The sequence below is a fragment of the Stigmatopora argus genome, chromosome 11 (genome assembly GCF_051989625.1).
Source record: "Stigmatopora argus isolate UIUO_Sarg chromosome 11, RoL_Sarg_1.0, whole genome shotgun sequence".
Taxonomy (NCBI): domain Eukaryota; kingdom Metazoa; phylum Chordata; class Actinopteri; order Syngnathiformes; family Syngnathidae; genus Stigmatopora; species Stigmatopora argus.
Window position 1 is genome coordinate 15,667,416 of NC_135397.1, and position 144,179 is coordinate 15,811,594.

The following is a 144,179-nucleotide window of genomic DNA, read 5'->3' on the forward strand; positions in this document are numbered from 1 at the left end:
GAACGTTCATTCGGCCGTTTGGCCGAATGAACGTTCGGCGGAACATCCATTCGGCGACCTGCCCGTCTGTCAAACGTCCGTCGGCGAAACGTCTTTAGGCAAATCATCCGAGTACCGATGATGTTGCTCACACCGGTACTCAGTGCGCTCAGGGAGGTTGTCTTTCTGCCCAGACCAACGAAAAATTAGAGGGAACATTGCACAGGACATCAGTAGATTTTTGTGCAGAACTTATTCGCCTCACCACTGTGTGAACTGTATCTTCCAAGAAGTCACAGAGTTTTCCAGGTCCTCCTCTTGGTGTCAGATTTTTTTATGAGGATGCGCTCTCCTGGTTGTAGCACAGAACTCCTCACTTTTGTGTCATAGTGTTTTTTACCCCATTCAGCAGTTTTCCGTGCACTCTCGTTTGCAATGGTGTATGCCTCCTCCACACCCCGTCTCCATTTCTCCACATAGTCCTGCTGACCATTTGTATCTGATTTGCTGCACAGTCCAAAGAGCATGTCAACTGGAAGCCTCGGCGATCTCCCAAAAAGCAAGTAAATAACGGTAAATAACCTGTCACATCACAACGGGTACAGTTGTATGCATGCACAAGCTTGTTCAAAGACTCCTTCCTTCGATTTCTGTGTCTCAGTCAGTGTTCTGAGCATCTGTAGCAATGTCCTGATCATTCGTTCCACCTGACGATTCTCCATCGGGTGATAAGGTTTTGTCCTGGACCCAGCCATGCCACTGAGTCTCTTCAATTGTGCGAACAACTGCTTTTCTAATCTCTCCCCTGATCATGGTGGATGCGTGAGGGAAACCAAAACGTCAAGGCAAAGTCATTGAAGATGAGGTTTGCAGCAGTCTTTCCTGACCTGGCGGTTGTGGCGTATGCTTGGACAAAACGTGTAAAGTGATCGACAATGACGAGGATATATTCATATCCGCCTTTGCATCGATCAAGATGAAGAAAGTCAATACATACCAACTCAAAGGGCTGTGTTGTCACAATATTTGTCAATGGCGCTCTCTGTTCATGGCATGTTTTTTTGTTTTAGACAAGGGCAGGTCTTAGTCACAATGTTCAATATCAGACTGCATATACAGCCAGAAGAAACGATCTCACAAAAGGGATACTGTGGGGTCGACACCCTGGTACCCCAAGTTATTATACAACTCTTTCATTACTTTCCCTCGATATTGCTCTGGTAGGACTACCTGTTTACGGGTTGTGGTGTTTCTGTATAGAATCCCGTCACTGTCTGTCATCAGTTTGTCCCACTCACTGAGCAAACATTTTGTCTTTGGGCTGAGCGACTTCAACACCTCAGCTGGTGGCTTACAACCTGACAGTTTATAGTTCAACACAGGACGAATGAACAGGTCAGATTGTTGTGCTTTCCTTGCCTCTTCTTTTGATTGATGCAGCAGCTGTCATCATAGGCGTCGTTCAAAGCCCTCCCTCCCTGGCCTATATTTTATTGTAAAGTGGAAATCATCCAATCTGCAACCCACCAGGAAAGTGGTTGCATTCAGTTTTGCAGTGGATAGAATGTACATGAGTGGGTTGGTGTCGCTATACACAGTAAATGTTGGGGCATAGTACAAATAATCTCGGAATTTGTCAGTGATTGCCCGTTTAAAGCCAAAAACTCCAGTATGCGATGCAAGATGGCGGCGCGCACTGACGCAGCGGCTCTAAGCTCTCCAGTTCGGTGTCGTTCGTTATCTTACAGTCACCAGGATTTACTCTCTATCCGAAGGATATGCGATACATCCGATTTCTTAACACACTCTCCGGGATCTCCGTGGCTAGCCAGCCCACCAAAAGCACGTCGAAGGCGGCGAAGGGACAGAAAACAGAAGCGTGGATGCCGGGCGGGCCTTGCTGCTAAGCTGAAACAACAACCACACCGAGCACCGCTTCCTAGTATCCTTTTGACCAACGCCCGATCCATCACCCACAAAATGGATGAGTTGGAACTTCGTATTGCTACCAACAGCTTTGTTAGAAACTGTAATATTATTATCATCACAGAAACGTGGCTACACCCGCATATCCCCGACGCTTCGGTATCGCTAGCTAGCCGAACGCTTTTTCGAAACGACCGTTCTAAAGTATTAACAGGCAAAAGCAAGGGAGGAGGACTGTGCATGTATATACATAATGAATGGTGTGGTGACAGTAAAATTATTGACACTCACTGTTCCCCGGATTTAGAGTTATTAGCAATACGATGTAGGCCCTATTATCTACCAAGAGAGCTAAACGTCGTCATAGCAACGGCTATCTATATACCTCCGAATGCTAACGTTAACACGGCACTTAACCTCCTGCTAACGGCTATAAACAAACAACAGCTTGACCACCCCGATGGCGTTTTTATTGTCGCTGGTGATTTCAACAAGGCGTGTTTAAAGACTGTTTTACCTATGTTTATTCAATACGTAAATTGTAATACTAGAGGAGACAAAACTCTTGACCATGTCTATTCTAACATTAAACATGCTTATAAAGCCACTTCCCTCCCTCACCTAGCTGGATCAGATCACCTCTGCATATCTCTCACCCCCGCTTACACTCCACTCCGGAGGCAAACAACGCCACAAATAAAGATAATAAAAACTTGGCCCGACAACGCACTCTCTCAGCTGCAGGACTGTTTTTCCCGCACCAACTGGGAACTTTTTGTACACGACAACCTCCAGGACTACACGGACTCTGTACTTTCTTACATAAAAAACTGCATTGACAACGTCACTACAGATAAACGAATACGGGTTTTTCCGAACCAAAAACCCTGGATGACCAATGAGACACAGGCACTCATCAAAGGCCGTAACTCCGCCTTTAGATCAGGGGACAAGATAAAATATAGCGCTGCCAGAGCTGAGCTGAAAAGAGGCATTAAAAAGGCCAAGGCAGCATATACCAAAAAAATTGAGGAGCACTTCACAGAAAATAACCCAAAGAAGATGTGGCAAGGAATACGACATATTACCAACTACAATAACAATAATATGTCTGTTAATGCAGATGCCTCACTAGCGGAGAAATTGAACCGTTTCTTTGCCCGCTTTGAGACTGACAAATCAGACCCAGTCTCAACACCCCCACCACCACCCGGCAGCAATACACTGACGTTCCGGGAACAGGAAGTGAGACTGGTAATGCGGTCCGTGAACACCAGGAAGGCTGCTGGCCCAGACGGAGTACCTGGGAAGGTGCTCAAAGCCTGTGCTGACCAGCTGGCTGGAGTCTTCACAAATATTTTCAATTGTTCCCTGTAACTATCCATCATTCCATCTTGTCTGAAATCTGCCACCATCATCCCTGTCCCCAAAGAGCCAACCATTGGCAGCATGAATGATTATAGGCCTGTTGCCCTCACGCCTGTGATCATGAAGTGCTTTGAAAAGTTGGTAGCCCGCCATATCAGGAATACAATCTCTCCCTCAATTGACCCTCACCAGTTTGCTTATAGAGCAAACAGGTCCACTGATGATGCTATTGCCATTGCTCTTCACACAGCACTGAGCCACCTGGAACACCCTGGGAACTACGTGAGGATGCTCTTCATTGACTATAGCTCAGCCTTCAATACCATAAAACCGGACATTCTGACTGACAAACTCTCCCACCTTGGACTATCCTCGTCAATCTGCTGCTGGATAAAGGACTTCTTGACCAACCGACCACAGACTGTTAGACTTGGTCCCCACCTCTCTTCCTCCATCACACTAAGCACTGGCTCCCCTCAAGGCTGTGTACTGAGTCCTCTTCTGTACTCCCTGTACACCTACGACTGTACACCCACCCACCAGTCTAACGCCATCATCAAATTCGCTGACGACACCACTGTGGTCGGACTCATCTCAGGAGGGGATGAGTCGGCTTACAGAGATGAGGTCAACAATTTGTCTTCGTGGTGCTCGGTGAACAATCTCACACTGAACACCACGAAAACTAAAGAAATAATCCTGGACTTTCGCAAACACGGCACAGATCTGGCCCCACTCCTCATAAATGGAGTATGTGTAGACAGGGTCCAGTCCTTTAAATTCCTGGGGGTCCACGTCACGGACAAGCTCTCATGGTCCACAAACACCACGGCAGTGGTGAAGAAGGCTCAGAAACGACTCCATTTCCTCAGGGTACTTAGGAAGAACAACTTGGGCACCAATCTTCTGAGAACCTTCTATAGAACCACTGTAGAGAGCATCCTGGCGTACGGCATCACAGTGTGGTACGCTGGAAGCACGGCGGCAGACAAAATGGCCATGCAGAAAGTGATTAACACTGCCCAGAGGATTGTCGGCTGCTCTCTGCCCTCACTTCAAGACATTGCCAGCCCTCGTTACCTCAGCAGAGCCAAGAACATCATAGGGGACCCTTACCACCCTGGTCACAATCTGTTCCAGCTGCTGCCCTCTGGCAGACGCTATAGGTCCCACAAAGCACGGACAAATAGGCTTAAGGACAGTTTTTTCCCCACATCCATCAGAAATCTAAACTCGCGCTAACATAACACACATTCCCCTCTGCGGTATATGAACAGATGTTTGGTTGGTGATCTTCCTCCTACTAGCTGGCTGAGGAGGAAATGTAAGTGGAAGACAGTGAGAGGTAAGCGAGAGGTAAGCGACCTGTATCCTCAACAGCGGAATGACAAATTACAAGTCCGTAACTTATACTTATTAGGTCTTTTGCCGATTAAACGTAGCTTATGGAGAAGCACCATCAATTTCGTCACACGCAGTTTCTGCGTGTGATGACAAGTAGGCTTTTGTGTTGTAATAATGACGACAGGGCCTATGTCCGATTATTATTATTATTATTATTTACCACAATATAGGTGATAATTATTTCCAGCTGCTGTCAATGTGCGGGAGCCACAGGCAATGACTCTATGTTTGCCATCCTGCTTCTGACACAATGCTGCACCTAAACCTTGGTGTGAGGCATCAGTGTGTACAATGAATGGCTGAACCCTAATACTGGTGGATGGAGCAGACAGTCAATCAGTTGTTCAAGCGCCTGCTGGTGCTGGTCAGTCCATATGATCGGCTTGTTTGAGAGAACGACATGTCTTGGTTTCCTTGTCTTTGTTTTGTTTGGGTTGTCTGGGGCATTACTCTGGTCTGTTTTCAGAAGGTCATACAGACAACTCGCTCTTCTGGAAATGTCTTTGATATATTGTCTGTAATAAGTCAGTAGACCAAGCATCTTTCTGAGTTGACCAACAGTGTGTGGTTTGATGTCTTTCAGTGATCGAACAGCTTCAAAATCTACAGGATCCAGCCTGCTGCCCTGTGCAGAAACTATCCTGCCCAAGTAGCGAACCTCATCTTCAAAGAGATCGCACTTGCTGGGTTTTAGTTTGATGCAATACTCTCTGAGGCGCTGAAGTACTTGTCTCACACTGTCTACATGTCCTTCAATGGTCTTACTGAAAACCAGCATATCATCCAAGTGAAGGATGCAGATGTTATCACAGAGTCCTTCCAGACATTCCTCCATGCAACGCTGAAATTATGCAGGGGCGTTCATGATGCCAAAATGAATGCGGATCCACTCGTACAAATCCCATGGTGTAACAAAAGCAGTCAATGCTCGACATTCCTCAGACATAAACCCCTGATGATATGCCTTCCCTTAGTCTAGGAGGGAGAACCAGGAATTCCCTCCCAAGCTGTCCATGATGTCTTGGACTCGGGGGATAGACTGTCGATCGGGTCTTCCTATTTAGGTCTCTATAGTCTACTCATCACCGAAGAGATCCATCTTTTTTTCTGAAAAAACGAAACGTCCGTTTTACGAACTGTCCGTCGACCAAACGTCTTTTGACGAAACGTCCGGTCACGCGCTAAACAGTGTATATTGCAAACCAAAAACTCAATAGGCCTCTACAACAAGCAGCATACCTGGAAACACAGGGAGAAATAATCACGATAGTGAGTCGTTGTTGCTTCCTCAATCCAACATTACTGATAGGAGGAAAATCTCCCACGCTGGTCGAGGTACGTGCATCAAGTCATCAATAATCGAATACCGATATACATCCAGTCAAAACTAGTTGCAATATTTTTAATATGCGATCGTTAATGGGGTGTAAATTAAATATTTAAATTGTTAAACCGATGTTTTTTTCTTATCTGAAAATTTTAACATATCACACTACTTTAAGTAATTATAATAGAGTTGATAATATGAAGACTCGATCAGTCACCTCAACAACAAAATGGACTGGTCCCCAAACATAGATGCCCTGTACAACAGGGGCCAGGCTGCCTTTATCTACTGAGTGGACTACGGCCCTTTGGAGTGTGCAGGACACTGCTGAGTACCTTTTAGGACACTGTGGTGGCATGTACAGTGTTTTATACAGTTGTCTGTTGGGGAAGCGGGAGCACGGAGAGGCACAGGAACAGGCTGAAAAAGTTGGTTAGGAGGGCCAGATCTGTTCTGGACTGTCCTGTGGACTCTGGGAAGGAAGTGGGGGAGAGGCGGATGCTGGCCAAGATGATGTACATCATGGACATAACCTCCAACCCCCAGCATGAGTTTGTGGAGTCCCTCCAAAGCTCTTTCAGCAATAGACTGCCGCACCCTCACTGCAGAAAGGAGCGCTTCCACAGATCCTTCCTCCCATCAGCTGTCAGGCTCTTTAACAAAAGAAATGTCTGAATGTTAAGACCAACTGTATGTATATACATGTGTATATATGGTGTATATATGTGTATGTGGCCTGGCCCGGTGGAGCGAGTGGTTAGCGCGTCGGCCTCACAGCTCCAGGGTCCTGGGTTCAAATCCAGGTCATGTCCATCTGTGTGGAGTTTGCATGTTCTCCCGGGGCCTGCGTGGGTTTCCTCCTGGTACTCCGGTTTCCTCCCACATTCCAAAAGCATGCATGGTAGGCTGATTGGACACTCTAAATTGCCCCTAGGTATAGGTGTGAGTATGCATGGTTGTCCATCTCCTTGTGTCCCCCGCCTCAGGCCCGGAGACAGCTGGGATTGGCTCCAGCGCCCATGCAACACGCGTATTTATTTATTTACTTATTTATTACCTATTTATGTCTAAAATGTCTTTTCCTGTGTCTGTATTCTCACCCTCTTGCTACTGTGACTGTGAAATTTCCCTAATACGGGATGAATAAAGTTATCTAATCTAATCTAACTAAATGATTTAAAAGATGGATGATTAATGAGTCTAATTTAATGCAATTGTAGATGCCACGTAGTTCTAAATTTTTGAAACTAGTATATAATTATTTCAATCAGATAAGGTGCGGGACATGATATCGGAACCTTCTAGTGGTGTCCGGCGAAGGACTCCCCCGGGAGACCTTCCAATTCGTATCAACACACACAGACTCGTGCCATGGGAGGCGCTTTACTTCCCTCTGTTTCCCTCAGTTTTGGCTCTTTTTTGGTTTCTTTTTTCTCTGAGTCTGCCCAGTACTGACGGCAGCTGAGTCTCTCTTTGAACTTGCCGCCCTTCCAATAGCAAGTCTAGGCCTTCAGAGCATTACCATCAGGCGCTTTTGGGTGATTCCACAACAACAAAAATAATCAGATAAGGTAAAAATTCCCTAAACACAATATCTCATCTCTCATCTCCGTTTCTGAACTGCTTTATCCTCATTAGGGTCGTGGGGGGTGCTGGAGCCTATCCCAGCTGATTTCGGGCCAGAGGCGAGGGACACCCTGTATCGGTGGCCAGCCGATCGCAGGGCACAAGTAGAGGTACAACCATGCACACTCACACCCATACCTAGGGGCAATTTAGATTGTCCAATCAGCCTATTATTATTATTACCATGAATGTTTTTGGAATGTGGGAGGAAATCAGAGTACCCGGAGGAAACCCACGCAGGCCCGGGGAGAACATGCAAACTCCACACAGGTGGACGTGACCTGGATTCAAACCCAGGACCCCAGAACTGTGAGGCCACTGATTTTCTAACTCACTGTCAAGTCAACTATGGAGAAGATATGTCTGCCCCTCTTCCAGACCAACAGGGGGCAGAAAAGAAAACCCAATCAAAGTCACCTCACCTCATTTCCTGCCTGAGGTCATAGGTCATGAGCCAGGCGAAAAAGGAATTAGTCCAGCCTTGAAAGAAGACAGGCAAAAAAGGAACAAGAAATACCCTTCAGACCCGATCACACGCAACTGGTAGGATCAAATATAAGTACCACTTAGATGCCAGCTGATTGATACTTAGTTTGTTTTCTCACAACCATAAGTTGCATTCTTTGTGTTTTCCTTTAACTTGGATTACTCTTACGACCAATCTCTGTAAAGTGAATATTCGTGTTTGATTTACTCAATCAGTTAATGTACCCATTCACTTCCACTCTATCATTTGAATGCTCAACTGCATTTCTGTAGTAAATTCAAGATGTTATTAGTAAACTCAAGAGCAACGCTTTGATCAACATAGTAACTTGAAACTTGAATGATGTCACATGCTTCCTTCTTTCCCCCTTCTTTAAGGTTTTCAACCTAATCACTTCCTATCACCATAAACTTCAATAAAATTGTAAACTGGAAGGATTTGAGTTGTTCTTGCTGTGAAAAGACCGGGGCCCCTTTTCAAGTTTGGGGCAAAATTTGAAGAAAGTAGAGAGAACTTGACAGTTGAAAACCAGCGTGGCATCAAAGACAAAGGATTAAAGGCCTTGATTCAAAGCCAACGCAGTCATCGAAGGAAACAATTGTAAAGCAGGCAAAGCACTGCTAAAGCAAGCCTCAAGCGGAGCCAAGCCTCAAGCGGAGCCAAGCCTCGAGAGCAAGCGAAAGCCTCGAGAGCAAGCGGAAGCCTCGAGAGCAAGCGGAAGCCTCGAGAGCAAGCGAAATCCTCGAGAGCAAGCGAAAGCCCCGAGAGCAAGCGAAAGCCCCGAGAGCAAGCGAAAGCCCCGAGAGCAAGCGAAAGCCCCGAGAGCAAGCGAAAGCCCCGAGAGCAAGCGAAAGCCCCGAGAGCAAGCGAAAGCCCCGAGAGCAAGCGAAAGCCCCGAGAGCAAGCGAAAGCCCCGAGAGCAAGCGAAAGCCCCGAGAGCAAACGAAAGCACTGTTAAAGCAAGCCTCAAGCGGAGCCAAGCCTCAAGCGGAGCCAAGCCTCAAGAGCAAGCGAAAGCCTCAAGAGCAAGCGAAAGCCTCGAGAGCAAGCGGAAGCCTCGACAGCAAGCGAAAGCCTCGAGAGCAAGCGAAAGCCTCGAGAGCAAGCGAAAGCCTCGAGAGCAAGCGAAAGCCTCGAGAGCAAGCGAAAGACTCAAGAGCAAGCTAAAGCCTCAAGCCATGGTGGAAGAAGCCACTGGGAGAACAATTGAGCTGCTAAGGCTTGAAAGGGCCAAAGCAGAGAGAGCCTTCATCAATCAAGCCACTTACTTAGGTAAAGAGGCAAGAAAACTGGAAAAATCAAAGTTGCTGAAGGAATACGATCTGCCCTATGCACATGCACAAGAGGTAAATTGCACTAATGGCAATTACGAACTCGGCCTCCTAGCTGAACTGGGAGGTGATGAGGAAGATAGAGAAGTGATATTGGAGAAGCAGCAACTGGTGAAAATAGAGAAGACAAAAGAAGACTGTGAAACCAAGCTGACAGAGGTAAGGGGAACAGTACAATCAAATCTCTGGGATAGATATGGTAGAGTTGAGCTCTCGGTCGCAATCGAGGAAGCAGAATCATACAGCGAAAAGGCCCTTGAGACCCCAGTGTCTGCGGCTAATAAGGACGCCTATGAATTCCGAGTATGCTATGCTAAAAGACGCATAAATGATTTCGCGACAGCACTCAGGCAATGGGAAGAATGGATCCCAGATGAAGCAAAAGCCACCCTGGATAGGAGACTGGGAAACCTGAGAAAACAAAAGGTCATCTTCAATGAAAGGAAGGCAGAACACCTAGTGGTGCTAAAGTCCGAGGGGGAGGGAATGAAAGAAGGAACCCTTCAAACAAAGCCTGCAGCACAGGCACCCATTCACAAAATTAAGGCCACCAGCCTACCCAAATTCTATAGCTCCAAAAGAGATTTCCACCCGTGGAAAAAGACCTGGGAAAGCCTTCAGAAACAAGGTGAGCCAACTGGCTCAATGGAAGCCAGAAGACTCCAGCTCCTTGAAAGTGTGGACGGGAGGTTCTGCAGAGACCTAAGCCTGTCCACCTATCAGACCGCCGAAGACATATTCAGGATGCTGGAAAACTGATTTGGAAACAAAAAAAACAATAGCCTTGGAGATCGTTGGAGACCTGGATAAAATCCCCATCCTGACATCAGACCAACCCCGGAAAGTGATTGACATGATCCAGGCAATCGAAAAGGCCCTCAACGATCTCATAGAACTCGACAACACTGAAGCCATCAAAAATCCGCTTGTAATCAGATCAATAGAGAGTAAATTACCAGAAGCAATAATGAGAGACTGGTTAGTTTTCATGACCAACCCAGCTAATGGGGTCACCTCAGGCAACCACTTCGACAACCTCCTAAGGTACCCGAAGGACCAAGAGGAGGTCTTGGAGAGGATCGAGCAGCTTAAAACATGTCGGAAGCCTGAGAAAAGATCAGTCGAACCCAGGCCAAATTAATCCAGGAGGTACGCCTCAACCAAGTCCACAAGTAAAGGGGGATTTGTCGTCTGTGGGGATGAGGGGCACAGAGAGAAGCTTTTCTTCTGCAAGACGTTCAAAAACCTGAAACCAAAAGACAAGTTGAGTTCCATTAACAAAATATAAATTAATTCATACTTTGAAAGCTGTTTTTCTGTGCCTGGCTGGAGAGGAGGTTTTTTTTAAACTCCTGGGAAGAACAAGTTTGCCCTTTTGTATTTTTTCCGATTTTTAGTTTACAAGATTCTTTTTTCTTGTTCTATCATTCTATTGTCTTGGAATCAAGTCTGTACCTTCTTATGTTCACTGGTAAGAAGTAAAGAATTTGCATATGGAGAAAGCCAGTCTGTCTATTTATTGCAATACAAAAAATATAGCATCTTTGACATTACACAATAATGGGATGACAGTTTTGATTGGTTTATGTTTAATTAATTTATATAATTGCTTCAGCAGAAAAGAAAAAAAACAAATATAGTTTTCAAGCCTTACAAGGAAACAATGATCAAAATAGAATACCAGCTATTACACTTCATTTTGACTGACTAGGCACTTGGATTTTCACAAATCATAATGATGGAATAAGTAAGATAATTTTGATTTTTGTTTATTGGTGTATTAAGCTATTTTGAGTTGAGAAACACACTAGTTTTATTAAAGAGACCAAACACAGGGCAGCCCAGTGGGGCGAGTGGTTAGCGCGTCGGACTCACAGCTCTGGGTGTGCCTACATTGCCCTTACGTGTGAGTGCCCTGCTGGCCACCGATTCAGGGTGTCCCCCGCCTCTGGCCCGGAGTCAGCTGGGATAGGCTCCAGCACCCCCTGCGACCCTAATGAGGATAAAGCAGTTCAGAAAATGAGATGAGACCAAACACATTATTTACCAAAATTGTTGTTCTGTGGTAATGTTCTGTACTTTGTTATGATAAGCAATACAAAGGACGAATTGATGAATGAATGAATGAATGTACTTTGTTAGTGTTATCAATATGGTCAAAAGGACCATGTTATAGGAATTTGAAGACAGCTGCTGTTTAGGGATCTGCAGGGGGTAAGATTTTGAGTATGGTGAAATTGGCTGACAAAATTCCGATTTGTAAATTAATGTGCTTCAAACTTTTCCTCCTCGGGTTTGTCCCTACCAAGTGACAACTGTTGATTGTGTATACAGGACGGAAAATGAAACACTACGAGAAGGAGGTGGGAACGGTTGAGACTGTCACACCTGGCACGAGCGGTCGAGCATATCATATCTCTTGGTAGAAAACTCAGTAATTTGGCTCCCGCCACTAGCCCAAAATGTCTTCCCACAACAGTCTCCATAGGAAAGGACCGACGCCCTCCCCTATCTCAGTGAAAACAATCAGATTCCTTTGAATTTGTATAGAGCATTGGACAATAATAAAAAAAGACTTCCACCTGGAGAATCTTAAACAAGCAATAATAATAACAAATAAATCTATTGAGTATTAAATAGAATGGCAAGGAATACAACTATATAATTAGGATATGACACTCTTGTTAGAATACAATTAACAAAGACTGGCTCCGAAGTATGGAGGATCTTTTTCACAGATATGTATACGCCCCTATCATAAGATGTTATAGCACCTGGCCTCCTTTGGGGGAGCAGTTTGTCTCAGCTGATTTATGGACCAGTGGTCTGGCTGTGGAGTTTCCTCCTGCATTGTTTATTTTTTCCAGTGTTGATATTGGGCTTTATAAAGCTGTCTCTATTCAACCGTGAATGTCCCATTACTGTTAAATTTTACCATAGGAATTATTGATTACGTTTCTATACAAAATTAACATTGCTTTTTAACAATCTTCCAAAATGGATTAAGTCTGATATAATAATAATAATATAATAATAATCGGACATAGGCCCTGTCGTCATTATCACAACACAAAAGCCTACTTGTCATCACACGCAGAAACTGCGTGTGACGAAATTGATGGTGCTTCTCCATAAGCTACGTTTAATCGGCAAAAGACCTAATAAGTGTAAGTTACGGACTTGTAATTTGTCATTCCGCTGTTGAGGATACAGGTCGCTTACCTCGCGCTTACCTCTCACTGTCTTCCACTTACCTTTCCTCAGTCAGCTAGTAGGAGGCAGATCACCAACCAAACATCTGTTCATATACCGCAGAGGGGAATGTGTGTTATGTTAGCGCGAGTTTAGATTCCTGATGGATGTGGGGAAAAAACTGTCCTTAAGCCTATTTGTCCGTGCTTTGTGGGACCTATAGCGTCTGCCAGAGGGCAGCAGCTGGAACAGATTGTGACCAGGGTGGTAAGGGTCCCCTATGATGTTCTTGGCTCTGCTGAGGTAACGAGGGCTGGCAATGTCTTCAAGTGAGGGCAGAGAGCAGCCGACAATCCTCTGGGTAGTACTTTTATTTCCAGTAACACCCTGGGATGGAGAAGTTACTGTTGCTTCAAAACAAGTCAAAGACTGGGCTGCACAATTTAAAGAAAATAAGTAACACAATGCGCCGCCAGGGACTCAAATCCTGCACTGCCAGATGTGTCCCCCTGCTGAAGCCAGTACACATCCAGGCCCGTCTGCTAGAGAGCATTTGGATGATCCAGAAGAGGACTGGGAGAATGTGTTATGGTCAGATGAAACCAATATAGAAGTTTTTGGTAGAAACACAGGTTTTCGTGTTTGGAGGAAAAAGAATACTGAATTGCATCACCATACCCACTGTGAAGCATGGGGGTGGAAACATCATGCTTTGGGGATGTTTTTCTGCAAAGGGACCATAAAGGAAACAATGAATGGGGCCATGTATCGAGAGATTTTGAGTGAAAATCTGTGGTCTCAGCTCTCTGTAGGTCAGGGGTCCCCAAACTTTTTCCTGTGAGGGCCACATAACTTTTCCCTTCTCTGATGGGGGGCCGGTGTCAGTTTGTAACAGAAAAAGTGTGACGATCGTAGGGGAGCTTAAAAAATGTATTGTTTTCCAGAAAGCCACACATAACCAAATAACCGTTTCCAGGTTCTTTACAGAAAAAGTCAGGAAACAAACCCTAATAACACTATTCAAAAATAAATAATAACTAAATAACCCTCTCTGAGTTCTTCACAGAAAAAAACAGGAAATAAATAACACTATTTATGAAATAAATAATATCTAAATAACTCTCTCTGGGTTCTTCATAGAAAAAAAGCCATGTAACATTAACTTTCTGTTGTGCCATGCACACTCTTCTCCCTTTGCCCTGATGAAGTTTATGCACGACACCACAACCTTCATTACAGAATCCCACGTCAACACTTTACAGCACAGTGCTTGCTGGTGAATTAGGCAGTGGACTCGTAGCGGGGCGGTGAGACCCCTTTTTTCCAACTCCCGGTTCATGCGTCCTATTAAACCGCGAGTTTCGCCCACCATGCTAGGAGCCCCGTCAGTCGTGATGCTAGCCAGCTTTGACCAGTCCAGGTCCAACTTCTCCATGGTTTGGCACACTTTGTCAAAAATATCCTCTCCCGTTGTAGTCCCTTTGAGACTTTGGAGGGCTGCCAGATCCTCGCATATCTCAAAGTTTGCGCTTACTCTACGAATAAAAATGAGCAGTTGCGCTGTGTCTTGCACGTCCGTGCTTTCATCCAGTGCTAATGAAAAAAGTCAAATTCTTTCGTCTTCTGCTGCAGCTGGGCATATACATTACTCCCAATTTCTTCAACGCGTCTCGTGATTGTACTCGCCGACAGACTTACGGCATTAAATGGATCTTTCTTCTCGGGACACACTTCCTCCACGACAACATCCATACATTTCTTAAAAAACTCTCCGTCAGTGAAAGGCTTACCGTTGCTTGCTATCAGTTTAGCAACCCGAAAGCTGGCCCGAACGGATGCCTGGTTCAGCTGAGCTTGACGTAGAAATGTAGTCTGCTGAGATAATAGTCCAACTTTTCGCTTTGAGAGTTTGTCTGCTCGTATTTGGCCTTGCACGCTATCGTACTTTTCTTTGTGACGGGATTCATAGTGCCGGCGAAGATTGTATTCTTTGAATACTGCCACCGTCTCTTGACAGATGAGACAAACAGCCTTTTCTTTGCATTGAACAAAAAAATAATTGTTTGTCCACTGCAGGTTAAATACCCTGCATTCTGAATCAATTTTTCTCTTAACTAACCTTTTCGCCATTATTCCGTTCTCAAACAGGTTCAGGTTGCACAATTTTTATATGCTTGAATAGCATCGCAATAGCGATGGTACCAGGGCTCCGCCCTCACCTGCGATCGTCCAGATGTCTTGCTAACACTCTGCTCACGCATGCAACGGTGGAAGTGCCCGCATGCATCAAAGGCAAACACTCTCCCCGCACGTGTCACCAAAGAAGCAATGCGAAGGCCCGCTTCACTGGGATGATTTGTGGGCTCAGCAGGGGTGCAATGAACCAAACACAAGAGTAAAACGTCCCAGTCTTCAAGGCCAAATAGGAAAAAAATCTGATAGCGTCTCTGGTATTGTTCAGAGGGCCGGTCCAAATGTGCCCGCGGGCCGTAGTTTGGTGACCCCTGCTGTAGGTCATTCGCTAGGTCCCCCCGTGTGGTTCTGGGACTTTTGCTCACCATTCTTGTTATCATTTTGACGCCACGGGGTGAGATCTTGCATGGAGCCCCAGATTAAGGGAGATTATCAGTGGTCTTGTATGTATTCCATTTTCTAATAATTGCTCCCACAGTCTGAATGTGGACTTTTATTGTATATTGGACTTTTACTTGCTTCACAGCGGCCCAGCGGCTAGAGTGGTTAGTGCACCGGCCTCACAGCTGTGTGGTCCTGGGTTGAAATCCAGGTCAGTACACCTGTGTGGGTTTTCTCTGGGTACTCCGGTTTCCTCCCGCATTAAAAAAACCATGCATGATAGGCTGATTGGACACTCTAAATTGCCTTTAGGTATGTTTGTTTTTCTGTCCCCATGTATTTTGCATTTCTTGCGCACTATGAAGAATGGCTGAGGAAAATTACTGCAAATAATTTTGGTTCAGCGACCAATAATTTATCATTTTTTCAGCATAAAAGTAAATATATTAGTATTGCAAAAGCTCAACTGAAATTAGATTTATGGGAATGTATTGCACTAATTTTCTACCAATTACTTATTGCCGACCCCTGGCACTACTTTTGAAATACCGAATTGTCTTGCATATAAGCTGTATTTGTGACTAAAAAACAGCGTTGCTATATCTTTTTCACCAGTAGATGTCGGCAAATTAACATTGACTACTTGTTGGTTATTTTCTGTTTTGCAGTAAGAAAACAACCATTACTGGATCAATTAGTATAAAACAGATTTTTTTCTTATCTCATATTTGTTTTTTGAAAAAAAAAACGCATTTCAAATGAATACATTGCTTTACCATCTCCCGCCTCTGATAATGACTTCCTTTTTGAAGTTGTCCACGTGCAGGCAACACCCTTTCGGAATGTGCAATTCAGCAGATGATCCTTTGGATTCATACAGTATCTCAGAAATACTATGTGTGATGATTTTTCTTAAGATTTTCCCTTCAAAGTACAGACGCTCCCCTACTTACGAACATTCGAGTTACGAACAACGGTACATACGAACATGTCTGCAAATTGCGTTTATGTCGAAAAATGTTCGTAAGTTCAATTTTATGTTTCGCGCCTTTTTCCGAGTAGTGCTTCTTTTTGCCGCTAATACCGACGCCTGGCGCTGTGAGAGCTCAGCTCGCCCAGCATCTACCTTCCTCTGCCCAGTTCGTTGCAATGCGGAAGTGCGTGAACTTGTCTCCAGTGCGCAAAGAACCTTTTTCATTTTTATCATTAAATATCTCGTGCATCCATTATTCAATATGGTTGGTGAAAAGCGAAAGGCTTCTATTGAGGGAGGTGCCATTTATAAACATAAAGATTAAAGATCGAGCAGCAGGACCCAAATATTGAACGTTGCACAAAGTTTGCAAATCAATTGAATGATGCCATACAGTGCTACCTCATCATTTATGATGAAAAAAGAAAACTGCAATCGTCATTAGATAGCTTCTTTCGGCCAGTTTCTAGTAAATCTCTCTCTCTAATGTATGTATACAGTACTGTATGTATTCTCTCCATGTTATTAAATGTTTTTTTCAGTACAAACCAATGTGTGTTACTTATACAAGCCTTAAACATACAAATGCACTTATATAAACCTTCAATATACTTATATAGGCCTTCGTAAGTAGGGGAGCGTCTGTAATACATTTGTACTCCCTATTAAAACCATGAATATGCAGGTGAAAATTGTGAATCAGGGGGCAGCGTATATGCAAGAAATTGTATAATTCAACGATTTTAAGGAAATTTTAAGGGCTTATACCCGGGGGCGCCCTATATACGAGAAAATCCGGTATATTCTATTACACTTCTCTGGATTTCTAATTCTGGAATGCTGAGGAAAATATTGATTGAATATTATAGAAGGTTCCACATGATAATACACAGAGAAAAAAATGAATGGAATTTGTCTACCTTCCTCAGGTGCACTGTGCATGCATATTGTTTGTTCTATCTTATGTAGAGGGGGCTCATCAGGGATCAACACCATTCTTGCAAGAGAGCAAAGCAGTTGGCAGGATGTCCTGCGCAAAGCTGCAGTACTGGTGATCAGCACTTCCAGGCCAGGACAACCGAGCATGTGATGGGCGGGGCGTAGAGAGCAGCCGCAGTAATGTAGGGGTCCCAACATCCTCTGTGTTTCTTGCCACCCTCATACAGTTCTCTCACTTCAGCCTCTCCATTTCTCCTTGGGTTTTAGCCTCCCGACAGGACACGGCAAAGAGAAGTGAAGTGGCAAACCTTTCGTCATAAGTGGACCCTTTCCCCGCACCTCGTTATTATTGTTATTTTTCCCCCTCTGTGGACCGATTCTCCCGATAAAACGAGACGATTGCTTAGTGTAGCTATATCGGGGAGAAGGCTTGGGAGGAGGCGAATTTCGCAAGCTCGATGACGACGAAAGAAGAGAACATTATAACAGGTAGGCTCATTTAACATACTTTGGTCACCGTACATAGCTTGTGCGTGGGTACAATTTGCGTTTCGTTGTGGTGGTCAAAGTGCTGAAATATTATTTCCTCTTCATAATAACCTCAAGGGACCAGTGTAAGCTATGCCAATATGTTTTCAACTGCACCGAAAGGTCGCATTTTCCCATTTCCTTGTTTTATGAAAGAGAACCGCAGTATGGACCTCGCCTCCTTTGGCCAAAACAATGACACTGCACTGCAGACAACATCGTGGCGAAAGAAAACATAATTAAATAATTGGAGAAAAAATATATATACACATACGTATACACATATATACACATATATGCAAACATGTATACGTATATACCATTTCGTGTGGTTTACACCATATTAATCTTAACACTTGCTGCTTCCTAACGGTCCCGAACTGAATCGTGGCCCATCCCACTAGAGTTGAGACACTGCAGCAAAAAAGTCTGCACCATGTTCTCAGGTAGCGCAGTGGGCCTGGCTGAGGTGGGTATTTTAGCCACAACAGTTTTCAAATTAAAAAAAACAAAGACAAAAACGATCTTAACATTTTACACAGAGCAATGCAGAACAATAAAATAACATTTTTTGGCAATATAGTACATTATTATCCTGAATTATCATCTTAATGCTTTCTAAAGTAAGCAAGTAAGCTGAACTGCAGCATTATAACTTGAATCACAGTAATGTATTTCTGAGTAGATGATTTACTAGGAAAGCATCATATATACATTTTTCTATTGTCATAGCCCTTTTATTACATTTGGGTTTCTGTGATAACCTGAGAAAGCAGACCCCCCGGCCCTGCCGGCCCTGACCCCCCTACCACCGCATACGCATACACACCTTTATTTTTTCAAAGTTAGATATTGAGCAATTATACCCCACCTCTTACACAAAGTCAGCTGGGATAGTCACCAGCATGTCTGTGAGCCTCGTGAGGCAATGCATGTGTTCTGGAAAATGCAGGGATGGAGATATTTTACCCTACTATACCTACTACTACCTGTTACTAGCTGTTTAGGGCTAAGTTCTAACAATGCTCTGAGTGATCCAGATCTTTCCAGATGTTTTCCCACTTTGCTTCCTTGAGCTAACCCCAAAAAGAGCATCACCTGCCTCTAGTCTTCCATCAAGATACTGTTCACAGGCAAACCTACTGTCTGTCACAGACATTGGCAGTTATTTACAACTTCAGGCCACATGATTTTTGGGCCAATTTGGATTGGATTGGATAACTTTATTCATCCCGTATTCGGGAAATTTCGTTGTCGCAGTAGCAAGAGGGTGAGGATGCAGATATAGAAAAGGCATTTTAGTAGGTATATATTTATATATATATATATATATATATATATATATATATATACATATATATATATATATATATATATATATATATATATATATATATATATATATATATATATATATATATGCACTCATTTGCATATAAAACACTTTCATATGCTTTTTATATGCAAATGTGTTTTTGGTGTAAACCGTTTCTTTACACCAAGCGATTCTCACTTTACAACCTCGCTACAGTCTACCGGGCTCTCATTGGCTATCTCACAACAATCACTATCTATGTTTTAAGATTCTCTCTTACATACCTGTCCACCTCGGCGAAATGCTCCCCTTATTAATGATTATCGAGACTGTACAAATGAAGTGCAGCACATACTTTCACACAAACACACGCACACACACATAGGGAATACGTCTAAAATGTACTACAGAGTCTAAAATGTACTACAAAGTGAACGGCCTTCGGCCCTGGTAGAACGGGCTCTTGCCGCCATCTGGCGGACAAACACGGGTATTATGTCTCTTATTATAATGGCTGTAGAGGGAACTTTTTCATGCTTGTTATTTATTTTAAGACACTAATAAATCATTTTTTAAATATATTTTCTCTCATTTTGTGTGTTTTCACATCTTTCATACAAAATTGGGACACTTTAACCAATTTTAAAGGGTTTAGTTGGCAGTTGTGTGAGGACCGTGGAACGAATTAGAGAATTTACATATAAAGTACTGCTCTACTTACGAAATTTACAACCAATTAATTTCGTAAGTAGAGGTACAACTCTATATGTATTTATAGTGGGGCAAATATGTATTTAGTCAACCATCAATTGTGCAAGTTATCCTACTTGAAAAGATTAGAGAGGCCTGTAATGTCAACATGGGCAAACCTCAAACATGGAAAAAAAACAGAAAATCACATTGTTTGGTTTTTAAAGAATTTATTTGCATGATGGTAAAAAATAAGTATTTGGTCAATACCAAAAGTTCATCTCAATACTTTGTTATGTACCCTTTGTCGGCAATAACGGAGGCCAAACGTTTTCTGTAACTCTTCACAAGCTTTTCACATACTTGCTGGTATTTTGGCCCATTCCTCCATGCAGATCTCCTCTAGAGCAGTGATGTTTTGGGGCTGTCGTTGGTCAACACGGACTTTCAACTCCCTCCACAGATTTTCTATGGGCTTGAGATCACGTCTGGCAGTGCAGGATTTGAGTCCCTGGCGGCCTATTGTGTTAGTGATAGTAGCCTTTGTTACTGTGGTCCCAGCTCTCTGTAGGTCATTCGCTAGGTCCCCCCGTGTGGTTCTGGGATTTTTTCTCACCGTTCTTGTTATCATTTTGACGCCACAGGATGAGATCTTGCATGGAGCCCCAGATCGAGGGAGATTATCAGTGGTCTTGTATGTCTTCCATTTTCTTATAATTGCTCCCACAGTTGATTTCTATAGACCAAGCGTTTTACTTATTGCAGATTCAGTCTTCCCAGCCTGGTGCAGGTCTACAATTTTGTCTCTGGTGTCCTTCGACAGCTCTTTTGTCTTGGCCATAGTGGAGTTTGGAGTGTGAGAGACTGAGGTTGTGGACAGGTGTCTTTTATAACGATAATGAGTTAAAAAAGATGCTATTAATACAGGTAACGAGTGGAGACCACGTTAGACTTCGTTAGAAGAAGTTAGACCTCTCTCACAGCCAGAAATCTTGCTTGTTTGTAGGTGACCAAATACTTATTCTCCACTCTAATTTGGAAATAAATTCTTTAAAAATCAAACAATGTGATTTTCTGTTTTTTCCCCCCACATTCTGTCTCTCATGGTTGGGGTTTACACATGTTGACAATTACAGGCCTCTCTAATCTTTTCAAGTAGTAGAACTTGCACAATTGTTGGTTACATTTTTTATCATTTTATAGCGATTTCATAGGTCAGCAACCTATGGCTCACGAGCTATATGTCTCTCTGGTAACCTGTAATTCAAAATGTTGACCACATTTACGCCCGAACGCAGCAATGGGAGCCTTGCGTTGGCACACCACTGCGAAACAACTGCCGCACGCATCACTCCCACTGCAATGTCATTAATCATGTTTCAAGACTTGTGCGATTGTAAACTCGAACAGATGTAACTCACATAGGTCGTAAGTCTTCGACTGTCTGTATTTGATATAAGAAGGAAGTTAGACCAGTCTCCATTTACTCCCAAATATGTTTAGAGGATATATTGATGTACGACCCGACGGCTGAGTGTTTAGCGCGTCGGCCTCACAGTTCACGGGTCCTGTGTTCAATCCGAGGTCGGTCCACCTGTGTGGAGTTTGTATGTTCTTCCCGGCTGGGCCTGTGTGGGTCTTCTTTGGGTATTCCGGTTTCCTCCCACATTCCAAAGACATGGATGGTAGGCTGGTTGGACACTATAAATTGCCCATAGGTATAAGTGTGAGCATGAATAGTTGTCTTTTTCCTCGTGCCCTTCGATCGGCTGGCCACGATTCAGGGTGTACCCCGCCTCGTGCCCGAAAGTCAGCACCCCCCCACGACCCTTGTGAGGATAAAGCGGTTCAGAAAATGAATGAATGATGTTGTGTGAATAGTGTAGTAACACAGTATGTCATGGCTGCGTTGTTGTCAGGCTGTTTCCCTGTAGAGTGTTTCTGGGCACAAGGCCAAGTTTGTCACAGTGAAGCAATGAGAGTGGGCCTGCCTCTTTTCCTGCATGGCATGAATAAATGGAACGTCAGATGGGGAAAAGAAACAGCACATTCTCTGTCCAAACTCATTTTACTGTAGCCCCTCTGATGTAGAATAAACATGGTTCTTTGAAGGCTTTGTGTATGTACTGCGGTAGTTTTCTGCAAATTCAGAAATTAATGAATCTCATCGCCTTCATTTTTATTATGACAGGGCTTTGCTTAGTCTTAGTTCTTTCAGTCTTAACTCGTGCCATTTTCTGGGAAAATCTTCTGTTCCTATCTAATACTTTTTTCCCTGTGTGTCCTGTCCGAGTGATTGACCATTGTGTTCACCTGTCTTTTCTCCGTCCCTAGTGTATCCCCTGGTTGCTCCTTCTTGTGTTACCCTGGTGTTCCTAATTGTCAAATCAACTCATGTCTGTCTATTTGAATCTGTTGTGTTTGTCAGTCCTTGTCGGACCGTTTGCTTTACCCTGCTTTCCTCGTTTCCCCATGTCTTCAACGTCAGATTTGGTTTTGTTATTTAATTATAAGTCCTTGTTATTTTATTGACACCCCTCCAGACTTAGTTATTAAGGCTTTTGTTAAAGAACTCCTTCCACGTCCTTGATTACTTCTCTGTGTTTTGGTCCTTCTACATTTCACGCTTGACAGGACACTTTCGTGACACTAGCTGATGTATTTATTTTATCTGCTCCAGAAGTGGTTTTGCAAATTGTATTTTTCATCAGTCGAGATTAATTTTACATTGACTCGCTGTATTTTGTTCTAATTGTACTAAAGTCCCCAAAACTACCCCTGAAACACTTTTTAATAATTCCAATTTTGTATGAAAAATGTGCAAAACACAAATGCAGAAAAAAGTGATAGGTTCACCCTTTAGGCATTCCCAAATGCACGCACAAATAAAACAGACATCTGACTCATAACCGGTGTCTTGCAAGAGAGAATCGATTCTCACGCGCCTTCGGACAAGATCATTATCCTGAATCGAGGCCTCTCTTGCTTCTTTATTACTTAAGATTTACAACATGCATCACATATGTCTAAACAATTGAGAGTCGTGTGAGCCAGACATGAAGAAGTCCATGCTTGTCATAACAATTGAAAGTCCTCTGTATCTTCCCAAGAGAGCTTGATGTGAACCACACTTTCAGAAGTCCATGTTTCTCATAACAATTGAGAGTCCTCCATATCTTCTCAAGAGAGCTCGATGTGAGCCACACTTTCAGAAGTCGATGTTTCTCAAAACAATTAAAAGTCCTCTGGACCCCAAGGGAGCTCGGTGTGAACAATAGTTTTGAGAAGTCCAGCTGCAGAGGGGAGTGACCTTCAAGTTGTTTAGGTTCACTTAGGAGCGAGCATTACTCTTGGAAGAGATGTATTAAAATGACTTTTTTAATGTTAATAACCCTAAATAATGCACAGCGTTCTTCATTGCAAGCAAATATATAATAATGTAAGATTAATATGCCTAAATAAAGCAAAGCGTTCTTCATTGCAAGCAAATATATAATAATGTAATATTAATAACCCTAACAAAATGTTTCCATAATTATTTATTAAGACATTGATATCATAAGATGTGCAAAACATTTTCCTTTAGGCTGGATGGGTGTGTGTGCATTTGGCAGCTCAGTAGACATAGGTACGGCCAGTGACAACGTAGAGGGCGCCATTTTTGGGTCATGGAGTTTGGTTCATGGAGAGGCAGCCCTTGAAAGGAAATGGGAGTCGCTGTCGGTTCTGAAAAACCCATATCGGCCGATTTCTAGAGAATACACTTCTATCCTGTATGTGATTTTAAAATTGGCCCGATAGAGTGCTCTCCCATTTCCACACACCTCGTTGGACTCCCGTTGGCTGTCTCCCAACAACTTGCTGGCTTCCCATTGGCTAGGAGGGTGCTGCATCTTCATAGTCCATGCTTTTTTGCTGTGACTTCGACTGCCTTTCATTGTCACGGAGTTCTGTCAGTTTTTCGTGTGTGCTTAAAGCAACTTTATTCTTAATTTTGGGGCGCATTAAAATTAAGTTAGTTGAATTCATTATTTTAAGTTGTTTGTTGACTGTGATCCCATTCGTGGCTTGGGTACCTCGCAGATTTTATAGATCATATAAATGTCAAATTTCACGCTGAAATTGCAACCGAAAGACGGGAGATGAAAAACGGTGGAAGTCAGGGCTCTGCTTCTTCTTTGGCGCTGAATTGGGTGGCACTCAGCGCCAAAGAAGAATAATTTCACCACAGAAGAATGACGCGCTGAAGAAGAATGATGCGCTGAAGAAGAATGACGTGTTGAAGAAGAATTTCACCGCATGACGCGACAAATATTATAAAAGAGCGAGTAGACAAGACAAAAGCCTAATTGTCATCATACCCAGTTGCGTATGACGAAATTGAAAGTGCTTCTCCACAAAGTGCGCTTTTCTCAGGCAAGAGCCCAACCAAGTGATAGTTTCAGACTTGCTGGCATTCTGCCGTAATGGATACATCGCATCACCTCCCGAGCGCAACCAACTCCCGGCGACTACGAAAAGGTTTGCCTCACCGATGCCAACAAAGAATAAAATGGATCACCTACCTCCCACTGTCTGCCTACTTACCTTCAGTCAGCCAGCAGGAGGCAGATCGCCGCCCAATGTCCTTCATGTTTCCTCACCCCGAAGTTGTTACACAGAGGGGATTGTGTGTCGTGCTACTGCAATTTAGAGTCCTGATGGCTGTGGGAAAGAAGCTGTCCTTAAGCCTCTTTGTCTGTGCCTTGTGAGACCGGTAGCGCCTGCCAGAGGGAAGCAGCTGGAACAGGTCGTGACCAGGGTGGTCCGGGTCCCCAACAATGTTCCCGGCTCTGCTGAGGTAACGAGGGCTGGCAATATGTTCCAGTGAGGGCAGAGAGCAGCCGACGATCCTCTGGGCAGTGTTGATCACTCTCTGCATGGCCTTTTTGTCTGCTGCCGTGCTTCCAGCGTACCACACTGTGATTCTGTATGCCAGGATGCTCTCCACAGTGGCTTTATAGAAGGTTACCAGAAGCTTAGTGTCCAAGTTGTTCCTCCCGAGTACCCTCAGGAAATGGAGTCGTTTCTGGGCCTTCTTCACTACTGCCGTGGTGTTTGTGGACCAGGAGAGCTTGTCCGTGATGTGGACCCCCAGGAATTTAAAGGACTGGACCCTGTCTACACGAACTCCATTTTTGAGGAGTGGGGCCAGATCTGTGCTCTGTTTGCGGAAGTCCAGGATTATTTCTTTAGTTTTTGTGTTGTTCAGTGTGAGGTTGTTCATTGAGCACCACAAAGACAGTTTGTTGACCTCGTCTCTATAGGCCGCCTCATCCCCTTCTGAGATGAGTCCGACCACAGTGGTGTCATCAGCAAATTTGATGATGTAGTTGGACTGGTGGGTTGGTGTACAGTCATAAGTGTACAGGGAGTACAGAAGAGGACTCAGCACACAGCCTTGAGGGGAGCCAGTGCTCAGTGTAATGGAGCAAGAAAGGTGGGAACCAAGTCTAACAGTTTGTGGTCGGTTGGTTAGGAAGTTCTTTATCCAACAGCAGATGGAGGAGGATAGTCCGAGGTGGGAGAGTTTGTCAGTCAGAATGTCCGGTTTCATGGTGTTGAAGGCTGAGCTATAGTCAATGAAAAGCATCCTCACGTAATTCCCATGGTGTTCCAGGTGGCTCAATGCTGTATGTAGAGCAATGGTGATAGCATCCTCAGTGGACCTGTTAGCTCTATAAGCAAACTGGTGAGGGTCAACTGAGGGAGAGATTGAATTCCTGATATGGCGGGCTATCAACTTTTCAAAGCACTTCATGATCACAGGCGTGAGAGCAACAGGCCTATAATCATTCCTGCTGTCGATGGTTGGCTTTTTGGGGACAGGGATAATGGTGGCAGATTTCAGGCAGGATGGAATGATTGATTGTTGCAGGGACCAATTGAAGATTTTTGTGAAGACTCCAGCCAGCTGGTCAGCACAGGCTTTGAGCACCTTCCCAGGTACTCCATCAGGTCCAGCAGCCTTCCTGGTATTCATAGACCGCATTTCCAGTCTCACTTCCTGTTCCTGGAACTTCAGTGTATTGCTGCAGGGTAGTGGCGGGGGTGTTGAGACTGGGTCTGATTTGTCAGTCTCAAAGCGGGCAAAGAAACGGTTCAGTTCCTCCGCTAGTGAGGCATCTGCGTTAACAGACATATTATTGTAGTTGGTAATATGTCGTATTCCCTGCCACATCTTTGGGTTATTTTCTGTGAAGTGCTCCTCAATTTTCTTAGTATATTCTGCATTGGCCTTTTTAATGCCTCTTTTCAGCTCAGCTCTGGCAGCTCTATATTTCATCTTGTCCCCTGATCTGAAAGCGGTGTTACGGCATTTGATCAGTGCCTGTGTCTCCTTGGTCATCCAGGGTTTTTGGTTAGGAAAAACCCGTATTTGTTTATTTCTAGTGACATTGTCCATGCAGTTTTTGATATGGGAAAGTACAGGGTCCGTATAGTCCTGGAGGTTGTCATGTTCAAAGAGTTCCCAGTTGGTGCGGAAAAAACAGTCCTGCAGCTGAGAAAGGGCATCCTCGGGCCAAGTTTTTATTGTCTTTATTTGTGGCCTTGTTAGCCTCCGGAATGGAGTTTATGCTGGGGTGAGGGCTAGACAGAGGTGATCTGATCCAGCTAGGTGAGGGAGGGAAGTGGCTTTGTAAGCATGTTTAATGTTAGAATAAACATGGTCAAGAGTTTTGTCTCCCCTCGTGTGACATTTTACGTATTGGATAAACTTAGGTAGAACAGTCTTTAAACATGCTCTGTTGAAGTCACCAGCAACAATACAGACTCCATCGGGATGGTCAAGCTGTTGTTTGTTTACAGCCATTAGCAGGAGGTTTAATGCCGTGTTGACGTGAGCATCAGGAGGAATATAGATCGCCGTTACTATGACGACCGTTAGCTCTCTCGGTAGATAGTAGGGCCTACATCGTACTGCCAATAGCTCTAAGTCCGGGGAACAGTGAGTGTCAATGATCCTACTGTCACCACACCATTCATTATGTATGAACAAGCAAAGTCCTCCTCCTCTGCTTTTGCCTGTTAGTTCCTTTGAACGATCGTTCCGAAAAAGCGTTCGGCTAGCTAGCGATACCGCAGCGTCAGGGATTTGCGGGTGTAGCCACGTTTCCGTGATGAGAATAATGTTACAGTTCTTAACAAAGCTGTTGGTAGCAATTCGAAGTTCCAACTCATCCATTTTGTGGGTGATGGATCTGGCGTTGGTCAAAAAGATACTCGGAAGCGGTGCTCGGTGTGGTTGTTGACTTAGCTTAGCAGCAAGGCCCGCCCGACAACCGCGCTTTTGCTTCCTTTCTCCGCCACCTTCGCCTCCTCCGACGGGCTTTGAGTGGGCTGACTATCCACGGAGATCCCGGAGGTCTCGAGATGCCCTCGGGGATATCGTAGGTTTGTTGGTAGTTCGTTGTGACATTGGATATATCGCATTTCCTTCTGATAGCAATTAAGTCGTGGCGACTGTAGGAAAAGTTTGCCTCGCAGATGTTGGTAAATAACGATAGGATTGAGAAAAGAAAACACCAAACTGGAGAGCAAAAAGCCGCATTTTGGAATGGACGCCATTCCTGTTTTCATCGGATTGTACTTTGCACCGCGCACATTACCACTTGGATAAAGACTACGCCTAGCCTTTTCCAGCTTTGTTTGGATTTTGAATTGTCATTTAAAATGCCTCCTAAGAGCGTCCTGCAAAAGAATCATTACCGCCTCTCCGTTGCGGAGTGGTCTGCCCCACGACACGGTACGTCGAGGAAGAGTAAGAAGAAGAGAATGGTTATGGTTATCCTCCGGAGCAAGTTTTTAACAGATATGAAACTGGCCTTTTTGGAAGAGGATGCGTTCCCGGACATTCTTATTCAAAGATGAACTGAAAGTGCCAGGGTTCACACGGATCGCCTGATGCTCATCATGTGCGGGGATGCCGTGGCTGGCTTCATTGTAAAACCCGCCGTCCTCATGCTTTTAAAAAACAAGAACAAAGCGTTGCGGACTTTCCACTGGATGAGCAACAGGAAAGCCTGGATCATGAAAGCCTTCAGAAAATACTGGTTCTTAAACTGTTTAATCCGGAACATGAACCTGTACCTCGCTGAGAGGGTGCTGCCCTTCAAGGTCTGGACTGTGCAGGAGGACTTGGACTAAAACTCAGTCAACTTCAGCGTGGATTTTCACATTTTTATGAACTTTTTTTTTAGAAAAAAAATCAGCGATGTAATGAAGCCGCAAAGTGAAGGCTCACAGTACAGTCATACATTGAGTATATAATAACCATGGTTTGTTCAGTTGACCGTAATAGCAGATCTGTGATTATTCTAAGATTTAGGTTATTTTGGCACAGATGTTATAAGAGAACTACTGTATATGTAAAAAACTGTTTTTAGATGCAGTCATACGTTGAGATAAGAGCTCAATGTGTTCCGGGACTGAGCTCGTATGTCAATTAACTTGTATCTCAAATCAACGTTTGAACTACAGTGGTACCTCGACCTACGATCAGCTCTACCTACGACATGCTCGAGTTACGATGAAAATTTCGATCAAATAATTCGCCCGCGATATGATCAAAATTTCGAGATGCGACCAAGCCAGATGGCCATGACATGAGTGTTTATCATTGTAGCGCACTGTCAATTTTTTGCCGCATCTCTTTCGTGTATAACAGATATCTACGAGCACTGAATGATTTATTCAGACGAGTTTCGACCAGGAAACGCACAACGCGCATGCGCCGTGCAAAAAGAGGGCTTTCTGGGTAATGAAGTATACTCGTGCACACAACACCGATAGGCAATGGCACCCTTTCTCAGAATAAAACTTCATTATCCACAATCAATACGTGGGTAGGCTGTTATTCCGTCCTTAGCCTCTTAGCTCCCGCTATCGCTCATTCAAGACTACTTCTCGTTGGTAAGTGGTTGTGCGTTATCCTATTGTGAGGACATTTGTGTGCATCATTTTCGGAATATTTTGAAGGGAATACAACAGCAAACAGCCCATCGATAGCGATCGTGAGGGTGGAGGCATGGCAAACAGCTAACCCGCCCAGAACGAAGGTAAAAAAAAGTGAAAACAAAATTAGAATTCAGTTTTTTGTAAAGTTACATTAAACATATGTTTGAGTGTGTCTGTATATATTAATCCAAGTTAATTTAAATTTGTTAGTTCGTTTACGAGTGCCGTGGATAAAGTCCCCCAGAACACCCCCCTCTGCCTCCGTGTATGTCGCTGTCTCTACCCTCCGCAAAATGCGTGTAATTTTACTCCTATTAAACACATTTTATTACTATTAAACCACTAGTAATGTGTTACTTTGTTAATAGATAGCGAATTAAAAGAAATAAAACATTTTTTCCAATCCAATATTCTGTTTTTGGTGTTTTTTCAGAGGGTTGGAACGAATTAATTTGTTTTTAGTTCATTTCAATGGGAAACGTCCGCTCGAGTTACAAAAAGCTCCACATACGATCTCAGTCCCGGAACGGATTAAGATCGTATGTTGAGGTACCACTGTAAATACAAATTAATCTACTAACATAGTACCGTATTTTCACGACTATAAGGCGCACTTAAAAGTCTTAAATTTCCTCCAAAATAGACAGGGCTCCTTACAATCCAGTGCGCTTTATATATGGACCAATACTAAAATTGTTATCACGATAAAATAAAATAAATCAGTCAAGGGTACACCATCCTCTACAGCTCTCACAACTACTGCAAGCAGCCCCCGACTCCCGTAGAAAAAGTACTGCGCAGTGACTGCTGGGATATATAGTTCTTTTGTCAATACACCCAGTATGACGGCGAGCACACTAATTTGGTGTTCGCCGTCATTCCGGCTGGATTTACAAAAGAACTCCTGCCACTAGCTACTAGCTAGCTACTATTTGCGAATGGATTGTGGACTGGACATCGACATCAACACAGCTTTACGAACGGTGGCAGGCAGCGCCGGGCTAGTTACGCTAGCTACTATTTGCGAATGGATTGTGGCCACCTGGACGAACGTATAAAACTCAGCGTTTTCGAAGACTCATTTGGACAATTGTTCAATTCGGACACAGAAAATTAGGACTTTGATGGATTTGTGGGTGATGATGACGTGAGTACATTGTAAAATGGCTAATTAAAGTACAACCGAACTCAGTTTTGCTTCTGTTGCCTTTTTAAAAACATGTTTTTAGCCTGTGTCCGTATGTTTAAGCTGGTGTATGTTTTCCCATGCCTGGCTGCATCTTTAAAAACGGTGCGTCCTTTGTGTGTGTCAAATACAGAAATAGCACTCGTTTCTGACACTGCGGCTTAAAATGCGATGCGCCATATAGTCGTGAAAATACGGTAAGGAATAACTAGTGGTTACGATGTTTAATAATAAAATGAGGCATTATTCAATACAACGAGGAGTTCACGGATGGGAGCGAGAGAGAGAGAGAGAGAGACTTTACGGATGCGCTCATAACGTAGCATAAACTTTAAATATAACTTAAATGAACTTAGATTCCTATACACACGCACTTAAAAAACGTTTTAATCTTACGTTACACTGAATTTAAACCAAACAAAGAGGTTAATGTATTTCCACCGCGGCTTTTGAGGCGAACTTCCTGCTTCTCCAATACGTATTGGCGAGCCAGCTCCGTCACGGGTACACTATTCATGTTTTTTGATTATTTCGTGCTTGATATTGATTGTCATCATACGCCTTTTCTTCACACTACCCTTCATTGCACCGGCTTTCTTTGGATCCATTTGTGTTTCCCTTAATTCTGCACTGACTAACCCGAAAAAAAATACGGAAAAAAGGCAACGCTCCGTCCAGTGCTCGTAGAGATCTTTGTACGAGGGAGATGTTGCGAGAAAGACAGTGCGGTGAAATCATAAGCAGCCTCTCTCGGCCTGGCCACCTGGCTGTCTTGAATGCTCATATCTAAAAATGTGTCTTGTATCTCAAGGTCAAGATTTGCTCGTATCTCAAATTCCTCCTATGCCGGGGCACTCGTATGTCAAGGTATTACTGTAGATTATATTCAGATATTAATACATTAGTGTTTTCATATGCTAATAACTGTAATATTTAATACATACACTTATTGATAATATAATTGTACTTGTGTACTTGCAATTTTGTATAGGCACGAAAACATGTAGTATGGTAGTAATAATGGTACATGGTCGATTGGTCGCTGAAGGTAAGTGATAATTACCATTTAAATCGTTGCTCAAATTCCCTAAATACAAACTGCAAATTACTATTTAGTCATACTTAATGCCCTAGTAATTATTAGGCTAAAGAAAACCTCCAAATTTCCCGGACTTTTATTGTTTTTTGTTGGAGAACTTCTTAAGGACCTGACTAACGTAGCTTCTTAAAGGGACAACGGATGTACATACAAACTCATACACTCACACGTCGGCTCAGTGAAACTGCTCATGGCCATTGTTGGATTTTATTGATGCATAGACCGTGTTGTTTTACCTTGTTTTGTCGACGATCTTTTGGTCGTCGGTCTTTTGGTCGCCGGCCTTTTGGTCGCCGGCCTTTTGGTCGCCCGTTGTCGCGGTCGGGGCGACCAAAAGACCGTGACCAAAAGACCAGTGACCAAAAGACGGCGACCAAAAGACCGGCGACCAATCGACCGCACACGGTAATAATAGGGGTACCGCATTTTCACACCTATAAAAAGCATCGTCGGAAAAAGAGCTAGCATGACACTAGGCTAGCGTATGTTGTGCTTGCCTCTAGCATATCTTATGCCAGCCTCTAACGTATGTTATATTACCTGCTAGCATATGTTATGCTAGCCGCTAGCGTGTTTTTTTTAAAGACAGCACGAGCAAAACTAAGTTTGATAGTGCTTTATTGAGGTAAAAGGTACACAAGTTAATAGAAGTTAAAGCAGTTAAATATCTACAAAACCTTCAAACTCCTCATATTCTGTATCTGATATAAAGAGTTTAGCGTTCAACAATATGCTCCATCTCACTGTCATTCGGAATTGTGTATTCCGGGAACTTGATTCCAGCTTTGGCTAAAGCTCAAACAATAGTGCTGGCCGACACTTGAGCCCGGTCATCCACAATCCATTCTAACTCGCGACATGCATCACTCCCTAGCCTTTGATTCTCCTTGCTGTTATATCGGCATCAACAATCCATTCCAAATCGTCACATAACTTGTGCGACGGTGCCTGCCCGAACTACTATGTTGGACATTCATCACTCCCAATCCGTTAGCAAAGTTGTTAAATTGTGTTCGATCCATGGCTTCAGTCCATTTTCCAAGCATTCACACCCGCATTCTGTTGTCATTCACATCATACATTTCCTCTGTATAGATCAGGGGTCGGGAACCTTTTTGACAGAGAGAGCCATAAACAATTAATATTTTCTAATGTTATTCCTTGAGAGCCATTCTCGAGATTGAAAAGTAAAAATATATGAAAGTGGGATTTTTTATTTTTTTTTGTCATTTCATCACTTTTAACATACAATAGGTCTCTGAATTCTTTTGACAACATTGTAATGCTGTGGCTAATAAATCAGTATCAATGATGTCATGCATGCAGAAGAGTAAAAAACTAAATTATGATTAAAGTAGGGGTACAGGTAGTGTCGACACTGCAGTGACGCTCTTATTAGTGCGTTCGGGACTCAGTTCTCTCACCAATGATTTCCATATTTTACCTCACAGGTTAGTGGAGAGCCATATGCCCCCATGGAAAGAGCCACATATGGCTCCCGAGCCATAGGTTCCCTACCCCTGGTATAGATCTAATGTGCTATTTCTTTGAATATTGAGAATGTTTTTGAGGGTTAAAGCGTTGCGAACACACGGAAGTCAAATGCCTTGCCACTCGCCTGGGATGTTTTGAATGGATTTTTTAGAAAAAAAATTAGACTTTTAAGTGCGCCCTATAGGTGTGAAAATACAGTAATACTACTTCGCATTTTTTTTTATTATCGCAGCCATGTCTGGTCTACATTATCCGCGAAAATCAAGGGATTAATGTGTCTGCATGTTTGTATCTTTTGGTCAGAAGCCAAACGTTTGCCTTCTCGTCTCTCACCTATCCCCTTCAACAACAATATAATTTAGTTTGTTATTCATTTTAATGGGTCAATTAATGACTTTCTTATCCTTTTTCTCTTTTTTGTGCATTTTTCACATCTTTCATACAGAATAATGATAATTTTAGAGGGTTTGCATGATAGTAGGCGGGCGGCACCGTGTCTCGAGTGGTTAGCGTGTCAGCCTCACAGCTCTGGGGTCTTGGGTTCAAATCCAGGTCGGTCCACCTGTGTGGATTTTGCATGTTCTCCCCGGGCCTGCATGGGTTTTCTCCGGGTACTCCGGTTTCCTCTCAAGTTCCTAAAACATGCATTGTAGGCTGATTGGACACTAAATTTTCCCTTAGGTATGAGTGTGAGCGTGACTGGTTGTTTGTCCCCTTGTGCCATGCGATCGGCTGGCCACCGATTCAGGGTGTCCCGAAGTGAGCTGGGATAGGCTCCAGCACCCCCCGCAACCCTAGTGAGGGTCAAGCGGTTCAGAAAATGAGATGAGATGAGTTCTGCGAGGAATTTCATCCAATCTTTCAACAATGCTACAGCTATGCATCATACACTCACTCAAGGTCTTTTTACATGACAAATAAGTTGTATGCAGCCTGAAACAACGGAAGGGCTCCTAAGTTGTTTTTGTTAGTATTTCAAAGGGTTTTTTTTCCTTTAGATTAGACGTGCACAAACTCATTTTTATGACGATACTGCACTTTTCTCTAATTTTTTTCAACACGAGGTATGTTTTGATTCACCTGTGAAATCACATTCTCGCAAACAATCACTTCAATTGCAATGCTGCAAATGATATTGATAAAACACAACGATATATTAAAATTTGTGAAAATCAAGTACACAGGGGATGCACGTGAAGCTAAGAAAAACAAATCACCATCTCCAACATAAGGCTGGCAGCACAATGTAAGTATGCTACGTTTTGATGTTCTCGCTGCTCCCGACTCACTAGCTGGTTCTCCTCCAGCTCCGAGCCTCTGTCTTCAGCTGTCGCGTTTATTCTTTTCTTACATGAGTAGATTTTAAATCATTAATTTATCTGTTGTTGTTTGCCCTCTTGTGTTTCAGTCATTCCACTGCCTTTCCTTTCACCCACCTCTTTCTCTCCGTCTTGTCAATCTCTTTCTGTCTATTGAAACTCTGGGTCATTATCTGACCCTTGTTGGATTGTCTGGGTGTTCTGCTCCCTCATGTCCTGTATCACCATATAACTTTTCAGTACGCCACAATCCGTCGTTTCCACATTCACTTCCCTCTAAGTGTGTCCATTCCCTGTTCCATCTCCATGCAAACCAAACAGTTGAATAATTTCATTACAATTTTTGTTTACATTCAGCTTTCATTTACTTTTGGACCAGTAGCCAATACAAATAAGCTCAACTCAAATACAGTTCTCTATCCACCACAATAAAACATTAATAACATATTAAGAAAGTACAAACACATTAAGTTTCTTATAACAATGTAGTGCCAGTAAAAAGCTTTTTGAGGGCTCCAAGTAAGGATTTTTGCCTCACACCATGTAGTTGAGAATGAAAGTACTAAATAATGTAATCATTTTTATGGCTGATTAGGTGGCATACAAACTTAATGTTGCAAAGGTGATTTTCCGAGTTGACTCTCGTGGCCAGAAAAAAACCCAATTTGGACTGCTCCTAGTTTGTTGTAGCCACAGGTGGTCTGTAATTTGGCTCTGTAATTGCTCGACAAAGTGTATTATAGGACTTCAAACCACTCATCCTCTCCATGGGGTGGACAAGTGGAAATATGAGAGAGGGAGATAAAAGGATTGGATTAGATAACATTATCTCCTGCTGGGAGACAATTCACCAAAATGCTTTTAAGTAAGACTAAAATATTTTCTTTGTGTCAGCCATAGAACACTTTAAATGAAGGCCAGATGAATATAACAATTTGTATGTATGAAAACGCATTTCTATTCAATTCAAATGTCATGTTATTTTTCTGTTTTAATATAGTACAGATGTTTTTACTGAGATTAAAAGGTCGCAAGTTTGTCATAGCAAACTGGAAAAACCAACATTTTCTGCTAGATTTTGCAATGTCCATGAAAGTACTACCTTGACGGTGTGAAATTTGCTTGTCATGTAGTGCGGGCGTGCAATACAGAGGTATGGACCGAATCGCAGGGAAACAGGGAGGCCAGGAACGGTGGTGTACTCTTAAGGTTTTAATTCATGAGACGAAGACAAATTGAACCAAAAGCCAGAGAATCAAACATAACTGGGACGCACACCTCACACTGATGGGACGTTGACAGGGAAACAAAGGGACTTTAAATGCACAGACATGGGTTAACGAGATGGAGAACAGGTGGGTGACACACAAGGCAGCAGATGAAGCAGAAAACAGGTGAAAGCAGTGGACAATCAAAACAGATTACACAGGGTAAAAGACCAAATCCACCCCAAAAGCATTTAAACTTCAAAGTAATTCCCTGAGAAAGTAACTGAGTCATTTTGATGCCTACCAGCGTGAGCATGTTTGGTATTGTTTGTATCGGAACCTGCTGCACCTTGACAAAGCCAGAGTTGGGGAAACCAGAAAACCTAAAAGTGAGGCAGATGTAAGCTTCTTTGGCACTTATGTGAACCTGTTTGTTTTTTTGGTAAATTGAATGTCTTGGCACCGTAGTGTAGTGCTTCTCAATTATTGTCTGTTGCATTTTGCCTGTGCGTCAGAACCTGTCTCTGATTGACTTTGAATTTGAAGGGAACCGATGTCTTTTTGTTAATCAAAATTACGCAGAGGTAAAATTTTTGTGGAAAATACCGGAGATGTTTTAAACTCTGATTCCAGGCCATGTTGAAAACTAGGAGATCTAATGAAGAATAGCTATGATTTTTCATGCCATTGTTTTTCATTTTTATTCTGGAAAACATGCCCTGAAATATTATGAAATACGTGCTGGTTGCACACCGATAAAATGATGGGCTCTTCTATGTTAACTGTGGAGCGTGGACATGGTGTGGCCAGGGTCCTCGCAGTTGATTTGTCGATCAACAGACCCTATGCTTATTAATTTCTAGTGACAGGCGACGGAGATAGAACCGTTTCCTATTCTCTTAAGTTGCGTCTGTCACTAAAAGTTTGGGACCAATAACAGAATTGGGATTTTTGCCACTGGACATATGCATGATATTGTGTCACGCATGATGAATTGAATATTCTCTGCTCCTTCATCTATAATCCTTATAAAGCGTGATTCATGCGTGTGCGAGTGTGTGTATGTTAAGATTCTCCTGCTACGTTTGTCCAAACTGTGCAACATAGACAATTGACTTTTTTTTATAGTGGCCAGAAACTGCGGTCGGATCCTAATAGACGAGTGATTGCATTTCTTCACCTTCTCTAAGTGTGTAATCTCAACTTTTTTTGTTGAAGCTAAAAGCAGAGTTTATGTATGAATTGTTGTTTTTACATGATGTGCCCTAAATGCACCGTGTGGCTGATTGGTCCGCCAGCGAGTTTCTAGGTGCTCCCCGGAACACTTTTTTTTCCGTCGTGACAGGAGTTATAAATATTCACCCATCCATAAATCACATCACGCTTTATCTATTCTCTAATCCTTTCAAAGCGTGATGTACGGATGGATGTGTGTGTGCACCTGGAAACTCGCTGGCGGAAATTATTCCCAAAATGACGTTTGTAAATGACGTGGAAAGGCGTCTTGTGTCAACGCGTCCAGCACCATCGTGTCTCGCCGAGTGTTTCTGTCACGACAGGGAAAAAATTGTTTTGGGGAGCAGGAATAGATAAAGCGTGATTTATGGATGGATGGATGCTTTATGTTATTTTTCTCACGCTACTTTTGTCCAAACCCTGCATCATAGAGAGTTGACATTATGGTGGCCAGAAATGGCTGTCGAATCCTTATAGACGAGTGATTGAATTTCTTTACCTTCTCTAAGTGTGTAAACTCAAGCTTTGAGCATTTGCAAGTATTATCGATGAGTATGCCTAACCTGAAATATGTTAGTTTGCTGCTCTCTTGAGCTATTGAAGATATTAGGTGCTAATAATAGTAATAAATTAATAATTAATAAATGGAATGTGTTATTGAAAAACCAAAAGATGTTTGTTAAACACAAGGTACAGTGGTACTTCGAGATACGAGCTTAATGTGTTCCGGGACTGAGCTTGTATGTCGATTTTCTCGTAACTCAAACAAACGTTTCCCATAGAATGAACTAAAAAGAAATGAAATTGTTCCAACCCTCTGAAAACACACCAAAAACAGGATATTTGATTGGAAAAACATTTTTATTTGTTCCAATTCGCCATCTATTAACAAAGTAACAAATAACTAGTGGTTTAATAGTACTGAAGTGTGTTTAGTATACTAAAATTAGACGGATTTCGCGGAGGGGAGAGAGACGCACAGAGAGAGGGGGATGAGACTTTTTGCACGGCAACGTGCTCGTAACATAACATAAACAAATTTAAATGAACTTGGATTACGATGCAGACACACTCAAAAATAAGTTTAATCTAACCTTACACTAAACTTAATTCTAATTTTGTTTTAAATTTTGATACCTTTCTTCTCCCGGGTTGGCTCTATTTGTGTGTGTGTGTGTATGTTAAGTTTCTTTCGCTACATTTGTCCAAACCGTGCAACGTAGAGAGTTAAAATTGCTGCTTGTTTAGAAAAAAAGGGAAAAAGAAGAGAATGTTGCACTTTGACAGTTCGTAAATTGAAAAGAAATATGTAATCTGTTTTTGATTTGTGAATAAATATTTTCATGATAGTTCTATAGGTCTTGGTTCTGTAGTTAACTTCAAGATTTTATATTATCATAGTGTTGTATGCAAACAAAATAGTTAAGCAAAATGGCAGAGCGCAAATGAGACACAAATGTCCTAGAAGGAGTAATTGAACCTCTGGAAAAAGAGAAGACAATGTTAAAGGAAATTTTTGATCTTGTACTTGATGAAACAGAAAGATTGGAAATTGAAGAGGGCACAGCTAAAATTAATGCCGGTCTTCAAATTCATAAATGGTTGTTCAGTCTGAACCGTTGTTCCGTCTGAACAACCATTGAGGAGAACAGAGGGGGAGAAACATCCTACCGAAAAGGGAATTCAATACCAAAAAGAGGAGTTTAAGAGAGAAAAGAAGTTCATGTATGCATATGTTAACTTTAAGACTGAGGTTTAGTTCATTAGAACCAAATTAAAACAAGAATGCACTAAAAAGGAACTAGGTGACATGATTCAATCCTTAGGTGTATATCAGCCAACATTAAGGCAAGAATATGAGAGCTTCTGCACCATGACCACACCATCTCCAGACATTAGGAGAACAATTGATAGCTGCTCTTCAGTGACAACAGAAGTGATAACACTTTTAAAAATACGCTACGCAGAAGAAGATAAAAAGTTTGACCCTGAGGCAGTGAAAGAATCACTCTTGAAATTGCTGGAAAGAGATGATGCCAGGTCGATATATGGTTCGACGGTGTCAAGACCGGCAGGGGGGAGTCTGCAAGGTAGCCATGTGTCACAAAACAAGGCAGAGGTGGCAGCATGATTGGCTTCGAAGCATGCTGAAATTAACAGAGAAAAGGAAATATCCGAACAAAGGAAAAAGGTGTTAGTCCAACAGAGAGATTAAAAATGATGGAAGATCAGAGGTTATGGAAGTTGAATACAAAGTATATGCTGAAGAGAAATCAAAGTTGAATACTGAAAAAGGAGAAAGAGAAACTATCACATTGCCTCCACGTCAGATTCCTACACAGCAGGACAACACTCCGCGCCTGAAACATTTAAAAAGAAAAATGAAGAGTAATCCTAAATACAAAGAGTATTACCTTAAGTTCATGGAAGGTGTGTTTAAAGATTTTTTTAGGACTTCCGGAGTTTAGGGAGGTTGTCCGGAGTTTGGGTTGCATTTCCGGATAAACTCCTTAGAATAATAATAATAATAATAATAATAATAATAATAATAATAATAATAATCGGACATAGGCTTTGTCATGATCATTGACTCGAAAAAGCCTAATTGTCATCATACCCAGCTGCGTATGATGAAATTGGTAGTGCTTCTCCATAAGGTGCGCTTTCCCGGCAAAAGGCCCAAATAATTGATAATTTCAGACTCGTTGGCATTCTGCCGTGATGGATACATCGCATCATCCCCCGAGCGGATCACTTACCTCTCACTGTCTCCCCACGTACCTCCAGTCAGCCAGTAGGAGGCAGATCACCGCCTAACGTCTTTTCATGTTACCTCACCCCGAAGTTATTACACAGAAGGGATTGTGTCGTGCTACTGTAAGTTTAGAGTCCTGATGGATGTGGGGGAAAAACTGTCCTTAAGCCTATTTGTCCGTAGTTTGTTAGACCTGTAGCGTCTGCCATAGGGCAGCAGCTGGAACAGGTTGTGACCAGGGTGGTATGGGTCCCCGACAATGTTCCTGGCTCTGCTGAGGTAATGAGGGCTGGTAATGTCTTCCAGTGAGGGCAGAGAGCAGCCGACGATCTTCTGGGCAGTGTTAATCACTCTCTGCATGGCTTTTCTGTCTGCTGTCGTGCTTCCAGCGTACCACACTGTGATGCAGTATGCCATGTGGTGGGTGATACGTTATATAGTACGTACATTGTGTTTCTAAGTTGTTGTTTTTTTTTCATTTCTAAAGATGAAATGGCTAACCCATCTCCAGCAAAGAGCATAGGTGACCCTGGAATCACACCACTGTCTCCTACACACATTCAGGTAACCCATCTATTTTCATATTTTTCATTCATGCTCTAGCTTTTTTCTTTTTTATAAATATCTTTATCCTGCAGCTGTATAAACTGTAATTGATAGAAAATAATCTGTCCAGAAAATAGAAATTGAAGACAGACAGTCTGTTTTGCTATTTCATGCCATAACACAATATGGTCTTAAAAGAAAATGCATGTTCTAACTCAAAGACAATTCAATTACAACTAGGGATGTCATGTACTGCATTTTTTACTTCTGAGCAAATCCATTTTTTTTCAGGGAAGTATGTTTTGCCGATACCATTCCAATGACCATATTTTTAGACCAGTAAAGATAATGCAGAATAATTTTGTAACATTTTGATAATACACACTTGCGCAGTACACTTGTGAAGGGCTGTTTAGTGTGACAGTGCTACGTCACTTCCTCCAATGGCTTTATCTTTATAAATGCAAAGGATCTGGGAATGAAAAATAATTATTCTTTAAATGCTCTGGGCTGGAGGCTTGAACCAAAATATTTTTGCATAATATTCATTCATTTTCTTAACTGCTTATTCTCACTAGGCTCAACAGGCTTTAATTTGTCATCATTTAATCACCCCTCCTCCTCCCGTCCTCACAAATAAAATATTAAATTTTGGGTTTGCTTTGGGCTCAGGCCAGCAAATCAAGTTAATTGCTCGGGCCAGGCCGGTTTGGGCTTTAATACCCGCGGCCCGGGTCAGGTCGGGCTGGATTTTTTTCGCTCCGATCTTACCTCTAGTAAGCAAGTAAGCAGTTAATAAAGATGAAATGGCTAACCCATTTCCAGCAAAGACCATAGATGACCCTGGAAAAAAATAAAAATAAATAATGTAACCAGTCAATGTAAGGCACACAGAGAGACAAACGACCATACACACTCACAACCATACCGCCACCTGCGGGAATCGAGCTTGCGTCTGCCCGCACCGAAGTCAGGCGAGTGAACCTGTGCACCACGAGGGGGCGTAGTATCTAAATTATTTTAATAATATTGTAACGCTGTTGCTAGTCAAGGAGTATATGCAGCACACCCAAGACATTCTAATGAAACTAAAAATTATGACTAAAGCAGTGCTAGAGTTAGTGTCGGCACCATTTAAATTTTGATGTCCCAACGCGAAGCTCTTATTGGTCAATGCGGCACATTCGAGGTAATGACGCGAGCACAGAGATGTGCCAAAACAAGGCTCCCATTGGTCAATGTTGCAGCACTAGAGTAAGTGTCGGCGCCACTTTGACGTGCCAATGTCAGGCTTTTTTTGGTGCGTTCAAGACTTAGCTTATAGGTGAGCTCGGTCCCGGAACGCATTAAGCTCGTATCTCAAGGTATGACTCTATGTAAATATTTTTTTTTACATATACAGTAGTTCTCTTATAACATCCGTGCCAAAATAACCTAAATCTTAGAATAATCCAAGATCTGTTATTACGGTCAACTGAGCAGCAAACCATGGTTATTACACAAATTCAATACAGGTTACCCCTTTTACCTCTTCAGTGAATGTGATGTGTTGTGATAACTATTTGTGTTGTGATAACTACAACAGGGGCCTATGTCCGATTATTATTATTATTATTATTATGTTGGAATTTCTTCCTCATGTTAAAATTATCAGAAAAACTAACAACCATCGTGTCATTTTATGAACAGCATGCACTACACTCAATGTCATGTTTTTCTGCAGAATGACACAGACCAAGTTCCGCCAGAAATGCCCTTTGTGGTGGTGGTTGCCATTGACTTTGGAACAACATCAAGCGGCTATGCTTATGCGTTCACGAAGGAGCCTGAGTGCATTCACACCATGAGGTATATTTTGTCTTATCACAATTGTACAACATTTTCTACACTACCAGTCCTCAAAGGATGACAGGTTAAGGATTCTATATCTCACTAATATTTTGAAAAAGGGTAATGATAAGTTTTGAAATAAAATGGCTGATGTTCCAGACCCCCAAACACTCTAATTATAGCTGTAAATGAGCCCGTTTCAACAGTCATTAGTGTATTTGATCTCACAACCGACTAGGAGGTCTTTAAACTCTTTTCTTAGGGCTTGTCACATTTTTTTTCCTTTTCCGGGACTTTTTAATCGTCTCCGGAACCATGGCTGATCAGCTCAGGTCGGCTTTGAGTTCCTGATTTGTGTGCCTTCGATGCTTGTTGTCTTGAGAAGCCGGTGGACTCTTCCGGAGACGGTCATGGGGAGAGGTTTTCGGCGCACAGGGGAGATGTTGATGGGGAGTTGTGACTGCTGTTTCTTTTTTGGTACAAATACACTGCCCGTCATTTTTCTTTTTCGGTGCTGATTTGAGTGACTGTCTTCTGCCATTTTCTTAGTGGGCAATGGAAGACAGGAAAGTGTCTTCCACTTGCGAGTTTCTGCGTGAATGTTGAATTTTTTATACTTAATATAAAAACACACAATGTACTTAAGCCGTGAAGTGGTGGATCACAGTATTACATTTCCAGACAGTATATTTAATGCCAATAGGAATACAGTATGTACTCACATTCACACCATAATGGTGATTTTAAGTGATCCAAATCAAAAATGTGCCTTCATCTGACTTGATGGTACCTTTTTTTTACTGTTAACTAATTAAACCTAATTTCTCTAGGCGATGGGAGGGTGGTGATCCTGGAGTATCGAACCAAAAGACACCGACTACAATTCTACTGACACCGGACAGAAGATTTCATAGTTTTGGCTATGCAGCGCGGGATTTTTATCATGACCTAGATCCCAGTGAGTCCAAGCAATGGCTCTACCTGGAGAAATTTAAAATGAAGCTCCATACCACTTCGGTAAGGCACATGTTTAAATCTTGTCTTATAGTTTAATACCAGGGCAAACATAGTCATCTTTCTCTTTGTAAACAGCATTCATAGTGTAATCTTTTAATTCTCTTTGTCATAAAGTTAAATGTATGTGTTGCCATAAACAGTATGAGAACCAAATTGTGAGTTCTGTATTTATGTTTATAGGAAAAGCAAGGAATGATGGCACACAGATTTTAAGCCGCAATGTAAGGCATTATTAATCTCAATAACAAACTAAACCACCCATCCATTTTCTCTAAGCAATGTGCGACACATACTACTTTTATATCTGACTGACTGTCATTCAATAAACATATGATCAAGGCCACATAAAAAAATAACAAAATGAATAAAACAATTTTTTTACAGTCCATCTCAGTTTAGCTTGAAACTTATTTTATGTTCATTTATCATGAACAGCAACGATGTTCCCAAAATGGTTCAACTTGACCTGTACCATAACTGAAAGGTTCAAATAACTGCACCCCTAACCCACAACCTACAGTAGCATGAAGTGAAAAGGATAACAGGTTTAATAACTTGCCAGCATAATATTTACTATTCTAGTCCATAAGATAATTTATCCTTTTTGGCCAATGGGTAGGTAACACTCTTGATTGGTGGGCAGGCTGTGCTGACACTCAAATGGTTTATTTATGTGGATGAATTGTCGAAAATATGCCCCTTTTTATTACAGTGATCCCTCGCTATAACGCGGTTTACTTTTCACGGTTTCACTACTTCACGGATTTGGATTGTACATTGTGTTCTGGATTGGCTTAAAAGTCAGGCCTCTTCTTCTCTACCTGTGTGTCAATAACGTTGCAGTTTAATATGTACACATACGTAAAACAGAAAGAAGAAGAAAACACTGCAGAGCAAAGTCAGGATGCGGCAGCTCAGTCTGAAGAGCAGTGAAATACACCTGAGTCACTATTTGTTCGACTGTACTTTTTATTTTTTTCATAATCATTTTTAATTTTCTCATCTCACTTCATTTTCTGAACTGCTTCATCCTCATTAGGGTCGTGGGGGGTGCTGGAGCCAATCCCAGCTGTTTCCAGGCCAGAGGCAGGGGACACCCTGAATCGGTGGCCAGCCGATCGCAGGGCACAAGGAGACAGACAACCATCCATACTCACACCATGGCTACCATGCGTGTTTTTGGAATGTGGGAGGAAACCAGAGTACCCGGATGAAAACGCAGGCTCGGGGAGATACAAACTCCACACAGGTGGACGTGACCGGGATTTGAACCCAGGACCCCAGAGCTGTGAGGCTGACGCGCTAACCACTCGCCCCACCGGGACGCCCCATTTTTAATATTCTCCCGTTTAATTCAATTACTTGGGTCGCGGTAGGCGGTGCTAATCTCCGCAATTTGAAGCCTTCTGTTCACATTGATGATTAAAATTATTATTTGACAGTATAGTACAAAAGTTATTTGTTGAAAAAAAACTTTTCTAAAGTACAGTACTTTTATTTTTGAAACAAATGATTGAGCCTGTAAAAGGGTTTGTTCTTTCTTTTCAATGTATAATAGATTATTTAATTGTATAATAATTGTAAAAAAAGGTTTCTACTTCACGGATTTTGCCTATCACGGGTTCTTTTTGGAATGTAACCCCCGCGAAAAAAGGGTATACTGTATACCAGTAATCGGTTCTTTCTGACTAACTGAAAAACAGCATTGATAAAATGTCAGATTCAAGAACCAAATTCGCATTGGTCATATTGATATTATTAAACACCACAAAGTGCTATGAAAAACTGGGACTGAAAAACATCAAAGCCTGTCTTTCCCTCATCCATGACCCGCATCATTTTGCATATCGGCCGAATAGAAGATGCATTAATCACCGCCGTCCACGCTGCATTGAGCCATCTTGAGAAAGCTGTCAGAATGCTCTTCATCGATGACAGCTCAGCCTTTAACACCATAAAACTGCACATTCTTATTCCTAAATTGGCCAATCTGGGGCTCCCACCTTCCACCAGTTCCTGAATTAAAGACTTTCTGGTCAACCGACCCCAGCACGTGAAGCTGGGTCGCCACAACTCATCCGCCCACACACTCAGAAAGGCTGTGCGGAGTCCATTACTCTACTCGCTCTACACAAATGACTGCAGACCCACGCACCCTGAGAACATCATTGTGAAATTTGCGGACGATAATACAGTGGTGGGGAAGATCACAGAAGGGAATGAGACGGCCAACAGAGATGAGGTCCTTAGACTCAGTGAGTGGTGCGCTCTCAACAACTTGGCACTGAACGTCTCCAAAACCAGAGAACTCATCCTGGAATTCCGACAGAACAACGCCGCTCCGTCCCCCCTGTATATCAACGGCAAATGTGTGGCCCGAGTAGAGACTTTGAAATTCCTGGGGGTCCAACTGTCTGCTGATCATCACAATATGCTGCAAGCATAGCAAAACCCATTTCTGCCCTCAAGTTTGCTTCAGCACCCCCAAGGCCAATTATTGTAATGTCTTCACGGAAGGGGTCCAAAAAAATTTAGTCGCTCGTGCGGTCCGCGCGCATACTGAATGCCTAACACCGTCAAATCAGCCGCTACGCGGTCCACATGTTTTTTCGCGTTCTAATCAGCAGCAAAGACAGCCGCGCTCCCCCGCAGCTTACGCATTATTTGACTAGTTTAGAGTATGACAAAAACGCAGGTTTGACAACCCCGCTAAACATTTATTGGTCGTTTTGTATTTCTTTTCGACTGTTAACCAAAACATTCCCGCTAGCGGTACAGGATAAAATCAAGATAAGCCGTAATAAGCCATTTCATTCCATTAAGTTGACAGTACATTTAGGTACTATTAACAAAGTACGTCTAGCTTTTGGAAATAACCATTTTAATTGCCGTTTTACAACTTTCAGCATCACACAAAAATTCCAATTGAATTCCATTCACAAAAAATGTAATCTCTGGTTTAACCAAATCAAATGCCAGTGTTTCCATTAAATTTAGCTCAACATCCTCATGTTCAAAATCCCCATTCAAATCATTTTGAGCAGGCCTGTCTTGTTTGTAGAACAAAACAGCCCATCGCCTCGCTCCTATCAACCAGTGGAGGACCGCTATCATTTACAAAACAGCACGTTTTGCCTTTCCCCACCTCGTCATCAAAAACAATAATTTGTATCTGTGGAACAAGCCGTGTCGCTTCTATCTCCATTCATATATTATACATATATTACCTCTATGCATTAGTACGTACATTATCCCGTAGTATCAATATCTTATGCATATTAAGCTAGCAAAACCATATTTATTTTATCAATAAGTCTAGATGTCTAATTCTAAAAGCGCTCTGATTTCCAACACATTTCCAATCTTTACACGGCAGACACATCTTTGGAGCGTCGTCAATAGCCGCTTTAATGTTTGAGCCACCCATTTTGGAGTGGATTCATGTGTAACCTCGTAGTACCTTTTTTTCCTGTTTCTTCTTAGGCTTTAACAACTATGCACACAACCAAAACAACGTCGACCACCACATTTTATAGACCACACACGTGTCTACCCGCCAGTGACTAGTATTCACAGGGTTTTAAAAATCGCCATCCCCAGGACGCGAGCCTTATTTCTCAAAATAAGGCCATCGCGTGTGATGCCCTTTGCGCATTTGGAACCCGTCAACAATATGCAGACATCACACGGACTCACCAGAAATGTCGATAGATGCTTCCAAAAAATGGATAGTCTTCAACCAACCAGAATCCAGGCGCTGCTGAGAAATAATCCAGCCTGGAAAAGGGATTCTCGCCGTGCACGGTCACTCCAGATATTGAACCGCAGCGTCTGGATTCCTTAGCGGTGTGTTGACCCCGGCTACTCGAAGGACCAAATGTTGCAATAATGATTAATACCCTTAAATCATTATTAGTAATATTTAATTAAAATTGGAAGACATCTTTCACATATCTGGTTACAACTTGCAAGGAGCCACACTCATAATGCGCCTTCATTCCTGAGCATTTCTGACGTGCAGTATATTGTTCATTGTATTTAGTCGCGACAAACGGAAAACATTTCATGTAATCTGATTCAAAACAATTGCATACAAGGTGACCCGAGCGGATGGGAAACCAAAACAACGGTGTAAGAAATTGCATAATACTTTTATTATAAGGTATACAAAGCAGCCGTATTTTTAAACAATAATGCGATTATCGCCATCTGCCAGAGTCCAGTCCAAACACGGTAAGAGTTTCTTGCCGATCTGCAGAAACACAGGGTTTGTTGCCGTCAATAGTCCTGAAAACAATGAACTGGCCTTCGAAAGTAGCTGTGGGGGAAAGCGTCCTCAAGCGTGGTCCCAACATAAATCATGAATTAATTTATAGCCTTATTACTTATTAAAAATGCTTACAAAACATATAGAAACATCCCATAATAAATCCAACACTTTGTTTTCAATAATATAAAGTTTACTCTTGCATCTCTTTTACTGTCCCTACACACAGAATCTGTCGATCAGCACGGATCTCCAGGCAGCCAATGGAAAGCGTGTGAAAGCTTTGGACATTTTTGCCTATGCACTGGCCTTCTTTAAAGAGCAAGCACTGAAAGTATGGTACCTGACTGATATATTGATAATAAGCATTACATTTCTCAATAAATTGTATGTTATTTGTTATGTAAACTATTACACTTTGGGAAATTAATTTTGCTGATGAATAACAGAAACCCCGGCATCATTCAGTTTTAGTCTTTTGGTTATTTTTATGTACATAGTACATAAATAAACATGCATATATATGTACATATATCTCATCTCATTTTCTGAACCGCTTTATCCTCATTAGGGCCGCGGGGCGAGCTGGAGCCTATCCCAGATGTCTCCGGGCGAGAGGCGGAGGACACCCTGAATCGGTGGCCAGCCGATCGCAGGGCACAAGGAGACGGACAACCATGCACACTCACACCCATACCTAGGGGCAATTTAGAGTGTCCAATCTGCCTACCATGCATGTATTTGGAATGTGGGAGGAAACCGGAGTACCCAAAGGAAACCCACGCAGGCCCAGGTTGAACATGCAAACTCCACACAGGTGGGCCGACCCTGGATTTGAACCCAGGACCCAAGAGCTGTGATGCCGACGCGCTAACCACTCGCGCCCCCGGGACGCTATATTCAATTCAATTTTATTGGCGAAAGAAAAGCACAAGGCTAAGGGCCATGTAAGGTATATAATATATATTTATGCATGATATGAACGGTGGCGCGAGTGGTTAGCGCGTCGGCCTCACAGCTCCGGGGTCATGGGTTCAAATCCAGGCCATGTCCATCTGTGTGGAGTTTGCATATTCTCCCTGGGCCTGGATTTCCTCCGGGTACTCCAGTTTCCTCCCACATTCCAAAAACATGCATGGTAGGCTGGTTGAACACTCTTAATTGCCCCTAGGTCTGAGTGTGAGCGTGAATGGTTATCCATCTCCTTGTTCCCTGCGATCGGCTGGCCACAGATGCAGGTTGTCCCCTGCCTCTGGCCTGGAGTTGGCTGGGATAGGCTCCAGCACCCCCTTCAACCCTAATGAGGAAAAAGTGGTTCAGAAATTGAGATGAGATGATTTTTTTAATCTAACAATATTATAATATAACAAACTATATATGTTAAAGTAAAAGTAAAATAGAGTTAAACTCTAGAGGTAACCCTAACCCTACAAAAAACAACGTAACAAGCTCTTGATGGTCAGAGTGAAAAAATAAAAAAGTCACCAGGGCATCCAAATTAGAAATAAGTGTGTTATAGTCCAGAAAATACGGTATATCAAAATTATATAATACTTGAAATTATTTCTTTTTTCTCTTTGTTTGTCTTTAATTTTGCAGGAACTGAGTGATCAAACAGGTGGAGAGTTTGACAATAAGGATGTTAGATGGGTTATCACTGTTCCTGCCATATGGAAAATGCCTGCGAAACAATTCATGAGAGAAGCTGCTTATAAGGTAGACTATTGAATAACAACTTGTATTAAATTATATACGTTCATTGTAAACTTTAACAGTACCATATGCATATCCTATACATCCTGTACATGAATGTCTCATTATTCCAAACTACAAGTATCTTTAACTATGAGACCAGAACTCACAAAGACATAGACAAGACACCTCGACTCTCCCCCTTCTCTGTCCGCTATAACAGCTGGTCCTAGCCAGAAACAAGATTTCTCAGTCAACACTTAAACAGGACCGAGACCAGGAGTGGACAAAGCGGTCCTCGCAGGTTTTTATTCCAACATGCCTTAAATACTTTCCCCGGCATTCCATCCGTTCCTATGGCTTTCCTTGGGTTGACAGCACAGAGCACATGTCTCACATCCACTACTTCCACGGTTACTGGGGTGAGGCTTTTTCCAGAGGATGGTGTGGGAGGCACTGGTGGTTGAGGTGATGGGACTGAGTGCTAGTCTTGGGACGAAAAGCGGGCAAAAAAGTTATTTAGCTCATCTGCCAGTACAACAGGAGTCCGCAGGAGTCGCAGCGCAGCCCTTGTAGTTGGTGAGGGATCGTATGACCTGCCACCTCATTTGGGGTTTGTCGAGTTGGCTTTCTATCTTCCTCTTGTTGTCTGCTTTGGCAGCCTTGGTGCCTCTCCTCAGGTTGTCGCGGCCTGCGCTGGAGAGTAACCTGTCGCCGGATCTAAAGACTATATCACGGGCCCGGAGAAGTGATCGGACCTGGCTGGTCGTCACGGTTTCTGGTTTGGGTATACGTATCTGGATGGTCTTCTCCACAAACCGTAACCATGCTGTATTTGATTTAAGGCAGTACTGTGTCTGTGAATGTGCCCAACTCCTCATGGTGGAAACTTTCCCACTGTCTATTCAAAGCAGTCTTGGAATCGGGGCAGGGGGTCGTCAGGCCAAATGATAGTGGTTCGCCTTTGGGCCTGTGTTTGTCAGCTGAGGGGGTATGCTGGGGCCAAGAACAAAGAGATGTGGTTTGACTGTCCAAAGTGTGAAAGTGGTATGGCTCTGTATGCACCTTTAATGTCAGAGTAAACATCATCCAGAGTTTTATCCTCTCTTGTTGGACATTTCACGTGCTGGTAACATTTTTGCAAAACACTTTTGAGATTTGGTTAGGCCTTGAACTCGCCTCACTAAGTGTGGGATGGAAACATGTCAGGTAATTAAACGACCTAAAAAACACCATTGTCTGTTATAAACTAATCAATCAAAACATAGGCTTAGTCTTGTTTTTTAAAGCATGAGGACAGTTGAACTTGTTGATTAAGGCTGGCTTTTCCATGAAGCCAGCCAGCAGCATCTCCACACATGCAATCTGTGTGAAGCCTGGAATCTTCAGTTCAGCTCTTCCAAAAAATATTTCGCTGCTTGTTGCGGCCTGGGCCGGGTCACGGGGCAGGCCTCTCTCCGCCACCGGATCACCGGCTGTCGCTGCGGGCATGTGCCGCCAGATCACCAGCCAACGACGTGGGCATGGGCTGCTGAATCACCGGCCGACCGGCCGGGAAATTTAACGTCCACTTCTCTCCTCTGCGCTGTCCAGCCGTCAATTAGCTGGTCAGGGAGCTCTATTTTCAGATAAATACAACGAGGTCAGCCCACTGTACAGACTTAAATAGAATCTCAACTTCCACGTTGCTCAGCCTCGATGTCCCGCTATCCTCGCCGGCCAAAGTGTCCTTTTTTGGACAAGGATGATGCCATCCGCCGTAACGTCGCCCGAGGCTCGCATTTCTTCAAAATGCTCTCTGCTGTCCAATTCGCTAAGCAAGTTTTTATTTCAAATAAGCAAGGTTCTGATAAAAATCCACCAAAAGCACTATTTTCGGATTAAAATGACGGCCACCGCCCTCTGCCTGCCATTTTTCTTCCTCAGTTAAGTGACAGTCCTGTTTTTTGCCATTTTCCCAGTGGCAAGCAGAAGACCGCTTGCGAGTTTCAGCGTGCATTTTCTCATTTTTATGAACTTTTTTTCCCAGAAAAAAATCTGTGATGTAGTGAAACCGTGAAAGTTGAGGCCGTGAAGTGAAGAAGGATATTTTTTTTTTAATCTACACTGAAACTCGCAACCGGAAGACATGAAGAATTGCGGTGAAAAATGGCGGAATTCAGCGCACCGCTTCATCTCTCAGCGCATAATTTTGAAAATGATCAATACGTATTTGTCTCTGCACATCTTGCGGCGCCTGTTTTAACCACAAATTTCCATCTTTAATATATGTAAAACAGTGAATAAAATCAACACATAACAATGAATGATCTCATCACATCTCATTTTGTGAGCCACTTTATCCTCATGCTGGAGTCTATCCCAGCTGACTCCGGGCCAGAGGCGGGGGACACCCTGAATCGGTGGCCAGCCGATCGCAAGGCACAAGATCTACAACCATGCACACTCCCACTCATACCTAGGGTCAATCTAGAGTGTCCAATTAGCCTACCATGCATGTTTTTGGAATGTGGGAGGAAACCGGAGTACCCAGAGAAAACCCACGCAGGCCCGGGAGAACATGGAAACTCCACACAGGTGCACGTGACCTGTTTTTTTAACCAAGGACTCCAGAGCTGTGAGGCCGACGTACTAACCACTCGCGCCACCGGGCCACCACAATGAATGATGTAATTAAATATTTTTATACAGAAATAAATGTAATTTTCCCGCAACTGATGTCACCACTGACAGGAACTGATGAATTCAAGCTGGTGTCGTGGTGTGAGAGAAAGTTTATATTTTTCCAATAACTGGCATTAAATTACACACAAAGCATTGTTGCGTCTTCTTGAGGTTTACAAAACTAGTTGACGGGGAGAAATAACCTTTTTACGTTTGTCCTATCGCAGTTACGAACATGTGTCTTGTCTCACTTCTGACACTATGTTGTTTTTTAGGGGTGTTGTCAAGGTCTATGGCAGTGCATCACTTTGGCAAACATAGCATATCAACTGTTCCAATAAGTTAGGTCAGGGGTCCCCAAACTTTTTCCTGTGAGGGCCACATAACTTTTCCCTTCGCTGATGGGGGGCCGGAGTCAGTTTGTAACAGAAAAAGTGTGACGATCGTAGGGGAGCTTAAATTTTTTTATTGTTTTCCAGAAAGCCACACATAACCAAATAACCCTTTCCAGGTTCTTTACAGAAAAAAAGTCAGGAAACAAATAATAACACTATTAATGAAATAAATGATAACTAAATAACCCTCTCTGAGTTCTTCACAGAAAAAAACAGGAAATAAATAACACTATGAAATAAATAACTAAATAACTCTCTCTGGGTTCTTCATAGAAAAAAAAAGCCATGGAACATTAACTTTCTGTTGTGCCATGCACAATCTTCTCCCTTTGCTCTGAAGTTGTGGACTTGTAGCGGGGCGGTGAGACCCCTTTTTTCCAACTCCCGGTTCTTGCGTCCCATTATTAGACCCCGAGTTTCGGCCACCATGCTAGGAGCCCCGTCAGTCGTGATGCTAGCTAGCTTTGACCAGTCCAGGTCCAACTTCTCCATGGTTTGGCACACTTTGTCAAAAATATCCTCTCCCGTTGTAGTCCCTTTGAGGCTTTGGAGGGCTGCCAGATCCTAGCAAATCTCAAAGTTTGCGCTAACTCCACGAATAAAAATGAGCAGTTGCGCTGTGTCTTGCACGTCCGTGCTTTCATCCAGTGCTAATGAAAAAAAGTCAAATTCTTTCGTCTTCTGCTGCAGCTGGGCATATACATTACTCCCGATTTCTTCAACGTGTCTGGTCATTGTACTCACCGACAGACTTACGGCATTAAATGCATCTTTCTTCTCGGGACACACTTCCTCCACGACAACATCCATACATTTCTTAAAAAACTCTCTGTCAGTGAAAGGCTTACCGTTGCTTGCTATCAGTTTAGCAACCCGAAAGCTGGCCCGAACGGATGCCTGGTTCAGCTGAGCTTGGCGTAGAAATGTAGTCTGCTGAGATAATAGTCCAACTTTTAGCTTTGAGAGTTTGTCTGCTCGTATTTGGCCTTGCGCGCCATCGTACTCGTCTTTGTGAGGGGATTCATAGTGCCGGCGAAGATTGTATTCTTTGAATACTGCCACCGTCTCTTGACAGATGAGACAAACAGCCTTTTCTTTGCATTGAACAAAAAAATAATCGTTTGTCCACTGCAGGTTAAATACCCTGCATTCTGAATCAATTTTTCTCTTAACTAACCTTTTCGCCATTATTCCGTTCTCAAACAGGTTCAGGTTGCACAGTTTTTATAAGCTTGAATAGCATCGCAATAGCGATGGCCCCAGGGCTCCGCCCTCACCTGCGATCGTCCAGATGTCTCGCTAACACTTTGATCAAAGGGAAACACTCCCCGCGCGTGTCACCAAAGAAGCAATGCGAAGGCCCGCTTCACTGGGATGATTTGTGGGCTCAGCAGGGGTGCAATGAACCAAACACAAAATTAAAACGTCCCAGTCTTCAAGGCCAAATAGAAAAAAAATCCGATAGCGTCTCTGGTATTGTTCAGAGAGCCGGTCCAAATGTGCCGGCGGGCCGTAGTTTGGTGACCCGTGAGTTAGGTGGTGAGGTGGTTAGTTAGTAGGTCTTGATTTGTGTGCCTATTAATGAAGACTTTTTTATCTTATTTTTAGTAATAACATCACCATGTTGTTTAGTGCATTGTGGGACCTAAGCAATACACATATTAAAGGCATTGTGGTGTTGGTCCTTGCTAAAATGAAAAACCGACTCGCTGACACAGTGGTAGGAACGATCCAGATAGCAGTGACGACATTGGACTTGGGCTCGTAACGACAACAGTTCGTGTTTTAAACCCACCTCAAACATAAACTGGAAAAAAAATCTCCCTAATACTCAGAGATTCAACACTGTTCCTTCCAAATTGTTTTTCAGTCCTTACAATCTACAAAAATTTACACAGATATGCTTTGAACGTTTGTGGATGTCATAGAATAGGTTTTTTTATAGAAATTTTTCCGACATGGAAATCGCTAATCAAAAAAATTGGGTTTCCAAAAAAATGGTCCAATTTACACCAAATTCAACACACAATCTGCCATCAAGTGTGTTAATCTGGAGTTTCAACATCATGGGTCTCTTAACAGCAAAGAAAAAAACGATAAAATATAAAAACCAATAGCCTTTGATTGCGACTTAAACGTCTGCTGGATTTCAAGTGTGTTAATCTGGAGTTTCAACATCATGGGTCTCTTAACAGCAAAGAAAACCGATAAAATATAAAAACCAATACACTCCGATTGTGACATAACCGTCTGCTGGATTTCAACAAAAATTGGCAGGGTTTTGAATCTGGCCATTCAGAAGGTCCATGCCAAGTTTCACAGTTTTTTTGTGTGTGACAGAGACACAATTTTACAATCAATAACACTTCAAACCCGTATTTCCAGAAAATGCTGTTTTTAGAAAAAATAAGGTCAGCACGCAGTAAAGCGGAAGGACGAATTAGGGCAAAACTTAGCGGGGTCTTTTACCCCACGCTCAAACACAATCAACAACAACCTCAGTTGGATCACGACTTATTCTAAAACCCACATCCCTAATTCACCCTAACCGATTACCTCCAGCCTTACAACACGGGGTGCGCAGAAGTACTAATGTTAGTGTGCAGTGAAAAGGAAGTGCGCTTCCCATTAAAACATACGGTGAAACCGCACGTGGCCACGCAGTGCGCACGTTGGGCAATTTGAACAGTAATGATTGGCATCTTACGCTCTTACCTACTTTGACCCCACACACACGCGAACGAACACTACTCCCAAGCCTTACTCTGCTTCTTAGGTATAGGTGTGTTTAACAAACTTAATTTGAAATTATGTTTTTCTTTTATTTGATTATTTAGAATGTTCTGTCTTTTGCCTTTGTGTAGTCTGGTTTGGTATCCCGTGACAACCCCGAGCAACTTATCATTGCTCTGGAACCTGAAGCAGCATCAATCTACTGCCGTAAGCTCCGCCTTCACCAAATGGTGGACTTGAGCAACCACACCAATCAAAATGGCATCAGTCCCATTGACAATATCAGCAGTACAATGACCCAAGGTACTTCCCATTAACAGAGCTGCCAACATCTCCGGAATTTCAGGAGTTAACTCCGGACAAGCAAAGCAAACTCCGGGACTCCTGACAACCTCCCTAAACTCCGGAAATCCAAAAAATTGTCACCTCATTTTTTTTAAAGCAACCATTTCGGAAAAGGGCCAAATTTCCAATTTAAATGCCTCGAAATTCACACCATCGCTACGGCTTCCGCCATCTTACGCATTTGATTCAACTGCACTATAAACCGGATGAATTCGGTAACACAAGTGCATTGTGAATCATCTGAGCATGATAATAACAGTTTGATTTAAATTGTCTGGTATTTTTTTGGACATTTTATATCGAATTTGCGTGAATTGCATTCACTACTGATGAAAACATAAAACTCCCGAAATGGGACAAGGGTACTCCTGAAATGGGGTCGACAGAGGTTGGCAGCTCTGCATTAAACAGTAATTTAAGTATTCTTTAGTCATATACTATGATTCTTCCTAAATCATGTGTCTATTTTTTGCTTCCTTTGATTTTTTTTTTGTAGCTTCTCCAAGCCACGGTAAACAAACCTTTTTTTTAATTAAAGTGATGCATGCCAAATAAGTACCATATTTTTGGACGATTAGTCGCACCTAAGTAGAAGTAACACCGACCAAAGAATATGCAATGAAAAGGAAAAAATATATCTAAGTTGCATTTTTGGATGGGCATTTAATATTTTATTTCACCAAAAACCAAGAACAAACATAATGTTAAAGTAACAACATACCTGTCAACCTCAACCAATTACTCCCCTTATTAATGATTGCAATTCCCCTTATTAGGCGATAATAAACTGTACAAATGCAATACGGCAGATATTTACTCACATAGGGCGCACTTAAAAGTCTAAAATTTTCCCCAAAGTGAACGTAGTGCCCAATCAATCGGTGGACCTTTTTGTTTAAACAAAGTTCCAAGATTCTGTAGATGTCGCTGTATGATGCTGACAGGTTGATTGTCTGGGTACATTGCTTGCTGAAGCGCCATATTTATATAGTGAAAAGGCGGACGTGTGAAAGTGGAGTTTGCGTGTGCATGTCAATATTAGCAGTCGATGATGATGTTTTCGTCTGCTACCAGTTACCGAGACGTTCCGGATTGGAGCCAAAATGGGTAAAACTAAATCGGTTTTACAAAAAACCTACTTAAAAAAAATACCGTACAAAAGTTGTTATACGGCGTAGACAATTAAATGATCAAAAACGTATGAAATACAGGAACAACGGATACGTTGACAGATATGTAACAGTAATAAAATGGATAACAACAGACTAAAAGGCATCTGTTAACATAACAGCTTTTCAGATAATTATAGCCCAAAAAACAACAGAACGACACCTGAGTGGTTAGTGCGTCGCCCTCACATTTCAACTCCAGATCGGTCCACCTGTGTAGAGTTTGCATGTTCTCTCCGGCCGGGCTTGCGTGGGTTTTCTCCGGATCCTCTGCTTTCCTCCCACATTCCAAAAACATGCATGGTAGCCTGGTTGGACAATCTAAATTGCCCTTAGGTATGAGTGGGAGTGTGAATGGTTGTCCGTCTCCTCGTGCCCTGCTTTCGGCTGGCCACCACTTCAAGGTGTCTCCCGCCACGTGCCCGAAGTCAACTGGGATAGGCTCCACCACCCCCTGTTACCCTAGTGAGGATAAAGCGGTTCAGAAAATGAATGAATGAATGAAAAACAACAGAACAGGCTGTCGGTGGTCGGAGAGAAAAAAAAAAGCCACATTTGAGTATTAGTCGCAAGCCCAGCCAACCTATAAATAAAGTGCGATTTATATTCCGGAAAATATGGTACTTGGTTTGTTTCCACATTATATTATATATTTAATATTAATGTTAAGTATATTTGCGTAAGTCACTGATAATGGTTGTAGTGGTTCATTTGCCTGACTTCACTGCAGCGAGCATGCGATCACACTCAGTGAGGGAATTTGTATATTTCCCCTCAAGAGGTTGTTTACTTTGAGTCGTAAAGATATGCTAAAACTGGAGAGCAAACGCTACTTTTCCCCAAAAAATACTAGAGTTTGGAAAGTTTGTAAAATAGACAATTCTATTTCGATTTCATTACTAATTCATACTTGTCAAATATTGGATACAGTTTATGTCAACAACCTCACTTCACATTCAAATGCAGTATGTGTGGGTTATTTGTAGCATTGAAAATTACTAATATGTGCTAACACCACAGCTCTGCATCGCTTTTGCCTTTGGCATGATTGTGTTTTCATATAGTCATCTAAATGAAAACAAATGTGGTCTTATAGGCAGTAAGGAAGTGTAAATTGTCCATCTGCCAGAATATTACCGAATTTGTCTAGCTAATGAATTTCTGTTTATGTGAGAAAAGAGCATTTGTGGTTGTCTGTCTCCTTGTCCCCTGCAATTGGCTTGCCACCGATTCAGGGTACCTCCCGCCTGGTGGCCGTATTAGCACTGTGTTATGTTACATCTATGACATTCTCATATTATTTTGTCAAAGAAGTGCTAAGTAATTCAGATCTGACAGATTTGTTAACAGTATTCGAGAGAACTTCGCCCTTTACATGTTAAAACTCCAAGATTTTTTTTTTTTTTTATGAGGAATGGAAGTAAAAATAAAACAGTTGTGTTTCTGATATTATTTAGTTATATTCATTGCTTGGTTCTGTGCATTTTGAATGAAAAAACATGTATTTTTCCTGTGTATGTGAAGCACCCACCTTTCTTTTCACTCTTTGTGTGACACAGCTTGCCATTTCTTATCACTCTCACTAAAATTCTCTCTTCTTAACAACCAGCCAACAAGGAGCATGTTCGGCGCAACCGACAAAGTCGCACTTTTTTGGTGGAAAATGTCATAGGGGAACTTTGGTCGGAGCTGGAAGAAGGTAGTGTCTCTTTTACCTGGCTGTCATTCTTTCCATGCTCTTGCTGGTTTTTCTGCTGCAAATTAGGTTTATTCCACCTGTTAAATCTACATATCACTTGAATTAATTAGACAGTGACACTCAAACTGTAATTTTGTGTTAAGTGTTTTATTGTAGAAATTATTGTTTGTGTTACAGTTTTACAAAACCAAAATGTGGAAAAAAATGGAAGTCAAGAAACATTTTCAAAAACCACTAATTGTCTGTCATGATTACGGCCTCTCTAGCTCTGTCCTATCTTGTGAGACAGAACAGGCATATTAAAATGTTTTATAAACGCATTTTGTTTGTTTGTAAGAAGACAGGGCAGCCCGGCGGCAGCTTAGTTAGTTAGCTCGTCGGCCTCTCGTTTCTCGGGTCCTGGGTTCGAATCCAGGTCGGTTGTCCTGTGTGGAGTTTGTATGTTCTCTCCGGGCTTGTGTGGGATTTCTCCAGGTACTCGATACATCGAGTCAATGATGATGACAGAGCCTATGTCCGATTATTATTATTACAGACGCTCCCCTACTTACGAACATTCGAGTTACGAACAACGGTACATACGAAAATGTCTGCAAATTGCGTTTATGTCGAAAAATGTTCGTAAGTTCGATTTTGTATTGCGCGCCTTTTTCCATGTAGTGCTTCTTTCCGCCGCTAATACCGACGCCTGGCGCTGTGAGAGCTCAGCTCACCCAGCATCTACCTTCCTCTGCCCAGTTTGTTGCAATGCGGAAGTGCGTGAACGTATCTCCAGTGTGCAAAGAACGTTTTTCATTTGTATCATTAAATATCTTGTGCATCCATTATTGAATATGGTTGGTGAAAAGCGAAAGGCTTCTATTGATGGAGGTGCAAGGAAGAGGCAAGTCATTTCATTTGAAATGAGTGGCAATAATAACGAAGCTTGATGCGCGTGATAAAGTGGTGAGCGTTGCACGCGAATACAACTTGAATCGTTCGACCGTCGGTACCATTTATAAACATAAAGATCGAGCAGCAGTATCCAAATATTGAACGTTGCACAAAGTTTGAAAATCAATTGAATGATGCCATACAGTGCTACCGCATCATTTAGGATGAAAAAAAGAAAACTGCAATCGTCATTAGATAGCTTCTTTCGGCCAGTTTCTAGTAAATCTCTCTCTCTAATGTATGGATAGAGTACTCTATGTATTCTCTCCATTTTATTAAATGTTTTTTTCAGTACAAACCAGTGTGTTACTTATACAAGCCTTAAACATACAAATGCACTTATATAAACCTTCAATATACTTATATAGGCCTTAAACATAAATATAATACAAAATATAGCACTGAGCAACTTACGAACAAATTCAACTAATGAACAATCGCTCGGAACCTAACTCGTTCGTAAGTAGGGGAGTGTCTGTATTATTATTATTATTATTATTATTATTATATGGAAAATTTGAGATACGAGGAAAATTCCGAGCAAATATTTGCCTTGAGATACGAGACAAATTTAAGATATGAGCATACGAGACAGCCTGGTGGCCAAGTCCGCGAGATGTTGCTTATGATAACAGCGCACTGTCTCTCTCTTGCTGCATCTCCCTCGCCTAAAGATATCCAGGAGCACTTAGTGTACAGGTTGCATTTCTTTATTGGATCTAGCGTAACCGAGTCGTTAAAGCCAGCAGAATCTACATGGACTTGAAAGAAAAGCAAGCATCTGAAAAAGACACCGGCATAACCCTTCAAAGCGAGTCGTGGCAGGTTCGATAATTTAAAAAAAAACTAACCGGACGAAACGAACACTCGGTTCTGACTCATGAAGAAGCAGGAAGTTCCGCCTATAGGCAAAGATTTTTGCCTCGGTTATTGCACAAGAAGGTTTACATTTAGTGTAACATAACATTAAAACTTATTTTTAAGTGAGTCAGTAGTAATCTAAGTTTATTTAAGTTACATTTAAAGTCTATGTTCTGTTACGAGCACGCCTGTAAACACTCTCTCCTGTTATTTCTCTCTCATGACTAATGTCACATTTTAGTAATGAAGATCATAATCACAGGCGGCCCGGTGGCGCGAGTTGTTAGTGCGTCAGCTGCACAGCTCTAGGGTCCTGGGTTAAAAAAACAGGTCACATCTACCTGTGTGGAGTTTGCATGTTCTCCCGGACCTGCGTGCCCTTTGATTGGCTGACCACCGACCGATTCAAGGTGTCCCCTGCCTCTGCCCCGGAGACAGCTGGGATTGTATCCAGCACCCCCTGCGGCCCTAATGAGTTTAAAACGGTTCCGAAAATTAGATGAGATGAGAGATCATAACCACTAGATAGGTATTTACTTTAGTAGGTGGTGAATTAGAACCAATAAAAATATGTTTTTCTATTGTAATATCCTGTTTTTGGGGTGTTTTTTCAGAGGGTGGGAATGAATTAATTTGTATTTAGTTTATTTCTGTGGGAAAAATTCATTTGTGATACAAGTAAATCGACATGCGAGCTCGTCCCGGAACACATTTAGCTCATATCTCAAGATATTACTGTATTTTTGTGAAAGTACAATCATTTCCCCAATGGATGTACAGTAATCCCTCGATTATCGCGGTTAATGTAGACCAAACATGGCCGATAAACGAAAAACCACAAAGTAGGGTCACCCCTATTTTTTATTTTTCTTATTTTTTACTTCAGTGCTGAGTCCTAGTAGCAAGCGGAGGAGAAGGGAGTGGCTTCCGTTTGCGAGTTTCAGCGTGGATTTTCATATTTTTATGTACAGACGCTCCCCTACTGACGAACGAGTTAGGTTCCAAGCGATTGTTCATAAGTTGAATTTTTTTGTAAGTTGATTCAGTGCTATATTTTGTATTATAATTTATGTTTAAGGCCTATATAAGTATATTGAAGGTTTATATAAGTGCATTTGTATGTTTAAGGCTTGTATAAGTAACATGCATTGGTTTGTACTGAAAAAAAACATTTAATAAAATGGAGAGAATATGTACAGTACTGTATAGAGAGAGAGAGAGAGATTTATGTATTAGAAACTGGCCGAAAGAAGCGATCTAACGACGATTGCACAGTTTTCTTCTTTTTTTCATCATAAATGATGCGGTAGCACTGTATGGCATCATTCAATTGATTTGCAAACTTTGTGCAACGTTCAATATTTGGGTCCCGCTGCTCGATCTTTCTGTTTATAATTGGTACTGACGGTCGAACGATTCAAGTTGTTATATGTGCAACGCTCACCACTCTCACGCGCATCAAGCTTCGTTATTATTGCCACTCGTTTCAAATGAAATGGCTTGCCTCTTCCTTGCAACTCCCTCAATAGAAGCCTTTCACTTTTTACCAACCATATTCAATAATGGATGCACGAGATATTTAATGATACAAATGAAAAAGGTTTTTTGCGCACTGGAGATACGTCACGCACTTCCGCATTGCAACGAAGAAGGTAGATCCTGGGTGAACTGAGCCCTCACAGCTCCAGGCGTATTAGCGGCGGAAAGAAGCACTACTCGGAAAAAAATACGAAATTGGACTTACGAACATTTTTCGACTTAAACGCAATTTGCAGACATGTCCGTATGTACCGTTGTTCGTAAGTTGAATGTTCGTAAGTAGGGGAGCGTCTGTACTTACAAAGAAAAAATAAATAAAATTCCCCCCCAAAAAAATCTGCGATGTAGTGAAACCGCGAAAGCTGAAGCCGCGATATTTCAGGGGGGTCAGAGTAAATAAATTTTATTCCATGGACACGATCCTTATTTTACATCTAAAATTATTCGGCAATGCATTACATATTTGTTATTAGATTAGTCAGTTAATTAAAACATTGATTGAAATATTTGTTTACTTACATAATCGGTTAATGCATCCCAAATAACATTTTTAATGCAGGTGATCGTTATGTCGTGGTTGACTGTGGCGGAGGGACGGTGGATCTTACTGTCCATCAGATCCGTCTTCCAGAAGGACATCTGAAAGAGCTTTACAAGGCCTCTGGTAACGATTGACACCTGCTTTTTATATATTCTGCTCTACCTGTTTTATCTGGCTTTTTAGTCAGCTCACTCATTTTTCCCCTAAAGGTGGACCATATGGCTCTCTTGGGATTGACTATGAATTCGAGAAGCTGCTTTGTCAGATCTTTGGCCAGGACTTCATTGATCAGTTCAAAATCAAGAGGCCAGCCGCTTGGGTGGACTTAATGATTGCCTTTGAGTCTCGAAAACGAGCAGCAGCGCCGGGCAGGTCCAATCCCCTAAATATTAACTTGCCCTTCTCCTTCATTGACTATTACAAGAAGTTCAGGGGCCACAGTGTCGAACACGCCCTACGCAAAAGCAAGTACGTATACCCAGCTCAGCACAGAGTTTCACAAACTTCAGGCCAAAGCATATAATTTACAATTACGGTATTTTCTCACATATAAGCCGCCACCTCCACATTCATGGCTTTAATAGGAGTACAAATGTTGCTTTGAAGGGAAAATCATCGCACGTGGTATTTCTGAGATACTGTATGAATCAAAAACAAATAATTAGGGTCAATATCAAAAGGAAGTTAGTAATTCATCCAGTAATGGTTGTTTTCTTACTGCAAAACTGAAAATAACTAACAAATAGTAAATGTTAATTTGTCAACATCTCCTGGTGAAATAGAGTATAGCAATGATGCAAGTCTTGTGCGCATATAAGCCGTACCCTTGATTCAGTCATTATTTTTTTTTAGTTACAAATACGGCTTATGTGCGAGAAAATACGGTAAGTTGTGTATATCAAACTGAAAGAAATAACATTTATTGCTACAAAGGGTGATTGGCTGCATTTTCAGTATATTTTGGCCAGCATATGTGTACAGCGGTGACTGAATACCATATTTTTCATACTATAAGTCATACTTGAGTGTAAATCGCACCAGCCAAAGGATAAACAATGAAGAGAAAAAAATACAATATACAGTTTTGGTCAAATGTTTACATACACTTGTGAAGAACATAATGTCATGGCTCTCTTGAGTTTCCAGTTATTTCTACAACTCTGATTTTCTCTGATAGAGTGATTGGAACAGATACTTCTTTGTCACAAAAAGCATTCATGAAGTTTGGTTCTTTTATGACTTTATTATGGGTGAACAGAAAAAAGTGATACAATCTGCTGTGTCAAAAATATACATACAGGAGCGCTAATATTTGGTAACATGTCCCTTGGCCATTTTCACTTCAATTAGGCGCTTTTGGTAGCCATCCACAAGCTTCTGGTTGAATCTTTGACCACTTGACAGAATTGGTGTAGTTCAGTTAAATTTGATGATTTTCTGACATGGACTTGTTTCTTCAGCATTGTCCACAAGTTCTCAATTCGGTTTAAGTCAGGACTTTGGGAAGGCCATTCGAAAACCTTAATTCTAGCCTGATTTAGCCATTCCATTACCACTTTTGATGTGTGTTTGGGGTCATTGTCCTGTTGAAACACCCACCTGCGCCCAAGACCCAATCTTCGGGCTGATGACTTTAGGTTATCTTGAATAATTTGAAGGTAATCCTCCTTCTTCATTATCCCATTTACTCTCTGTAAAGCACCAGTTCCATTGGAAGCAAAACAGCCCCACAGCATGATACTACCACCACCGTGCTTGACACGGTAGGCATGGTGTACTTGGGGTTAAAGGCCTCACCTTTTTTCCTCCAAACATATTGCTGGGCATTGTGGCCAAACAGCTCGATTTTTGTTTTGTCTGACCACAGAACTTTCCCCCAGAACGTCTTATCTTTGTCCATGTTATCAGCAGCAACCTTCAGTCGAGCCTTAAGGTGCCGCTTTTGGAGCAAGGGCTTCCTTCTTGCACGGCAGCCTCTCAGTCCATGGAGATGCAAAACACGCTGGACTGTGGACAATGACACCTGTGTTTCAGCAGCTTCTAATTCTTGGCAGATCTGCTTTCTGGTCATTCTCGGTTGAATCTTCACCCTCCTGACCAATTTTCTCTCAGCAGCAGGTGATAGCTTGCATTTTCTTCCTGATTGTGGCAGTGACAAAACAGTGCCATGCACTTTATACTTACAAACAATTGTTTGCACTGTTGCTCTTGGGACCTGGAGCTACTTTGAAATGGCTCCAAGTGACTTTCCTGACTTGTTCAAGTCAAGGATTTGCTTTTTCAGATCCATGCTGACCTCCTTTGACTTTCCCATTGTAGCGTTTGTTGGTGTTTCCATCCAATGAGCCCTATTTAAATGGCCTCAGAGAAGTCACCAGCTGTAGTCACTCATAATCACTCACAAGAAGTTAAGAGGCCATGCTATGAAGCTCGTTTCACTGACACAACTTTCTAAGTCACCAAGATTGCTAATTCGTGTTGCTGTATGTATATTTTTGACCCAGCAGATTTGATCACTTTTTCTGTTAACCCATAATAAAGTCATAAAAGAACCAAACTTCATGAATGTTTTTGTGACAAAGAAGTATCTGTTCCAATCACTCTATCAGAGAAAAATCAGAGTTGTAGCAATAACTGGAAACTCAAGAGAGCCATGACATTATGTTCTTCACAAGTGTATGAAAACTTTTGACCACAACTGTATCAGTCGTACTAGAGTACAAGTCACATTTTTGAGAGGCCAAAATTTAATTTTATCAGAAACCAAAGTAACAATAGGATAAATCGGCATCTGTTACCATGATCTCGTCTAAAACAGCAACATTACAGGGTGTCATTAGTTAGAGAGAAAAAAATACATATATCTCGCACTTGAGTATTCGTCGCAGGCCCAGAAAAACTATGACTAAATGTGTGACTTATAGACTGGAGAATACTAAAGAATATTAGTGTTAAGTTCTCAGAGCGTGAAACGTGGTAGGACCCAATTGCAGGGAAGCAGGCAAAGATGGGGAGTGCAGACGTGAATTTCACTCATTAACAAATACATTCACTAAAAGTAACCAGGATACAAAAATCAGGAAAAGTAACAAAGTAGCATGAACATGACAAACAGACATCCGACCAAGACTGATAAATACAGAGGGTTCAAATAGTCAGACATGGGTTGAAGAGACAATCAGAAATACCTGTGTCACACGAGAGGTAGCGAGCAGGAGATGCAGCACGGGTGGGTAAACGACAGGTGAATTCAATGCTCAATCACAGGAACAGGTCACAGTGGGGAAAAAACCCCAACAAAACCAATCACGTGATAACTGGCACATAACAAAATGAAAATGATAAGAGACAGAAAAAATGAAAACAGGGAAGTATATTGTGCAAACATACAGGCTGACGAAACAATGGTAATTTCTGTCCATACTTGTGTTCTCGTGTGCTTGGGGAACAGAGCACCAGCATATACCATATTCTTTTGTGGCAAAATAAAGTGACTGAATGGCAAAAGAGCAACAGCTCTAGATGGACTTCGCAAATGTACCTCTAAATTTTTATTTATTATTATATTTAATGGTGTGGATAAACGATTTTCTCCTTTCTCTTTAGTGTGGATTTTGTTAAATGGTCATCACAAGGGATGCTGAGAATGAGTCCTGAAGCGATGAATTCCCTTTTCAAGCCCACAATCGACCACATTATTCAGCATCTACGTAAGCTACTTTTAAAACTTCTTCACTTCTTAAATCAATGTAATTCACTTTTTTTGTTTATTTGTATAACCTTTTTGTTTCATTTTATCGTCATAACATTTTCAAGTGATGCTTTGTTAAAGGTATGAAATATTCCAGTTACGAAACCTTTTGAGAGGCAAATGAGTGCCTCAAGATACGAAAACAATATCCAAGTAATGCAAACGTCAATACATCTCATCTCGTTTTCTGAACCGCTATATCCACATTAGGGTTGCAGGGGGTGCTGGAGCCAATCCCAGCTGTCTCAGGGGCCAGAGGCGGGGGACACCCAGAATCGGTGGCCAGACGATCGCAGGGCACAAGGAGACGGACAACCATGCACACTCACACCCATAACCAGGGGCAATTTAGAGTGTCCAATCAGCCTACCATGCTTGTTTTTGGAATGTGGGAGGAATCCGGAGTACCCGGAGGAAACCCATGCAGGCCTGGCCAGGCTGGGAGACCCCAGAGCTGCGAGGCCGACACGCTAACCACTCGCTCCACTATGTCAATAGATTTTCTTCCTTATTTTGTTTTGAAATTGTCGCAGATGTATTGGTTCTTGCATCTTGGAATTTCCCTACACTCTACTGGGTTCTCATTGGGAGTCTCACAACAACTATCCATGTTTATTTGACCGTCGTTGTGTGCTTGCACTTATGCTTGGAAGAATCTGTGGCCGAGTGCCAGTCGACAACAACTCTTCATGTTTCAAGATTCTCTAATGTTTTTTTGACCGCCGTTCGTTGTTGTGTGGTTGAACTTATACTTGGAGCAAACTGTGGCCTTCGACAGACTCGCAGTCGAGCCTCAACTTAAACCGCAGCCTGCGGTGGGGAAGATTGTGTCGCGTGGGCAGACGATAGGGCTAGTGGTCAGTAAAGAGGACATTGAGGAGTTGGTCAAGGGGCACCAAAATGAACTCTCAACGTAGCAGGAGTTATTTTAACACTCGGCAATACATTAGGAATTTAACGAGAAGGTGGTTGAGGAGGAAGCAGCCACCATTACAACAGCACAAATCAGACTTTCCAACTTCGTGGAAAAAACATCCTATGTCAGATATGTCAGGATGTTTTTTTCCACGTTTTTTCCAGCCTCCTGGAATCACGGCCACATCAAAATGGAGCTTCTTCAATTGCTTCTTGGTGGCATCGCTAATGTGACAACGGTATGAATCTCTTGCCATCTGACCACCTTCTCAAGTTGAGAAAAACCTATTTCACCGGCATGTCGCTCTATTTTTCAAACTTTTCCCGTAGTTAGAGGTGCCGTTCAATTAGAGGGTGACGTTCAATTAGAGGTGCCGTTCAATAAGAGGGTGCCGTTCAATTAGAGGTGCCGTTCAATTAGAGGGTGCCGTTCTATTTTTCAATTCTTCCACCAAGGTGCCGTTTATTAGAGGTGCCGTTCAAAGAGAGGTTTTACGGTGTAAATGTATGTGTGTGTATATACATATATACAGTGGTACCTCGTCATACAAAATGCTCGTCTTACGGGGGAAATTTCGATCAAATAATTCGCCCGTTATGCGGTCAAAATTTCGTGATGCGACCAAGCCAGGTCTTTTTTGCATATCTTTCGTGTATAACAATATTTACGAGCACGGAACTACTTAATTCAGACGAGTTTCTCATACGACCAGGAAACGCACAACGCGCATGCAAAAAGAGGGCTTTCTGTGTAATGAAGTATACTCCTGCACACATTACCCATATGCAATGGCAACCTTTCTCAGAATAAAACTTCATTACCCACAATCACTACGTGGGAAGCTCAGCTATGTCATTTCCTGTTATTCTTTCTTAGGAAAGGTCCCGCGATCGTTCCTTAAAGACTATTTCTCGTTGGCAAGTGGTCGTGCGTTATCCTATTGTGAGGACATTTGTGTGCATCATTTTGGGAATATTTTGAAGGCAATACAACAGCAAACAGTCCATCGATAGCGAACGTGAGGGTGGAGGCGTGGCAAACCGCCAACCCGAAAAACGAAGGTAACAAAAGATTACAACATAATTAGAATTCAGTTTTGTGTAAAGTTACATTAAACGTATGTTTGAGTGTCTGTATATATTAATCCAAGTTAATTTAAATTTGTTTGTTCCGTTTACGAGTGCGTTGTCGTGGGAAAAAAAGGAACCCCCCCGCCCCCAAACCTCTGTCTCCCGTCGGCGAAATCTGCCCAATTTTAGTTAGATTAAACACATTTTATTACTATAAAACCACTAGTTATGTGTTACTTTGTTAATAGATGGCGAATTAGAAGAAATAAAACATTTTTTCCAATCCAATATCCTGTTTTTGGTGTTTTTTCAGAGGGCTGGAACGAATTAATTTGTTTTCCATTCATTTCAATGGAAAACGTCCGCTCGAGTTACGAGAATCTCGTCATACGAGCTCAGTTCCGGGACGGATTAAGCTCGTATCTCGAGGTACCACTGTATATATATATATACACACACAGACAGACAGACATATATATATATATATATATATATATATATATATATATATATATATATATATATATATATATATATATATATATATATATATATATATATATATATATATATATATATATATATATATATATATATATATATATATATATGCATACATACATACATACATATATATATACATACATATATACATATAGAGATACGAGCTTAATCCGTTCCGGAACTGAGCTCGTATGACGAGATTCTCGTAACTCGAGCGGACGTTTTCCATTGAAATGAATGGAAAACAAATTAATTCGTTCCAGCCCTCTGAAAAAACACCAAAAACAGGATATTGGATTGGAATTTTTTTTTATTTCTTCTAATTCGTCATCTATTAACATAGTAACACATAACTAGTGGTTTAATAGTAATAAAATGTGTTTAATCTAACTAAAATTGGGCAGATTTCGCCGACGGGAGACAGAGACGTTTGGGGGCGTGGGAGGAGGGTTTCCTTTTTTTTCCCACGACAACGCACTCGTAAACGGAACAAACAAATTTAAATTAACTTGGATTAATATATACAGACACTCAAACATACGTTTAATGTAACTTTACACAAAACTGAATTCTAATTTTGTTGTAATCTTTTGTTACCTTTGTTCTGGCCGGGTTGGCGGTTTGCCACGCCTCCACCCTCACTCACGTTCGCTATCGATGGACTGTTTGCTGTTGTATTGCCTTCAAAATATTCCCAAAATGATGCACACAAATGTCCTCACAATAGTATAACTCACGACCACTTGCCAACGAGAAATAGTCTTTAAGGAACGAATAACAGGAAATGACATAGCTGAGCTTCCCACGTAGTGATTGTGGGTAATGAAGTTTTATTCTGAGAAAGGTTGCCATTGCATATGAGTAATGTGTGCAGGAGTACACTTCATTACCCAGAAAGCCCTCTTTTTGCATGCGCGTTGTGCGTTTCCTGGTCGTATGAGAAACTCGTCTGAATTAATTAGTTCCGTGCTCGTAAATATTGTTATACACGAAAGATATGCAAAAAAGACCTGGCTTGGTCGCATCACGAAATTTTGACCGCATAACGGGCGAATTATTTGATCGAAATTTCCCCCGTAAGACGAGCATTTTGTATGACGAGCAGTCGTATGACGAGGTACCACTGTATATATATATGTACGTGAAAATTTCGTAAGTAGAGGTGTACTTTATATGTAAATTCTCTAGTTCGTTCCACGGTCGATCCTCACACAACTGCCAACTAAACCCTTTAAAATTGGTCACAATCAATGTACCCTCTAATTTTTCGTTGGTCTGAGCAGAAAGTCAACCTCCCTGAGCGCACTGAGTACCAGTGTGAGCGACATCATCGGTACTCGGATGATTCGTCTAAAGACGTTTCGCCGACGGACGTTTGACAGACGGGCAGGTCGCCGAATGAACGTTCGGCGGAACGTCCATTCGGCGACCTGTCCGTCTGTCAAACGTCCGTCGGCGAAACGTCTTTAGGCGAATCATCCGGTCACGACATCATCATTGCTCGCTATGGGCACACCAGTATCACACCTGCCACAAGCAGGTGCATGTCAATGTTCCCTCTAATTTTTCATGTAAAACATGCTGTAAAACACGAAAAACATAAGTGGACAGAGCTACTGCCACTGGCTGCCGCTTAAACGGCGCCATCATGGGGAAAGGGGTAAAAAAAAAAAAAAAAAAAAAAAAAAAAATCCGATTTTTTTTTTACTGCGCGCCATATGATTGCTGCTGCGCAGAGAAGACGAGAGTAGTGCGCAATTGCGCACGCGCGCAGCTTAGAGGGAACACTGGTCACAATGTCCCAATTTTGTATGAAAGATGCGAGAAACACAAAAATGAAAGAAAATTATTTGTTAATGTTTTAAAATGAATATACTGGCCCAAAATCCCTGTGAAAATGTGTGCTGCACTGGTGAAATAGTTCCCTCCGCGTCCGTTATAGAGATAGAATGAGAGCGATGAAATGAGAGCCCAGTAGGGGGTAGCAGGTCTTTAAAATGAGAATTAATGCATCCGCGACATTTTCAAAATGTAATAACGGATAAGGAAATGCATTTACTTTTGGGGGGATTTCGCATCTTGGATCTTTTTCGTATCTCGAGTGACTCATTTGCATATAAAAAAGTATGCATGTGTGCTAATTATGCACACTAGGCACGGGCCACCCTAATTCGGTGGCCAGCCAATTGCAATGCACAGGGAGACTGACAAACATTCGCGCTCGTACTCATACCTCGTGGCAACTTAGAGTGTTCAACTTGGCCACTATACATGTTTTTGGGATGTGGGAGGAAAACGGAGTACCCGGAGAAAACCCATGCAAGCTGTCAAGAACATGCAAACTCCACACAGGTAGGATCCACTTGGGATTGAATACAGAATTGTGAGGCTGGCGCGCTAACCACTTGTCCACTAGGTGTGAGCTTTATTTATCAATAATTTAGAGTTGTTGTTTTTTCCCATGCAGATGAGCTCTTTGAGAAACCAGAAGTCAGTGACATCAAATTCCTTTTCCTCGTGGGAGGCTTTGCAGAATCCCTTCTGCTACAACAGGCTGTCCAGAACATGCTTCAGGAACGCAGCCGTATAATTATCCCTCACGATGTCGGCCTTACCATTTTGAAGGGCGCAGTGCTGTTTGGCTTGGACCCCAGCATCATCAAAATTCGCCGCTCCCCACTTACGTATGGTGTTGGTGTCCTCAATCGCTTTGTAGAGGGTAAACATCCGCCTGAAAAGCTGCTGGTGAAGGATGGAACTCGCTGGTGCACCGATGTCTTTGACACTTTCATCGCTGCCGACCAGTCAGTTGCTCTCGGCGAGAATATAAAACGGAGCTACACACCAGCCAAGCCCTCACAGCAGGTCATTGTCATTCACATCTACTGCTCAGAGAAGGAGACAGTAGGATTCATCAGTGAGTCTGGCGTCAAGAAGTGTGGGTCACTTCGCTTGGATGTTAGTGGCACAGAAAGTGCAGCCCCACGCCGTGAGATCCAGACACTCATGCAGTTTGGTGACACTGAAATTAGGGCTATGGCAGTAGATGTCTCCACTGGCCGCACAGTCAAAGCTACTATTGACTTCCTCAGCCATTAGGAGGGCAGTGAGTTTCTGGTAATTTTTGGGGAACAAATGGAAATAATACACACACCTAATAGAATATTCAAATATTCTAAATTGAGCCTGACAGAAATTTAGCGTATTATACTATGAAATCAAACCTATCACTTAAACCATTTACAGCACACATTGCTGGCAATCAAATGGATGTCCTATTTATGCTTAATCTCTTCGTAGCTAAATGTTATTATGACACAAAAGCGTAACATCTCAAAAGAAAAAAAATGTGTGGGTTAAGTACAGTGAAAATAATACTGATGCTGTGAATGTAATAGGGGTCTTTGTGCTCTGCACTGCAGCTTTAGGTAAACGAAGCCGAAAAGAGAAACGGGTCATCCTTGTTGCCAAGCGTTCATATTGTTGTCATGTTAATAAGGTCAAGGTCACACTGGGCTTGTACAGTATTACAATCATTGTGTTACGTACTGAGGGTTCTTTCAATACCACTAAAGGAATTAACATAGCCACTCTTTTTTGTTGAGCACATTTTTAGGCCAAATGCCCGTGCTAATGCAACCGTGCCATTCGTCGGGTTTACAACGAGCATTCGAGAGCTACAGTAAAAAGAAAGGAGGTACTGGCTAGGAATCCTACTGCACAGCTCGCATGAAAGGCAAGTGCATGTACTACTACAACATAAACTACTCATCCACAGCTGTTGCTTTCTGTAGGCATAAAAAAGAAGAATTGAAGGGAAATGCAGCATTCAATAATCTTCAGCAAAAACAAAGGTTAGCTAAAACACTGTCTTTATTAGTATGTAGTCAAATTTCTTCATTGTCAGTGTAATTTTTTCAAATGTGAGCTTGTGTGGAATAGTAAATGCCATCACTCTATTGGCAAGAGCTGTGAAATTATTCAACGATAGGCAATAAATTCAGCAATCTCAAACACTAGTCACACTATCAGATCTTTTGCACTGGCTGCATTTTTGTTTAAGCTTGAAATTAATTGATATAATTTGGCCATTCGTATATGATCAGTCTTAGTTTGGCCAACAGTAAAATGTATTTATTCTTGTATATACAGTATTTAAATATTGTACAGATTTTTAGCATTGTGTCAATAGCTTTAGCTTCAGTAGCTTTATGCACAAGTTTGAGAGAGTGAGTCTATCCGTGCTTTCACACATACTAAGGCACATCGTCCAGCATCACTCGAAAGCCACTGTGACATGTTTTGCTGGGAAAGCAGATCATTCATTCGTTCCAGGTCCATTCACTTTAGAATGTCACAGCACGCCGCTAACTTGCATGTAGTCAGCATCCTACCTCTTCTAAATAGATAGCCGTAATTGATTTGTACTGATATTTCAATTACTGCAAACCCATGGAAAATTATTTCAAATTCTCTTTTTGTTGTTCTTGCAAAATGTCCTTATTGAAATGTTTATCATCATCAAACAAATGCAAATATTATAGAGAAAGCGTTAATGATACATTGACGCAGTTAATGTAAATGTGGCTTTTATTGAGAAAAAATAATATTCAGAACCATCTGGGCTTTTGTGGGAAAGTAATAGCTTTACTTACTTTACTTAATTGGGTACTTAAATAAAATTCAATATATTGTGTTTAAGCCGAAACATGTAGTCCTTTGTCCTTGGTTGAATACACCTAAAAAAAATGCACCACTCTCCAACTTTTAATACCATTTCACTTTTGACCAGAAAGGCAGAGTTGCCACTGAGTCACGTCACAGACAGACAAAATCTTTGCGCGCCTCCTAAATATTGACGTTCCTTGATATGCTAAAGGCGTTGAATGCCATTGCGGCATAAATGAGTGAGACACGGGAAGGGAACGCTCTTCCCCACTGAAAATGCACACGTGTTGTGGCGACCTGTATGCTGCGAATAAATAAAAATAAATTCTCATGAGGTCCACCAGCATGGTGAAGAGGTCCAAGATGTAGCGGTTGGTCTCTCCGTCCGCTGCCTCTTCTTCCTTACTCCCCGATGGCATCATTTCAACGAGGTACTCATCACCTCGTAAGGGGTTCTGAGTGGCTTTCGAGCAGTGTGTTGGCATCATCCCATTTTAACGGCCGTATCTACGGCGTAAATCTCGCATAATGCTGGTTCAATTTTTCATTCCTAGTGGTTACCATTCGCTTGGTGTCCTTGGAAAAGGATATTCTTGCCGTATTTCGTATGTTCGCTTCTTCTTTCTTGGCATTACGCACAGTAGATTCATTTATGCCAGAATAATGTACTACACCTTTAGCATATGTGGCAACGTCACTTTTCGGTCACTATCATCATGTTTCGTTTTTTCCTGGGCCTGTCTTAGATGGCCCAGGATGCTTAGGGGGCCTTTTCAACAGTGACAAAAATCCAAACAAAGCTGGAATAGACTCGGCCTGGTCTTTCTCCAAAGGTGATGTGCGCGATGGGAAATTTACTCGCAACAAAACAGGAAAAGGCAAGATGTCATTCTTCTCAGCCTTGTATAATATCCGGCGCATCATTCTTCTTGTACGGTGAAATATCACTTCTTCTTCAGCACTAGGTACCACCCCTATCCAGTCTGGTTTCCATATCTCCCTCCCCTACCACACCTGAATCAAATGATCATCTAATCAGCAAGCTGTCCAGGAGCTTGATCGGGATCCTGATTTTTTGATTTGGGTGTGTTGGTGGAGGGAGACATGGAAAACAGACTGAATAGGGGCCCTCGAGGACCGGAGTTAGAGACCCCTGCAGTAGTCAGTGAGACAAAGCTCAGCTTTCCCAAAAAATGCCAACTTAAATTCATGATTAAGCAAGGTGGGGAATTGCTTTATAAGACAAATTCCTGTGGTTTAGATTTTTTTCTCTTATGAATAAATGCACAATTTAATAACTCCACTTAATGTTTAATTGGGGTAACTAGATATGAACATTTGTCTAATGTTTTTAAATATTTAAGTAGGGAAATTATTTTTAAAAAGTGAGAATGGGACAAAAAATCATAGCAGTGTGGATAGTTTGGGAAATAGCCCAATACGTCAAATATAAGTCAAGTATATCAAGTGAATAGTATTCACGCATTTCAGCCCCGTCTGCCTTTTTTTGTTTCTTATTGGAATTTTTAATAGGTATCCTGTATCTGTTATAAATACTTTCACTATCAGTCAATACCACCTGACATGTTTAATGTCAAAATCACTGCTGCCGCATCTCAACATTGTTTTTTGAACTTGCCTACAGGTGAATTTTTAAAACATTTCTGTGCCTTGCAAAATTGTCCTCATTAGCATATACATAGACATACATATGTAAACTTCAGTGATGTTTCTTTTAAGAATATATTGAAATAGAATTTAAAACTGCTGCCAGTGTGTCATTTATAGTATTCTACTAAATGAGAAAGAATTCTGTAGTTTCTGTTGTTATTACATAAATGTTGCTCAATATTATCACAGAATTTAGATTGCAAATAATTAACTTTACTTTGAAACTACCTACAAGTTAAAACAGCATCTCCACTTGTACTCTAGTTTGCCTCAATTATTGCAAGACACAATCAGCAACCAGCTCTATGAAGCTTGTACTACAATTTGATTGATTGTATTATGGCCATACCAAGGATACATGGGAACACATACTGTAAAGACAATAGATGGTGTTCCAATTTTTATCACATGACTTTCTCTGTCATTTATACATGTTTATTTTTTTTGCTATTGTCAAATTATCTATTAATGCACCTTATTTTTGTCACATTTTGTGATTATTTTTCAAAGGGGATATAAATAGATTAATGGAAAATGTGTTACAGGTTTTAAAAGGATATATAGCTGAAAATGAGGATACCCTTAAAGGTATCCTATTACATTTGTCTCCTTGTAGTCATATCTTTCAATCAAACAAAACAAAATGGCAACCCCTGTGAAAAGCAGAAAACATAGTACACTTGCACTGTAGTAATATAACCCATGTTGTGCTTCTGTGTTTTCAACAATTAAGTCAATTTCTTACTTAAATAATTGAATACTAATACTGATTCTGGCTTGTTGTGCATTCCATTAACAAGCAGCGCACATAGCAGTTACCAACTACTTTCTGCAATACATGTTTTGCATGTCACAACATCAACATCAGCAAGTTTTGCTGCTGGTTGCCTAAAATATGTTGGGTGGGATCAACTGTGGGAAACTCTTTGTTGACCACCACATCACTCTCTACTGCACCTCTGACAAAATATGTAATGGAATCATGTACTGAACAACACAATTTGTATAAGGCAGAAACATTTTATTGTAAGCCCATTGTTGTTTGCTAAATTAGAAAAACTGCAAATGGATGTGTCTTTAAAGTAGAAACACAATCTGTAAATCAAGTACTGTAGCTTCTATACGCTATTTACAATATACATGTAAACACGACATGAATTAACCTACATTCATTTCAGTCACTCTTGAATGTATGTACTTCTTTTTGTTCCTTTTTAAATTGGTGATTATCACTAGTTGCTTCATTTTGTTGTCTGCTGATTTCATTTAATAAAATGTATTCCAACCATATAGAACCTTTCACTGTCAGATTCTTATGGGCGCCATTTGTATAGTAGCACTAGCTGAAAATGACAGCAATATTTTGTTAGATTTAGCGTTTGAAATGTGGTGTGAAAATTTTAGATTCACTTTTTATTTTGCTCATTTACAATATTTACCAACTTAAAGCCCCAGGTGACCTTAGGGCTGACGTCGTCGCCCTTAAACGAAAATAGAGCTTGCTCAGCGGACTGGACGGCCGGTAGGGCCGCGGAGCTGATGGTGGAATTTTCCAGAAATGTTTCAAAGTGCAAGCTGCAGGCGACGTCATGGGGTATGCCGTCGCCCTTGTCCGAAAATGGCTTTCTTTTTTTACGTGTTTTTTGCATTAATCAGTCCAGAATTAAGGGAAAAACAATGGGTCCGGTGATATATTCAAAAAATACATTCCCGTTTGTGATATATTCAAAATTTACATTCCCGTTTGTGATATATTCAAAATTTACATTCCCGTTTGTGATATATTCAAAATTTACATTCCCGTTTGTGATATATTCAAAATTTACATTTCCGTTTGTGATATATTCAAAATATAGGACTGATACCCGGGTGGATGAGGCATTAGAGCTTGTATTCGGATATGTGTGGTTCTCATTGCTCGACCAGCGCAGTGGATACTGGCAGGTTACCCCTCACGCCTGAGTCAAGATCAAAGACTGCATTCTGCACCACAAGAGGGCACTGGCTGTTCAAGGTCATGAGTTTTGGGCTTTTTAACGTTGTTGGAACCAGTGCCTGTGGACATCTGGAAGTAGGAATGCTTGGTCTTCCTGGAAAAGGTCCTTGTCCACGGGAAGTCCTTCCAGACTGCGTTGGGTTCCCTGAGACTGGTGTTGAGATGGAAGGATTGTAGCAGGTGGACTGAAACTTCACCCCGAGAAATGTCATTTCCTACGGCAAGAGGTGGAATTCTTGGGGCACAAAGTGAATTACAGGGGCATCAGCACGTTGGAGGACAAAATTCATGCAATAAAGGACTGGCCGGTTCCAAAAGACCAGATCCAGCTCGAAAGTTTCGTGGGACTGTCATCTTATTTTCGGAGGTTCGATAAGGGATTTTTCTGCATTACTCCCTTAGTTTTGGCTCCTGCAGAACAATTAACCCTTCATATGGACAATAAACTCAGGAGACATTCGTCAACCCCAAGTGGGTGCTCACCAATGCCCCTCTCTTCACACAGCCAGACCCAGTCCTCCAATTCATGCTGGACATGGACGCGAGCAATGTGGCCATGGGAGCCATGCTGTCGCAGCAGGGGCCTGACGGTGAAAGGGTGGGGGCCTATTTCAGCCGTATCTTCAATAAGAATGAGAAACGTTATTGTTTGACTAGGCGCAGACTGTTGACAGTTGTCCTGGCTGTTAAACACTTCCGATATTACCTGTGTGGTATGCCTTTCAACATTAGGTTGGACCATGCTGCACCGCAGTGGCTGATGTCCTTCTGAGAACCTGAAGGTCAAGTGGCATGTTGGCTAGAGGTGCTTCAGGCATTCAGTTTCAGTGTGGTTCACTGGGCCGGGGCTAAGCATGCCAATGATGATGCGCTCTTGAGGAGACTAGGTGCTGTGGATGGTTGCAGTTCCCGTGACCGGCAGAACGTATGAGAGATGGACTTGCTGGAGGGCAGTGCTTCTGATAGACCATCCTGCTGTACATTAGAGTCAATGGATGTTGGAAAGTGGGTGGCCACAGGAGGAAGACGACGAGCTCAAGTTCTGAGTGGCTCTCGAGCAGTGTAGGAGTGGATTCTGCCTGCCTGTCGTCCACCATGGGAGAGCGTGGTGGGTCTATCTGCAAACACGAAAGGACTGTGGAGCAAGTTTTCAGTGCTACGCATGATTGGAAAGAGCCAGCCGGTGAAAGAAGTTGGCAAGTTGTAGTACCTAGATCCCTAGCATGTCATGGGGGCAAGGGCTCTGGTCACTTTAGAAGCACCAAGACCCTTCGGCGGCTGTGCCAAGGATTCTACTGGGGACAGCACCAACGGGACATTGAAGACGATGATTCATGTGCGGCATTCAAGGGTCTCCTGGAATAGACGCATGCACATCTTCAGCAGCAAGTGATAGGAGCACACATGGAATGAGTGACTGTGGTGTGATGGGGCCTTTTCCTCTCATGGAGAAGTGGAATAAGTATATGTTATGTGTGGTGGCAGACCACTGGATGGCTTGGAGGAAAACACAGAGTGGCGGTTACCCCTGAGGGCAGGAAAGTCGTCCTGCATACAGGGGCAATAGCGTTCCATTTTTTGAGTTGGGATTTAATGCACCAATGGCTCAGGAACAAGTTGTGATTCGAAGTTCTAAGGAAGTCCCTGCTTCCCCTGTTCCTGCTTCACCGCAAGTGCGTTACCCGATGGTCATATTTCTGTTCAAGACCGGCTAAAACGGAGGGCAAGAAGACCATTGTTCGAAGATTTTGTTGTTGACACCTCGGGCAAGAGGATTTGTAAAAGGGGGGCAGTGTGATGTCCAGAAATATGCACGTCCCTTTCATGAGCGAGGACTGGTGGACGGTGAGCAAGGGGGAGGGGAGCGAGTGGAGTGGTATATAACTGTGGCGTGGACCAGCCCCGTAGAATTATTTTTCAGTTTATTCGTGTTTGCCGTTTTGCAGCTGTTCAATAAACCCAATAGAGCCACCACTGACTCCCCTCTTTCCTCCTGTGGAGACGTGGGTAATTACAATATAGTAAGCAAACAATATATAAAGCAGGCGATAGAGAAACTTAAGGGACCAATTTATCATTGATAGAATTTTGAAATACTGAACAATCACGGATTCCATTGAATCATTAGTTATTAGCCCCTTTGGTAGAGAATTGCTTTCCTCATGGGCGGCCCGGCGGATGAGTGGTTAGCGCATCGGCCTCACAGTGGGGGACCTGGGTTCAAATCCAGGTCGGTCCACCTGTGTGGAGTTTTCGGGCCTACGTGGGTTTTCTCCGGGTACGCCGCTTTCCTCCCACATTCCAAATACATGCATGTTAGGCTGATTGGACACTCTAAATTGCTCCTAGGTTTGCCAGCGTGAATGGTTGTTTGTTCCTTGTGCCCCTGCGATTGGCTGGCCACCAATCCTCTGGCCCAAAGGCAGCTGGGATAGGCTCCAGCACCCCGCGCGACCCTAGTGAGGATAAAGCGGTTCAGAAAATTAGATGAGATGAGAAATGATTTCCTCATTAGCTTGTGAGTGTAAAGCCACACTGCCATCTTGTGATATTTTTGCAGAACGTCTTTTATTTACCACATATCTGTCTGTAACTCTGCCAACGATGACGATACAACCATGAAAAAACGGAAATAATTGTCTGTAATGGCGACTTTAAGATTTTCTTCTTTTACCTGCATTTTAGGGAAAAATAAGATGTTATCTATTACTGCTCTTAACAATGCATTACTTTGCCCTACCATGTCACAACAGAAATACATACACAGTACTTTATAGCGTACTTAGGTATGTAAACACTTCCTAATCTCTTGCCTCTCATCTCATTACTTCACTCTAGTGCTTTTTCAGTCCCGGTAAGAATATGGTCAGACTTTGGGTTCAACGGTTCAGATATTATTACAAATAAAAAAAACTTTAAAAAAAATATTTACTTTCATTTTATTTGGTAAGTAGCGTAAAAGTGAAATCTCCCACCCATTAAATGACAGTTATTTGTTAAAATTCTACTTAAATAAATGTTATTTTTAGACTATTAACTACTACATTCTATTGACTTTTTCTAATGGAAAATATGTCCAGGGGGTTTGATTTTATGAGTAATTCTGGAATATAAATGGTTTTGGAATGACTGTTACAGGTCTATGCCACCAGGTCTATGTGCAGTGGTTCTTTTGCCTAACTTCTCTGCGGGAAGCGTGGGATTGATTTCCACTTGGGGGTAGTGTGATTGTGAATGTTGTCTGTCTCAATTTGTGCCCTACGACTTTATGCAGCTAATTTTACTTTAAATAATACAAAACCGGGCAGCCCGGTGGCACGAGTGGTTAGCGCGTCAGCCTCACAGCTCTAGGATCCTGGGTTCAAATCCAGGTCATGTCCATCTGTGTGGAGTTTGCATGTTCTTCCCAGCCGGGCCTGCGTGGGTTTCCTCCGGTTACTCCGGTTTCCTCCCACATTCCAAAAACATGCATGGTAGGCGGATTGGATACTCTAAATTGCCCCTAGGTAAGGGTGTGAGTGTGCATGGTTGTCCGTCTCCTTGTGCACTGCACATTCAGGGTGTCCCCCGCCTCTGGCCCGGAATCAGCTGGGATTGGCTCCAGCACCCCTGCGACCCTAATGAGGATAAAGTAGTTCAGAAAATGAGATGAGATGAGAGATTATTTATATCCAATAGTACTGTATTTTAATTGCAATACAACTCAACTTAACTTCTAACAGTGATGCACCAGTTGAACAAGACATAAAACACATCACCGTATTACATTTGTACATTTAATGTATTATTTTTACAACAGTGGCGCTAAAGAGTCACTCAACCAATCACAGGGCAAAGTTTGTTGTAGTTTGGATGTGTAGGAGTGTGTCTTTGTGGAAGCAGACTGCGGACAGGGATAGGAGGTTGCATAGGCTTAGCTAGTTTTCCTGGAATAGCCATCACGAAAGTGCAGTTGCTACGGTAATCGGGGGACACACTAACTCTAAATGATCCTCCACTCCGCTGCCCCCCCACCTCCATTCATTCTTTTGGTGGCTGCAAAGTTGCAATTGGTTAACCAATGGTATTGTGGGACAATAACAGTTTGACTGACTCATTTTGTCTTTTTGTACATTGTTGTCTGAAAAATAGACCAAGTTAAGGTAAGGAAATTGTGATGGTCGGTAATAAATATTATATCCACATTTTACTTTTGCCCATGTTTTCAGCACTTGTTTTCAAACATAATTCATTTATCTAAATGAAAATCACAGATCAATGATTTTTGCAGGACCTGTAACCTAACTAAAATGTACGTAGCATAGGTTACTGCCTCATTATTGGACATCTCCACCTTGTTGTGTATATCACTTACGTTATTTTCTTTATTTCGAATGAAATTGCTCTTAAAGATGACACTAACAGCTCACTGGCCAGGGGTTACATTTGTTGTGTAAGCATTCCCGAGGAGTACTTTTCTTCCCCTTCCCACCTTCATCTATACCTCAACTACTTCACTACTGGTCTATAAAATGCTTTGTTAGTAATAATGCCACCCCCAAAGCTACTGGCTTAAAGAGCAGAGAAAAGGAAGTGCTGTCATTTGGAAATTTTCCCTGACAAATACACATAATTACAGGAATTAGTCTGCTATTTTGTCATTAGCCGTCACTTTCAATGAGCCAATAATGAAAAGAGAAACAAGACTGTGAGACAAAGACGGATGTCTTTCGAAGATTTCAAGACAGCCCCCACGCCACCTCTGAGCCCACACATTCACTTTGCCCGTTTTATTAATATTATTAATGAAGTCAGTCTTGAAGCATGGAAGTGAAGAGTTTCATCCTCTGATTGGTATTGTGTGAGCGCTGATGGCTCTGCTCAGAGTAATTTCAAATAGACTTTGTTAGCACCATGATGAAAATGGCAGCTCGCCTTTTTAAAGCTGTGTATTTGCAAGGATGATTATAGGGTGTGCATTTAAACAAATGAAGCCAAAACAATGACACACAATCAGGACTTCATAAACCAGCAAAAGGCCACCGACAAATTAATGAGTGTGCTGCAGACACATTCACAAATGCACATGTTCAAGACTTTGGAAATACAGATATATGTGACGCATTCTGCATTCCAATTAGCAGGTGAAAGCAGTGATCTCACCATGTATTTTATTGCTGGTTTTGTGTTTCCATAAATGACACGTCTCTGCATAGGGGTAATAGTTACTTGTTCCTTGTCTTGACAGCTCTTGACACTAACAAGTATTCCTGTAGCTTGTTGACTAAAACCCTGGAATGTGATGGTAATAATGGTTTAATAACATAGCAAAGGTAGCCATGTAGCATGATAATTTTTTTTGTAATGAAGTTATTCCCTTCAAACTCCTTGTTTAACAAATATTCTCAGTTACTATAGCCAGGTTTCTTCTTTCTTTGTTTTCCCAATTTTAGTGTTTAAGATCATTAAATAAATCAAGAATAATACATCTATCGCGTTATCTACTGACCTAGCCTACTTAACTACCTACAGTATTCCGTCGAATTTTACGGATACTGTAGAACAGACATTGCCGCGATAATCGAAAAACTGCGACGTAGGATCATCCCTATTATTCTTCATACAATATCAATAAGTGGAGATCGGGGGAAATCAACTATCACGCCCATATTTTATTTGGATACTTAATATAAAATACCGGGATAGATAGAAGCCGCGAATGTTGAAGCTGTGAAATGGTGAACAGAACTATTTATCTATCTATTGACCAACCAATCAATCTTTTTAAAAATATTTTGGGTTTTTTCTCATAAACAAAAATGTTTTTAGTGCAAAGTTTCCAAATACACACACACATAATTTTTGTTTGTTTCATAAATAGTTTTCCAGGTTGGAGGCCTGCCAAGTTGCTACTACTCAAGTAGTTGTTGTTGTTCTTTGTTTTGGTCATTAACTTTGAAGTCTTACTCCTCAGTCTTTCTTGAACAGATCTTGTTGAAACTAGTGGTTATGTACAATGGGCCAGTAGCAATTTATCCTCAGAGCATGATTTTTTTTTGTATTTGGCATGATGAATTAATTGTCTATATGTTAATCAGTAGATGGCATGCACTCCTTTTGTTGTAAGACAATGTTTGTTTTCTTCTATCTTTTTGTATCTTTACTTCTATTAATATTTTCTAAATTGCAATATGACATTGTAATATTTTTTTCCATATAAAATTGCATCTTTTGTGTATGATCTATCATTTTTTAACACTTAGACATACCTCAATCTGAATTTTAAGGTTGGTCTTTATAGATTAGGTCAGGAAGTGGCACTTTGTCTCAAATGTTTGAGAAGCAGTGTAGTAATAAAGTCTCAATTTGCATTTGATGAAATGACTGGAGAAAATTCCACTAGATAGACAGATTAAATAGATTCTATTTCAAGTATTTATTGAAAGGCCATTTGGGCAATTGGGGTTATTAAGCTTGGCATGGAAGAACAGACTGAATCACATTTTCGGCGACGTTACCAGTTCCACAGAAGAGAGCGCTGTGAAAGAGAGGCGAAAGGAGACATTCATTGAAATGTTAGAGACAATGATTTTCATTGTTATTCCAAGAGCATTCAACTTTTTGGTTGACAAATATACACCAAAACATATTTGATTCACTGATGAAATACATTCAGTGCTTTTGTTTTACTGTAGGTTTTCTCTATTTGTGTGGAATCCATTTTTAATTGTCACCTATAATGCGCACTTGTTTCAATCAAGATGGTACAATGCTTCTCTCTAGTGGCCAATTTGTGTAGTTAAACACGTCAACATGCAGGAATGTAGCATTTCAAAGGAAGAAAGTTTAGAGATAGGTTCCCCACTGCCATTGTTTTAGTTTTCTATCATCCATGTTATGTTTACTTACACCTTCTTGTCTTTTCCCCTCATCAACTCCACTTTGGATGCACCATACTTTGGATTCAGGGGGTTGAAGATATGGTTGTTCCATCGAAATCTGACTTCTTTTACGGTACTTACTTCAATCTCTGCATCAATGTGCATTTCGTAAGTCTTTCCTGGCTTCATTATGCCCCTGTAAAAAGATAGGACGGCTATCTTAAGTCAATACAATTCATGATGTGAGACCATTGGACTGGCAATGAAATTGAAACCTTCAGCAATATGATGTGTTCATGACAGATATACTAGTTGGCTATATCTGGTATAAATGTGGTCACAGTTTTAAAGGCTTTATTTTTATTTTATTTGGGGCCTTACTGTAGGCCATTTGTCATCATTTTCATCCACATAAGTGGAATGAATAGTCTTTATGTGTGTGTTCAGTACTTGAGCCTCAACAAATGATGATTAAGCTGATCACTGATTGATTCTTGTAACGATTTTAAAAAGTCTTCCTGGCCAATGGCAGTATGATATCTTGACTGTTAAAGAACCTGAAGGAAGGTTGTAATAAAATCCTGAAACATTTTCAAATCCTGCATGTCATGTGAAAATAAAAATCTTTCAGATTTGTCTAAATGCCTTACACATATAGTTTGTATTCCTTTGTGCTGTCGTTTTCTCCAGCTAGAGCCACATACATGAAGCCTGGGTTTGACCACCAGGGACCATCCAAGGTTAGCTTTAATTTGTAGCTGTACCCTAGGTAAAAAAAAAAAGTGCATTGATTTATTGATTATTTTTTATGCAAATGAGTTACTCGAGATACGAAAAAGATCCAAGATATGGAATCCCCCATAAAGTAAACACATTATCTTATCCGTTATTGTATTTTGAAAATATTGTCATGTATGTATTTATTCGGACTTTAGAAAATCGCTACCCTCTACCGGGCTCTCATTTTATCGCTCTCATTCTATTGCATACAATGACAATAAAAGCATTCAATTCAATTCAATTTGGTGTCAACAACCACTATCCATGTTTCAAGATTCTCTCTAACATATCTGTCCACATCGGCTAAATGCTCCCCTTACTAATGATTGCAATTCCCCTTATTAAGCGATTAAAAACCGTGCAAATGCAATGCGGCACTTATTTTCTCACACACAGGGCACACATAAAAGTCTAAAATGTATGTACTACTACAAGGTGGACGGCTTTCAGGCCTGGTAGAATGGGCTCTTACTGCCATCTGGTGGACAAACATGAGTATTATGTCTCCCAATGTAACGGCCGCGGAGGGAACTATTTCAGGGGTGCAGGGCACATTTTCACAGGGATTTCTGGCCATTGTATTCATTTTAAGACATTAATAAATCGTTTTCTTATAATTTTCTCGTATTTTTGCTTTTCTCATGTCTTTCATAAAAAAATTGGGACACTTTGACCAATTATAAAGGGTTTAGTTGGCAGTTGTGTGAGGACCGTGGAACGAATTAGAGAATTTGCATATAACATGCATTTCTATTTATGATGCGCTGCTTCCAGATGTGTTTTTATAGTTAAGCATCTAACCAATCACATTTTCAGCTATTATTTGTTGCCAGGGTCAGAAATCTGCCTTGAGGCCTTCACAATCATTCTGCAGGCTCTGCTGCATAAAACAAGCGTCGATAAAACTGTTGCTTTAACCAATCAGATTTCGAGTTGGCGAATCCAAGGCCTTCTCACAGGCGTAGGGATACGTCATCGCTTTCACCAAATATGATTGGCTAGTGATAGAGTAGACTAGCCAAAGGCTTCAGCACCCCCCGCGACCCTTGTGGAAAGCGGTTCAGAAAATGAATGAATGAGGAAGACATTGCAAGGCAATGGAGTGACGAGTTGATTATTTCTGAAAAAGCAGCTATATTTAATGCTAGAATAGAAAATGATTTTGCATGCTTGTTATTCATTTTAATACATTAATAAATCAGTTTCTTTTATTTTTGTGTTTCTGTTGTTTTCAAACAAAATTGGGAAACTGATCATTTTTAATGGTTTTATTTGGTAGTTCTTTTGAGGACTGTGGAATGAATTAGAGAATTTAAATATAAAGTACTGCTCTACTAATGAAAAATCCAAGTTACAAACAAGTTCTGAAACAAATTAATTCAGGGACCACTGTATAGGAATAAGCCGATGCACACGCTAGATTGGTTGCCATCCAATTGCTGTTTGTAAAAAATATAAAAGTAAGTTATGTTTTTAAAACTAATATATATTTTAAGTGTACTGTTTTTCATATTCTTACAAGGGAATTCCTGTCAAGTCACCAAAACAGTTGTAGTTCTGCTTGTTAAAACTATCTTTGAAGTCCTACTGCGTCATTATTTGTGAACTACTAAGCTTCTTGAAACTTGGAAGTTACGTAGCATATGTCAGTATATTTTGATCCTCGAAATACAATTTCAGTTTATTTTTTATTTTTTATGAGGGCTGATTAATTTGGTAGATTAGGAGTTAGCCATTAAAGGACAGTTATCATCTTGTAGTAATATAGTGCTTGTTAACGAAAGTGAGATGCTGCGGTTAAAAAAAATGGCGTTCAGGAAAAAGTGACATCAGTAACAGGTGTCAGACCTAAAACTATAAAAATAGCCCAATGTAGTTTAAAAACAACAGGATACCCACGTCCATAAGGTTCAGAACTGCCTGTAGTGAGGAAGTACTTTATCTGTGTGGTGTTAATTGAAGAAAACCTGTCTGCATAGTGGCCCATCAGAGGACATTTGTCGTTAGCGCACGGGAAACATTTTCCCTGTAAATATAAAGACATGGTGAGGCAATACAAGAGGAAGTAATAGCTTGAACAAGACCTAAGAGTGGATTTGTGGGTTTATTTTTTTAGCGGAAATGGGCATATCCTGCTAAATAAAATGCAAAGGGCTGTCCAAAATTGACAGTAGTGTTTGTAGACTTGCGGGAACAAGATTTATGCCCATGATATCTGGCTGCATGGCCATACACAATGCTGGCTTTGATCAACAAGTGTCCAAAGCCGGGATAAACTGCCATTATCACCAACAGCTGCAGATTCATGTTGTCCCAATGGAAGTTGGAATGGATGTCTGTTTATATCTTCCCTCTGCAGCACCAAAATTCAATCTCGCCGAATCCACTTCTAAAAGCAAATAAATTGTTCACAGCCGTATCGGTGTCACATTGCCAGAACAGGTGGTGGCTCCATAAACACCCTGCGATGGATATACCACCCTTCCACTCTTCTCCAATTATTTCTCGTAGCTCTGAGACACTTTTTACACTGATAGCCCAAATTACACAAGTAAAAGTACAGCATAGAGCAGGGGTGGGCAATTATTTTTTTAGGGGGCCACAGGAGAAACAGAAAATATTGTGGAGGGCCGGACCAAAACACGTCAAGACGTCCCGTGCATTCACCGCGTTGCTGCAAGCTCCTCCGTAATCTTGAAGTCCGTTATCCCTCGGACGAATATGAGTAACTGGGCTGTGTCTCTGACATCACAGCTCTCATCCAAAGCCAAGGAGAAAAAGTCAAAACTTGCCACTTTATGTTGCAGCTGAAGCTCCACGGTTCACCTTTTTAGCGATTTTGTGTGCTATCACAAAGCTTGTCTCGGTTGCTGCACCGGTCAGGCACAGGGCCAGACTGGGGGGTGGTTCAATCACAGGTCCAGCGCCCGATGGCTCAAGCAGTGCCAGGTTTGGCTCATCAGTCAGCAAGGAGTATTTAAAGCCCACCAGAGCATGACCATGTCGCTGGATCCTCTTAATCAGTTTACTGTTAAGTACCTTCTCGCGCGATCTCTTTGTTTGCCTCGCCTGATCTCCGACCTCTTGTTTTGTTCCCAGGACCCTCCTCACGCTCATGCTCACGTCCACAGACCACGATCACGATCTTGACCACACATCTTGTACCTTTACTCTGGACCTCTCTACGGACCCCTCGGCTACCGACCTCCATGCTACGTCAAATGACTCGTCTACACTGCTCCCTTTGTACCTTCGTCGGCCTCTGGAACATTCTCAATAAATAGAAAGTTCCACATCAAGCCAGTGTGCATTTGCCTGCTTCGGGTCCCCCACCCATGATCGTAACAGTAACCCTGGATCAGTGACACTTGGTGAAAGAAAAGAAAAAATCCGCTTTTGTAGCTGAGCTAGCAAAGCACCCGATTTCCAAGCCCTTTCAGCATCTGATATTTTTTTGTATTTCTCCGCATGTTAACTCTGGTAATGCCGATTCAAATTGTAATCCGTAAACATAGCGATCTGGTCGCTTAAAACTAAACACACAAGTTTACCACTAATTTCAGTAAATAAATACTTGGTGGTCCATATTGTGTTAAAAACCCTGCATTCAGCATCCATCTTTCTTTTCTTAGAATCACCTGGCATATTGGAGGGCTTAAATTTCCGTATTGCGTCATTATGCACGTGAAGATAACAATGACTTCAAAATAAAAAGCAATGCCAGTTTAGTCCATTTGTGAGGTAAAAATAGAAATTACGTTTAGTTTATAATTTCCAATCAACCTTACGTGGACCGGTCTGAACCAACCAAAGGGGCATGGAAGTCATTCAGTAAGCTTTTGCACCTTCAAACCTATCTATAAATATCAGAAAATTATTTTTTTCTGGTTTAGTGTTTTTTAAGTTGGTACTGTTCATGGCAATGTATCAGTTTATAGAAATATACTTACAGCTTCAAAGCTGCTTGCATCAGTACAAGGGAATCCTACAAAGCCTCGAGATTTAACCATACTCTCCTGGTAGTACTGGTAGGCTCGGTTGTGATTGCAGGGATCAAAATCTTTTGTACCTGACAGAGAAGAGGATACATTTGAAGATCACTGTGAACAAAGAATAAGTGGGGAGACGTATGTACTTCATGTCATTACTCAGGGTAATGTCTTATCTCATAAGCTGTCACACAAGGGTTATGATGAAGATTGCAGAATTCAGCTATTTCTAACTCAAAAAGCTTGATGAACAAACCTAATTTTAAAATTATGTTAAAATCATGGCAGTAGGTTCTCGAAAAAAAACTTTAATACATTAAGCGAAGTAGAAGGTGTGTATAATTTCAAACTCTTTAACCTCCTATGACCTGGCCTCCACATGTGTGGACATCACATTTTTGGTTGTGAAAGACTATAATGTTAAATTTTGGACTACAAGGGCCTGGCATCCACTTATGATGTAGACATATTTTTTCTCAGAAATGACAAAGATAATTCTTTGTTTTTACACTCATCAGGTCCCAATTAGCCTAAATATTCTCTCTCTCATTTCCTGAACCGATTTATCCTCACTAGTGTCGTGGCTAGCCCATCGCAAGGCACAAGGAGACAGACAACCATTCACGGGCACACTCCCACCTAGGGGCAATCTAGCATGTCCAATCAGCCTACCATGCATGTTTTTGGTATGAGGGAGGAAACCAGAGTAGCCAGAGGAAACCCACGCAGGCCCGGGGAGAACATGAAAACTCCACACAGGAGGACTGACCTGGACTTGAACCCAGGCCACCAAGCTGTGAGGCCGACGCGCTAACCACTCGTTCCACCTGGCCGATGAGTAACTACCTCTTTTTTTAAATCATGCAAAGGAGTCGTCACTTTTAATGCTTCCTTCTGTTTCCATTTTGTAGAAATGTTAGATGGTTACGGCCGTATTGCCTCCCAATATCAGTCATGGATGGATAACAAGGCCTACCTCTTGACTTTTTTCGCATGAGTAATCTATAATCCTTATAAAGCATGATTTATGGGGGTGTGAGTGTGTGTGTATGTTAAGATTCTCTCGCTATCTTTGTCCAAACTGTGCAATGTAGAGAGGTGAAATTTATGGTGGCCAGAAATGGCTGTTGGATCCTAAGTGATTGCATTTCTTCACCTTCTCTTAGTGTGTAAATTCAACTTTTTTTGTTAAAGCTGAAAGCAGAGTTTATGTATGAATTGTTGTTTTTACATGATGTGCCCTAAACGCACCGCGTGGCTGATTGGTCCGCCAGCGAGTTTCTAGGTGCTCCCCGGAACACTTTTTTTTCTGTTGTGACGTGAGTTAAAAACATCCACCCATCCATCAATCACGCTTTATCTATTCTCTAATCCTTATAAAGCGTGATGTAAGGATGGATGTGTGTGTGTGTGTGTGTGTGTGTGCACCTGCTGGTGGAAATTCTCCCCAAAATGACATTTGTAAATGATGTGGAAAGGCGTCTTGGGTCAGCGCGTCCAGCACCATCGTGTCTCGCCGAGTCTTTCCGTCACGAAAGTTAAAAAAAAGTGTTTCGGGGAGCAGGAATAGATAAAGCGTGATTTATGGATGGGTGGATATTTTATGTTAACATTCTCACGCTACTTTTGTCCAAACCCTGCATCGAAGAGAGTTGACATTATGGAGGCCAGAAACGGCTGTCGGATCCAAACCGTGCATCGTAAAGAGTTGATTTTTTTTATTGTGGCCAGAAACGCCTCTCGTATCCTAATAGACGAGTGATTGAATTTTTTTACCTTCTCTAACTGTGTAAACTCAAGCTTTGAGCATAAGCATTATCGATGAGTATGCCTGACCTGAAATATGTTAGCTTGCTGCTCTCTTGAGCTATTGAAGATATTGGGTGCTAATAATAGTAATAAATAATCCAAAAGATATTCCTTAAACAGAAGGTAACTACCTATCTTTTCTGTAAATGTGGTGCCAATACATCAAATTGCTTGGGAGCTATTGAAGATACTATTGGGTGCTAATAACAGTAATAAATTAATCATTAATAAATGGAATGTGGTATTGAAAAACAAAAAGGTGGTCCTTTAACAGAAGGTAAATACCTATCTTTTCTGTAAATTTGGTGCCAATGCATCAAATTGCTTGGGAGCTATTGAAGATATAAGCTGCTAATAACAGTAATGAATTAATAATTAATACATAGAATGTGTTATTAAAAAACCAAAAGGTGTTCGTTAAACAGAAGATAATTACCTATCTTTTCTGTAAATTTGGTGTCAAAAAGTCAAATTGCTTGGGAGCTATTGAAGATATTAAGGCTAATTAAAATCAAATCAAAAGCCTTTATTGTCATCATACAGATCTGCGTATAACGAAATTAGTGGTGCTACTCCACAAAGTGCGTTTTCCCAGTAAAAAAAACATAAATAGGTAATAATAGTAATAAATTAATAATTAATAAATGGAATCTGTTATTGAAAAACTAAAAGATTTTTGTTCGACAGAAGGTAATTACCTATCTTTTCTGTAAATTTGGTGCCAATATGCCAAATGTCTTGGAAGCTATTGAAGATATTAGGTGCTAATAACAGTAATAATTTAATAATTAACAAATGGAGTCGGTTTTGAAAGACTAAAAGGTGTTCGTTAAACAGAAAGTAATTACCTATCTTTTCAGTAAATTTGTCTGTCAAATGGCTTGGGAGCTATTGAACAAAACAGGTGCTAATAACAATAACAAATTAATCTATAATCCTTATAAAACATGATTTACGGGTGTGTGAGTGTGTGTTTGTGTGTGTGTATGTGTATGTTAAGATTATTTCGCTACATTTGTCCAAACCGTGCAATGTAGAGAGTTGAAAGCCTGTTGGCCAGAAACGGCTGTCCTAATGATTGAATTTCTTCACGTTCTCTAAGTATGTAAACTCTATCTTTTATTTGTTAAACAACCATTATTCAAAAGAGATTTTTTTTAATAGCGCAACAATTGTCTTTTAGTTCTAAACAGGCTTGTTTGCTAAATAAAGCTTTAACCACCCTTGAAAAACAAAAAAGACAGCTAATTGGAGGCCAGTGTAGTGGAGGGAGATTGTCAAGCAGGACACAAAGCTATTGCGACAATTTCAAAATAAAATAAGGGATGCAGGAAAGGTTTTGAAGTTTTGTACAATTTTGAAACTTGGATCTTGTTTTCGTATGTTGGAACAGTATTTTGCATTTCAAAGGGTTTCGTAACCGGAAATTTTCAAACAGTTCTACTTCCGAAATTTTCAGGTTACAAAACCCTTTGATATGCAAAACAATGTTGTAACATCCGAAATGTACAACATTTCCTGTATATGTTATTTTACTCTGATTTTATTTCATTTTGAAAATGTCGTGGTAGCGTTGCGTCCTGCCTTGACAATCTCCCTCCACTAAGCTGGCCTCTCATTGGCTGTCTCCAAACAACGTCTTTTTTTCCCCAAGTGTGGTTAAAGCAACTTCTTTCTCTATTTAAAATTAGTGATGCAATAGAAATGAAGAGCGAGCCCTGATATTGCAAGACAATACGGCCGTAACCGATTTAATATTGCCATGATATTCAAGAAGAAGGAAGCATTAAAAGCGACAACTCCTTGGCATAATTTAAAAAGGAGGTCGTCACTGAACAACGAGATGGAGAGACTTTTTCTGCTTTGCATAGGGAAGGAAGAATTTCCAGGACATACAGTGACGGATTTCATTATTTCAGAAAAAGCCACTAGATAATGCTAAGTTGTTTTGATTTCATAATTTAAAGTTGTTTTAATGTGTGTTTATGCGGTTGTCCGTCTTCTTGTGTGCCGTGCGATTGGCTGGCCACCAATTCAGGGTGACCCCTGCCTAATGCCCATAGTTTGCTGGTATAGGCTCCAGCACACCCCGCGACCCTTGTGAGGAGAAGCTGTTCAGAAAAAGAATTAATGAATGAATAAGGAAGAGGTGGTTTGGTGGGCCTTTATGATGGATGGATGGATGAATATTTTCCTTCATTCAAAATTGTACTGTGTTTCGAACGTCAGTTTATCTTACCTTGCCAGATAGCATCCAGGTCTGTTGGGTGGCCTTTGTTAGCTTTACAACCAGGCATCTGCTCTCCTCCATTGGGATAGAAGTCAATGTGGCCAATGGCGTCGGACATCCCAAAACCTACACGTTTGAAAACAATCATGACATCAAGAAGAACTGGATTAATTGTCTGTTACATCTCGAGAACCCACACTAACAACTACAAAGCTGTTTCTGATTGTATGCTAATACTTTTATGGATGGCATTGATCTCAAATAAGAAAAAATATCAAGGAAAACATTTCCACATCTAGTTAAGTATGTTTATTTACAAAAGAAGTCACAAAAAAATCTTTACACAATTTCCTTTTGGTTCAGGTTCTGTTGCTTGATGCCTGATGGCTGACTATGAGGAGAGATCCTATTTCTACAAAACTAGCATCACTGCATTAGGCTCCTTGTAAAATCTAAAATAGGATTTAAGTATCTTGAAATCCACCATCTTGGATAAAAAAATGCTGATCAGCAGCTTGCCTCTGGGGTGGACCTGCTGCACATGGGATGATAGAGGTACAGTCCCTTTTGGGTGACTGCCTCATGACGGTTTAGTGAATGTGCCTACGCCATATTCACCTGGCATGCCTGAGTTGGGCTTTGAGGCTTACGTGGTCTCCCAGGACCAGAGAGCTAGGGACTGAGTCCCATGGGGCGGCTGTTGGGCACTTTTCCGACCAGCAGCTCAGTTACTGGGCTGTTCGAATCTTGTACCCCTGGGTGGTCTCTATCTTGACCCGCAGAGGCACCGGCCCCCTCTGTCCAATCAAGTCAGGATGACTGTTGTCACGGACCATGTGAAGGCTGTGGATCTGTATGGGGTTTTGTCATCTCTCCTGGCCATCAAGCTTGTGGATCTTTGGAGTTTTATTCACCTTACTTCTTTGTACCGAAGAAGACACTTTTTGGCCAATCTTCGACTTGAAGGGCCTCGGTTGCTTTCTGAAAGTTTTACCATTTCGCACTTTGACAATTGAATTGAATTAAATTGAATGCTTTCAGTATATTATACAAGTATAGCTAGATTTAAAGCTTAAAGTTTAAATAATCAATAAATAATAACAATAAATATCTTTTTTGGGAACCATTCAGCTGGTCACACACACGGGACTAGCTGTTACAATACGCAGCAGAAGGAGCAACACCTCGGTGCCGCCGGAGTTTCGGAGCTGGACAAAAGTGCCGGAAGAAAAGGCAACGCTTCTGACCAACCATTCCATCGTGGGATAAGATGGAAGAGCTGTCGGTGCTTACCAGCAACGGAGTCAAGGAGTTCTGCCCAGCTGCTGTTTTCTTCAGCTCCAGACTACTGAGGAACTGTGCGGATAAGCTTGGAAGAGTGACTCTGCATATTCTCTACCTCGGTCACAGTCTGCAGAAGTTCCCCATCTCGTGGAAGACTTCCTGTGTGTGGTTCCAGTTTTTGTCCAACTTTACATCTTTTTGAGTCTATACATTTTTGCTACCGAAACTCGTAGCTCATTTTGTGTTTTTGCTGCTTTTCTGTCTTAATGATTTGGTGATTCTTAATGATCACATTGACTTTGATTTGCTTTGTTCTTTGTGCTTTTTGCTTTTGCTTTGTTGTTCTGCGGCCTTTGACTGTACTGTCTAACTTATAACTATGCCTTTTCTTGCTACTGTCACAATGACATTTCCCGAATACGGGATGGATGAAGTTATCCAATCCAATACAATAAATATATAAGTAGTCAACATAGATAAGTAGTCAACATAGATAGGTAGTCAACATAGATAAGTAGTCAACATAGATAAGTAGTCAACATAGATAAATAGTCAACATAGATAAGTAGTCAACATAGATAAGTAGTCAACATAGATAAGTAGGTGAAGAAATATTGTTGAGTGTGATGACGGCTTGGCTGTTACGGTCCTGTAGCGCCTGCCAGATGGCAGCGGGTTAAGAGGTGGAAGCTGGGATGTGTACTGTCTTTTATTATGCTCTTTGCCCTTCCGAGGCACCGGGATTCGTAGATGGTGGACAGTTGAGGAAGGGGCAGGTGATGATCTTTTGGGCTGTTTTGATCACCCTGTGCAGGTTGGTGTTTAGGTGGTCCTTCCTGAGAACTGGAAGAGCTGCCAACCTCCATCAACCCCATTTCAGGAGTACCCTTGTCCCATTTCCTGAGTATTTCTGGAGTGAATACTCCTCAGCATGTGTTTCGTCGGCTTTGCTTTCTAGAAGCTCCACTGGCAGTCAGGGTGCTCTGCTTTTGGACGTGAACTGGTCTCAAGGATCTTGATTCACGAAGGGTTGTGCCAACCCCCCTTTGAAGCACTGGACACAACTGAACTTAACCGGGTGGCCCGTAAAGCGGTGTTCACTTGCTTTTACCTCTGCTAATTGTTGGTATTGCCCTCTGACTGCTGAGGGCAGAGACAGACCGGAGCTGTTGTGTTCGGTCCGGGCTCTGTGGGCTAACATAGACTGTCAGGTCCAGGGCCAGACAGGTCGGTGGTTGCTCCTGTCACCCAATCACAAGTCCAGCAGCTGATGGGTTAAGCGAAGGCAGGTGCGGCATATCAGACATCAAGGACTATTTAAGACAAACAGAACATGACCACGTTGCTGGATCGTTTTTATTAGTTCACCTTCTTCCGATACCTCCTAGTTTGCTTCACCTGATCTCCGACCTCTTGTTTTGATCCAAGGACCTTGACCACGCTCACGAGCATGGACCACGATCTCGACCAAGCATCTTGTACCTTTGCTTTGGACCCCTCTATGGCCCTCTCAGCTATCGACCTCCACACTACGCAAAACGATGCCACTACGCTTCTCCCCTCGTACCTTCGCGTGGCCCTACCCAACAGACACTCAAAATAAGCAGAAAACTCCACATCCGGCTTGTGTGCTTTGCCTGCTTCAGGGCCTTCCACCCATGATCGTACCAGACTCAATTTGCTGGTTTTTGCAGGTCTTTCTGACTTTGTCTGCTGTACGTCTCACGGTAGATGCTCTACCCCATGTGTCTCAAACCGATTCCGCCGAGGGCCTCAGTGGGTCCTGGTTTTTGTTCCAACCGATCCAGTGCCGACATTTTAACCAATCAGGTGTCTTCTAAAATAAGTAGCACCTGGCTGCAATCAACTGATTAACTGATTACACTTGCAAAAGGCATCCTCTTGTTGAGTTGGAATGAAAACCAGCACCCACTGCGGCCCTTTGAGGACCGGTTTGAGACCACTGCTCTACCCTATCTAAACAGCACCTCTCCTACTGGACTGTGGATACTACTAATTGTCAGTTCTGTTGGGTGTCTGGGTGCCAGAGGCTCCCTGGTGATGTTTTTGTTTCATAATCTTCGTGACTTCGCAGATATTGGTCATTCAGTGCTTACAGCACCACCTCTGGCGGTCAGAAGGGATTTAATAAAACAAAGGTTATGTATGTGACTATGGTTCTTTGAATCCTAGATGACCTCCAGAAGTTCTGTCCCTCGGATTCCTCGTGCTCATGCAAGAAGTTCTGTAGGGACTGGAGCTGTTTGCACCGGAACGTATAGCCTTCCGGGGGTCAACTTGGAGTCATATGTGCCTTTGTTGGTATTGGTACTCACAATGCGCATGCACAAAGGGATCATTCTGTGCTTACAGTATTTACCCATTAATTCGAAGGTTTTTTAGAATGGAATGTGTATTGTACACATTTTCTTTCAGCATGCTATATATTTTTCATTCACTTCCCTTTGAATCTTTTCACATAAAAAAGTAGCTACCAAGTTTTGAGTTAAAAGGCTTTCCATCAGTGTGGATGACATCAACAAAAGTGGCATCAGATGTATCCAAGCGCACTGCTGTATTTGTGCCATGGAAATAAGGCTCCACTGGGTCGAGTCCTGTAAAATGACAGAGAAAAAGGGTCAAGAAGGAGTGGTCAGTTTTGGACTGTCTTCTAATATCGTCATATATCTACCTACAAAATTAATTGGTTACAGAACTTGTTTCGTAACTTTGATTTTTCGTAAGTAGAGCATTTCTTTATATGTAAAATCTCTATTTTGTTCCACGGTCGTCAAAAAAGCTCCCAACTCTTGACAGAACTATATTCAAATTCGTGAAAATCAAGGACACAAAAGGGTTGCTTCTAAAGCCAAGAAAAACAAATTACCATCTCCCACATAAGGCTGGTGCCACCGTTTTCAGATTTTGACATGTCATTGCACCACGTCCACCCAACGCTGGACCTCCTCAGGTCCAAATATCTTGAAAACCAAACCTGAAACTTTCGTATTTGGAGGTGTTCGTAAATGGAGGTACCACTGTTTGTTCTTTACACAACTGGAGTGAGTGTATTCATCCAAGGGAAAAGCAAATCAACACATTCTGATTTTGAGTCAGTTTACACAAACGGTACATGCCAAACGAGATTCATTCATCTTGCATTCTCGTAAGGGTTGTGGAGGTTGCTGTAGCCGAACCCAGCTGACTTTCGGTGAAAGGCAGACTACACTCTAGACTGGTCGCCAGTCAGTCGCAGAGCACACAGAGAGGTAAACGACTATCCGCACTCACATTCATACTACAACCAGTGGGAATCGGGCCAACGCCTGCCTGCACAGAGGTCAGGCCAGTGAACCTTTATACCATGAGGCGGTGGCAAACGACATATGGCCAATATTACACCTGCTATTGTTTCTCTTCTTAACTCAAAATAATCATAACTATGTAATTAAACTAGACCAAACATTGATACATGCACAGTGGTACCACTTCTTACAAATGCTTCTATATATGTAATCTTTAAGTTGCATGACGCTTTGATATGCAAGTTACTGTTCCAAGATATGAAAAGCTGTCCAACTTATGGAGGATCAAGTGGGGTATAAGCAGATACACCACAAAGAAAGCCAATTCTTCACACTTGATGAAGGTCTTATCCAACCAGTCTGTCCTGGCGGACAATTCCACTCCAAAATGCCTCTTCATATTCTAGTTCAGGCCTTCATCGGCTCTGGTAGGGACCCATCGGGTAATGTGGCGTTGGGAATAAAGGTGCAACATTGATCTCCAAACATTGCACACAGGCTCCCTTGCTCCGCCAGAAGCATACCAACCGCTTTGCGGTCCTGAAAAGCCATGAGACAGGTGGCCGCCAGCTATTCCTTCATTGCTACAAATCCCTGCTCTGTATAATTTCGAAGTTTTTTGACATTGTAATGGATGTCGTTTATCCTATCCATATTTTATCTGGAGTAACCCAAAGAAAAATAAACTCCCAACCTGCTGCAATTTGTTCAGCCAACCAAAACTCATCTAGTACGCCTCTTGGGATGCAAATTGCATCAATGTAAGTCGGAACGCCATCCCTTGATGAGGCTCAACGCCGTCGAGAGAGGACAACTGCTGCACCAAAATTCTGAGCCGCCAATCGTATCTCCTCGACTGTAGATGTAAAAACAGATACTGGAAAGAGCAGTGAAACCAAAGCACATGGCCCTGCTTCTTTTTGACAGGAGTTATATAATTTATTTGCACCACATCACCACTGTAGGTCAGAATGTGGAATCAGTGGCACAGTTTGTCTTGGAACATGGGAACACCATGTCTCATTTACTGCACCCAGATTCAGACCCTGCCCTGTAAGGTTCAAAACAGGTAAAGTTAGCAAAGCCATTTTCAGTGGAAAAAAATTGGCTTGTCGTTTCTGATGTCGTATTTCATCAATTTTCCCCTCATTATTTTATTGTAATAAATAGCCAGACTGATTTCCCCCATATGCAAATTAACCACTTCTCACCAGTGAACATGTTATATTTACATTAGTTAACATTCAGAAACAAATGAATAAATGTATATTTCTTAATAGAATTGAACCAACACTCCCCATGTTCGGATTAATATTTTAACCCTCGCTATATAACTGCGCCCTTACAGCAATTAAACCACGTAAGTTTAAAATGCATACTAATCAAGGGCTCCAAATTCACTCAATAATAAGCATCGTGCTACACATGAAACCAGTTGTTTGCAATAAAAATACCCAACTTCAGTAGCATTTTGAAAGAATTTAACTTTACATTGTCTTTGTAGTTTGTTTATCATCTCCTACAAACCTTTCTTAATCAATGTTTTTCCATTAGTTAAAAAGAAAAATCGAGTTAAATTTCTATCAATTATCCACTTCAACATCAAAAAATGAAAACAATTACAAAAACAATTTACAGTTAATTTCAGACATTCATTGCCAGGCCAATTTAGTTACATGCATATCTAATCAATTTGGATAAATGTAAAAGTGTTAACAAAAGCAAACTGAAAATTAGGACATTAATCATTTTTATAAGTTGGTAGCTTTTTTGAGGACCGCATTTATAGACAGAATTAGAGAATTTACATATAAAGTACTGCTCTACTTACAACAAATCCATGTTACGAAAAAGTTCTGGAATAAATTCATTTTGTAAGTAGAGTTACCGGTGTATGTACCGTATTTTCTCGCATATTAGCCGCCTGCGCTTATAAGCCTTCTCGTAAAATTGCCTTAAAATCATTTAATTTTACAATTTCTCTTGTATAAGACACCCCATGATTCACAATTTTCACCTCCATATTCATGGTTTTAATAGAGATTACTAATGTTGCTTTGAAGGCAAAATCTTAAGAAAAATCATAGCATGTGGTATTTCTGAGATACTGTATGAATCGAAAGGCTAGTGTGCTGGATTGCACATTATTAGAGTCAATATCATAAGGAAGTTAATATGCCTGTCTTTGTAAATGCAAAATATCAAATTATTCCATTTAAAAAAAAAGAAATAAATCTATATTGATGAGAACCTAATGCTTTTAATGACAGAAATTACAAATTTCTTACCAGAAGTTTAAGATGTTGTGGCGGCCAAATTGCTTCTAATGTAGAAATATCTCGATTCTTTCGATGGTTCATATTATTGCAATACTTGTCACTTTCGAACAAGAAATAAATAGAAAAAAATCAAATAAAAATTTTGTTTTATTTCATAATTAAAAATGTGCAATCATGCAGCTAAACCCTCAAAATCATTGCCTGCACGTAGATGAATTCAAAAAGGAAGTCACGTGAGGAGTGCTGACATGGTAAACACTACAAACACATCTATCAAGGCTACTAGCGTCTGGCCAGTCAGAGCACGTTTAACTAGGGTAAGATGGCGGCGCCCTGAGCGAGCAATGGCAGGCACTAGTGACTTTTTTCACGTTTTATGCTAGATAGGTTTTTTTTCCTGAATTTCATTCAAAGACGTCAAAATACATTTTGTTTAGCGTTTTATCTGTTTATCTTTTCTCTATTTTGAAATAAATGACCGTATCGGCCACATTGTCTTGCGTTATGGTGTTTCCCCATTCAGTAGTCATCATTTTTTTAGCGACAAATACAGGGTATATGCGAGAAAATACAATAAGTTCAAATTTCGAGAAGTACTGGAGTTTTACCTGTGATGCGTGCAAGGCCAGTGAATTTACTGCCAATTTCGCCAGCAACATGAGCACCAAGACTATGACCGATAATGTGAAATTTTTCTGACATCTGATTGTAATTGTCCTGGGGAAGGAAATTTAAGTTAAGCATACTTAATTACAAACAATTAATATCATAATAGCATAAAAGGTTTTACGTACCATCAGAAAAGTCATCATGGAAGCTACCTGTGCAGCCAGCACTCTGCCATTATTGGCTGCCTGGGCATAGTGAGTCCTCACACCATTCTTCCACTCCACTGAGATACAGTTCACATTCTCGAATTTTATCATAACCTGGGTACAGTCATGCAAATGTTATTTTTTTAATAAAAAGTAAACAAGAGATTTGAAGAACAAATGTTTGATAAAGTATGGGGACTTTTCAAGGCTAACAATAATAAGGGAGACGAATTTGAAAAGCCCACAATGAGCAGGACAGAAGGGCAAAGTATAAACTGAAAAATACTGTAATTGGTCTAGATAGCGCAGCCTTTCTCAGGGGTGTACACCGGTATTTCTGTGCCCCATTACATGCTACATGGATTATTTTACAGACAGTATGCTACTCTCATGTCCAAAGACGGTGTCTCATCCTCTTTAAATTTCAAATGTGAGATGTGGAGGTAATTAATTCCTTATCCATAGCAAATGGTAAATGGGTTTACCACAAGTATGGAGCTTTTCTACGATCAAGACAATGAAAGGGCTTTGACACTTTGCTCTTATACACGTTCTGATGGCACAGCATCAGGAGCAATGTGGGGTTTAGGGCCTTAATCGTGGTAACCAAGACAGACGAGTCAAACCATCAACTTTTAGAATTGGAGACAACCACTGAGCCATAAAGACCGAAAGTGTTCCTCAATTTCATTTGCGCTGCTTTTCTGCTTCATTGACCCTTAGAACATATCAAATTACATATGAAAATTTTATTTTGCATACTAAACAGGAGACCCATTTTATATATGTATTAGTGGTGCGCCGTCAGGGTGTTCAAGGCCTTCTCTGCTGGCCTAAGAAATATCTGAATCACAGACTGATGTTAATTATATTTTGTCCATGAATACTTATTAAATAATTCCAAATGGTCTGTTAGCTTCCTTTCATTGCTTTCCCCCTGGTTGCACTGCTTCCAGATGTGTGTTTTCATATTGAAGCATTTAACCAATCACATTTCAGCGATTATTTGTTGCCAGGGTCCGAAATCTGCCTCAAGGCCTTCACAATGAGTTCTGCAGGCTCTGCTGCATTAAACAAGCGTCGATAAGACTGTTGCTTTAACCAATCAGAATTTGATTTGGTGACACAAAGGCCTTCTCGCAGACGTAGAGATACGTCATCGCTTTCACCAACTATGATTGGTTAGTGATAGAGTGGACTAGCCAGAGCCATAAAATAGTTTTTGAGGGTTGGATTGATTCCGTCAGCGATAGAAAAGAAGGAGGAAAGAAAGGAGGATGGATATTGTGAACAGGTAAAAATGATTTTTGGTGAGTAAAATATGACTACATTCCTAATTAATATTTCAATTGTATGAGGTTATTATTGATGATTTTTATGTGTCGCAGCTGTAGCTGCAGTAGAGGTTTTATAGCCATAAAATAGTTTTTGAGGGTTGGATTGATTCCGTCAGCTGAAGGCGTCGCTAGGAAATTCACGGACCGCCACTGATATGTATTTATGTGTGTGTGTGTATATATATATATATATATATATATATATATATATATATATATCAGTGGCGTTCCGTGCATTTTATCGTAGCGCCTTCAACGAATCAATCCAACCCTCAAAAACTATTTTATGGCTATAAAACCTCTACTGCAGCTACAGCTGCGACACATAAAAAATAATCAATAAATCAATGCACAAAAATGGGGTAAAATCCACTTCCTAGCAGCATTTAATGATTAAATACAAATACTGGTGCTTTTTAGACATTAAAACCAGGCCAGGGGGTTGATTTTCCCGGGAAAAGACAGCGATTAACGTCAATGTCGTACGGGCAAACATTGCCCGAAAATAGGGTAAATTCCGTCCGAAAACAGCATTTATTGATTAAATACAAATACTGGAGCTTTTTAGACATCAGAACCGGGCCCGGAGTATCATTTCCCAGGGAAAACGACAGCGATGAACGTCGATACGTCCATATACATCCATACGCGAAACGTCAAAAAATGCACTAAAATGGGGTAAAATCCACTTCCTAGCAGCATTTATTGATTGAATACAAATACTGGAGCTTTTGAGACATTACAACCAGGCCAGGGGGGTGATTTCCCCGGGAAAAGACAGCGATGGACGTCAATGGCGAAACGGCAAAAATTGCACTAAAATGGGGTAAAATCCACTTCCTAGCAGCATTTAGTGATTAAATACGAACACTGCAGCTTTTCAGATATCAGAACCGGGCCCACAATTGAAATATTATTTAGGAATATAACCATATTTTACTCACCAAAAATCCTTTTTAACTGTACACAATATCTATCCTCCTTTCTTTCTTCCTTCTTTTCTATCGCCATAGAAGCTAATGATGAAAGTCGAGCCTGTCCTGTCATATTTCTGGCATAGTCCGTCTTGAAAATGGCTTTAAATCAACACAACAATATATTTGCTTGTGCAGATCACTCCAAATACATTTTGGTAGCTCTCTTGTAGTTAGCGCACTGAAAGTGGCGGACACACCCTTTTCCCGGCTGTAACAAGCTTGCTAGCTTCGGAGTTGACCGCCCTTTCTTAATGATGTCCAGTTTTTTTTCTGGAAATGTCCGTCTGGAAAATAGCTTTGTGAGCAAATCTGCAACCAAATCCTTTTGTTTTCCTCCGTCGGCCATTGTGGGTGGAGTTTGCGATCTCTGGCTGGCTCACTTTGGCTTTGGTCCGCCTACTAGCCAATCATAGTTGGTGAAAGCGATGACGTATCCCTATGCCTGCGAAATGGCCTTGGTGTCACCAAATCGAATTCTGATTGGTTAAAGCAACAGTCTTATCAACGCTTGTTTAATGCAGCAGAGCCTGGAGAACTGATTGTGAAGGCCTTGAGGCAGATTTCTGACCCTGGCAACAAATAATGGCTGAAATGTGATTAGTTAAATGCTTCAATATGAAAACACACATCTGGAAGCAGTGCAACCAGGGGGAAAAGCAATGAAAGGAAGCTATGTTTTGCATCGTTTATAAAATATAATAATATAATATATATATATATATATATATATATATATATATATATATATATATATATATATATATATATATATATATATATATATATATATATATATATATATAATCTTTCATAAACAATGCAAAACATAGATTTTCTATGCAAAAGATAGGAAGCCAAGTTGGCAGGTAATTTCACTTAAGGAAGTTATTTAGAAAACAAATTGAACAAGATCTACTTTTTTCATGCTTTTTTAAATTTTTGATCTTCTGTCTTTATTCAGGAATCTATGCATTATTTAAGCAAATTTGGCACTTTTCTTTGACTTCCACTGTTACACTGCTTTGCCTGTTGAGAAGCCTGATAAATTTTACTCTACTTTATTTAAAATTTTGAGAACCCCTCGCAACCCTTGTGAGGATAAGCGGTACGGAAATTGAATGACTGAATGAAAACAGGTTAAGTTGATTTGTTTTTAGTTGTATGTTTGCCTGCATAGTTGTTACATTGGAATGTACTCATGTGGGAAAGTAAATATGTACTGTAAATGTATGCTTTTTTCTCTCAGCAATGTGGCCTTGAATAAAAAATCATATTAAGTTGAACTGAATTTTAAGTCGCATGCAGCCAAATTAGAAACCCAATTGGATGACTTAAATATTTTTCAGACCTTGCACATCTTTTGTGGCCAGTCTTCATCTCCTTTCTGCAGATAACCAGGAATGATGATTCGAGTCTTTCTGAGGCCACCATAGTTTGATGCATGAATGTTTAAGTCGGGCTTGATCTCCTGTCGGGTCAAAAATACCATCTATTTTGTTAAATATGTGGAATCGTTTCAATCGTCAAAAGGTAAAAGATCCAAAAATTATGGGGGAATCTCCTGCTTGCCTGGTAATAACGGTTCCTCTGGGTGAAAAGCAGAAAGCGGGTCCCTAACCTTTCAGCAGACCAAGGTAGGACAGAGCTGGGTCTTTGGTTTGTTCCCCCCCATGGAGGAAGGTCATTAAAGCAACCAAGCTCACCTAGACAAACCTCAGCCGCTACAAACATGAATTACATACAATTACATAAGGGTCTTCAAGTGAAGATATCAAATAGGATTTCTACAAATGCTGAGCCTGGGCCAAAATCTTCGAGGTGGGGTAAATCTTGATCAGGAATTCAACCTATAGCAGTTGCAGGAAATTCAGATATGTATATCGATACATTACTATTCACCATTAAACCTTATTTATATTCCACCAATCACTCTACAACAACAATAACACCTATTTTTTAAAACAAAGTTTGCATGAATTAATAGAACTACACAAAAAATGACCTCATGAAAATAGAAAATGTCTCTACCAAACAAATTGCCTCAAGATGCCATCAAATCCAAAAATAACTTACCATGAGATGCACCAGCAATTAAGCAGAGCAGTCCTAAACACCATATTAGCGACATCTGTTAAAAATAAATTTATGGAAGATTGTTTTGATATTTCAAAGAAAAGAAATACAAAGAAGCAACGCATAATGATACACTTTTTTTACCGTAAAGTCAAGCAAGAAGATTGCAAAACAACAGTCTCATGTCTGGGGTGCTTTAAATAGTGCAGCCAGATGCATTAGTTCATGAACCAGTGGGAAACAGACAGATGGCACAACAGGAAAAATAAACTAAACCCATGTCAGATGTCATATTTCATGGTGTTCAAAAATGTTTTGGCCTTGACCCTTGGGTCACTCTATTATTGCTTTATAACTGCAGACAAATAAGTTAATCAAATGTCATACATGTGTTACTTTTGTAAAAAAAAAATCAGTGATTCCATATTTTATATATATATATATATATATATATATATATATATATATATATATATATGCTTTGTCTAGAAAAGTAACACTTATATTTCCCACATGTTCCTTCTCCTTTCTTTAAGTGTTTCCTGAAACCAGAATTATGCCATTTTAATTTAATTGTCTCATGTAATGATCACTGTTGTGTGTTTTTTTCTATACAAATATACAATATGAACTTAATGACTGGTGATTGCATCATTTTTTTTCAAAAGGGTTTTATCAATTGCAACACAGCTTTTTACACAGCTTGCCCACTGCCAGACTTGCTATCGCAACTTAGTATTACTGATTGTATAACACAGGTATACTGTTTACAGTCGAAAGTTCACAGAACACTACTGTGGAAAAATTATTCCCCAACTCAAACCATATATAAAAATGTCAGTGGTTTCTGAATAACAAGCCTTTGTGTCTTTGTCAATGGATAAAACAGTCAGTCATATTGCTAAGTCATATTTTCAATATGCAAATATGTGAATTCTGGAAGGATGTTGTGTTGTAAATTATCGATAATTTCTGGTGAGTCGTAATTCCTTTTCTTCTTTCACCTGTCGTGTTCAGCTGCTTGGATGTGCAAAATGTTATATGTAAATACCTTATAATATTGTAACAGTTTTGCACTGTCCTGAGATGCTTTTGTAATATTTCCTTTGTGCTGGTTCTATTGTAGTGTTTATATAAACATGCTCTGGACAGAAAAGTGTTGAAAACACTATAACAGCGGCCCCCAGCCTTTTTCTCACCGCGGTAAAGGTCTTTCTATTTTCTTGCAGACCGGCTAATGGCAAGGGCGACAACTTAAGACATAATTGCGTAGGGGTGTGGTTGGTACACGAACGATGTCCACGACGGCAAAAGAAATAAAACAAGCATAATAGCAATTAGTTATTATTGTTATAACAACATCGCCTCTGGCTCTGGAGTGGGAAACAGACAGATGGCATGACAGGAAGAAAAAAAACTAAACCCATGTCAGATGTCATATTTCATGGTGTTCATAAATGTTTTGGCCTTGACCCTTGGGTCACTCTATTATTGCTTTTTAACTGCAGACAAATACGTTAATCAAATGTCATACATACGTTACTTTTGTAAATATATTTTTTTCAGAGCATGGAGAACAGTACCTTTGCAGCGATGTATGCTGTATCACGCAAGACGATCCGACAATGACTACCACTTATGTTGTGCTTAAATACACACATCAGGAAGTAATCAAGAATCACTCGCAGTTGCTCTAACCTAACGGCAAGCCAGGAGGGACAAACGAGCTGCTCCTAACAATGCCCGCCGGACCGGACACTTCCTCGCCTCGTCACGGGCCGGACTTCGATACACCCCCCGGAGGACGTTGACTCCGACTCCTTCTCCGATTACTCCGACCTGGATTACCCCAACCAGGATTCTCCGTGTCGGCTGGCCATCTACAATGGACCACCACGTGGCGGCTGGCAGGGAGGCTCAGTTAGGGGTTTCGAACACCGCCCGTCTTGTCTTTGTGGGGAGGCGCAGCAGCGAGGGTTTTTCCAGTGTCGGCTGGCCATCTACAATGGGCCACCACTTGGCGACCGACATGCTGTGCCGTCCTCCCGGAGGAGGCGGCGAGCGGACGTTTGGTCGCCGGACGTTTGGTCGCCCGGACGTTTGGTCGCCCGGACGTTTGGTCGCCGGACGTTTGGTCGCCCGGGTGAATATAATTTTGAGAGCTGGTTTCAACAGTAGATATTTAGATATTAAACTCTCTCACAAATATAATTTTGAGAGCTGGTTTCAACAATAAACTCTCTGTCATGTTGTCAAACGTCCGGCAACCAAATGTCCGGCGACCAAACGTCCGGGCGACCAAACGTCCGGCGGCCAAACGTCCGGCGACCAAACGTCCAACGACCAAACGTCCAATGACCAAACGTCTGGCGACCAAACGTCCGAGTACCATCCCATCCACCGAAGGAGATTGAACACCACGTCGAGCTTGCTGTTTATGCAGTAACCTGGTCACCGCATTCAGCTTGCGACTCACCTTCCCATATGAACTTCAACACCCCATGGTAAAGCCTTCAATAATCCAATTTAGTGCACTATGATGTGATGCAACATGGATGACAATCTGACAACGACTACGCAAAAGCTCACAGCTTATATATAGACAGACAGGGGCTAATGAGACAAAATAGAGATGGGTGACATGATGTGCAGCCGATTGGTCGACACAGAAGGAGCAGGCACAAGAGCTGAAATCAATAGGCAATCACAAGGTCAGGACACTCTAAGGCACAAACATGAAATGAATCAAAACACTCAAAACTTAAAACCCAGACACATTTGAGAAATGATCCCAACCAGGACAATAGATCTCTAGCCCATGATACAATGGATATCGTTTTGCCATTCTGGAATATGGCCGCTTCATGATCTTCACTGAAATGTACAGGAATATTGTCAAAAACTAGGAAAAGACAATAAACAAAGGAAGGTTGCGGCAACGTGCAGCACGGCAACCTGGGCGACTGCATCTCGGACCTTTTCACCAAGCTGGTGGGACCTCAAGAGAATTTATTTTTATTTTTTCACAGCATACAGATCGCCACCACACGCGTGCATCTCCAAAGGGGAAGAGCATTAATTTCCCGTGTGTCTCCCTCTTAGCCATACCGCATAACCTATTAACATTAACATGGTTCCCACCAGCTGAATTATATAGAAAAGAATGCCATAGTGTAGATCAATATACAGTCATACCTTGAGATATGAGCTTAATGTGTTCTGGGAACGAGGTCTTCTGTCAATTTACTTGTATCTCAAATCAACGTTTCCCATAGAAATGAACTAAATAAAAATTAAGTCGTTCCCACCATCTGAAAAAAACACACCCAAAAACAGGATATTACAATGGAAAAACATTGTTGTTGGTTGTAATTCACCATCTCCTAACAGAGTAACAAATAACTAGTGGTTATGATGTTTAATACTAAAATGAGACATTATTTAGTACAACGCGGAGTTTGCGGATGGGAGAGAGAGAGAGAGACTTGACGGATGTGTTGCACCCTGTATTTATTCTTGAAACACAGGGAGAAATAATCACAATAGGGATTCGTTGTTGCTTCCTCAATCCAATTTTACTGGTATATTTATCAACACAAAAATAATATACAATTACACCCATATATATTAGCAACACGTTAGAAACCAAAACATAATGTACAATTACACTCGTTCAATATACGGTCATAACTTGTTTTATCTTTTCTTTTTACAACTTCGAGAAGTCCTTCTCCACTATTCGACAGGGTAAACAATGAAATATCGATAACATAAATTCCTTGCTACAACCGTCATAGACACTATACAGGGTAATGGCGGCCGAAGGTAGCGTACTGAATGTTACATACATGTCCATGCCATGACACGGGACTCGCACATTCACGCTCACACTTCAAAAGTAGGTAAACTTTACTAAACATTATCTTCTCTCTCACACGCGAAACAGTGTATATTGCAAACCCCTAACTCAACCGGCCTCTACAACAACCAGCATACCTTGAAACACAGGGAGAAATAATCACAATAGTGATTTGTTGTTGCTTCCTCAATCCAACTTTAATGATATGAAGAAGATCTCCCGTGCTGGGGTCAAGGTACCCATCAAGGCCTCAATAATCGAATACCGATATACATCCAATCCAAACTAGTGGTATGCGCATCAAGGCATCAATAATCGAATATCAATATACATCCAATCCAAACTAGTTGCACATCCCCAACATGCATCGTTAATGGGGTGTACATTAAACACTTTAGCATGTCACAGATGCACTCGTAATATAACATAAACTTTAAATTTAACTTAAATTGACTTAGATTCCTATACACACACTTTAAAAAAAGTTTTAATCTTACGTTACACTAAATTTAAACCGTCTTGTGCAATAACCAAGGCAAAGAGGTTAATGTATTCCACCGCGACTGTCGAGGCGAACTTCCTGCTTCTCCATACTTATTGGCGAGCGTGGATTTTGACATTTTTATGAACTTTTTTTCATACGTAAACTTAAGATCAAAAAACACGATGTACTGAAGCCTCGGATGTTGAACCGCGAGGTGGTGAAGGATCACAGTATTTCTCTTCACCATTTTTCAAACATTTTTGAAAACACTTCAAGCAGCCACTGGGGCAGCGCTAATGAGCCACATGTGGCTCCAGAACCGATGGTTGCCGACCCCCGCTCTAACGCAACGGGAAAAAAACTGGGTATACAAGAAGTATATTTATGTTTTGGGGGATGTTTGATTGTGTTTGATATTTCGTAACTTGGATTGTTTTGGCATCTTAGTATAAAAGGTTTCCCATTGAAGCTTTTCGCAACCTGAATATTTCATATGTTGAAGTATTTGTGAGTAGAGGTACCACTATATTTTCAGTAGGCCTCGAGTCCAATGTTATTCCCAAGATGCTTTCGTGTTGTTTTCCTTCACTTGCGCTGTGTTTTGATGATTCTGCTTCCAGGTTGAACTGAATGATAAAATCCCACTGGAATCAATCTTTGGGATCCTGTTTTTTTCATTCATTTTCTGAACCAGGTCGCGGGGAGTACTGGAGCCCATACCAGAGGCAGGGGGCACCCTGAATCGGTGGGCAGCCGATCGCAGGGCACAAGGAGACGGAAAACCATTCACATTCCTACCTACAGGCAATTTAAAGTGTCCAATCAGCCTACCATGTATTTTTTGGAATGTGGGAGGAAGCCGGAGTACCTGGAGAAAAACCGCACGCAGGCCCAGAGAGACCATGCAAACTCCGCACTGGTGGACCGACCTAGATTCAAACCCAGGACCCCAGAGGTGTGCGCTAACCACTCAGTCATCGGGCCACCCTCTTTTGGATCCACTTTGAATTTTCGTTTTCCAACTCTACCCTCCGAATATTTCCGAACAAAAAATATTTTCATTAAACAATTTCAATAGTGGGCGGTCCGGCGGGTGAGTGGTTAGCACGTGGGCCTCACAGTGGGAGACCTGGGTTCAAATCCAGGTTGGTCCACCTGTGCAGAGTTTGCATGTTCTCCCGGGCCTGCGTGGGTTTCCTCCGGGTAGTCTGATTTCCTCCCACATTTCAAAGACATGGTTGGTGGGCTGATAGGACACTCTAAAATTGCCCATAGGTATGAGTGTGAGCGTGAATGGTTGTTTTTCTCCGTGTGCCTTGCAATTGGCTGGCCACCAATTCAGGGTGTCCCCCGCCTCTGGCCCGAAGTCATCTGGGACAGGCCCCAGCCCTTCCTGCGACCCTAGTGAGGATAAAACGGTTCAGAAAATGAGATGAGATGAGAATTTCTATTGTGGGCGGCCCGGTGGAGTGAGTGGTTAGCGCGTCAGTCTCACAGCTCTGGGGTCCTGGGTTCCAATCTAGGTCACGTCCACCTGTGTGGAGTTTGCATGTGTGGGTTTCCTCCGGGTACCCCGGTTTCCTCCCACATTCCAAAAACATGCATTGCCCGTAGGTATGGGTGTAAGTGTGGTTGTCCATCTCCTTGTGACCTGCAATCGGCTTGCCACCGATTCAGGGTGTCCCCCACCTCTGGCCTAGAGTCATCTGGGATAGGCTCCAGCACCCCCGCAACCCTAATGAGGATAAAGTGGTCCAGAAAATGAACTGAGATGAGAATTTCAATAGTTCTCGATATGTGTGAGAGTTTGATATTTTATTCCCGAACACTTTTAGATACAATTCTATTATTTCATTAATGTTCAATACATCTTGATGGTAGGCACTGTTCCCTCTAAGCTGCGCGCGTGCGCAATTGCGCACTACTCTCGTCTTCTCTGCGCAGCAGCAATCCTATGGCGCGCAGTAAAAAAAAAAAAAACGGAATTTTTTTTTTTTTTTTTTTTTTACCCCTTTCTTCATGATGGCGGCGTTTAAGCGGCAGCCAGTGGCAGTAGCTCTGTCCACTTATGTTTTTCGTGTTTTACAGCATGTTTTACATGAAAAATTAGAGGGAACATTGACATGCACCTGCTTGTGGCAGGTGTGATACTGGTGTGCCCATAGCGAGCAATGATGATGTCGTGACCGGATGATTCGCCTAAAGACGTTTCGCCGACGGACGTTTGACAGGCGGACAGGTCTCCGAATGAACGTTCGTTCAAACAGCGTTTAATCATTAAACGCTGTTTTCAGCTGGATTTGACCGAATTTGAGAGCATTTTGAGCCGTTTGGCGAATGGACGTATATGGACATTTTTTGGCCTCCATCGCGACATCATTGCGACATTTTACCGAGGAATTCACTTCCCTGGGCTCGGTTCTAATGTCCAAAGAGCTCCAGTATTTGTATTTAATCATTAAACGCTGTTTTTGGCTGGATTTGACCGAATTTGAGAGCATTTTGAGCCATTTGGCGAATGGACTTATATAGAGGTTTTTTTGCCTCCATCGCGATATCATCACGACATTTTACCGAGGAATTCACTTCCCTGGGCTCGGTTCTAATGTCCAAAGAGCTCCAGTATTTGTATTTAATCATTAAATGCTGTTTTAGGATGGATTTGACCCGATTGCTGTCATTTTACGGCTCGGTTCTGCTACATCTGCCCGCCCAAGAGTGCTTATTCCCGGGCTGCCATTGATGGTAGATTAACATTGATTTTTACTATAATTTGGACAACACCGGCGGCGGGCCGGATTAAAAATCCTAACGGGCCGTATATGGCCCGCGGGCCGAGGTTGAACAACGTGTACACACACGATCCGGGGGCGGGGCGAGCGCGCGAATCCCGTTTCGGCGAAACCTCCGTTCGGCCGAATGAACGTTCGGCGGAACGTCCATTCGGCGACCTGCCCGTCTGTCAAACGTCCGTCGGCGAAACGTCTTTAGGCGAATCATCCGAGTACCGATGATGTCGCTCACACTGGTACTCAGTGCGCTCAGGGAGGTTGACTTTCTGCTCAGACCAACGAAAAATTAGAGGGAACATTGATGGTAGGACTTTATAAAAATCCACCACTATTTACTTTGATTATCTTGCATGATATATATCCTTACATGGGTTTGAAATCAGGGATTTGAGAAGGGGAAAATACATTTACTGTACTTCCAGCCAACTTGTGAGTGATCAATGGCACACAGCAACACTTAAAATGTTGGATGACTAAGGGCTGAAAGAGTGGGGCAATGTACATTAGGTATTGCTCATGATTAACTATCTCAACAAAATAACAAACATTTCCTTGCTCTCTTCAAAACTGTAATTTTAGTCATTTGTACAATACACAATTGTCCAATAGATGGCATTCCAGTTCCATTGAATGTAGAAATTTCACCATATTGCATTACAAGAGTAAATCATTAGTATTTGCAAACTGTTGATTTTCGCGTTTCCAATTAGATTAAATGATCTGCACTGATTATTCTTGGATAACAGTAACAAATCATTTATTCATTTTCCGAGCCCCTTATCTTCATGACAGCCATGGCGGTGCTGGAGTTTATCCAAGCAACGGGCTACCGTAAATGTGTTGCCAGCCCACATCGCAGGGCACAAGAGACTAACAACTATGGATGCACTCACTCATACCTAGGGATAATTTGGAGTTATCAATTAGCCTTCCAAGCATGATTTGGGGATGTTGCAGGCAACCGGAGTACATAGAGAGTACCTACGTAGGCACAGGAAGAACATGCAAACTCCACACGGGAAGGCCCGAAACCTACTAGTGATTGAACCCCTTGATTTGGGAACTGTGAGGCGGACGTGGTAACCACTCCTCAACAGTGCGCCCTGATGATAATAATGCCAATCATTCGCTTCCTAACACATCATATTGTACAAATATTCTGATTTGCAGGAGTGAGTGATTAATTTCAATTTTGGTTCACGTTTTAAAGAAAAGTAAGAAAGACTACAAAACAATTGGTGCCTTTAACAGCAACCATCTCCCGGGGGGCAGGATTGAAGATACGTATATTTTGTGAAGAAAAAAAACTCATGGAAAACATGAGAGGCTATTTTACCACTGAATCTTGTGAAAGTGTTTACTATCTCCACACATACTGCACGATGACCCTATTACACTGATACCAATCTCGATGATAATGACTAACAGAGGAAATATGCTGCACCATCTGTATGTCAAGTGGCGGGCACCATATGGCGTATTTTAAATGAAGTTTGAGTAATAGAAGAAAGTAGCTAATGTGAAAATGCTGTATGAATAAAGCTGTGTTGAGTTTATATAATTAGCCAACTTGTTACATATATTTGTAATTTCATGGAGGAATTTCCAAATGGCTGCATGTTCAGCTGTGCAAAAAATAAAATTTGTTTTTCTATGTAGTTAGCTGTATATCTTTGGCTACTACATTTTGGAAAAAATATATGTCTTAATGTCGTAGGTCTTTTTCCAATTACTTATGGTGCATTGAAACAATATATTTTATTTAAGTTTTTAATGTTTGGTATTGTAAAATCTAATGGGTTTTTTTCTGGTCACCAAGAGCCAAATGTGAAGAGTTTTGACAAAATAATCATACTTAAATGAATACTAGTCCCACAAAAATACTGAACAAGCGATGCTAAGTGACACATTTATATTAAAAAACAAATCAAGATCTGTTTTTTCCATGTGTTTCAAACAATGAATGCTACGTCTGCAGTATGATCAGCAACTTGGGAGTTGGGTAAGCAGGGTAGCAGGGGCCAATCTTTCCCAAATGATTCCATCTGAGTCTTGTAGTGTTCTCAGTAAAGTGAGCAAAGATTTGGACCAGGGTTAATCCCATGTGAAAACAGCCTGGCGTCTCTCGGCTCCTGGATAAATATCTGCCAATTAGAAGTGTCAGGGTTCAGTTGTACTGGTGTGTGTGTTCATGTGTGCGTGTGTGTGTTTGTGTGTGCGTGTGTCTGTGTGTGTGTTCAGGGTGGTGGGGTTGGGAGAGATTCACTCGTTGACAACATTTGTAATAGACTCAGTTTATTGTTTATTTCATACTGCAGAGCATCCAAGAAAGTGACATAGGTGGTGATGAATGCCCCATTAGAAAACGTATATTATATTACGCCACCTGATGGTGCAGTGGTTCTTCCGCCTGACTTTGGTGTGGGCAGTCTGGGTTTGATTCCCACTCGGTGGCAGTGTGAGTGGTTGTCTGTCTCTCTGTGTGCCCTGCAACTGACTGGCAACCAGTCTATGGTGTAGTCTGCCTTTCACCCGAAGACAGTTGGGTTAGGCTCCAGCAATCCCCACATAGGTAGTCAAGCAAAATATTGATTTTAGATTATATTTAGTTGAACACACCACATAGTCAAATCACAAATACTGTATCTACAATCAGGTGCAAAATGCCGACATTGGGATACTACTGCACATGGGAAAACTAAAACAGCTATAATTAATAAAGAACCATGTTAACCATGTCAACTAATAAGTATTCCAAAGATTTTCAAAGAAATCCATTAAAAGTATTAGTTGCAGCGTGGAACAAGATGCACAAAAACGCACATTGAAATGCCCTATGAGAGTGAGTCTATGTCTCTATGGTTTATTGTAGGAGTTTTATTCCTCCAAATGTATTACATTTGTAGGATGAGCCAGTTGCACTGAGCCCAGATAAAGTTTGGCATAAAGGTGTAAGAAACGAATGGAGGACAAAACTGAAATTGGAAGTTGAAAGTGGCAACCACTAGTAGAACTTTGTTTACATGTTCTTCCCTAGACCTGACAATGTATTCCACAAATCCCCCCCAAATTATATAGTGACTTTATTTGTTGAGTGATATTGTGTGGATTATAAACCTTTGAAAACTGTAACTCAATAATAATAATAAAGATAATGAATGACTACAATAAAGCACATGTCAATGCTTTATGCCCTAGAAAATACTAAAAGCGGCAAGATCAATTTGTGGTATAATCTCTTCCATTGTCATTTCCTTTGATATTATTTAGTAATATTGAATAGAACACTAAATGTATTTCCACTGCCAATAAGTGTGTCAAATGTAATAAATTATAGGACTTTGTGACTGTTAGCCTTGTCTCAAGCAATTAAACTGAAATTTGAAAAGGCCTTTTAATCTCCTTCTTTTAATCTCACATCATTGCAATTCCCCATAAACTAGCTCCTGAATGTTATTAAGGTTAAATGGGATGAACAAACATCTCATAAAAAGAATCACCAAAAGTCATTTTGAAAAGCCCGTATCAGCCTGTTCAATCTTTTTTTTGCAAGAACAAACAGTAAGAAGAGAATCACTTCGTCATGCTTTATCTTCTATGATAATTACTGCGAAGGTTTTTTCAGTTTGAATTAATTATATAGTAACAGGATCTGATCAAAAACAATAATCTGACATATCGGTGAACGATGATGAAATTCATATAGACTGTACTTTTCCAAATGATAAACAAATTTACCACTTGAAAATCAAAAATAAATAAATAGAAAAACAACACAGAATTTCAGGAAACATGTTTATTAATCCAAATGAAATAAACAAAACTATTTCTTAGAACCAGATTAGAATTTGTCAATTATCGTTATAAAGATTTAGCCATTAGATTGTGTATGATTATAAGGCAGACTGATGACTATAAGTTCATTTTACAGTTCGTTACAGAAAACTGTGTACACTTCCCATCAAGTTGCCACTCCAAGTATGTTCCAATCATTTGAAAGTCAGCTGTGCCATACCGTACTGGTTGCACAAGTGAATGTTATAGCAGCCTGGTGTGACTTGTGAAAAATGATCTTGTCCTTGATATGCCCCAAGAGGCTTATATCAGATCCAATTGCACTAAAACATCTCAGTTAGAAGTCGTCACCTTGGTGCTGACAAGATGTTGTCTGGCTCATATTCAAAGTGGTGTTAATGTAATACTGTATGACATGTACACTTTTAGAATAAACTTTTTTCTTTGTGATGATTTCAAAATAAGGTGCTACAAAGTAACAAACCTAGCCCCATTACCAAGTACCACTTAGCTACATGTCTGAACATTAACTTGTATATATTTAAATGTATTTGAGAGTGTTGTTCACCTAAAAAATGTTACGTTTCTGTTTTGGTCCTTAACTGTGTTCACAGACATAATGTGCGTTTTCAATGTACACTTTTGTTTTCTGTGAATCCCAGGGCAGAAAACTGATGAGACTGGTAGAGAGAGTGCTAGGCATTTGTTAAAGTAAAGCATTTTCCGGGTAGTTGAGGACACAGGTGAAGCTAGTGGGAAGCCACATAAGAATAAAGGTTGACAAAGTAGCATGGTCGTAATGGTGGGATTGAAGAAAGGGGGAACAGTCGAGGAAACCAACGAGGGGCAAGCAGAGCAGAACCTGGAGACAAAAAAGCAGGGTCGTGGGCCAGAGATCAGATTTACTATACAAGGAAGGCGAGAAACAACTGACGTGCGAACAGGCAAGTAGATGGAGCGACGTGGTGGTCCATCCACTGGGATTTTAAAGGCAGCTGATGACAATTGCTTTCAGCTGTGTTAGTCCCACCCTTCTGACGTCCCACCTGTAATCAAATCAATTTCTTATACCTGCCTCGTTTGAGACATTGATACTGAAAAAATCATTGCTGTTATATTATAGAGAATGTTTGAAAAAATATACATTTTTATCACTGACTCCAATGATTCCTCTTTCCTCTCAGGGAATATTAACAACTTTTTCTTGTTCTTTGTTTTTCTTTTTTTCAGTATTTGAGTTACAATATAAAAACAATTGTGTCTTAAGTGTTTAATCAAATGTGGAAAAATACAAATATGATAACATGGTTTATTATCATAACCCCTAGACCACAGGGGTCAAACCAATTGTGAAAGTGTGTCCAGGTTTTCCTACCAGCTGAAACACCATGGACAGTGTGACCAATGAGATTTCTGCTGAAACAAGCAGCAATTTCTTAAAAATTTAAGAAAACAGATTGAGGATAAGGTGTCATTTTCACTGGTTGGTAAGAAAACTTGAACCCACTTGGCCCTTTCTGGAATCGGTTTGACACATGTGCCTTTGATATTGACTATTAATCATCACAAAATTATGATAAGTAGACATATAGAGGGCGGCCCGGTGGATGAGTGGTTAGCCCAGGGGTCCGCAAACCGGTCTTCGAGGGCCGCTGTGTGTGCAGGTTTTTGTTCCAACCAATACAGCACAGACATTTTGACCAATGAGATTTCTGCAGAAAGCAAGAAGCACCTGACTGCAATCCACTGATTGCACTTGTAGGACACCAGAATGGTGAAAAAATGTGTCTTCTTTCTGGGTTGGAATGAAAACCCGTACCCACTGCGGCATTTTGTGGAATAGTTTGAGGACCACTGGGTTAGCGCATTGGCCTCACAGTGGGGGACCTGGGTTCAAATCCAGGTTGGTCCTCCTGTGTGGAGTTAGCATTTTCTTCCCGGGCCTGTGTGGGTTTTCTCCGGGTACTCCGGTTTCTTCCCACATTCCAAAGACATGGATGGTAGGCTGATTAGACACCCTAAATTGCCCCTAGGAATGAGCATGAGTGGTTGTTTGTCTCTTTGTGCCCTGCGATTGGCTGGCCGCCGCCGATACTGGGTGTCCCCCGCCTCTAGCCCGGAGTCAGGTGGGATAGGCTCCAGCACCCCCTGAAACCCTAGTGAGGATAAAGCAGTTCAGAAAATGAGAGACAAGAAGATAAGATTTTTGCATTTTGTGTCATAATTCAGAAAGGGATAACAAAAATATATGATGGATGGATTAAAAAAAATGGTCCATGTCCACACTAGTTCAGCATTCTTGAGTTCTGTCTTCAGTGAGTTCAGTCCAAGGGTGATAATGTATGTTGCTTTAACTCTTTTTTGCATCACATCGTCACTACTTCTTACACTGATTTTTTTTCCGCTATTAATTATTTTTTTTAAACTTTTTTTTTAAGTTTATAAAAATGACAAAATCCACGCTGAAACTTGTCGGCGGAAGCCACTATTGCTACTAGGACTCACTATATATATATATATATATATATATATATATATATATATATATATATATATATATATATATATATATATATATATATATATATATATATATATATATATATATATATATATATATATATATATATATATATATATATATATATATATATATATATATATATATATATATATATATATATATATATATATCAATCAGTGGCGGGCGGTGCATTTTCTGGTAGCGCCTTCAATGTATCAATACAACCCTCAAAAACTATTTGATGGCTATAAAACCTCTACTGCAGCTACAGCTGCAACACATAAAAAATAATCAATACATTAATGCACAAAAATGGGGTAAAATCCACTTCCTAGCAGCATTTCATGATTAAATACAAATACTGGAGCTTTTCAGACATTAAAACCAGGCCAGGGGGTGATTTTCCCGGGAAAAGACAGCGATGAACATCAATGGCGTACCGGCAAACATTGCCCGAAAATGGGGTAAAATCCAGCCGAAAACAGCATTTATTGATTAAATACAAATACTGGAGCTTTTTAGACATCAGAACCGGGCCCGGAGTATCATTTCCCCGGTAAAAAGACAGCGATGAACGTCGATACGTCCATACGTGAAATGACAAAAAATGCACTAAAATACTAAAATTAGGTAAAATCCACTTCCTAGCATCATTTATTGATTGAATACAAATACTGGAGCTTTTGAGACATTACAACCAGGCCAGGGGGGTGATTTTTCCCGGGAAAAGACAGCGATGGACGTCAATGGTGAAACGCCAAAAATTAAACTGGGGTAAAATACACTTCCTAGCAGCATTTTGTGATTAAATACAAACACTGGAGCTTTTCATATATCAGAACTTGGCCCACGATTGAAATATTATTTAGGAATATGGCCATATTTTACTCACCAAAAATCCTTTTTACACAATATCCATCCTCCTTTCTTTCTTCCTTCTTTCCTATCGCCATCGAAGCTAATGATGAAAGTCGAGCCTGTCCTGTCATATTTCTGGCATAGTCTGTTTTGAAAATGGCTTTAAATCAAAGCAACAATATACTATTTGCTTGTGGAGCTAAGTTAGCACACTGAAAGTGCCGCACACACCATATTCCCGGCTGTAACAGGCTTGCTAGCTTCGGAGTTGACCGCCCTTTCTCAATGATGTCCATTTTTTTTCTGGAAAAGTCTGTCTGGAAAATAGCTTTGTGAGAGAAATCTGCAACAGAATTCATTTGTTTTTGCCACTGTCGGCCATGTGGGTGGAGTTTGCGATCTCTGGCTGCTTTGGCCCGCCTACTAGCCAATCATAGTTTGTGAAAGCAATGACATGTCCCAGCCAGCAAAATGCTAACGCCTATGAAAAATCATTGTGGGGCTGCCAATTCGAAATCTGATTGGTTAAAAGCAACAGTCTAGTTTAATGCAGCAGAGCCCGCAAGAACTGATTGTGAAGGCTTTGAGGCAGATCTGATCTGGCAACAAATAATGGCTGAAATGTGATTGGTTAAATGCTTCAATATGAAAACACACATCTGGAAGCAGTGCAACCAGGGGGAAAAGCAATGAAAGGAAGCTAACAGACCATTTGGAATAATAAGTATTGATGGACAAAATATAGTATGATTCAGATATTTCTTAGGCCAGCAGAGAAGGCCTTGAAGGCCCTGACGGCCCGCCAATGATATATATATATATATATATATTGTTGGGGTAATTCATTATTATAAATGTGTTTGCAATGAATATAAAGCCTTATAATATTATGCTTACTATATTGGTCAATATATTTGCTTATTAGGAATAGTAATGCTCATCCTAAATGTGTAACTATATTAAACAATATAGTTATATGTGTTGATCGCTTCCAACGAAGACAAACGCCTACGCCAAGGTCGCTCTCCAGGACAGAAGCAAAGGACATAAAACAATCCACTGAGTTCTTGCTCCGAGGACTGATTACTGGAAGATACGCGTCGACCTCTTCCCCAGATGCGAGTTCAACAGGGAAGATCGGCGAAGGACGCTTAAATTGTTGTTGGGTCAGCGGATGGCTATCAAGCATATTGTTTTAATTTGTGACGCTAGGTTGACGCTTGGGTTGCTTGATTATGGAATTGTTTTGTTTCTTGCTTACGCAAATGGAATTGTTTTGTTTCTTGCTTACGCAAATGGAATCGATAACCTTGTAATTGTTTTGATTTGAAGCCTTAAATAGGCAGGACATAATGCCGCTCTTTAGAATAATCTTGGGTGGGGTGAGCTGCCGGATGTATTCTCTCTTGCAAGAATTAAATGGGATGTGACTACAGATGCCTTTTTTATTGAAAGCTGAATTGGAAAAACCTAAGGATAAACATACAATTGGATGAACCTAACATTTGGTCCTTCGAGCCTGTGGTCAAGATACCGGAGCAGAATCCAGGTCGCTTCCGTTCGATATCTGGAAAGACCGTGCACGGCGCTTAAATACCCTTTTCTGGGCTGGATTACTCGACGAGGCGACTTGGGTTCTCGACGGTTGACGACTAACACTCTGAAAGAGACATCTGGTGTCATATCTGGTAAGTCCACGTGAATGTCTGCGTTTGTTGAAGGGGCATTACACGTGAGGTCCATTTTTTTAAATGTGACTCGCGTCCAGGGGACTGCGACACGCGTCCAGGGGACTGCGTTACAAACCCTGGGTATACTAGTCGCTGCCAGGTAACGAGACAGAGCATGAGTCTATAAAACTTGGGGCAGTTCGGGGTGTCCTGTACTGTGGTCCGGAAAGGTACAAATATAACTCTGACAGTATATCAAGCTAGGGTATACATTTGTGTTGCGTGTGTTACGTGTTGCGTGTGTTACGTATGTCCTTCCGCGGAAAAAGAAATTTACTAACTGATAACTGAGTGCACGCGAGCTCCATCCAAAGATGGGCAGCTCGAATAAAAAAGCGGCTAGAGACGACGATCCAAAACAGCGTCTGCCGTGTAGAGATTGAAATTTGTTGAAAATCAAAGCGCTACAAGGGTTAAACACCTAAATTTATGGATAAACAAATATGGGTTTACTGGCCAGCTTAAATATGCATGAAATATTAAAACCTGCAGGATAAAATAGGCACTAAGCATAGAAGTAATCTATATAATATGTGAAGGGAGATACAAGCGAGGCGGCTTGTTCCACAGAAAAAAGGAGTGATAAAACGGGTCCGTTGTGTGAAATAAAAAATAAAAGATAGCGCGGGCTACTCGGCTGACGGGGGAGGATAGGAATGTAAGCCAAGAAGTTGGAAAAAAACAAGTAAATCGGGTTTTCAAAAATACTATGTGCGTGATTGCCTGGACAAAAAGTCTCTAAAAACAAGGCAGGCCTGCTCAAAATGATTTGAATGAGGATGTTGAGCTAAATTTTAAACCAGAGATCACATTCTTTGTGAATGAATTCAATTGGAATTTTTTGTGTGATGCTGAAAGTTGTAAAATTGCAATTAAAATGGTTATTTCCAAGTGCTAGGCATGCTTTGTTAATAGTAACTAAATGTACTGGAATGAAATGGCTTATTGTGGCTTATCCTGATTTCGTTCCCGTCTGCTAGCGGGAATATTTTGGTTAACAGAAATACAAAACAGCAAATTAAATGTTTAGCGGGGTTGCCAAAACTGCGTTTTTTGTCATACTCTAAACTTGCCAAATAATGTGTTGATTGGGGGGAAGCGCTCTGTTTTGGTGCGGCTGATTTGATGGTGTTGGACATTATAATACAGTATAGTATGCGCGCGGACCGCACAAGCGACTAAAATTTAAGGGGGACCCCTTCCGTGGAGAATATTACAATTATTGGCCTTGAGGGCGCTGAAGCAAACTTGAGGGCAGAAATGGGTTTTGCCATGATATAGTTGTGCTTGCAGCAAACTATGGTGATATAGTTGGATATCGGGAGAGTAATTAATTTAGTGTAATTAATTTAGTCTTCTCTAAAAAAGCGTTATAATTGTGTGCACAGGAGGACAAAAAGAAAAGCGTTTTGGAATTTGTAAACAAAGATAAAAATGCTGCTTCTGCAGCGAGCGTGAAGGTCACAGTCAGCGGAAGGGCGCGCTTCCGTTTAAACATTTCAAAATAAGAACAAAACATGGTCTACAAGGGATGCAGGGTTCCGCGATGATCTTCGCATTTATTTTTGGGATTTAATCAGAAATGTCTTTCGAGGTGATAGAAAATCTGTTTGGCAAAGATTGATTTGGTAAAAGCATTGAATTGGGAATAATGCTATTATTATTATTTTATTTTTTGTTTTGTGAAATTCAAAGGGCTCTTGAAGAGAGCTAGTTTTGGAGGATAAAACGATATTATTACAGTTTTTGAATGGTTGGTTTGATCAAAATACTTCAATATAGGTGATTGGCTGGTTTAAAGAAAAATGAATGGAATTTTGTTTTTGTTTTTTTACAATATTATGGCATATTGGTTACAATTTGTGGGTCCTTTATTAAGCATTGAAAAATTGTAATTAGGAAATGCCTAGTAAAAGGTTGATTTCTCTCATTTAATTATTGTAGATTTTCCTTGTGGTAACGGAGAGCTATAAAAAATAGCTCTTATCTTAAGTAAACATAGTATGGGGTGATTTACAAATTATTTTTTAGGTATTAAGAGTTATTTGGTTGTTAAAGAGATCAGACATGAATTTAACAATGCAGAAATGGCATGAGAAATTTCGTGGCATTCGTCCAAATTATTAGGTAAATTGAACCTGGCTGGGGTAGATAAGATAATTGGTTAAGGATAGGCATAGTTTCCCTAGAAGAAACATGGAGCGTCTTTAGGTGCACAAAAGACTTTCCTTGTTTGACCTGAAGGGGGCGTATGCTTGGGTAGGTCATATTGATGACTATTGGGACGTTATTACTGTCTATTGCTTTAGAGGCATACACATTAAGAATTTAGCCAAAACTTACTGCATTGCAATTATGGGGTTAATACAACTGAATGTTACGGTGATAACGATGGGCAATAACAAGCTTAGATAAAGGGGAATATCTACAAACAAACAAAAAAAAATCTAAATTCAGGTAGGGCCTTCCATGGTGTGAAACAAGTGATGAAATAATGTCTATGTTTTAAAAATAACATCTCCAAATTATAAAATATCAACCTTGGGGAAATGCTTTAAGTAGATGGGTTGACTAGAATGGGCAAAATTCGATAACATTGATAAAGTTTTTTGCAAACGGTTAAAATACTAAAAGGGGGTGTGTGTGTGTTTCAATGTGTGCAACTTTTCCGTTATTGCATTATTGGCGAATAGATAGTTAATCACAGCCACTCGCATGGCAATCTACATGCTGACTGAATGGGGTAAGGGGCGGTGGCAATTAAACAAATTTCTATTTTTAGATATGTGGCATGTGAATCTAATACATTAATTATCTAGTTTCTTCAGGCATCAATCTTGATGATTGGGGGAGCACTCTAAATTTCTTGATTATGAGAGCCAGCGTGGATGAGTGTCTGTCTTTTGTGTTTCAATTGGCTAGCCACCAAGATATATCAATATTCTAATATCAAGGTGGAATATTTCTGAAATCGCTGATAAGCCTTTCAAGGACGGCGGTGGCAGAGTAGGACAGAAACAAAAAGAAAAGAATTTCGCCAAATGAAATTTTTTGATTTCTGCAATGGGAAATTTTGGGAACCTGGGGGACTAAACAAAAACAAAAGACTTATCTGGGAGGGCTGCCATTTTGAGTCATGGTAAATTTCATGCCTCAAAAAAGGGGGAGGTTATATATTCAATCTATATGCAAATATATGGCCAAAACACGGGCGATTCCCCCTTATGTCAAGCTACAAAAGCTACGTATCCATTTCAAAGGATACACATGGATTTTATAGAATATGTGTGGTACATAACAGTCCTAAAACAGATTGGGGAAACCTTGTTGCAGAAACTGGTCTAGATTGGCAAGCTTGGATGACACACGTGTGCAAAAAACCATCAGGCCTTCGATAAAATTAACCCATACGGTGGGGCATTACAAATCATAATTCAGACTGACAAATTAACTTGTGAATCTTTGTCTGACGTTTTTCCTAAGTCCATGGGTAAGAAGGTCGTCGGAGATGGAAACACCCGGATCCGCCATAGTAAAATTAAAATCTGAGATGACCAGAGAATTCATTTCTGCAACGGGGAGTTCCCAAACGGGAGGCGGTAAGAAATAATTGGTTATTGTTGATGGAAAATGCAGCTATTATAAATCAAACCTGTATCAAACCTGTATCAAACCTGTATAACATGTATGGGGGGCCGACCTCTCTTAAGAGTAGTACCCGCGCAAATTACCCCTGATTGTGTAAAGGAGATAATGCAAAATTTTTAGTGTTATATAAAGGTCTCATACTACAAGTTCTGTTTAGAAGTGTTACACAAAAGAGGAAATAATTTATAATTAGAATTATACCAATATTTATTACAATAATTTATACCAATTATTGTGGCATAAAGGCTCATTGAACTGTACTCATATATTGATCTTGGATTGAATCGAATTTTGCCAGACTGTAATATCTGTACATACTGTATCGTTTTTCAAAGAATTGATATTGACAAAAGATGTAAGCCCAAAATGTATGAAATGGAATAATGTCTACCCAGTTACAACGGCAGCAAAGGACAAGCCTAACTTTTCAACACATGTCGCGTTTAATCATTTTACCTGCTTAGTCCTCACAGGGCACGGACCGGCACTGGGAGCGATAAATGAGACGTGGTGTGTCCACGTCCTAAAACCGACTACACCCTGGTACCACGTTCTGACCTATGGTGGTGGTGGGGTCAAAACAAATTATATGACTCCTGCCAAAATGACAGCAGGACTTTGTGCCTTGGTCTCACTGCTGTTACCAGTGTCTGTTTTTCCATCTACAGTAGAGGAGATACAATTGGCTGCACAGAAATCCGGTATGATGGCGGGCCCCTCGCGATGGCGTCGATCGGCATGGAGAGAGGGCGATCCGACATACATTGATGCGATTGGCATCCACGGGGCCTACCAGATGAGTATAAGTTGGCTAATCAGATCGCAGCAGGTTGGGAGTATATTTTTTCTTTTAATTACTCCAAACAAAATGTTGATTGGATAAATTACCTGCATTACAATGTCAAAAAACTTGGAAACTATACTGAACAGGGATTTGTGGCGATAAAGGAACAATTGGCAGCCACCAGTCTTATGGCGTTCCAGGATCGCATAGCAGATGATATGCTGCTTGCGGAGCAAGGGGGCGTGTGTGCAATGTTTGGAGATCAATGTTGCACCTTCATACCGAACAACACGTCACCCGGTGGGTCCCTCACCCAGGCCATTAGTGGCCTGCAGACCCTCAACCGCAATATGAAGGAGCATTCTGGAGTCAGAGAATCCGCCCTTGAAAGCTGGTGGCATAAGTCTTTTGGGAGGTATAAGGATTTGGCCAAATCTGTTGCATTTTTCCGTAGCCCTTTTTGCTACGATTTTGACATTATGCGGGTGTTGTATTATTCCCTGCTTAAGATCTTTGATAAGCCGACTTATAACCACTGCGATTGCCCCTACAAACTCTAAATTGCATGATGAGACATGCTGAGAGAAGCAGTGAATTTCAAGAGCATGGTAGTTCCGAGGATGAAAAATATGGCGAAAATGATTTTGTTTTCTGCTTTCAGACCTGCCGAACGAGTAGGGCCTAAGCGGGTAAAATTAAAACAGCCAACGGAGATATCCCTCTCTTCTTGGATTTGCCATAAAATAAATAACGAACATATAATAAAAAAGGGGGGAATGTTGGGTTAATTCTGGGATGTTACTATATGTTCATTTGGAATTAATGGAATAAAGCTGAAAGGAAGTTTTATTAAGGGGATCATATGCAAATTTATAATATAGGGGGGAATGTTGGGGTAATTCATTATTATAAATGTGTTTGCAATGAATATAAAGCCTTATAATATTATGCTTACTATATTGGTCAATATATTTGCTTATTAGGAATAGTAATGCTCATCCTAAATGTGTAACTATATTAAACAATATAGTTATATGTGTTGATCGCTTCCAACGAAGACAAACGCCTACGCCAAGGTCGCTCTCCAGGACAGAAGCAAAGGACATAAAACAATCCACTGAGTTCTTGCTCCGAGGACTGATTACTGGAAGATACGCGTCGACCTCTTCCCCAGATGCGAGTTCAACAGGGAAGATCGGCGAAGGACGCTTAAATTGTTGTTGGGTCAGCGGATGGCTATCAAGCATATTGTTTTAATTTGTGACGCTAGGTTGACGCTTGGGTTGCTTGATTATGGAATTGTTTTGTTTCTTGCTTACGCAAATGGAATTGTTTTGTTTCTTGCTTACGCAAATGGAATCGATAACCTTGTAATTGTTTTGATTTGAAGCCTTAAATAGGCAGGACATAATGCCGCTCTTTAGAATAATCTTGGGTGGGGTGAGCTGCCGGATGTATTCTCTCTTGCAAGAATTAAATGGGATGTGACTACAGATGCCTTTTTTATTGAAAGCTGAATTGGAAAAACCTAAGGATAAACATACAATTGGATGAACCTAACATATATATATATATATATATATATATATATATATATATATATATATATATATATATATATATATATATATATATATACGAGCTTAATTCATTCCGGGACTGAGCTCGTATGTCAATCTTCTCGTAACTCGAACGAACGTTTCCCATTGAAATGAACTAAAACCAAATTAATTTGTTCCAACCCAATGTTCCCTCTAATTTTTCGTTGGTCTGAGCAGAAAGTCAACCTCCCTGAGCGCACTGAGTACCAGTGTGAGCGACATCATCGGTACTCGGATGATTCGCCTAAAGACATTTCGCCGACGAACGTTTGACAGACGGGCAGGCCGCCAAATGAACGTTCGGCGGAACGTCCATTCGGCGACCTGTCCGTCTGTCAAACGTCCGTCGGCGAAACGTCTTTAGGCGAATCATCCGGTCACGACATCATCATTGCTCGCTATGGGCACACCAGTATCACACCTGCCACAAGCAGGTGCATGTCAATGTTCCCTCTAATTTTTCATGTAAAACATGCTGTAAAACACGAAAAACATAAGTGGACAGAGCTACTGCCACTGGCTGCCGCTTAAACGGCGCCATCATGGGGAAAGGGGTAAAAAAAAAAAAAAAAAAAAATCCGTTTTTTTTTTTTTTACTGCGCGCCATAGGATTGCTGCTGCGCAGAGAAGACGAGAGTAGTGCGCAATTGCGCACGCGCGCAGCTTAGAGGGAACAGTGCCTACCATCAAGATGTATTGAACATTAATGAAATAATAGAATTGTATCTAAAAGTGTTCGGGAATAAAATATCAAACTCTCACACATATCGAGAACTATTGAAATTCTCATCTCAGTTCATTTTCTGGACCACTTTATCCTCATTAGGGTTGCGGGGGTGCTGGAGCCTATCCCAGATGACTCTAGGCCAGAGGTGGGGGACACCCTGAATCGGTGGCAAGCCGATTGCAGGTCACAAGGAGATGGACAACCACACTTACACCCATACCTACGGGCAATGCATGTTTTTGGAATGTGGGAGGAAACCGGGGTACCCGGAGGAAACCCACACATGCAAACTCCACACAGGTGGACGTGACCTAGATTGGAACCCAGGACCCCAGAGCTGTGAGACTGACGCGCTAACCACTCACTCCACCGGGCCGCCCACAATAGAAATTCTCATCTCATCTCATTTTCTGAACCGTTTTATCCTCACTAGGGTCGCAGGAAGGGCTGGGGCCTGTCCCAGATGACTTCGGGCCAGAGGCGGGGGACACCCTGAATTGGTGGCCAGCCAATTGCAAGGCACACGGAGAAAAACAACCATTCACGCTCACACTCATACCTATGGGCAATTTTAGAGTGTCCTATCAGCCCACCAACCATGTCTTTGAAATGTGGGAGGAAATCAGACTACCCGGAGGAAACCCACGCAGGCCCGGGAGAACATGCAAACTCTGCACAGGTGGACCAACCTGGATTTGAACCCAGGTCTCCCACTGTGAGGCCCACGTGCTAACCACTCTGTGGACACTGTTCCAACCCTCTGAAAAAACACCAAAAGCAGGATATTGGATTGGAAAAAATCTTTTATTTCTTCTAATTCGCCATCTATTAACAAAGTAGCACATAACTACTGGTTTAATAGTAATAAAATGTGTTTAATAGAACTAAAATTAGACGGATTTTGCGGAGGGTACAGCGAGGGACATAGAGGGAGGCGGGGGGGGGGGCGCTTTCCACGGCAATGCACTCGTAACAGAACAAACAAATCTAAATTAGCTTGGATTGATATATACAGACACACTCAAACATACATTTAATGTAACTTTACACAAAACTGAATTCTATTTTTTTTTTACCTTTGTTCTCCGGGTTGAATCCACCTGGACGTTCAGCGGGAGTTTTTAAAAGGAACGCATCAAGGGTTGTTTGTTTTTGCCTTCCCTTCAAAATATTTTGAAAATGACGCGCACAAATGCCCTCACAATACGATAACGTGCAACCACTTGCCAGCTTGTCAGAGTGCCTCTTTTCTACAAAATCAGAAAACTCTTGCCACTTCGCTAGCATGTCTTTGATATCCTTTGTAGCCAGGCGGCCCCCTCTTCCACCTACTCCTCGCTACTGAGTTCCCGCAACACCTCCAAATGTTCACCCTCCTGGAGCTCAATTAAATCCTGTGTCATGAGTTCTTCGTGGTGCTCGGCGATTAGATCATTCACAGCTGCCTCGTTAACCTCCAGCCCAATGAATTTCCAAGTGACACGATATCATCCATGACAACGAGCAAGCTCTGTGACACGTACCCCACTCTCATATTTTTCAATTATTTCACGCTTAATGTTGATTGTCAACGTTCGCCTTTTCTTTGCACAACTCTTCATTCCACCTGTTTCCTTTGGATCCATTGTTGTTCACTTTGTATTATGCATTGACTAACAGGGAAAAAACACGGGAAAATGCAAGCTCCGCCCAGTGCTCGTAGATATCTGTTATACACAAAAGAGATGCGGCAAAAAAGATAGTGCGCTACAATGATAAACAGCCTCTCATGTCTTGGCCACCTGGCTTTCTTGCATCTCGAAATTTTTCTCGTATCTAGATATAATTATTTGCTCGAGAATTTTCCTCGTATCTCGAAATGCTCGTATGTAGAGGTACCACTCTATATTCATCTACATCGCAGATTTTTTTCTGGAATAAAAATGTGAAAATCCAAGCTGAAACTCGCAAGTGGAAGCCACTCCCCTGTCTTCCGCTCACCACTAGGAAAATTGCAGAAGACCGAGGACTCAGCACTGAAGAAAGAAAATGGCGGGCAGTGGGTGGTGACCATCATTTTTATCCGAAAATAGAGCTTTCTGAGCGGCCAGGAACCGCTGTGATGGTGAATTTTTATCAGAAATGCGAGGCCTGTGCGACCTTACGCCGTGGCGCTCATTTGAAAATAAAACTTGTTCAGCGAATTGGATGGCAGAGAGCATCAGGGAAGCGGGATTTTTTGGGAAATGCGAGCCCCAAGCGACGTTACGGTGGACACTATCTATCGGCCTTGTCCGAAAATAAAGTACTTTGGCCAGCGAGGAAGCCGGGATGTCGAAGCGGAGCAACGTGGAAGTTGAGATTCCGTTTACCCTATTTTCACACCTATAAAATACACCACCTTAAAGGGCACAGTCTCAGTTGCGAGTGTATTTTCAGTTTTTTGTCAATACATAGGGCGCTTCGTTTTTCAAGGGTACGCTGCTATGGTTGTGCTAGCATGACACAGCATAGCAGCTAGAATGACACACAGCATAGCACATAGCATGCATGCTAGCGTATGTTTTAACAAGGGCAACAGGAGCAAAACTGGGGTTGATTTTGTTTTATTGACGTAATGTATATTTGCGAAAATATAAGTATTCAAAAATCTACAAATCTCTCAAAGTCCTCATCTTCTGTTTCATACATAAAGAGTTGGCCAACAATGCTGGGTTCCATAAAATTGTCAGGGTCAGCGTGTTCGTCGTTAGGTTTTCGTAATAGTGATTCCAGCTTTGACGAAAGCTCAAACACCCAGGCATCGACAATCCATTCCAAATCATCACATAACTCATGCCACGCTGCCTGCCTTTGCAAGGAACCTCTATGTTGGCGGCCATCCGACATTCATTACTCCCTAGCCTTTCACAAAGCTGTTCCTCCTCGCTGTTAAATTGTGTTCGATCCATGGTTTCAGTCCATTTTCTAAGCGTTTACACCACGCATTCTGTTGTCATTCACATCAGGCATTTCCTCTGTGTAGGTCTAAAGTGCTGTTTCTTTGAGTATTGAGAGTGTTTTGAGGGTTAAAAGCGCTACGAGCACACGGAAGTCAAAGGCCTTGCCACTCGACTGGGATGTTTTGAAAGTATTTACCGTAACGCTTGGAATACACGGGGAGGCTATTTTTTGGTTGAACATCCGCTGGGCTGATGGCAGTAAGTAGCGTGTCGGCAAGAAATAAAACCAGTCACTCGAGCGGTCAGGGTCATACAAAAATTTGAATTCAGTGCACAAACAAGGTGCACCAACCAATTAGGCGCATGGACCATTTTAGAGAAAAACTTAGACTTTTAAGTGTGCCCTATAGGAGTGAAAATGGTACATGGTCGATTGGTCGCCAGTCTTTTGGTCCCCGATCTTTTGGTCGTCGGTCTTTTGGTCGCCCGGAAGGTTATTGAAATTACCATTTAAATCGTTGCTCAAATTCCCTAAATGCAAACTGCGAATTACCCTTTAGTCATACTTAATGCCCTATTAATTATTAGGCTAAAGAAAAGCTCAAAATTTCCCGGACTTTTATTGTTTTTTGTTGGAGAACTATTTAAGACCCTGACTGACGTACCTTCCTAAGGGGACAACTCATGTACATACAAACTCTTATACACTCACATGTCGGCTCAGTGAAACTGCTCATGGCCATTGTTGGCTTTTATTGATGCGTAGACCGTGTTGTTTTACCTTGTTTTGTCGCCCGTCTTTTGGTCGTCGGTCTTTTGGTCGCCGGTCTTTTGGTCGCCCGTTGTCGCGGTTGGGGCGACCAAAAGACCGCGACCAAAAGACCGCGACCAAAAGACCGCGACCAAAAGACCGCGACCAAAAGACCGCGACCAAAAGACCGCGACCAAAAGACCGGCGACCAATTGACCACACACGGTGAAAATATGGTAAGTCCGGGCTGTGGGCTGACCTTGTTGCACTTATCCGAAAATAGAGCTCCCTGTATGGCTGGCTAATTGACGGTTGGACGACGCAGAGGAGCGAAGTGGAAGTTTAATTTCCCAGCCAATCGGCTGACAATTTTATGGCCTATGCCCACGGCATTGGCCGGAGCTTTGGCGGCCAATGCTCGCGGCGTTGGCTGGGGCCTAGGCGGCCCGTGCAGCGACAATTTTTCTATTCAAAAACTAACTGAAAATGCCAGGCTTCACACGGACTGCATGTCTTGGATGCTGCTGGCTGGCTCCATAGAAAAGCCAGCCTTAAACAACAAGTTCAACCGTCCTCATGCTTTAAAAAACAGAAACTAAGCCTATGTTTCGACAGATTCATTTATAACAGACATTGGTGTTTTTTCCGTCGTTTTGTTACCTGTTTAATCAGGCAGTTTGGCCTTGTGACAAATGTTTTTATTTATTAATGTTTTAATATTGTAGGTTAATGTTATAATCAGAATAGAACTTCAACCAGTATCAGTTTTTCTTTGCAAGATACTGTATGATGGAATTCTTTTTTTTTTCTTGAATAATTTAGTAGCTCTTGAATTTAAATTGACCTATACTTAGGAGAATCTTTGTTTGGATGTAGAAACATTGGATTGTTGTACTTAGTTTGGACAAGGTAAATAAGCATGAACAACTTATTTCACTTCCGTGCAAAGTATGTAAATTAATGAAGCACATTAACTATATCATACTTCATAGAAGCAGTCACACTAAAGCTAATTGAACAACAAAGCCACTGGGGTTGCTTGGATCAGTGGTAGAGTTGTCGATCCCCAGCTCAGACGTCGCGACTTCGACTTCCCACCCTGGTGACCTTGCCTTAGTATCCTGGAGAAAGATACTGAACCCCGCCTTTCTGCTGATGGTGTGTCATTCTTAGGTGAATGATCATATAGTGTCAAACCGCTTTGATTGCTGCTCTGGTGGAAAGGTGCTACTCAAGTACAAGTCCATTACCATTTAATTTTGATAGTTGTGATATGCTGTGATGCATCTACCCTCATCTCATCTCATTTTCTGAACCGTTTTATCCTCATTATGGTCGTGGGGGTGCTGGAGCCTTTCCAAGCTGACTACGGGCCAGAGGCAGGGGACACCCCGATGGCAAGGCACAAGGAGACAGACAACCATGCACACTCACACCCAAACCTAGGGGCAATTTAGAGTGTCCAATCAGCCTACCATGCATGTTTTTGGAATGTGGGAGGAAACCGGAGTACCCGGAGGAAACCCGCGCAGGCCGGGGGAGAACACGCAAACTCCACACCGGTGGACCAACCCTGGATTGGAACCCAGGACCCCAGAGCTGTGATGCCGACGCGCTAACCACTCGCTCCACCGGGCCGCCCGAATCTACCCTCACTGCAAAAAAAATATTTTATTTCAGATTCATTGAAGTTCGCAGACACTATTTCCATGCAATATGCGAGTGAATGATATTTTACATTTTTAGAAAATGATCTCTTAATTTGTTCTTTAATGAAACAAAGCAGGCTACATCAGCAAAAAAACGAATTCTTATAACAACTGCACTCTTACATGTATTTAACTATCACAGACTCCCTTTGTATAACACCACACAAATCAATATAATCAATGGCTTTTTCAAGTTGAAAGTGGGTGATATTCCTATTTGTTGCATCAAACTGAATATTTTTGTAATTCAGCACTGCCCTCCTCTTGCTTGTCTAAATTAGCCTTTGACCTGTGACCTCCCTGGGGGGAACGGAATTCATAACAGAAGTATTAATTTCCCCAAAGGATGTCTCTTTGTACATAAGTCCCTTGGGCTCTGCATTTGAGGAACATTCTTTACTCATTCTTAAAGTACTAGGTTTTTATATACACATACAAAACTGAAAAGAGTCTCTATGTACATCCAACATGTTTCCAATATTAAAGCACAGGTTTCTTTTCCTGCATTAGTAGCATTTGAAAGAGGTTAATTGTAAGTCCAGTCAAAGCCTTCCTAAGTTTTCTCTAGTCATGCAGTGAAGAAAGTGAACATTTGGGGAATTTTTCCAACTTTTTTTTCCATTTTCTTTCTTTCTGTTTTTTTTAATATTTAGAATTGCTTGCAGTTGGTTGCTTGACACCATCTCAAAAAGTGAGTATGTATTCCTTTGTACCAGGATGGTCCTTCATAACCATGTCCTTTCTCTCATCAGTGTGAAGAAATTGTCTGTCCAATTGTATTTAGTCTGGTAGTCCGCAAAACATCTAGTCGCTTTGAGCTGGAACTGAAAAAAATATTAAGTGGGACAATATAGAGGATGCAGAACCTTGCTTCCTTTTCATACGGGCCGATCAACAGCATACTGGCAGGGGCTCAGGTTGGACACGGGATTCTGCACTGTGGGATAAGTGAAGTTGGTGTGTTGCTTGGCCTTAAGTCGCAGACTAGCCAAACTGGAGTTGCAAGTGTCTCTGTACATGTATGGGCTGGCCGTGCTGGCATACGGGCAGGTGGCTGTCGCTGAGTTGAGTGCTGTGGGGCTGTTAAGATTATTAAGGTTTCCCAAGTTGTTGAGGCCTGCGCCAGGAACCCCGGGCACCGCCGCGGGTACCATAGTGGAGGCCATGTTCATAGATGGGATGGAGCTCGGGGGAGAGAACATGGGCTGGGATGAGAGGGGGCTTACATTCATTGAGTTAAAAAAAGGGAAGCTCTTCGCAGACAGCTGGCTGCTCGCTAAACTTTTGGTGGCCCAGTTGTTGTATGAGTAACCAGTATACATATCATCATAGGGTTGCATGAGTCCGTTAAACTGGGTACCAAAGCCATTCTTGCATAATTCAGCCTGTTGGTTCCTTTCTCGCTTTCGCCACTTGGCACGTCGGTTCTTGAACCATACCTATAAAAGCAAAAGCATGAAAAAATCAAGACAAGAATATGGAGGAAAAGCTTTCAAAAATGTAATTTCTGTCAGGATTAAATTATATTTGAATAACTAGATAATAGAAAAATAGAAAATATACATTGATGTTAAAGTTTCTATTAAAGGTAACCGTGTTAAAAAAATGAGATCACTAATGTCATTTTATATTCAGAAAACGAATATGGCATCAAATCATTCATTCATTCATTTTCTGAACCGCTTATCCTCATCATGGTCACGGAGGTTGCTGGAGCCTATCCCAGCTAACTTTACGCACGAGGCGGGAGACACCCAGCCAACGTTCCCTCTAATTTTTTGTTTGTCTGGGCAGAAAGACAACCTCCCTGAGCACACTGAGTACCATTGTGAGCAACATCATCATTGCTCGCTATGGGCACACACCAGTATCACACCTGCCATAAGCAGGTGCATGTCTACTACACATAAATGATTTAGTAATAATAAAATGTAATGATTAATATCTATGAATCCAGGTCGGTCCACCTGTGTTGAATTTGGATATTCTCCCTGGGCCTGCGTGGGTTTTCTCTGAGTACTACGTTTTCCTCCCACATCCCAAAAAGATGCATTGTAGGCTGATTAGACACTAGCCCCTAGGTATGGGTCTGAGTGTGCATGTCTGTCCGTCTCCTTGTGCCCTGCGATCGGCTGGCCACCGATACAGCGTATCCCACGCCCCTGGCCCAAAGTCAGCTGGGATAGGCTCCAGCACCCCCCGCGAGTGATAAAGTGGATAAAGCGGTTCAGAAAATGAATGAAAAAATATCTATGAATAAAACATCTTCATAAATTCCATTAGAATATGCACAAATCCGACTTAAATTTTACCTTATTTTACACATCTGTCCTTCTCACTTCTCATTCTCGTTCAAATGACTTTTCTGCTGAACGTGTCACTTGAGATAGTCAAGTTTCCATTTATATGCAATATTTTTCCATGATTTTGATTTGATTTATTTAATAAGGGATAGCACATATTAATGAACATATTTATGTTAATGAACATATATATGTAAGATTGTAGCCAAGGGCTAATTTCCATTTACTATAGTCCATTGTGTAGGTTAAAGACAAACGATCACACACACTACACACACATGCACGCACGCACGCACACAACCCAAAAAAAAAGTTGGATTTTGTTTTGTGATTTATGATTTGCTGTGCGCGGAGAAGACGAGAGTAGTACGCAATTGCGCACGCGCGCAGCTTAGAGGGAACATTGCACCCAGCCAATCGCAGCGCATGAGGAGACAGACAACCATTCACAACCACGAAATACCCAGAAAAAACACACGCAAGCCCAGGGAGAACATGCAAACTCCACACTGGAAAGTCGGAACCTACGTGGGATTGAACCCTTGATCTCAGACTGTGAGGCCGACACACTAACCACTAACATAATAGTAGTATTACTGGGAGTACTAGTAGTTGGCAGGTGTGACACAACTTGTAACAAATCTTAATTTTGTCATGTTTTGTTGGGGTTTTGGTTATTGGTGTTTCCTTGTGTCTCTGTACACGTGATTGTATGAGTTTCACCTTTCTTTTGGCTCTCCTTCCCTTGTGTTACCCAGGTGTTTGGGATTGTCATCAACCCCTATCTGTATATTTAGACCCTGTGTTTTTGTCCCCCTTTGTCGGTGTGGATGTCCTTAGTTTTCGCCCTCCCCAGTTTGTATGTTTTTTTCCCAGTTTTATTGTTTGCAAGTTTATTTTCTAATTATTTTTTTCCATTAAAACCTTAAGTTGTGCACCAGCACTTCCCTCTCATTGAGCAGCTTCCTTATTCTGGGTTCCATTCTACTTCACAGCCGAGGCTGATCATAACAGAATACTCGCACCATGATGGACCCAGCGTAAAGGTCCTGGATTTGTTTATTTTAAAAAAAAATTATTTTGTAAGAAATACGCCACGGTGTCGGCCATTTTGGACTCCTTTCCCCTGAATGCTTCCCCGGACAATTTGTCGGCGTTTGGCCATATACCGTGATCATCCGCATGGTGGTCTGCAGGGAAGACCAGGTAGGGCTAGTGTCCAGCTCGTCACTCCTTTCCATGACGCCGAGGAGGACGGTGTGCGGGCTGCCGGCCAGGCCACGCCGCTCGCTTGGAGGTAGCCACCTCCCCGTCTCAGACTCCCAGCCTTTGACAGCCGAAGAATTGTTTTTCCTTTTTCGTCAGGAACGTGGTGGTGTGCTCCTCCTCAAGATGCTAAGGAAGAGGCTGTTTGGGCTGCCGGCCAGCCCACGTTGTTCGCCCGGAGGGGATGGCGTGCCCTTCCACAGAGGAGGAGGAGTGGGCAGATAGTCAATGGCTGAGCTCCCGAGCCAGATCCCCATTCTCCTGTGAGGGACCCCGGCGGCCACTCTCAAGTGCCGGATCCCGGCAGCCGCTCTCCAGTGCCCGCTAGCCACTCTCCAGTGTCCGCTAGGTGCTCTCGAGTACTGGCTAGCTGCTCTCCAGTGCCTGCTAACCGCTCTCCAGTCCCCACTAGCCACTCTCAAGCGCCTGTTCCCGCTAGCTGATCTCAAGCGCCTGTTCCTGCTAGCCGCTCTCAAGCGCCTGTTTCCGCTAGCAACTCTCAAGTGCCTGTTCCTGCTGGCCACTCTCAAGTGCCTGTTCTCACTGGCCACTCTTAACTGCCTGTTCCCGCTAGCTGCTCTAAAATGCCTGTTCCCGCTAGCTGCTCTCTAGTGCCTGTTGCCGCTAGCCACTCTCTAGTGCCTGTTCCTGCTAGCCGGTCTCTAGTACCATCTCCTGTGTGTTGCTCTCTTTCGCCATCTCCTGCTCCTGTGTGCCGCTCTCCAGTGTCCTCTCCTGCGTGTCACTCCTCTGTGTCTGTCTCATTGCCTTGCTCTTCTGCGGCCGTCCCCCGCTCCTCTGCGCCCATCCCGTTGCTAGTTGGCGACCCTTACGCCGGCACCTCTGAAGGGGGGGCCCGATGGCGGCGTCTCTGAAGGCAGGGCCATGGTGCTACTCAGTTGCGGTGCCCTGCAACCCTTCGTGCGTCCCGGCCGAGGCGGCCTGTGACATCGCCTTGTCTCTGCAGAGACTGTTCAGGGTGAGTTGATCTGCAATAATGCTGTCGTCCCTCCAGACACCATTCAGGAGGAGGCGACGTCGCCGTCATCCCTCCAGAGACCGTTCAGAGGGAGGCGACATCACCGTCGTCCCTCCAGAGATCGTTCAGTACGAGGCGACATACATCTCTCTCGCCCCTCTACTTTTATATTTTGTAAGGTTATTTTGTAATTATTTTCCATTAAAACCTTAAGTTATACACCAGCACTTCCCTTTCGTTGCCTGCTTCCTGCTCCTGGGTTCCACTCCACCTCGCCAACCAGGCTGATCATAACAAATTTCAGTGTGAGAGGACTACTGATAAAAATGCATTGTTGAATAGTTTTGGTGAAGCCAATAATAATGGAATTATGTTTTCTTATCGGTTTGGTTGAAAAATAATGAGATTAATTGCTTTACAGATCTAAATTGTATATTAGTCAAATAGTTGCAACAGTGGTGGATCGTCAGTGCCTGCAAGGCCTTCTCTGCTGGCCTAAAAAAATATCTGAATCACAGACTGATGTTAATTATGTTTTGTCCATGAATACTTATTAAATAATTCCAAATTGTCTGTCAGCTTCCTTTCATTCCTCATCCCCTGGTTGCGCCTCTTCCAGATGTGTGTTTTCATATTTAAGCATCTAACCAATCAGATTTGAGCCATTATTTGTTGCCAGGGTCAGAAATCTGCCTTGAGGCCTTCACAATCAATTCTGCAGGCTCTGCTGCATAAAACAAGCATCGATAAAACTGTTGCTTTAAGGAGGAGAAGAAATTGATTTGTTTGCAGATTTACTGTAAAGCCATTTTCAAGACGGACTTTTCAAGAAAAACTGGATATCATTAAGAACGTTCGGACAACTCCGAAGCAAGCAAGCCTGTCACAACCGGGAACGGACATTTTCAGCACTAAATCGAATAAAAACTTATGCCAGAAATACGACAGGACAGGCTTGACTTTCACCATTAGCTTTGATGGCGATAAAAAAGAAGGGGGAAAGAAAGGAGGATGGATTTTGTGTACAAATAAAAATGATTTTTGGTGAGTAAAATATGGCTATATTCCTAAATAATATTTCAATTGTATGAGGTTATTATTGATGCTTTTTTGTATGTGTTGCAGCTGTTGCTGCAGTAAAGGTTTTATAGCCATAAAATAGTTTTTGAGGGTTGGAGTGATTCATACATAGCACTGAAGGCGTCGGATTGAAATTCACGGCCCGCCACTGGGTTGCAACATATCTCAATTTAACATCCACTTTTAGAACTGCTTAAAAGTTTTGTTAATTCTGCAGTAACATTCTGAAGGCTGAACTATGATTAATTTAGATTGCTACTCAGCCACGTGTAAATACTATACTTGTCGACCCATAGACTTTGCAATTCCAATTCATTTTAATCTCTTGCATCACCATTCATTCATTCATTCATTCATCTTTCATACCTTGCATCTTCGAAAGGGTTGTGGGGTTTGCTGGAGCCTAACCGGGCATACATCGTGTGAAAGGCATACTACACAGTAGGCCAGTCAGCCGTAGGGCACACAGAGAGGCAAAGAACCATCCGCACTCACAATCATACTGCCACCAGCGGGAATCGAGCTTGTGCCTGCCCGCAACGAAGTTAGGCGAGTGAACCTCTTCACCACGAGGCGGCCTTCTTGTATCACAAGTCAGTCACAAAGCTGATACGTGGAGACAGACAACTTTTGACTTTCACCCCAAAGGGGAAATTAGATTTTACAAAGATCACAGTGGATGAAAAAAAATGTTCAAATGCCAGTCTTTTGTCATATAATGAAAATTGCTCACCGCTCATTTTAATCATTTAAAATATTTTAGACCATTATTAATACTGAAAACCTGTAGATATAAATTGAAGCAATATTTATATTTTAGAAGTGGGGAGGTAAACGTATAACATTATGATACAGTTGCAAAGAAGGCTGACTGGTAAGCAAGACTTTGTGAATAATACTGTACATTAAGGTTGGACAAATGTGTATCCCCTCGTACAATTGGGTATGAGCCTTTGTTCAGAATTATCTCTCCATTATCTGTTTCACTTATCCCCATGAGAATTGGAGGGGTGGGCAGGAGATGGGTATACCCTGAATGGGTTGGTGTCAAGCGACCAATTATGCATTCGAATCAATTGGTTCAGTTAAATTGGACCGTTTACCTTTTTAAAATGCATTTGATTAATTACAGTAAATGAAGTTAAGCTGTTCAAACAAGACTTTCCTATTGTTTTCTTTTCTTTCTATTTAAAACCTATCCTGTACCACTGTTTGTACACAACCAATGGTGAATCCAAAAGTCACAGCATGATTAGCCAGCATGCTTATTTTTAAAATAGCTCACAAGTAATGGGACATGATGACTTACAAGAAATTTCACAAGATATCTAGTTTCAAAAAGGTTGGGGAGCCTTTTTCCACACCATCAGAAGGTGCAATTGTGATCATAAATATAATAATTCATTCATTTATTCATGTTCCATACGATTATCCTCACTGGGGCAGTGGGGGTGCTGGAGCCTATCTCAGCCAAGTACAGGAACCTGGTGGGGGATACCTTGGATTGGTGCCCAGCCAATCGCAGGGAACAAGGAGACAGACAACCACTCATGCGCACAATCATATCTAGGGGCAATTTAGAGTGTTCAACCACTTTCCCAAGAACGTCGTTGGAATGTGGGAAGAAACCAGGAAACCCTAACACTCGGGCCCTGTTATCCATCCATGGCTGATACTGCAAGGCAATATAGCCGAACCCACCTACCATCACAACGATATTGAAGCCAAAAGAAGCATTAAAAGTGACAACTCCTTGGCATGGCCTCTCTGTACTGAACGACAAGATGGAGAGACTGTTCCTTCTTTGGAATTCTATTTAATGCTAAGTTATTTTGATTTTATAATTTTAAGTTGTTTAGATGTGTGTTCATGCACCTGTGTCTGTGTGCTTTGCTGCCTAAGCCTAACGTTAGCTTTCTCCTTACACTCGCATGAATAGAAAATGAAAAAAGAAAATTTAAATTTTAAGCACTGCTCTACTTAAGAAAAATCCAAGTTGGGAAAGAAGTTCTGGAACGGGCTTGGTTCCCGCTGGTGGTGGTATGATTGTGAGTCGTCTGTCTCTCTGTGTGCTCTACGGCTGACTGGCCACCAGTCTAGTAGTCTGCCTTCCGCTCGAAGTCGGCTGGGATAGGCTCCGGCAACCCCCACAACCCTGACAAGGATGGGCAGTATGGAAGATGAATAAATGAATGTACTGTATTTTCTCGCATATAAGCCGTATTTTTATAACAAATAATGACTAATCAAGGGTAAGGCTTAGATGTCCACAAATTAGAATTGACATGCACAAAACAGCAAGGTGACAGAGACGAAACGCTTTAACACAAGACAATGCGGCCGATACGGTCATTTATTTCAAAATACACAAAAGATAAACAGATAAAGCGCTAAACAAAATTAATTGTAACGTCTATGAATGAAATTCAAGAAAAAAAACGTATCTTGCATAAAACGTGAAAAAAACTGACTTACTTGTGCCTGTCATTACTCGCTCAGGGCACCACCATTTTACCTTTTACTAGTAGGTAAACGTGCACTAACTGGCCAGACGCGAATAACCTTGAAAGATGTGTTCGTAGTGTTTACCATGTCAGCACATCCCAATAGTTGGTAAAGCTGATCGAAGGTCTTTCGGTCGATCATTAAAATATCAGCCTTGATACCTGCGTAATGTGTATGTCTTGCTACCATTCCATCCAGGGACTCGGTCACACTTCCTGTTTGTAATGCTTACGTGACTTTCTTTTTGAATTTGTCCCCGTGCAGGCAACACCCTTTCAGAATGTGTAATCCAGAAGACGATCCTTTCGATTCATACAGTATCTCAGAAATACCACATCCAATGATTTTCTTAAGATTTTCGCTTCAAAGTAACACATTTGTACTCCTTATGAAAACCATTAATATGGAGGTGAAAATTGTGAATCAGGGGGTGAATTCGTCCCCGTGCAGGCAACACCCTTTCGGAATGTGTAATCCAGAAGTCGATCCTTTCGATTCATACAGTATCTCAGAAATACCACATCCAATGATTTTCTTAAGATTTTCGCTTCAAAGTAACACATTTGTACTCCTTATGAAAACCATTAATATGGAGGTGAAAATTGTGAATCAGGGGGTGTCTCATACGAGAGAAATCATAAAATTCAATAATTTTATGGCAATTTAAAGGGTATGGCATATACTTGGAGGCGGTCAATCGGCGAGAAAACACGGTATACATATGGCAGCCCTGTGATTGACTGGCAACTGATTCAGGGTGTCCCCCGCCTCGTGCCCGAAGGCAGCTAAGATAGGCTACAGCACCCCCCGCGATCCTAGTGAAGATAAAGCGGTTCAGAAAATGAAATGAAATGAAATGTGTGTACCTACCCTGACCCGGGCCTCTGTGAGATTGGTCCACACAGCAATCTCCTCTCTGGTACTCATGTCAGGATAGCGGTTCCTCTGAAAGGTGGCTTCCAGCTCTTGGAGCTGCTGGCTGGTGAAATGTGTTCTCTGCCTGCGCTGCTTCTTCTTCAGTGAGCCGTCATCAGTACTGCACTCATCCAACTGATTCTGGTGAGATTTTTCTGTGTCTACAGTCATAAACAGGAGAGTGTGCCCGTAGAAGATCAGTGAAAGTATAAACAGAGTGACTAAACATGTTAACATTCATTTCTTTAAAATGTTTTTGAAATATTTTCAGATTGAGTGCCACATATCACCTCTACATAAAAGTTTTCACTCAACAATTGGCGTACTGGCTTACCCCAGGAGCACATTTTCGTTCTTTTTACTTTAGTTTTTCCTTTGTTTGATGTTTTACTAATGGATTAATGTGCTGGCATATTGAGTTCCATTTATCATATATGTTTTTCAGATTAAACATTTTTGGTTTGACTCAACTCAGATTTGTGTGGATTGAGCAGGATATTTCTGCGATGAAGCGGCCATCCAACCAGATTCCAAAAAAATGCCTGTTGGATTAATTGTAGAGTAAAAAATTTGTTTTTTAATATGAATGTGAGTGCTATTTGTCTACAGTACTTATGGCATCCCCCTACAATGATGGATTGGTGTGCTATTTTAAAACTATTGAAGACAATGGGTGTGGAAAGGATCGCTGCATTTACGTAGGTGACCAAGTTCACAGGTTCATCCTGTACAGTTTGGATATCATGGAAAAAAGTTCAATATTTATTGGCAAATTTAAAAAAGTGAAAGGGTCTCCCAGGCGGCCCGGCGGTTGAGTGGTTCGTGTGTCGGCCTCACAGTTCTGGGGTCCTGGTTCAAATCCAAGTCGGTCCACCTGTGTGGAGTTTGCATGTTCACCCCCGGCTTGCATGTGTTTTCTCCGGGTACTCCGGTTTCCTCTCAAATTCCAAAATCATGCATGGTAGGCTGTGTCAAAGCTGGATTGCCTCGACAATAATATTCATACAGAGGAAGCAGCAAACAGTGGTAGTTTTTGACTCCCGGCCGATGGAGGTTATCTGGGGGAGACTCATCTGAACGGTTCTCAAAATGGCCGCTGCCCGCTCTGCTTTCTTTGTTCTTCTTTAGCCCCCACCCTTCGTAGCCGGATGGGGGTGGGCAGAACCCACGTTCATGTGTAGACGACTCCCAGCCAGATACGCCGTTCCAACGGTGGGTGAAGATATTTAATAGAAGTAGGCGGAGACAAACTTTAGGCTGGAATACAAAGGGGGAGGTGTGCTATATACAAAGTGATGACAGAACTGTAGGTGTCAGTAAAATTCTATTCTAGTAACTTTAAAGTCATAAGAGTGCAGAAGGGTGCAAGATTAAATCTAAGAATACAATTCATATTTCACAGGCTGGTTGGACTATCTAAATTGCCCCTAGGTATGTGTGTGAGAGTAAATGGTTGTCTCCTCATGCCCTGTGATTGGCTGGCCACCAATTCAGGGTGTCCCCCGCCTCTTGCCCGAAATCAGATAGGATGGGCTCCAGCATCCCCCCGTGACCATATTGAGAGAGACGATAAAGCCATTCAGAAAATGAATGAATGAATATATATATATATATATATATATATATATATATATATATATATATATATATACATACACCGTAAAACGTCTATTTCAACGGCATGCCGTTCTATTTTTCAAACTTTCCCCCGTAGTGCCGTTCAATTAGAGGGTGCCGCTCTATTTTACGACTAGCTGGTCAAAATTTTAAGAAGATGCGGTAACTTATATAGATGAAAAGAGAAACCAGGTAACATATTTATTTGACAAAAGGCACAAGTGGTGATTACTGGTAAGTAATTACAAATTCACTGGTGAAAATCAAGTGACACGTCGCTGTTGTAGCTGTCCTCGTCATTCACATCACCTTCCACATCAGGGTCGAGTGTCTGAGTGAGTTCACGTTCATCGTCATTCATTCATTCCAGTCTGAATCGGGCTGTCTGACCTGAAACAATGGATCTGGCGTTGGTCAGTCCCCATCCCTAGAACGTCTTGATGATGATGGAAATTCCAAGATGGCGCCGTTCACGCGGGAGCCAGTGGCAGTAGCTCTACACTCTTATGTTTTTCGTGATTTACAGCCCTTCTATCTTTTTTTAAATTACATTTTAATATTTCTTAATACATCCCTTTTTACTTTACTTTGTACTTTATACTTTTTACTTTAATGTTTTTACAACTTTCCTTGTTCTGTTAGCCTGGCTTCTTTCGGCTACTTATTTTTTTGGAACCATTCAGCCATGCCTACGCTGTCACACACATGGGATTAGCTGTTACGATGCGCAGCAGAAGGAGCAACACTTCGGTGCCGCCAGAGTTTCGGTGCTGGACAAAAGTGCCGGGAGCAGACGCAACGCTTCTGACCAACCATTCCATCGTGGGATAAGATGGAAGAGCTGTCGGCGCTTACCAGCAACGGAGTCGAGGAGTTCTGCCCTGCTGCTGTTTTCTTCAGCTCCAGACTACTGAGGAACTGTGCGGATAAGCTTGGAAGAGTGACTCTGCATATTCTCTACCTCGGTCACAGTCTGCAGAAGTTCCCCATCTCGTGGAAGACTTCCTGTGTGTGGTTCCAGTTTTTGTCCAACTTTACAACGTCTTTTTGAGTCTATCCGTTTTTGCTACCGAAACTCGTAGCTCGTTTTGTGTTTTTGCTGCTTTTCTGTCTTAATGATTTGGTGATCCTTAATGATCCCATTGACTTTGATTTGCTTTGTACTTTGTGCTTTTTGCTTTTGCTTTGTTGTTCTGTGGCCTTTGACTGTACTGTCTAACTTATAACTATGCCTTTTCTTGCTTCTGTCACAATGAAATTTCCCGAATACGGGATGAATAAAGTTATCCAATCCAATCCAATGATTTGATCCTTCGGCAGGTGATCCCAAGCATCGACAATCCATTTCAAATAAACTTCCATTGATGGTGCTCGCATGTTGCCGGATTTGGTGTAGCTCTTCTTGCCGTGTAACATCCAGTTTTCATTGAACTGTCGGACTTTGGCCTTGATGGGGTGTTCCAGTACTGGGCCTGTATAAATTTGGTGCAGCCTCCTGGAATCACGGCCACATCAATCTGGAACTTCTTCAATTGCTTCTTGCTGGCATCGCTGATGTGACAACGGTATGAATCCCAGGCAAGAAGGTATTTGCCATCTGACCACCTTCTCAGGTTGAGCCGTAAAACCTGTATTTCACCGGCATGCCACTTTATTTTTCAAACTTTCAAGACGTTCAATTAGAGGTGCCGTTCAAATAGTGTGCCGTTCTATTTTTCAATTCTTCCCCCAAAGTGCCGTTTTATTAGAGGTGCCGTTCCAATAGGGGTACCGCTCAAATAGAGGTTTTACGGTGTGTGTGTGTGTGTGTGTGTATGTGTGTGTATGTGTGTA

General features: G+C 41.6%; 4 protein-coding genes and 2 long non-coding RNA genes across 8 annotated transcripts in view; 4 read left to right on the forward strand and 2 right to left on the reverse strand.

The window, feature by feature from the left end:
• The first annotated feature begins 8,074 nt into the window (after nucleotides 1–8,074).
• On the forward strand, nucleotides 8,075–10,950 carry LOC144084739 (uncharacterized). Its single transcript, XM_077613454.1, has 2 exons — nucleotides 8,075–8,173; nucleotides 8,495–10,950. Exon 2 carries the CDS (start codon nucleotides 9,296–9,298, stop codon nucleotides 10,205–10,207), a length of 912 nt encoding a protein of 303 aa, XP_077469580.1. The 5' UTR covers nucleotides 8,075–8,173; nucleotides 8,495–9,295; the 3' UTR covers nucleotides 10,208–10,950.
• A 6,331-nt stretch (nucleotides 10,951–17,281) lies between these two features.
• Nucleotides 17,282–75,053, forward strand: hspa12a (heat shock protein 12A). 3 transcript variants are annotated; one of them, XM_077613290.1, is made up of 13 exons: nucleotides 17,282–17,615; nucleotides 39,441–39,517; nucleotides 41,223–41,347; nucleotides 42,160–42,346; nucleotides 46,843–46,947; nucleotides 48,213–48,329; nucleotides 54,229–54,400; nucleotides 54,939–54,953; nucleotides 57,221–57,310; nucleotides 61,203–61,307; nucleotides 61,394–61,652; nucleotides 64,791–64,894; nucleotides 69,893–75,053. In XM_077613290.1, the coding sequence occupies exons 1-13, from the start codon at nucleotides 17,585–17,587 to the stop codon at nucleotides 70,522–70,524; spliced, it is 2,019 nt and encodes a 672-aa protein (XP_077469416.1). In that variant the 5' UTR covers nucleotides 17,282–17,584; the 3' UTR covers nucleotides 70,525–75,053. The 3 variants fall into 3 exon arrangements, with proteins under 3 accessions (XP_077469416.1, XP_077469418.1, XP_077469417.1); XM_077613291.1 differs by lacking the exon at nucleotides 17,282–17,615 and adding an exon at nucleotides 32,923–33,681; XM_077613292.1 differs by lacking the exon at nucleotides 57,221–57,310.
• On the reverse strand, nucleotides 74,255–103,653 carry LOC144084664 (inactive pancreatic lipase-related protein 1-like). The gene is made up of 13 exons (XM_077613294.1): nucleotides 103,643–103,653; nucleotides 103,499–103,553; nucleotides 102,995–103,146; nucleotides 102,774–102,893; nucleotides 99,091–99,225; nucleotides 98,905–99,013; nucleotides 95,208–95,327; nucleotides 91,438–91,554; nucleotides 87,351–87,469; nucleotides 85,300–85,426; nucleotides 83,271–83,385; nucleotides 82,649–82,816; nucleotides 74,255–82,277 (listed from the first exon to the last, which is right to left on the reverse strand). The coding sequence occupies exons 2-13, from the start codon at nucleotides 103,551–103,553 to the stop codon at nucleotides 82,208–82,210; spliced, it is 1,407 nt and encodes a 468-aa protein (XP_077469420.1). The 5' UTR covers nucleotides 103,643–103,653; the 3' UTR covers nucleotides 74,255–82,207.
• Nucleotides 86,038–86,699, forward strand: LOC144084665 (uncharacterized). Its single transcript, XR_013303869.1, has 2 exons — nucleotides 86,038–86,430; nucleotides 86,500–86,699. It is a non-coding gene; the product is annotated as an uncharacterized LOC144084665 (long non-coding RNA).
• A 28,069-nt stretch (nucleotides 103,654–131,722) lies between the features above and the next one.
• pitx3 (paired-like homeodomain 3) overlaps nucleotides 131,723–144,179 on the reverse strand; it is a 24,222-nt gene continuing 11,765 nt past the window's right edge. Inside the window, exons 3-4 of the mRNA XM_077613703.1 lie at nucleotides 140,685–140,890; nucleotides 131,723–133,120 (exon numbers count right to left, since the gene is read on the reverse strand). Of these exons, the coding sequence (XP_077469829.1) occupies nucleotides 132,560–133,120; nucleotides 140,685–140,890 (767 nt within the window). The 3' untranslated portion in view covers nucleotides 131,723–132,559. The remainder of the gene's footprint in view (nucleotides 133,121–140,684; nucleotides 140,891–144,179) is intronic.
• Nucleotides 134,978–136,802, forward strand: LOC144084894 (uncharacterized). Its single transcript, XR_013303950.1, has 2 exons — nucleotides 134,978–135,281; nucleotides 135,350–136,802. It is a non-coding gene; the product is annotated as an uncharacterized LOC144084894 (long non-coding RNA).

Coding starts and splice junctions, on each gene's coding strand:
- LOC144084664 (XM_077613294.1), bottom strand. CDS start 103,553: ATGTCGCTAATATGGTGTTTAGGACTGCTCTGCTTAATTGCTGGTGCA. Junction 91,555..95,207: donor GCCTTTTAACTCAAAACTTG/GTAGCTACTTTT, acceptor TCAAACGTGTAG/GTTTTGGGATGTCCGACGCC. Junction 82,278..82,648: donor AGGGGAAAAGACAAGAAGGT/GTAAGTAAACAT, acceptor TCTCTTTCACAG/CGCTCTCTTCTGTGGAACTG.
- LOC144084739 (XM_077613454.1), top strand. CDS start 9,296: ATGGTGGAAGAAGCCACTGGGAGAACAATTGAGCTGCTAAGGCTTGAA.
- hspa12a (XM_077613290.1), top strand. CDS start 17,585: ATGACGACGAAAGAAGAGAACATTATAACAG. Junction 17,616..39,440: donor AGAAGAGAACATTATAACAG/GTAGGCTCATTT, acceptor TCATTTCTAAAG/ATGAAATGGCTAACCCATCT. Junction 41,348..42,159: donor GAGTGCATTCACACCATGAG/GTATATTTTGTC, acceptor TAATTTCTCTAG/GCGATGGGAGGGTGGTGATC.